General features: G+C 45.1%; 2 protein-coding genes across 3 annotated transcripts; both read left to right on the plus strand.

Annotated features, from left to right (window-relative positions):
• Nucleotides 1–15625: 15625 nt before the first annotated feature.
• Nucleotides 15626–85015, plus strand: BSCL2 (BSCL2 lipid droplet biogenesis associated, seipin). 2 transcript variants are annotated; one of them, XM_033954847.1, is made up of 10 exons: nt 15626–15774; nt 50300–50867; nt 51304–51385; nt 53011–53154; nt 53251–53385; nt 82528–82625; nt 82741–82882; nt 83723–83786; nt 84004–84084; nt 84257–85015. In XM_033954847.1, the coding sequence occupies exons 2-10, from the start codon at nt 50653–50655 to the stop codon at nt 84463–84465; spliced, it is 1170 nt and encodes a 389-aa protein (XP_033810738.1). In that variant the 5' UTR covers nt 15626–15774; nt 50300–50652; the 3' UTR covers nt 84466–85015. The 2 variants fall into 2 exon arrangements, with proteins under 2 accessions (XP_033810738.1, XP_033810737.1); XM_033954846.1 differs by having other exon boundaries at nt 15633–16051.
• A 19409-nt stretch (nt 85016–104424) lies between these two features.
• On the plus strand, nt 104425–108507 carry LRRN4CL (LRRN4 C-terminal like). The gene is made up of 2 exons (XM_033954848.1): nt 104425–105898; nt 106258–108507. The coding sequence occupies exon 2, from the start codon at nt 106263–106265 to the stop codon at nt 107307–107309; it is 1047 nt and encodes a 348-aa protein (XP_033810739.1). The 5' UTR covers nt 104425–105898; nt 106258–106262; the 3' UTR covers nt 107310–108507.
• Nucleotides 108508–133138: the final 24631 nt, after the last annotated feature.

The following is a 133138-nucleotide window of genomic DNA, read 5'->3' on the forward strand; positions in this document are numbered from 1 at the left end:
AATGTTAGGTGCTAGTTCTGCACCAAGGTTTTGTAATGGAAAAGAATTCTAACAGCTGCAAGGCACTGAGATGGGTCAGAATAACCGATAAAAACACACACGTCCACTTATAGAATAGCGCCTGTTTCTATGCTGATCTGTAAAGGGGTTGTGGCCATGGGAGGGGCATGGGTGGGTCAGAGACATTCCCTTAAAATAGAAATGTAGAAACATGAAGGCAGATAAAGACCATATGGCCTCTCTAGTCTGCCCAACCATGCCATCCACTATCCCCTCCTCTCCCTTAGTAACATAGTAGATGATGACAGATAAAGACTCAAATGGTCCATCTAGTCTGCCCAACCTGATTCAATCTAATAATTTGTTGTTGTTGTTTTTTTCCCTCCTTCTTCTTAGCTATTTCTGGGCAAGAATCCAAAGCTCTGCCCGGTATTGTTCTTAGGTTCCAACTACTGAAGTCTCCGTCAAAACTCACTCCAGTCCATCTACACCAGGGGTCTCAAAGTCCCTCCTTGAGGGCCGCAATCCAGTCGGGTTTTCAGGATTTCCCCAATGAATATGCATGAGATCTATGTGCATACACTGCTTTCCATGCATATTCATTGGGGAAATCCTGAAAACCCGACTGGATTGCGGCCCTCAAGGAGGGACTTTGAGATCCCTGATCTACATCCTCCCAGCCTTTGAAGCTCTCCCCAGCCCATCCTCCACCAAACGGCCATATACAGACACAGACCGTGCAAGTCTGTCCAGTACTGGCCTTAGTTCTTCAATATTTACTATTATTTTCTGATTCTAGATCCTCTGTGTTCATCCCATGCTTTTTTGAACTCTGTCATCATTTTTCTCTCCACCATCTCTCTTGGGAGTGCATTCCAGGCATCCACCTCTCTTGGGAGATCCAATGTACTTGTCCCAAGTTGTCTTGAATTCAGATACACTTTGTTCTATAAGGGCTATTGAGGTTGTAGACAGGTGCGTATAGTAGGTTTTGAGGCACCCTTTTTGTGACGTTCACAGCAGTGCCCTATAAGGTGCCCTACTACTCTGTTACCATGTCTGGGTGGCCAATCCATCATTTTTCTGGGGGAAGGGGTAAAACGCGGACCTCACGGACCTAACGGACCTAGCGGATTTAAAACCGCACGTCCTTAAAAATCTGAGGTCCGTGTCCGTGCCACTTGTAGTTTCTGTCTCTGATAGACCTCTATGATATTTTAGCGCTGATGGATCTGACTCAGCATAGGTAGGGAAAAGTATTAGGATCCATCAGCGCTAAAATCTCATAGAGGTCTGTCAGAGCCAAATTCTATGTTGGGCTTAAAGGATAAGCAGAGCGCAAAACGGTTATAATAAGATCCAGCAGACTTAAACCTATACATAAGAAGGCTTCTGCTCTGCTGCTCCAGCACTAGTCTCTGGCTCTGACAAACCTCTATGAGATTTTAGCGCTGACGGATCCTAATACTTTTCCCTCCCTATGCTGAGACGGATCCGTCAGAGCTAAAATGTCATAGAGGTCTGTAAGACACAGAAACTACAAGCGGCACGGACACGGACCTCAGATTTTTAAGGACGTGCGGTTTTAGATCTGCAAGGTCCGTGAGGTCTGCATTTTACCCCTTCCCATGTTCAAAAGGTCTTGTTCTAGGCATTTGGGACTTGGACGATTTTTTGGACGAGAATAAAGTATAAAAATAGAAGTACTAGTGGTCTGGATGATCAAACGGTTTGGATGTAGAAGAAGATGATTTTCGAGAAAAAAAAAATTTTGGATGTAATTTTTGAGAATGGACATTGGACACTGCCAACTTTGGGTGACTAATGTCCTAGGCCCAAAATGGACTTAAACGTTTGTTTTGATTATGCTCCTCAAGTTTCATGTTTAATAAAATTTTAATTAAAACGCATTATCATAAATTAAATGCAATGTACAAAATTTTAAAAAGGGAGTAACAGACAGAATATTCTGGGGAAGACTAAAATATAGACAACGAGAGGAACAACAGGAAAGAGGGAAAAACTACAATGCATAAAGAAAAGGAGAACATAAAGGGGAATAACAGTAAGGAAGAAGTAGGGAATTACAGGCCTGTAAGACTGACTTCTGTGTTAAGCAAATTAATGGAAACACTTTTAAAACAGAGAATGGTCAAGTTTCTGGAATCTGGTGGATTACAAAACCAGAGGCAACATGGATTCACTAGAGGTAGGTTTTGTCAGACAATCTGATCAATTTCTTTGACTGGGTGACCAGAGACTTGGATAGAGGATGTGCACTAAATGTGGTATATTTAGTTTTAGCAAAGCCTTTGACAGTGCTCCACACAGACGTCTACTGAATAAACTGAGTGCCCTCGGGATGGGTCCCAAAGTGGCGGGCTGAGTCAGGAACTGGCTGAGTAGAAGGTGACAGAGAGTAGTGATCAATGGAGATCACTCTGAGGAAAGGGATGTTACCAGTGGTGTGCCTCAAGGTTCTGTTCTTGGGCCTGTTCTTTTTAACATTTTTATAAACAATAATGCTGAAGGGTTGTCGGGTAAGATTTGCCTCTTTGCGGATGATACCAAAATCTGCAATAGAGTAGACACCCTGGATGGTGTGAATAACATGAAGAAAGACCTGGCGAAGCTCGAAGAATGGTCTGAAATTTGACAGCTAAAACTTAATGCTAAGAAATGCAAGGCGGGAGAGGGGCGATATGATAGAGACGTTTAAATACCTACGTAATGTAAATGCGCATGAGTTGAGTCTCTTTCATTTGAAAGGAAAGTCTGCAATGAGAGGGAATAGGATGAAGTTAAGAGGTGATAGGCTCCGGAGTAGTCTAAGAAAATACTTTTTTACAGAAAGGGTGGTAGATGCATGGAACAGTCTCCTGGAAGAGGAGGTAGAGACAAAGACTGTGTCTGAATTCAAGAGGGCCTGGGATAGGCATGTGGATCTCTTAGTGAAAGAAAAAGATAGTGGTTATTGCGAATGGGCAGACTAGATGGGCCATTTGACCTTTATCTGCCATCATGTTTCTATGTAATTTGGTGGTCTTGGAGGCCAGATATTCAGGCAGCAACCATGCTAGTTTGGGTAGCTAGTTAAATGATTATAAAGGGAAATGGGATGGAATTTGATATACTGCCTTTTGGTGTTTTCAATCAAGTGGTTTATATGTTATATATAGGTACTTATTTTGTACCTGGGGCAACGGAGGGTTAAGTGGATTGGTTAATGGGTCTTTTTCTGTCATCTTCTATTTTATTCTTCAGATTAGTTCCTCTCTTGTATCTGTCACAACTCCTTTTGTTTTACCCTGCCTTGTCTGATATCATACTGTATTCATCTCTGCCTGGCCCCTTCACTGTATATTAACATGTATTCATGTGTATCATGCTGGCATCATGCCTCCATTAAATAAATATTTAAACTATATTTTAATTACAGCCCCCAGTTTTCAGCAGCAGACTTTTCAAGATTCTGTGGAAGTTATGTAGTGCATTTTCATAAACTGGCATATTAAAGTGGTTATTTTTAGTTTTACAAAAAAATTATTTTCTGGCATTTCTTGTCTGCCTGGTTTTTATCTATTTGGTCCTTTATTGTGGGAAAGGGGATCTTATGATAGGTGCCCAGGGACAGTTATCCATTAGGAAAAGCAGGCAGTCATCTAGGGAGTCAACTTGTGTGTGTGTCAGGGGCAAAAAGCTGCATAAGAACATAAGCAGCGCCTCCGCTGGGTCAGACCAGAGGTCCATCGTGCCCAGCAGTCCGCACACGCAGTGGCCCAACAGGTCCAGGACCTGAACTGTAATCCTCTATCTATATCCCTCTATTCCCTTTTCCAGCAGGAAATTGTCCAATCCTTTCTTGAAACCCAGTACCGTACTCTGCCCTATTACGTCCTCTGGAAGCGCATTCCAGGTGTCCACCACACGTTGGGTAAAGAAGAACTTCCTAGCATTCGTTTTGAATCTGTCCCCTTTCAACTTTTCCGAATGCCCTCTTGTTCTTTTATTTTTCGAAAGTATGAAGAATCTGTCCCTCTCTACTCTCTCTATGCCCTTCATGATCTTGTAAGTCTCTATCATATCCCCTCCAAGTCTCCTCTTCTCCAGGGAAAAGAGACCCAGTTTCTCCAATCTCTCAGCGTATGAAAGGTTTTCCATCCCTTTTATCAGATGTGTTGCTCTCCTCTGAACCCTCTCGAGTAACGCCATATCCTTCTTAAGGTACGGCGACCAATATTGGACGCAGTACTCCAGATGCGGACGCACCATCGCCCGATACAACGGCAGGATAACTTCTTTCATTCTGGTTGTAATACCCTTCTTGATTATACCTAGCATTCTATTTGACTTCTTAGCGGCCGCTGCGCACTGTGCCATCGGCTTTATTGTCATGTCAAGGCAAAACAATAGGTCTCAGAGCCACACAAAAAATCAGCAACACTTATTTACTTGCAGAGAGAGTGGATAGGTTTTCATGTGTCTAAAGCTGAGTTTGTGGATAAAGCTGAGTTTAGGCATTTTGTGGAAAACATTCAAAAATCCAGTAGCGAACATGACCATTTTCAAAACAGAAAAACATCTATTTTTTGTTTTGAAAATGGCTATTTCCTAGATGTGTTTTGCTCTTAGTGTGTTTATCTTTTTGAACCATTTTGGGAAAACAAAATCCAATGGAAAACCACACAACAACTAGCCATTGGTACTTAGGATGCGTCAGCATTCTCAGCAGACTGGCCACACAGACATCCCAGCAGAGCAGTGGGGGACCCTCGGGAGCACTGCAGTGAACTTCACATAAAGGGTCCCAAGTACACATATCACCTTAATCCCCTTACATTGTATGGGAAGCCCTCCAAAACTCACCCAAAACCTACTGTACCCAACTAAATACCATCCCAATAGCCCTTACACCTGCAGGTGTCACCCATATGTTGGTACAGTAGGTTTTGGGTGGGTTTTGGCAGACTCACACTTTCCACCACAAGTGTACTAGTTAGAATGGGATATGGGCCTGGAACCCTTCTCTGTAGTCCACTGCACTGACCACTAGGCTACTCCAGAGACCTGCTTGCTGCTCTTTTTCTTCTTATTCTTTCTTATCCTTGTATGATGATTATTTGGCATACCTTTCCTTTTTTTAATTGATGTACACCGCACTGATGTTAGAAGAGAGCGGCATATAAATACAAATAAACATAATAAAATAAACATAGGACTGGCTATGACATCTGAAGATGATATGATACAGGGCAATGGTGCGACTCCAGATGCGGTCACACCATTGCCCTGTACAGCGGGAGGATAATTTCCTTGGTTCTGGTAGTGATACCTTTTTTGATAATGCCCAACATTCTGTTCGCCTTTTTTGAGGCTGCTGCACATTGTGCTGCCGGTTTCATTGTTTTATCCATCAAAACCCCCAAGTCCTTTTCTAGGTTGCCTTTTCCCAATGTCATCCCTCCCATCATGTAGTTATACATCAGGTTCCCTTTCCCCTATGTGCATAACTTTACATTTCTCCACATTGAAGCTCATCTGCCATTTATCTGCCCACTCACTCAGTTTGTCCAGGTCTCTTTGGAGTTCTTTACATTCCTCTATAGATCTAACCTTACCGGAGAGTTTTGTGTCATCCGCTAATTTTATAACTTCACACTTTGTCCCTGTTTCCAAGTCATTAATAAATATATTGAATAGCAGTGGTCCCAGCACTGACCCTTGTTGGATGCCACTTGTGACCCCTTTCCAGTCAGAATAGTGTCCCTTTACTCCTACCCTCTGTTGCTGGTACTTTCTCTGTCCCTAGTGGGCTCACAATCTAAGTTTTGTACCTGGGGCAATGGAAGGTTAAGTGGTTTGCCCAGAGTCACAAGGAGGGAAGATTTGGGGAGGGGGTCTGATCTCTGGCAGTCACAACTGGGAATTAGCAGGGAGCCGGAGAAGTCGGGAGGCAGGAGAGAGCTGTAAAGCCACAAAGGAGCAAACAACATCGCCGGAATCAGAGCAGGGCAGGAGGAGAAGGCAGGCGAGAGGGGCAGCGGCGAGAGGTAGTTGCGCCCACCCCTCTGACGTCGGCACTTGGATCCGGAGTTCCCCTTAAAAGGGGAGGGTCCAACAGCCCACAGCCATTCGGCGCGTGTCGAAGGCGAGCATTAAAGGAGCTCGCCTTAGCGAGAGCGCCTTTGCGAAGGGCAACCACAGCAGCCACACCAGCAAGCAGAACAGAGGGAGCTACACCAGCAGCCACATCAGCAACAGATGGAGCCACACCAGCAGCCACACCAGCAAGCAGAACAGAGGGAGCCACACCAGCAGCCACACCAGCAACAGAGGGAGCCACACCAGCAAGCCGAACAGAGGGAGACACCAGCAGCCACACCAGCAAGCCGAACAGAGGGAGACACCAGCAGCTACACCAGCAAGCCGAACAGAGAGAGACACCAGCAGCCACACCAGCAAGCAGAACAGAGGGAGACACCAGCAGCCACATCAGCAACAGAGGGAGCCACACCAGCAGCCACACCAGCAAGCAGAACAGAGGGAGCCACACCAGCAGCCACACCAGCAACAGAGGGAGCCACACCAGCAAGCAGAACAGAGGGAGACACCAGCAGCCACACCAGCAAGCCGAACAGAGGGAGACACCAGCAGCTACACCAGCAAGCCAAACAGAGAGAGACACCAGCAGCCACACCAGCAAGCAGAACAGAGGGAGACACCAGCAGCCACATCAGCAACAGAGGGAGCCACACCAGCAGCCACACCAGCAAGCAGAACAGAGGGAGCCACACCAGCAGCCACACCAGCAACAGAGGGAGCCACACCAGCAAGCAGAACAGAGGGAGACACCAGCAGCCACACCAGCAAGCCGAACAGAGAGAGACACCAGCAGCCACACCAGCAAGCAGAACAGAGGGAGACACCATCAGCCACACCAGCAAGCAGAACAGAGGGAGACACCAGCAGCCACACCAGCAAGCAGAACAGAGGGAGACACCAGCAGCCACACCAGCAAGCAGAACAGAGGGAGACACCAGCAGCCACACCAGCAAGCAGGCAAAAGCCACTTCAGATGGACCAGGGAGAAGCCACTTCAGATGGACCAGGGAGAAGCCACTTCAGACGGACCAGCAACTGGACAGCAATGGAAGCAGCAGACAGAAGAAGGATGTTGAGCTACCCAGTTTTTTGCACCGTTTGCCATATGTATGACTACCTCCCCTCTGGGAGGCAGTCTTATGTATGCACTCGATGCAGGGATCTGGAGTGCCTGAAGAAACAAGTTAGACTCCTGGAAGGCAGAATACTGGAACTAGAGGCACTTCGAGCAATGGACGACAAGGACAGGGAGGCAGACAACTTCAAGATGGAGGATACCACTGAGGAAGAAGTTCAGGAGTTAGAGAAGTTCATCGAGGAGGCATATGGAGAGGCCGTGGAAAATCACTGACAACAGTGGAACTGCCGAGACACACCCTCAGTGAGAGAGGACCACCTGGAGGACACCCACAAGGAAGAAATGGGCGACACAGCAGCCAACACCTGGAAACAGCGAAGGGAAACCACAGGAAGATGAGACCAGAGCAAGCCAGCACCAGGATGAGGGAAGATGGAAGTACACGGAGGACACAAACCTAAGGCTGGAGAGATGGACATACACCAGGGACACGGACCTGAAGCTGGAGAGACAAGAGAAGACAGAGAGGACAGCGATCATCATTGGGGACTCCATCATCAGGCAAGTCGACAGCCACATAGCGGGAGGAAGACAGGATCGGCTGGTGACCTGCTTACCAGGAGCCAAGATAGAAGACATAGTGAGCTGCATCGACAGGATCATCGACAGCGTAAAAGATGAAGAAATGACGGTAATGATCCATGTGGGAACAAACAACTTGAGCAACAGGAAGAAGTACTGAAGGATCAGTTTTGGATGTTAGGAAGGAAGCTGAAGTCCAGAACATCGAGGGTTGCATTCTCGGAGATCCTGCCGGTACCCAGGGCTGATGAGAAGAGGCAGATGGAACTGCAAGCAATCAACACGTGGATGAAGCACTGGTGTGAGGAAGAAGGTTTCCACTTCATGCGCAACTGGATGACGTTCAGGGGGAAGAGCAAGCTATAGAGGAAGGACGGACTCCACCTCAGCGCAGACGGAACGAGGCTACTTGCAAGCAACATCAAGAGAGGAATTGAGAAGTTTTTAAACTAGGAAGAAGGGGAAAGCCGACAGTCGACCAAGTGAGAGCGTCGATGGTTTGGGAACCGGTATGCCCAGGGGATATCGTGCAGGAAGATAGCGGGGAAGACTCACCGGATCTCAGGAAAGACAGATCTATGGGGACACAAGAGGTAAGGAAATGCAAGAAAAGAGCAAGCCACAATCTCAAATGTATATACACGAACGCAAGGAGCCTAAGATGGGTGAATTAGAAGCTATAACACAAAAGGATAACTTCGACATCATTGGCATCCCAGAAACCTGGTGGACCGAAAAAAACATCTGGGACACTGTGCTACCGGGATACAAACTATACCGCAGAAATAGAGTGGGTCAAAAAGGTGGGGGCGTTGCCCTATATGTCAAAGAAGGAATTGAATCTACTGGAGGGAACACACCTGAAATGACGAATAAATTAGAGTCTCTATGGGTCAAAATTCCAGGAGCCAATGGATTAGAAATAAAGATTGGCATCTACTAACGACCCGCAGGGCAGTCCGAAGAAATAGATGGAGAAATTATATATGAGATCAAGCACAACTGCAAGGGAGGCAACACAGTTATCATGGGTGATTTCAACTATCCGGGAATAGATTGGAACCTAGGCACCTCCGGCTGCGGTAGGGAAACCAAGTTCCTGGATGCTGTGGGTGATTGCTTCCTGGAACAACTTGTCAAGGAAAACACGAGAGGAAATGCAATTCTGGACTTAATTCTAAATGGACTACGAGGACAGGCGCAAGATGTAGTAGTAGAGGGGACGCTAGGAACCAGTGATCACAATATGATCCGCTTCGACCTGGATGCAGGGGCAAAACATCGATCCAGAACGACGGCCATGGCACTGAACTTCAGAAAAGGGAACTACGAAAGGATGAAACTCATGGTGGGGAAGAAGATCAAAAAGAAAATAAGCACTGTAAAAACGCTAGAGCAGGCGGACCCTTTTTAAAGACACAGTCACCGAGGCGCAAAATCTATATATACCGCGTATCAACAAGGGATCCAAGGGGAAAAAGAACAAAGAACCGGCGTGGCTCACTGTAACAGTGAAGGAAGCAATCAGAGACAAGAAGACTTCATTCAAGGAATGGAAAAGGTCAAAACGGACGAAAACTGGAAGAAGCACAAACAGCATCAACGCAGGTGCCATAAAACGGTAAAAGAGGCCAAAAGAGACTATGAGGAAAAAATAGCCAAGGAGGCGAAAAACTTCAAGCCGTTCTTTCGATATATTAAGGGGAAACAACCCACAAAGGAAGCAGTGGGACCGTTGGATGATCATGGAATAAAAGGAGTACTAAAGAAGACAAAGCCATTGCCGATAAACTGAACACGTTTTTTGCATCTGTATTTACTAAAGAGGATTTAAACAACATACCAGAACCCGACAGGCTATGTGCTGGAGGCGAAGACGGGAAACTGACAAGATTGACGGTCAGTCTAGAAGAAGTATGCAGGCAGATTGATAGGTTTAAGAGTGACAAATCCCCAGGACTGGATGGCATCCATCAGAGGGTCATAAAAGAACTGAAAGGGACTATAGCTGAACTACTTCTACTAACAGCCAATCTATCAATAAAATCAGGAAAGATTCCAGAAGACTGGAAGGTGGCAAATGTTACGCCGATATTCAAAAAAGGTTTGAAGGGAGATCCAGGAAACTACAGAGTCTGACCTCGGTACTGGGAAAGATGGTAGAGGCGCTGATAAAAGACCGCATCATTGATCACCTTGACGGACACAATCTGATGAGGACCAGTTAGCACGGCTTCAGCAAAGGACGATCTTGCTTGACAAACTTGCTGCACTTCTTCGAGGGAGTAAACAGGCAGATACACAAGGGCAACCCAGTCGACATTGCATATCTGGATTTTCATAAGGCGTTCGACAAGGTTGCGAGCCATGGAATCGAGGGTGAAATACTCAAATGGATTAAAAACTGGCTGGCGGATAGGAAAAAGAGGGTGGGGGTAAATGGACAGTACTCAGACTGGAAGAGCGTCACCAGTGGGGTGCCGCAGGGCTTGGTGCTTGGACCTGTACTCTTCAACATCTTTATAAATGATCTGGACATAGGTACAACGAGCGAGGTGATTAAATTTGCAGACGATACAAAGTTATTCAGAGTAGTGAAGATGCAGGGGGACTGCGAAGATCTGCAACGTGACATAATCAGGCTCGAGGAATGGGCATCGACATGGCAGATGAGGTTCAACGTGGATAAGTGTAAAGTGATGTATGTCGGTAACAAAAATCTCAGGCATGAATACAGGATGTCCGGGGCAGTACTTGGAGAGACCTCCCAGGAAAGGGACCTGGGATTTCTGATCGACAAGTCAATGAAGCCATCTGCACAATGTACGGCGGTGGCAAAAAGGGCAAATAGAATGCTAGGAATGATAAAGAAGGGGATCACGAACAGATCGGAGAAGGTTATCATGCCGCTGTACCGGGCCATGGTGCGCCCTCACCTGGAGTACTGCGTACAGTACTGGTCACCGTAAATGAAGAAGAACATGGTACTGCTCGAGAGGGTCCAGAGAAGAGCAACCAAAGTGGTTAAGGGGTTGGAGGAGCTGCCGTACAATAAAAGATTGGAGAAACTGGGCCTCTTCTCCCTCGAACAGAGGAGATTGAGAGGGGACATGATCAAAACATTCAAGGTACTTAAGGGGATAGACTTAGTAGATAAGGACAGGTTGTTCACCCTCTCCAAGGTAGGGAGAACGAGAGGGAACTCTCTAAAGTTGAAAGGGGATAGATTCCGGACGAACGTAAGGAAGTACTTCTTCACCCGAGAGTGGTGGAAAACTGGAATGCTCTTATAGAATCTGTCATGGGGGAAAACACCCTCCATGGATTCAAGACAGGGTTGGACAGGATCCTGCTTAACAAGAAGTGTGCTGGTAGGGCTAGTCTCAGTTAGGGTACTGGTCTTTGACCTGGGGGCTGCCGCGTGTGCGGACTGCTGGGCATGATGGACCACTGAACTGACCCAGCAGCGGCAATTCTTATGTTCTTATGGGGGGTAGAAAAGAAAATGATAGTGCACTTACTGTATGCCCATCCCAGCCAATATTCAGTTGGGACCTGCATAAGTTCAGGCGACCAGAATATTTAGCACTGGTGCCCAGACATGACCTGGCATTGAATATCTAAGTCTAACCTTAGCCATGTGACCTAATAGCTTCAATTCTTCCAAATTGCTGTGATTAAAAGGGAGGCATTGCAGGACATTAAGGAAGTGGTGCTACTGCCCTTTATAATAAGACCAATCCTTTTCCTCTAGAGATTTTTTTAAACCTTCTATGAATTCTAAGGCTTGAGATGAAGTGAGCATAGGAGCCAGCTCTGTGGGGGGTATAACGAGAAATTAGGTACTTAACGCAATCTTCTTTCTGTTAACACAGCATACAAGTCCTCATATTTGGTGAATATCTCATATTTGCAAGTTGGTTCCAGGAGGGAGATATCAACATTTTTCAGCTCAGCCTTTTTTTCCAGTGCTGTGGAGTCCCCTTCAGTTAGTACCAAAGCAATCGAACAGTACTAAAACACAGAAAACAAGAAACAGGGAGTTTGGATAATCTCCCCGCAACCATAGTTCTGTTCTGCTCTGTAACAAATATCAAACAAGGTTAAATAATATCTGAAATAACTTAGGGTGCAAGAACCAAAAACCACCCACCAAAAATTCAACATGCATTATCCTCATGAAGGTCAGAGTATCTTTCCCCTTGAAGCACTTTCCCTTTACTCTTCCATTTTTATAAAACTGACAGCATGAAATCTTCATTAGTGGACACTGAACTCTGATCTATAGAATATGCAGGCAAATCCCAGACTGATAGGGCGGGTTGTCAGGACACATATGCTATGCTAACAGAAAGAAGATTAATTGAGGTGAGTACCTAATCTTCCGTTCTGCTACACAAAGCATATGAGTCCTGAGTCAGGGCAATGGTCTTTGACCAGAGGGCTGCCATGTGAGCGGACTGCTGGGCACGATGGACCACTGGTCTGACCCAGCAGCGGCAATTCTTATGTTCTTATGTTTAAGGAGCCCTCTGGAGCTTTCCAATGCTCCAAAATTAAAGGAATAAGGTCTAGATTCAATGAAAAATATGAAATCTGCACTTGGGAAGCACTCAAAATTGAGCACTGTGCTGCTGTTACCTGAGGTGGCTCCAGATTCAGTTCCCTCAATGCTTCTAGAATAAGCTCTAGTAACACTGATGCTTTACTGTTGGGTTTTCCTCTTGCTCAAGGGAAACTGCTAGTTCCTGGGATCCAGCCTCAACCTGTGACTCTGAGTACCCCAGGATAGAAGTCTCAGTAAGAGACAGTAATGGCATAAAATCTGACCTTCAGTCTCCCCAGTCAGCATCCGACTGGTTCTCTAGCTCTTGTTCAGCCACTTCTGCTGCAAAAGCGCACTGAGAGAACCCACATCCCCTTGCACAACCCCCACCATCCCCTCAACCAAGGAAGGAGACTCCTGACAGTTTAAATAGGCTTTCCATAACAAGTTTACAAAGTCTGGGGTAAATCCCTGACTAGGGACCCCCACGGAGTTCATTCAGGGATCACTCTGCCTTTCCTGGGCTCCGCAGTGTCCACACACCTGTGCTTCACCCTCACTCCTTTCCAGGGTTCCAGGGGGCTTCTCTTTCCCAAAGAAGGGGTCTTTTGTGATCCCACCACTTACTAGTCCAAGATGGGGCTAAGCCCGCAGCTCCTGTCCCTCCCTCATGTGCCCTGCAAAACATGGCACATGGTTGCTAATTGGCCATCCATCCATCACAAATCTGGCATCAGGGGTATCTCCACTAGAGGAATCCATCCCTATTATATTCTAGCCAAATCGAGGTGTTTTTGAGGTAGATGGAAGCTTTTTTTTTTTTAAATCAAAATCAGAAAAGTCCAAGGTGGTCACAGCAAAACAGCCTGATAAAACCCACCCAAGGGTAAAAAAATTATGGGAAGGGGATTTTGGAGGTAGGGGACCCTAAATACAGCCCTAGAAAACCTTAAAACCACCACATTCAGAGCTTTCCATCCCTCTCCCCCCCCCCCCCCCCGATTTTTCCATAGACTTGTATAGGCAGGGCAGGATTAATTTGTTGAGGGCCCCTAGGCACACAAGTACACTAGGCCCCCTGCCCCGCCCCACTCTACCATGTGCCCAGGCAGAAACAGGAAGGTGCGTCAGAGGGAAGCTTTGGGCAAGCAGCACCGCTTGCACAATTACAGTTCCCATTGCCTTTGTTACCCGCGTTGCTTGCTTGTCTTACTTTCTGTTGATGGGGGGGGGAGGGGGGGCCCGCATTGCCAATCGATGCTGGAGGGGCCCATCGCTGTTTGGAAAAAACAATGTTGATGCCCTCCTTCATCGGGCCCCCTGACCATTTCGGGCCCAAGGCACGTGCCTACTTGGCCTATTGGTTAATCCTGCCCTGTGTATAGGCAGTACTCACTGTCTCTGTATGTGCTGGGAAGCTTGCTGCAGCTGACACAGAAGCTGGGAATTGGCGAGGACACTGCCTCACTCAGCCATCCAGGTCCACGTGCTGAAATCTTCAGACTGCCAGTCGGATCCAGCATCTGACTAACACCTCAACCTCTGTAAACCCTCGTGTGAGCGGGGTAGGGAATTACACAGCCAGCACCCGCTAAACTCTGCTGGACTGAAATCTGGCCCAAACAGCCTGAAATCAGGATACGAGCTAGCTTAAAAGGGAATGGACCCCAAGCTCCAAAAAAAAAGTTCAGTAAGTCCAGTGCATCCCAGGTGGGCTAAGTCTCTGATTGGCCCAGATACCTAAGGCCCTCTTATAGGTATCCAGGTCAATCAGGGCCTTAGGCCCCTGAGATGCACCAGGAAGGGAAAGGCCCACCATTTCGAAGAGGTGGGCCTACTGGCAAGGAGTGGGCATCCCTCTTGCTGACTGCTACAACAAGGTACAAGGGAGGGGTGGGGGTTGCTTGATCTGGGAAGGTTCTGAGCTGAACCCCCTACAGCCCACCAGACCACTAGGGATTATCTTTTGTGGTCTTGGGGTGGTGAGAGGGGAATCTTCGTGTAGGGTGTGGAAGTGGGGATGTCAGGGGAGTGTCGGGGAGTTCAGGTGGCCAGGATGCACAACCAGGTTGCTAAGTCAGGAGGGAGTGGGCATACCTCCTGTTTCTCTGGGTGCGTTGCTGTTGCAGGGGCAGCCATTATCGTCAGGGGGTTCAGGGATCCACGGTTGTCATCAGTGGTGGTGGGGGTGACGGCAATGGCTGTGGTTGGGAGGGGAGGCCGGCAGGACTTTAAAAAAAAAAACGGGAACAGATATTGTGAGTGGGTAATAAGCACATTAAAAATAAAAAAAAGGAGAAAAAAGTTTTATTGCCCTGAACAGTTGAGTGGCAGGAGGCTGCTTCAGGCCTTCCTTTGCTGGCTCTGCACATATGTTAGAGTCGCTCTAAGTGATTCATCGGCGGGATCGGATGGGGATTACGACGAACCTCCGCTCAAATCATTTCATGCAAACTTGTTTGAGCATCAGCCGCTTTTTTGGAATCGGCTAAAAATTGGACCGCAGTGGACCCATGCTGTCTTACCAACCCTATTTGGTGCATTTAGGCTCAAGACAGGAAGCCTTGTCAGTTCAGCAAATCTTTGGTATGGTCTCCACACTTTCTTATTATTGACCAGTGTAGTAGTGTCAATGAATGGCAAGTAGCACTATAGAAATTATTAGTAGTAGTAATTAAGAAGCAAAGCCTCTAAACAATTTTTTTCTCCAATAAGGCAAAAACAAACAAACCCCCAAAAGAAAACAAGAAATTAAGGACATTTAAGCCCCTCAACACAATCTGTAAAACTTTGGCCTAAAGGGGGACAATTGACCAGAAAGAAATCCTTGATTATAGCGCCTATAATTTTTGGTCCATCCAAACCATGTCCCTTCAAATTGCTGAATAGGCTTCAAAAAACCAAAAATATTATCAATATAGTAGAAAGCTAAACTAGAATAATTGGTTAAAAAAAACCCTAAAGCTCCCGACGAGAATGACGCCTGCAGTTTAAATTTAGCAAAATTTAAAGCATACAAATAAAGGGATTTCAGTACGGGCTCGTACCCCCTTATTTGTATGCTTTTAAATTTTGCTAAATTTAAACTGCAGGCGTCATTCTCGTCGGGAGCCTAAGGGTTTTTTGGGGTTGTTTTTTTTTTTAACCAATTCTAGTTCAGCCTTCAAATTGCTACCAGCTTCATCAGGAAACTGTTTGGCGGGTGACATGTTGTTCAGGTGCTTGGAGGCACAAGACGTCCAATTCCTCGCAACCTGTGAACAGCAGGCAGCCTCTGACTAAGCGCGTGTCGTAACCATGGAAACCTATGCGTGACATGAACCGGAAGGGGTGGAGCTTTCACTTGCAACCATCGCCGGAAGACTTTTTTTATGCTCCACGCTTGCGCAGCGTGAAGAAAGCCCGGAAGACAGGCTCGAGGGCGAGGCAGTAAGAGATGTTCTTGTATCGCCAGCTAGCTAGCTTGGTGAGCGCGAGGGGACGGAAGCTGTGAATTAAAGGGACGAACGGCACTAGCACTAAAGCTCAGGAATTGGCCTTGTTTGCATTTTGTACCCCGCAACTCTTATTGGATGCCTTTATTAATATTCTATACATTTTGCTTACCTCTTTTAATTCTCCTTAATGTTATATTGCCCCCTGGTTAGACCTGGTCCCTGGTGAAGGGATATGGGGTTTGTTCAGAAGAACTGATGGCACTAAGTTTCTTTTTTTGGAGGTATATCTCACAGTATTAACTTCAGGTAATATAATTTGCTATGAAAATGTTTTTTAAAAAACGGGACTACATACACATCTGTACTTTTATCTGAACTTGCTTTCTTGGGGAGATTGTTTCCAGTTAGTAATCTTCCAGAGCAGCATCTAAGAAAATATGCCTCAGCCAATACTGATTGTCTTAAAAACTGCTTCTTGGCCTCTGGTTTCTCTTCTGATCAAATAAATCGGCTGAAGTATTGCTGTCTGGCTTTTTTTATTTTTTAACTGGAGTGAGAGAGTGGCCTAGTCGTGGTTAGTTAGAGCAGCTGCCTCATCACCCTGAAGTTGTGAGTTCGATTCCCACTGCAGCTTCTTGTGGCTCTGGGCAAGTTACTTAACACACTTCATTGCTCCAGGTCCAAATAAAATACCTGTCTAAAATATGTAAACCGCTTTGATTGTGTAAAACACACAGAAAAAGCGATATACAAGTTCTATCCCCTTTACCCTTACATATAGGATCGAGTGGGGAGGAATTAATACTCTGTTAGAATTGTAAGCAAAGCAGGAAGTGTAAATGTCCCTATAAAAGAAATAAAACCACTGTAAATCAATAAAATTGACATAATTAATTTTATAAATTAATTATGGACTTCTTTTATACAAGTTACTTAGCTGTTCCTGATGCTGCTCACATTCTCTTTAGCCTGAGCAGTTACTTCGCTCCTTCTGTTGGCTCCTTTCCCTCACAGGACTGCACATTCTTGAGGACTCTTTTTGTATGCTTTCTTAATGCCCCAAAACTAGTTTTTGGGGAGGATGTTGTGCCAGTTTTCAGCTGGTAGATAATTATACTACTTGAGTCTAAATTGCTGCTGGCCTCAGCAGAACAGATGGGAGAGGGGGAAGGGACAATTCTTATAAAAGGGCACTTGTATGGAATTGTCTGTTTAAAAAAATAATTATAATCTATAATCATTCCAAAACATAAGAGTTGCCATACCGGGATGACTAAAGGTCTACCAAGCCCAGTATCCTGTTGCCAACAGTGGCCAACCCAGGCCCCAAGTACCTGGCAAGATCTCAAGGAGTAAAATAGATTTTATGCTGTTTATCCTAGAAATAAGCAGTGGATTTCCCCAAACCATCTTAAAACTGTAATGGCTTATGGACTTTTATTCTATGAAATTATCTAAACCTTTTTTTTTAACTCTGTTAAGTTAACTTCTTTCGCCACATTCTCTGATAAATTCCAGAGTTTAATTATATGTTGAATGAAGAAATGTTTTCTCTGGTTTATTATAAGTCTACTACCGTACTTAGTAGCTTCTTCGTATGCCTCCTAGCCCTAGTATTTTTTTTAGAGAGTAATCCAGCGATTCATCTACTCGTACCTCTCCACTCAGTATTGCATAGACCTCTAACCAGGGCTATGGAGTCAGTAAATAAAACCTTTGACTCCAACTCATTTATATATCTATATAGATGTTCTACTACATGCAAGGTGTGGCTTCTTGGGAGTTTGGTTTAATTTTATGTTTATCATGTTTGATCAGCTATTATGGATTTGGCATTTGTGTTCTGTGTGTGTGACCGAGGTATTCTGTTAGCATGATTTTTCAATGCAACATTTTGTAGTAATTTGGCTTGTTCATTCTCTAGATCAGTGTCTCGCAAACCTTTTTGAGCTGGGGCACACTAAACCTAGTGTTCTCGGCTCAAGACACTCAGAAGTGCGTTGGCATGATATATGGGTAGAAAGACCACGCACATGTGAGACAGCAGCTTGAGAGGCACATCCTGTAAACAGTCATTGGGCGCTGGCACCTCTCCTCTTCCCCAGCGTACCGCGGGAGGCATACTGGCATGCCGCGGCACACAGTTTGCAATACGCCGCTCTAGATAGCGGAGGGGATATTTGTGAAGGGGAGGGGAGACAAGGGTTTTGTTGATCTTTTTATGCATTTGTGATTTATAAAATGACAGTTGTACAGAATATTATTTCTTTTTATACTTTAATAAAATGATTTCAATATAAAATCATAACTTCGAGGCTTGTGCAAATGGGATCAGACAGAGTTTGCGGGACTGGCAGGGACAGGAATATTGTTTGCAGGGATGGGGACAAACTTTGTCCCTGTGTCATTCTCTAGGTGCCACTTTCACTAACATAAAAAATATTACATTTTGTAATCAAAGAACTTTATATTAAAATTTATTCTAAAAGTAAAACATATCCTGAAAAAAGTGGGTTAATCAAATTTTCTGTGAAATAAGAAATTTAAGCGTTATATTTGCATGACATACTATTTAACTCTATTAGGAGTTGGAGTTGGCACATTTTTTTCATCGACTCTAGTAACCCAAAAATTGCTTCTGACTCCACAGACAGCCCTGTCTTATCTTCCCTGAGTCATGTTTTCTCCAGAAAGAAGAACCCTAGCCACTTTAGCCTTTTCTCATAGGGAAGTTGTACCATCCCTTTTACCATTTTCATCACCCTTCTTGCTACCTTTTCTAATTCTGCTATATTTTTTTGAGATGTGACGACCAGAATTGCACAGTATTTGAGGTGTGGCCGCACCATAGAGCGATAGAAAGGCATTATAACATTTTAATATTTGTTTTCCATTCCTTTCTTGATAATTCCTAACATTCTATTTGCTTCCTTAGCCACTGCTGCTGTACAATGAGCTGAGGGTTTCAGCATATCCTCAATTCTAGTTCAAAGGGTTCAACAGACTTGACCTGGGTTTCTTCCCTTCACCTGTGAGGTTTGCAGAAGGCACTATTTACATTTTTCAACTCTGCCTCCTTGTGTTTCTAGGCAGTGCTTCAGCTCCTCAGTTTTTCCTTCTGAAAACGAGAACAGACTGTCTTTTTTTTTTTTTTTTTTTTGCTCTGCATTTGATTTATTCTTTTCTGTGTTTTATTTGATTTTTGAGGTATCCTGGTGCTCCAGAGGTTCACAGAAATCCTGGGAAAGTGCTGCCTGGGAGAAGATATAGTATCTGGATCAGAGAGCTTGGAGGGCAGTCGTTTTTACAAGGAACCTACTTAGCTGGCCTCCACTAACTTTTAAGCAGCTTGGGGAGTGTTCCCCTGGGAGCTGAGCTTGCCCCTGATTTATCAGATGCTTGAATGCAGGCTGAGTGGTTCCCTGTTGGTCCAGAGGACTGTAGCAGGTGCCGCTGCATACCCCTCTGAAGACACATGAGGAGCTAGTGGAGTTAAGGGTTTCAGATCCTTGGGGTCTGACTAAAAGGCAGCCCGAAGAGGCAAGCACCTGGAGAAATCTACAAACTTGTCTGAGGCAGAAATCTTCTCCATAGTTCAGCTACAGTGAGAGCTGAAACAGGCAAAACACCTTCCAGTTATGTCAGTACAATGCATTACTGTCTATGGGAGACATTGGGGGGGGGGGGGGGGGGGCTATAAATTCAAAGTTTTAAAGGTATTGGTGACTTCCTATAGATTCCTGTATCTCTAAAATCCCTTCCCTGAATTTTTGGAACTTTAAACTCTCCCGGGCTGTTTTTTTTGTGCCAAAACACTGCCATGGTGGCCACCTTGGATTTCTTAATTTTAAAAACCTCTATTTGCCTCATAATACCTCAGTTTGCTTAATAATCAATTTCTGTGGATTCTCTAGGTCTTTCTACCCATATATCATGCCAGATTTTTGCTGGATGGTTGACTGAGGAGCATCCATGTGCCATGTGCTGCTGGAGCACTGAACTTAACTCCCTCTGGTCCCTCCAGGGTCCTAGAGTTGTAGAAAGCTGGTTTGTTGGGGCACAAGTCCCCCCTTAGAGCAGTGTTCTTCAACCTTTTGACACCTATGGACCGGTGGAAATAAAATAATTATTTTGTGGACCGGCACCGGTGGGCCAGACCTCACCCATCTCCATGCCAGACCAAGCCCCCATAATAGTACTAATTGTAACACCATTTTTTCCATTCATTTTTCATACATACACACACACACACACACACTATAATTGTATTACCACATAATGGTTAACCACAAAATTTAACTACACAAAGCACACTGTATGCTTCTCAATATTCATTCCTACTAGAACACAGATAACTCCATGCAAATACGGGACCAAAAATTAAAAGTACTAATGTATACAAGCAAACCCTAAGATGCAAGACTCTGCATGCAGTACAACCCCAGAGGAAAAGAAACAAATGCATTTCTTGCTGAACAGTGCAAAATACAGACAGCAGATGTAAATCAATCACTAAATTAAAAAATAAAATCATTCCCCCCTACCGTTGTTGTCTCCCTCCCTCCATGCTATGCCTTGCCTTCTGGCCTGCTCCTGCCTGGCTGTTTTATGCCGTCCCCGGTGTTATTTTCTGGCCGTGGTAGCGGCTCCTCACGTGACCCGCGCCTCATCTTAGAGCCTTCCCTCTGACGTTGCGACGTCAGAGAGAAGGCTTCCGGTTCAGGTGCAGGACGCGCATAGGAGCCTCTGTCCGGGGCTTTGTGCACTGCAGCACTGAGGAAGAGGGAGTCAGGCCAAAGACAACGCCACATCAATCGCACTGTGGACTGGCGGCTGAAGACCACTGTCTCGGGCCTGATGCACGTGCCAGCCCTGCGGACTGGCAGGAAATTTCTGCGGACCAGCACAGGTCCATGGACCAGCAGTTGAAGAACACTGCCCTCGAGTCCTTGAATAGTGACTTGGTGGTGAAGTGCAAGTGGAAGATTCCTCTGAACCCATGAGGGCACAAGAAGTTCCCCTACAGAAATCCTGAGATGATCCAGGGCAGGGATTTAACTCTGATTTTGTCAGTTTAATATTTGAAGCATATGTGAAGTACAAAGTGTCTGCACAGAATGGAGTTTCGCTGGTGGTGGTGCAAGCGTGCTAACCTTCACAGAGTGCAGTTCCCCAGTGGAAAGCTTTGCTATAAGAACCGGAGATCCAGTTAGAAAAGGACTGGAATGACGAGATCAGGGTCAATGCTTTTGCTCCCTCAAAGTGAGTCCTCAGGTTTTAGAGGATTTTAGGTCTCAGGTGGGTGAACACAGCCAAGAGTCTTTGTCAGCCCTGGACCAGAGAGAGGACCCAAGAGTGTGCATACTTTTCAAACTGATGGACTTGGTGGAAGTCATTACAATATCTTTGCGGGAATTAAATTTAGAACTGCAGACTTCCACAGCTCGTATTTCACAGTTGAGCAATGCTAAGGCTCAGCCCACATTTTTTCCTTTGCATCCAGAGATCATAATGATGCTGATGGAGCACTAGGATGTGTCAGAGGGCCCTCATGAGGTTTACCTAGGCTATGACAAAATTATACTCTATTGGGCTCATTTTGAAAAAAGATAGATGTCCAGAAGGCAGCATAAACCAACTTGGACGTCTTACTAGTCAAAACATCCAAGTGGGCATTCTCAAAATAGACTTTCTTGGTGTCTTTCTGCTTGTTTTGCCTCCAGTGTGTCCAAATCTTAAAGGGGCATGTTAGAGGTCTGATTTGAGCGGGCTTAGGACTTGAACGCTTGTCAGGCATAATCAAACCTTTAATAAAGGTCCTGGGCTTTTATTTGTAGACATTTGCAAGCTAGACCTGTTTTTAAAAGCATCTAAATTCTAAAAAGTGACAAACTGAACAGATGACCACTGGAGGGATTAAGGCATAAACCCTTATGCCCCCAGTGGTTACCGACCCCTCTCCCACAACCCCAAGATGTAAAAAATAAAACAACCCACCAAAATCAAACAGTACGTTCTAGCCTTTATTAGGAGGGGGTGCTGAAAAGTTCTCAGCCCAAGCAGCTTCAGATGTTAACACAGACATTTTGAGCTCAGAGAGCAGTGGGGTACTCTTAAGGGTTACTGCAAATTCAGATACAGATGTTAACCCAGGACAAGCAGGCAGCATATTCTCACTGATGGTTGACGTCACCGACGGAGCTCCGGTAGGGCCACTTTAAAAGTGCATTGCCACCTTAAGAACTTAGAAAGCTCACCGCGCATGCGCGAATGCCTTTCTGCCTGACGTAGGCACTTAGTCAAGCAAGTGCCTACACTACAGAAATATTTACCTGAACGTCAAGTACCTGTTTTACAACAGTACATTTCTAGTTTGTTACAATTGAGAAAGATTTTGGTATGCTCTATTTGACACTTTTGAGCTCACATTTCGAGCTGCAGGCATGTTTGTGGCTATGCGGTGCTTAACTTGACTTAGGGTGTCTGAGCTGGATGTTAACCACCAGGATCGTCTGGCCAATGCTCCTTGTTTGGGCGATGAACTTTTTGGAGAGTCTTTAGATACCACCACCCAAAAGTTGTCAGCTCATGAAAAGAGGTGGGATACTTTGGTTAAGAACAAGAAAAAGCCTCCACCTGCTCGTCCTTTCAGACAACAGTCTTCCTATCAGCGTCGTTTTGCTGTTAGGCCTCTGCAGCCAGCTCAGTCTCAACCTTGCAGACAAAGGCAACAGCAACAACCACATCAACAACAGAAACAGGCTGAGCAACCTAAACCGTCTTTTTGACCTGTTTCTTCGGAGCATAGCCAGTCTCATCATTTCTGAACCCTTACCTCAGCCCATCGGAGGTCGTCTTCAGTTGTTCGTCAATCGTTGGGAACTCATAACCTCGGATCTTTAGTTCCTCAACATCATTCGTCAGGGTTACTCTCAATTTCTAGACTCTTCCACCAGACAGTCCTCCAAGAGAGTCTGCTTTGGACCCTGCTCAGTCCTTCCTTCTTCTGCAGGTGGTGCAATGCCTTCTGCTGCTGAATGCCATCGAGGAAATTCCCCTCAATCAGCAGAGTCAAGGGATTCTACTCCCATTACTTCTTAGTATCCAAGAAGACCAGAGGACTGAGACCCATCCTGGATATCAGAGCTCTCAACAAATTTCTAGTCGCTTGCTCTGCTTTATCCTCTCCGCAATCAGAACGACTGGCTATGCTCCCTAGACCTCAAAGAAGCCTACACACACATCCTGATTCATCCGGTTTCCAGGAAGTATCTCCGTTTCAAATCAATCGTTGCCATTACCAATACAAGGTACTTCCCTTCGGCTTGGCATCTTCTCCCAGAGTGTTTACGAAGTGCTTGATTGTAGTGGCTGCATCTCTTCGATCACACGGTCTTCAAGTCTTTCCTTACATGGACGACTGGTTGATAAAGGCTGTTTCATCTCAGGAAGTGGTCCAAGCAACATCTCAGACCATTTCTTTTCTTCAGATTCTGGGATTTGAAGTCAACTTCCCCAAATCACATCTCATTCCGACTCAACGTCTTCAGTTCACTGGGGCAATTCTAGACACCACTCTCATGAGAGCGTTTCTTCCGCCAGATCGACTTCTACCAGTATTTTTTCCTAGGCCCCATTCTCATTCTGGAGAAGCAGCCTTGCATACTTTGGACTGTAAACAAGCTTTGACTTACTACCTTGATCGCACCAAGCCTCACAGAACTTCTCCCCAACTCTTCATCTCATTTGATCCAAACAAGTTGGGGCATCCTGTTTCCAACTGGCTAGCTTGTTCTGCTATTCTCAGATCGGACTGGCACTGGAGAGCTGTGTCACAGCCCATAAAGTTAGAGCTATGGCAGCTTCTGTTGCTTTCCTTCGATCCACTTCTATTAAGGAAATCTGTAAAGCTGCCACCTGGTCCTCAGTTCATACTTTCACTTCTCACTACTGTCTGGAGTCCTTCTCCAGAAGGAATGGGCACTTCGGCCAATCTGTATTACAAAATTTATTTTCCTAAAGGCCAACTCTCCCACCATCCCATTTGGTTAACTTGGAAGTCACCCATCAGTGAGAGTATGCTGCCTGCTTGTCCTGGGATAAAGCACAATTACTTACCGTAACAGATGTTATCCAGGGACAGCAGGCAGATATTCTCACAACCCACCCACCTCCCTGGTTGGCTTCTTAGCTGGCTTATCTTAACTGAGGGACCGCACGCGCCTACGTCGGGCGGGAAGGCACTCGCGCATGCGCAGTGCAGAATATCGAGAACTTTCCAAGTTCTTAAAGTGGCAATGCACTTTTAAAGTGTCCGTACCGGGGCTCCGTTGGTGACGTCACCTATCAGTGAGAATATCTGCCTGCTGTCCCTGGATAACACCTATTACAGTAAGTAACTGTGCTTTACCATATTTTGCTTATATTGTTTAGTGAGCCCTCCAAAACCTACTGAACCTACATTGACACCTGCAGGCTAAAGGGCTATTGTTGTGGGGTACAGGTGGGTACAGTAAGTTTTGAATGAGTTTTGGAGGGCTCAACATACAATGTAAGCAGTTTATAGTGATGTTTGCCTTGGAGTTTGAACGTGAAAGCCACTGCTGCTCAGCTCAGCTGTCTGTAAACAGTATGCTAAGAATGCTGGCTGCTTTGAGGTCTGAAAAACTTTCTTTTGTGCGTTTTTGATGTGGACATATTTATATTCGAGAATGGCCAAAAAAGATAGACATACTAAGGACCAAAATGTCTATATAGGTCATTAAAAAAAAAAAAGATGGAGGTCTTGCTATTTTGAGAATGGAAATTTTCTCTACTGGATTTCAGGATGTCTTTCCCAAAGCACCCAAATTCAGATTTAGACTTCCTATTGACAATGCCCCTCCATGGTTTTGAGTTGAGCAACTTTTTACCACACACAAGGTGGATTCATTAGTAGCACAGGTAACTGAGTGTACTTCTCTCCCTAGTGAGGAAGGCATGTTCTTAAAGGATGCACAGGATTTTGCAAGGTGGATTTAGTCCTCAAAAGACAGTTTGAGTCTTTAGCTCTGGGCCTGAAAGTAGTGGCTGCGGCTTCCTTCATGGTGTATGCTTGCCATAAGATGCTGCACTAGACTCCATCCATGGAGGAGAGTATATCTAGGTGTTACTGTTGAAGGTGGATTACGTAGCATTTTTAGGGCTATGAGCAGTGTCTGTTTATTTGATTTCTGCTCGAAGAATGCTCTGAATCAGACAGTGGGCGAGAGATTCTGCTTCTAAAGCTACTTTGAGCAAGCTCCCTTTTAAAGGGCAAATGCTCTTTGGCAAGGGGTTGGACAATTTTATATCTAGTGTGGCAGATCGTTGTCCTAAGTCATTACCAGTCAGTAGATCACATGCCCCAGGGGGGTTGAATTGTGGTTCCTATCGTGGCTACAGGCAGTCTCGCCATGCAGCGACAAGTTCCTCTGCTCGGAGATCATGACAGAGGTTTGGAGGTTCCAGATGACCTTGGGCGTCCACCCTTTGCTCTGCAGCTAGTACCAAAGAATCCCATGCAGGAGAGTGCAGCAGGGAAGAGATAGGGAGATGTCAGGCTATGAGGATGGGGTGAGAAGGGAGAGCGAGCAGATGCTGGGCTATAAGGGTGGAGGAAAGAAGACGATGAGAATGGTAGAACCCTGAGGGGGAGGAGAAGATAAGGAAACAGATAAGAAGATAGATATAATAGAGGGTAGAAATATGGTAATGGAGGTACAGTACATTGAAGATTCATACAGAGTCTTACAGAGAATCCTCAAAACCATATTAAGATACCACACAGGGAATGGATGTCGCATGGGAGGATGAAGACGCAACTCTCCCTTCAGAAATCTAGTTATGTCAGGATGGGAAGCCAAGGACTTTATCCATTCAAGCTCTAAAGCACAAGAGACTGGCTACCTGCACCTTGAGAGAGCCAACTGCTAGGCCCTTTTCAAACGTTTTAACCAAGATAAGTTCTATCTTCTTTCCCATTAGAAGAAATGGTTAAAAGCTTGAATTATTAAAATTAAAATCAAACAGGTATATTTGGGAGGAGTGTTTTGACCAGGGGTGACGTGAGTTACACCATCGATATTGGTGAACTAACCCTGCTAAGGTCTTTTTCTCCCCTTCTGTTTCTATGTGAACACACATTCTTGTACAATAACCTCTGGAAGCATCACCATAGAGTAATCAACCTCTTTCAGCCTTGACTGCAGGGAAACTCAAAACCAAACTCCATCCCCTCCCTGCGAGGTCATATCCCTGTACACTCCCCTGGACTTCCAGTCTAATTTCCTGCAGCCTTAGCTGCAGGGTGTGTATATCTTCTCGTGATTAATTTTACATTTTCTAGTCACTTTAATAAACCTTACAATACACTTCTTCCTCCGTATCCGCAGTTTCCGTATCTGCAGATTCACTTATTTGCGATTTTTCGGCTGCTGATTCCGCCTCCTAATTTTCATCACTGAACCTGGCATTTCACATTGGAAATCGCTGCTCCTGGTGGTTCATGGAGGAAATCACTGTTCCCAGTGGTTCCTGAAGGAAATCGCTGCTCCTGGCATTGTACGGAGCAAATCGCAGGTCGGGTTATTCATGGTTTATTATCTTTTTCAGGTATATTTTACCGAAAAACTGTGAATAACATGCAAAAAGTTTATTCGCGGTTTTTTGGTATTCACGGCTATGTTCTGCCCGCATCCACGCGAATACGGGGGGAGAAGTGTATACTCATGTTATCAACATTAACTTCATATAAATAGTTAATGCATACCTCATTGTACATAATATGACTTGAGAAATTAGATCTTCTGTTGGTAGCCCACTGGGTGCAATATAAACATGATGTGAATGATTTAAAATTTGTGGTGTTGATTACCGTCCAATTAGTTGAGGAGGTAACATTTCAGATATATTACTAAGAAAAGAGCAGAAATTAATCACTCCTGGGGAACAGTTGTACCACATGGTCTAAACAAGGAAGTTGAATGGCATTTGTTATAATTAGGAACAGCTGTAGATAAAGTTCAAATAATGATCAGGGAACGGGATAGTTTATAGGGGTCTCAAAGTCCCTCCGTGAGGGCCGCAATCCAGTCGGGTTTTCAGGATTTCCCCAATGAATATGCATGAGATCTATGTGCATGCACTGCTTTCAATGCATATTCATTGGGGAAATCCTGAAAACCCGACTGGATTGTGGCCCTCAAGGAGGGAGGGATTTTGAGATCGAAAGTTAAACAATGAACAATGAGGTATACATTAATTATTTATATGAAGTTAATATTGATAACATGAGTATATTGTAAGATTTATTTAGTTTTGGAATGATTGAATACTATTAGAGAGAGTGTAAATAATTGAAGCCGTCAACAATCTAAAGCCCCTGATGACGCTTAAAGGCGAAACACAGAGCTGTGTTGGGCTTAACTGTTCAGTTTGATCGAGGTGGAGAATATATGATGAAGAGTTAACAACGGAAAGACAAGACAAGTGAACACTGGCACAGTGATGAAAATTTCCTTTTGATCTATTGATTGGACAGTGCTTCATATAGTGAATGGACTTTTAAATTGGATAAATAGGATAGATTGGGAGGGCTTAATATGTATTAGTGCAGTGGTCTCAAACTCAAACCCTTTGCAGGGCCACATTTTGGATTTGTAGGTACTTGGAGGGCCTCAGAAAAAATAGTTAATATCTTATTAAAGAAATGACAATTTTGCATGAGGTAAAACTCTTTATAGTTTATAAATCTTTCCTTTTGGCTAAGTCTCCTAATAATAATATTGTAATTTGTATCTAAAGAGACATATGATCAAGAAACTGATTTATTTTACTTTTGTGATTATGATAAACGTACTGAGGGCCTCAAAATAATACCTGGCGGACCACGAGTTTGAGACCACTGTATTAATAATAATAAATAATTTATTTTTATATACTGCCTAACCAGCAGTTCATAGCGGTTTACACAATTAGATACTCAGCATACAATATAATAACAGCATACATAATAAAATCAGAGTAACTAATACAAGCATTAAGAACATAAGAACATAAGAACATAAGAAATGCCATCTCCGGATCAGACCTTCGGTCCATCAAGTCCGGCGATCCGCACACGCGGAGGCCCTGCCAGGTGTACACCTGTCGTAATTTATAGTCCACCATATCCTTACATGCCTCTCTTAAGGAGATATGCATCTAGTTTGCTCTTGAAGCCTAGGACGGTCGATTCCGCAATAATCTCATCTGGGAGGGCATTCCAGGTGTCAACCACTCTCTGAGTGAAGCAGAACTTCCTGACATTAGTCCTGAACCTGTCCCCCCTTAGCTTCATTTCATGTCCTCTAGTCCGTGTCAAATTGGACAATGTAAATAATCTTCTCTGCTCTATTTTGTCGATTCCTTTCAGTATTTTGAAGGTCTCGATCATATCCCCACGCATTCAACTAAAATAAGTGCAGCTAAAATAATTAAAAAGTACATTATAACTACATGATAATTTGAAAATCAATAATGTATATTGTTTAAATGGGTTTTAAGATATTTTCAAAATTGATAGTAAGTAAGAAATGGAGAAACAAGAAGATTCAAACATGAATTCATTAATCCTGCTTAGAATGCTAGGGTCCTATCCAAAAATTTTTTGTAACAACAAGCATTTGCTGAAGGAAAATAAAACCAACCAGATCTATGGATATTTTTCTTAAAAATAAAAAAACTAAAATGAGAAACAAGATAAGCCGGTGCTAAGCCAAATAAAACTTTAAAACAAATGCATCCAAATGTAAATAACACTCTAGCCTCGAACGGAAGCCAGTGGAGCTTTTGATAATATACACTGATATGATCGTGTTTTCTCAGATTAAAAATCAAATGAATAGCTGTATTTTGTATGATTTTTAATCGGCTAGTGGTTATTCTATACGATCCCAAATAAATAACATTACAATAATCCAATATTGAAAGGATTGAAGATTGGACCATGATTTTAAATTATATAAAATCAAAATATTTCCTAATAGTACACAGCTTCCAGAGGACAATATAACATCTCTTAACCAGTGAATCTGTATGGACCTTAAAAGATAAGGACCGATCTAAAATAACTCCTAAAATTTTTAGCTTGGGAGATATTGAATAAGATTGACCGTTTAAAAGTAGAGTTGTTTTAGTAATTTTTTCATTAGGACTAGCTAGAAAGAATTTTGATTTACCCGGATTTAATTTCAATTTAAATGTAGATGTCCAAGTTTCCACTTTTGTATGAATAAAAGTTATGTAATTTAACACTTCTGTGATGTGTATGTATGTAAGAGAGTAGTTGATGTTTAATTGAATTTTAAAACATAAGTGTAATAACATGAATAACTTAATGATTTAATAAATGATTATTATTGATAAAATATATGGTTTAAAGGTATAGCTTTTCTTTGTATGGAATTATTGTATAATTAATTAGAGGTATTGAAGGTATTTTATAGATCCCGTTGGTGTTTGTGTATAAATGAATATGCATGAGATCAATATGCCTACAATGGAAACAATGCAGGCAAATAGATTTCATGCAAATTCACTAGAGAAATCCTGAAAACCCGATTGGATTACAGTCCTCAATGGCCAGAGTTGGGCATCCCTGACATAGAGTAACTATTGAGGAACAAAACAAACATTTGTTTTGGGAGAGTATTATAAATATAGTTTGATTAGTCTTCTCTTAACACTGCAGTCTGCATATATTGTTGTACTTGGATGAGCCCCACTATTAACCCTTCTCCATTTAGAATATTTGCCATTTAACCCTACTTACTGTTTTCTATCTTTCAACCAGTTCTTAATCCAAAATAGGACATTATCCCAGGACAAGCAGGCAGGTAGTCTCACTAATGGGTGACGTGATCCAACGGAGCTCCGATGAGGACATCTCACAAGCAGTCTTACTTGATGAAACTCGAAGTTTCGAGTTGCCCGCACTGCGCATGCGCGAGTGCCTTCCCGCCCAGCACAGTTCTTACTTTTCCGCGGAGCCGAGAAGTCCGTCTTCGACTCTGCGTGAAGTTTTCTTCACTTGTGCCTTCTTTTTTTTTTTTTTTTTTTATTATTTTCAACTTAAATTTCAAGTATTACACTTGTACAGAAAGCAAGAATAGAATAGATATCAAATACAATAGTAATATAATTCCTAAGTTAACAAATATACTATTTATGCTCAAGTCCACAAATTGAGATCCAAGAATTAAAGAAGCTTGGCGAAATTATATAGAAAAACAGTAATAATAACAAGAAACTGAGAGCTATAGCATTGAGATGGGGTCACAATATCCAAATTATAGAGCTCAAGGATTGTTAACATTCAGACGAGATATAGCCACGAAGTTGGTCAGTTGTGATGGTTCAAAAAACACATATTTAAAAGTACGGTAATATACAATACACTTACACGGGTGTCTCAAATAAAAAGTTGCCCCCAGAGATAAAACCCCAGGTTTCAAAAGAAGAAATTCACGGCGGCGCCTTTGCGTCTCCCGTGCCAAATCTGGGAACATTTGTATTTTATATCCAAGAAAGCTTTTTTGTCTATTTTTAAAGTAAAGTTTTAACAACCATGTTTTATCAATTGGCAAAGCTAAAGTAATAATCATAGTGGCTGGTGATGCTAAATCTTTTTCAGATGTTTCTAAAATCTGTGAAATGTTTAAGGGTTCTTGATCTGAAGATTTTACTTTTGGTTGTTGATTTTGTTCTTTATCAGGCAAATAATAAACCCTTGAAAATGGTGGTAATGAATCCTCGGGTATCTCTAAATTCTCCATTAGATATCTCTTAAGCATATCTCTAGGTGTTACTAACTCGAGTCTTGGAAAGTTAATTAACCTTAAATTATTGCTACGTGAGTTGTTCTCAAGCATTTCAATCTTCTTCCTTAGGTTAATATTGTCTTTAACTAAGGTCTCTTGAATTTGTTTCGATGATTCAATTTCTTTTTCTATTTTTTGAATAGATGAGTTAGAAGTATTCGTTTCTTCTCTTAAGTTCTTCAGTTCCTTATCGTGTTCCTTAATTTTCCCTTCAATTTGTTGAAATGTGGGAGTAATATTTTTAACAAAACCAGCCATTAAGTCCCAAATAGATTCTAAAGTCACTTCTGCAGGTTTAATCAGTACAATTGGAGTTTGTGTAAGTGTAAATTGCTCACCGTCCTGAAGTCCTTCGAGGGGTGTCTTCTGTCCTTCCCCCTCATATTGAGATGGTGTTCCCCCAGACATCTCCATGGGGGCCCTGGAAAGGTGGGCCCCAACCTCCGAGCTCTCCAGTGAATCCTTCCTTGCCTCTGGAGAGGAGAAAGCCAGTGAATCCGGGGTTTCCCCGCCCCTGGGAGAGCTGGTCGTCTGGGGCTGCGGGGGCGGTGCCCTAACGTCGGGGCTCAGTGTAGTATCGGGCCCAGGAGCATCCACAACGGGTTCGCCTCCCTGTGTCCTCTGCGGGCCGCCATCCGACGTCGCTGTGACCTCCTGCATGCGCCGCAGGAGTTCGTGTATGTTCCCGAGACCCGGGGCTCCAGGACACCGCGAGGCAGAAGCGGCACTCCGGCCCCGTCTCTTCGGCATCGCGGTAAGTGAAAACCGCTATTAAAGTTCCAGTGAATGCGATCCTGGGACACGCAGCTCAGCGCGTCCTGCTGTCAGATCGCCATCTTGGATACCAGACGATTGTTATGTCACTTGTGCCTTCTAAATCCGTGGTTTTGGGTTAATTTTTTCATAATCGCTGATTTTCATCGTGTTTTGTTGTTTTTCAAAAAAAAAAAAATTTCTTCCATCCGTTTGACCAGGCAGGCCACGTGGCCGCAGCCCCGCGGCTTCGATCTCGCAGCGGAGCTTTTCCGGCCTATGTCCCGGCCTGCTACCGGTTTTAAAAAGTGTTCCAAGTGCCAGCGCGTGATTTCACTGACGGACCCTCATCGATGCTGTCTTCAGTGTCTCGGGCCTCAACACCTCCCGAAATCGTGCCGGCCTTGCTCAACACTTACAGCCCGTGCTTTCAAGCGTCGTTGCATCTTTTGGGAGTCGCTGTACGGCATGGAGTCTTCGAGGGAGCTTTCATCATCGAAGGGCCCTTCACCATCGGCCTCTCCCGAGGCTCCCCAGGCTTCCACATCTTCTGCTCCGAGCCTCATCAAACCAGCCTCGTTTGTACCGACTCAGTCTTCGATGCAGGCTGCAGTGCCTTCCTCTGTCTCTTCAGGTCAGATAGCGCAGCAGCCCATTCCCCCGGTGGTGCTTAAAGTGCCCAAGGCTTCTAAGTCCAAGCACTCTCACACTGCCTCGAGGGAGCACAAAGCCCGTGCAGGTGGTCCTGTTGGAGACGCGGATCCATCCTTGCCGGCTTCGTTCCAGACCTTACTTGAGAAGCAATTCATCCAGCTCTTTACCACGATGGGACCGAAGCTTCTCTCTCAAATCCAGCCTGGGCACGCGAAGGCCTCCCGCAAGGTCGAGCCGCCTCCAGTGCCTCAGCCGTACTCATACTCTCTACAGGGAGCAGAGTGTCTGCGAGTGTCTGGTCTGGCATCGATGCATGCATCGCAAGGAGCAGAGTCTTTGCCCATGCCTCCATTGGAACCGATTCACTCGATGCAAGGAGTAGAGTCTTTGCGAGTGCCTCCATTGGAACCAATTCAGTCGATGCAAGGACTTGAGTCTTTGCGAGTGCCTCGTGGTTCTTCCAGTCAACCACCTGTGCTTCGATCCACCGCTTCTAGCTCCATCCACTCTCTGGGGGCCTCAACGAAGATCCATTTGCCTCGTTCGTCGAGGCCTGCTTAGAGGCACTCTTCGAAGCACTCCAGGCATGCCTCGCCTCGTCAGAAGCAGCCTTTCCTTCAAGTTTCTCCACCGTCTACTTCGCCTCCTCCGATGCCGGAGCTCAAGGACACAGTGGGGTCTTTTTATCCAGTCCGATCCCCGTCCTCATGGGATCAGGAGGCCTCGACGTCATCGAGTCCATCTCGAGGCCCTGCTTTGGCTGACCTGTTGTCCTTTTCTTCTTTTCTCCGTCAGATGGCTGCAGATTTGGACATTCAGCTGGACACTGGGTCCAAATTCTCCAAGGAGTATCTCGAGACGATGCATCTCCCTTAACCTCCTGCTGGAATCCCTCAAGCTTCCTCTTCATAAGCTGCTGGATCAGACCTTTGTCCGCTGTCTGGAGACTCCCTATTCCATCCCTGCTGTTCCGGGTAAATTGGATGCCTGATACTGCACGGTTCATCATAAGGGATTTGACAGTGCCCAGCTGTCCCATCAATCCCTTTTGGTGGAGTCCTCATTGAAGCGGTCTCATCCCTCCCAGGTCTATGCCACTGTTTCACTTGGCAGGGAGGGCAAGACGATGGACAGGTTTGGCAAGCGAATTTACCAGAACTCTATGATGACATCCAGCGTTCTCAACTACAATTTTCATTTTATTACATATTTTGAGTTTTTCCTGTCCATCCTTCCCAAGTTCATAGCCTTGCGTGGCTACGGATCATCGACATGGACCCCAATCTCCAGGACAGGCTGGCTAATGTCCCATGTGCTGGATCTGACCTTTTCGATGAGTCCATCGAGGCGGTGACCAAGAAGCTGTCGGACCACGAGAAGTCTTTCCAATCGATTTTCCGTCCGAAGCCCAAGCCAGCTCCTCCTCGTCCTTCACGCCCGCCCTTGATCTACCAGCGGCATTTCCCACCTAAACAGGCTCCTGCCATCCGTCAGTCTTCACGAGGGAGGACACATCCAGTGTTCCAGAGCCGGAGGACATCGTGGATGGGGATCGGGATGAAGGGCTGGCCCGACTGGAGGTGAGCCGAGGGGATGTCCTCGGGCAGATAGACGGACTAGAGAGTGACGGGTCGCCAGGTCCGGACGGCATTCACCCAGGGATACTCAGGGAGCTGGGGAGCGAAATAGCAGAGCCACTTCGCCAAGTGTGTGGCCTGTCCTTGAAAACTGGAGAGGTCCCAGAGGACTGGAGAGTTGCAGATGTCGCGCCCATCTTCGAGGGGGATTCAGGGGGGGACCCGGGAAACTGCAGGCCGGTGGGCTTGGCCTTGGTCCCGGGAAGGATGATGGAGGCGCTGATTGAGGACAGCATCTGTGAACACGTGGAAAGCAATGGACGGCTAAATCCGAGTCAGCGCGGCTTCTGCAGGGGTGGGTCGTGCCTCACAGGCTTGTTGTACTTCTTCGAGGGGGTAGACAGCCAGGTGGATAGAGGGGAATCCATCGACATCATTTACCTTGACTTTCAAAAAGCCTTTGACAAGGTACCACACGAAAGGCTGCTTAAAAGGCTGTGGAAACATGGAGTGCAAGGGGAGGTCCACCGATGGATCAAGAACTGGCTGGCAGGCAGGAAACAGAGGGTTGGAGTGAGGGGCCATTACTCAGACTGGCAATGGGTCGCGAGCGGAGTTCCGCAGGGGTCGGTGCTGGGACCGCTCCTGTTCAATGTATTTATTGATGACCTGGAGGCGGGAACAAATTGCGAGGTTGTTAAATTTGCAGATGACACCAAACTCTGCCGCAGGGTGGAAGCCATGGAGGACTGCGAGGATCTGCAAGGGGACCTAACGACACTAGAAGAATGGGCCAAAAGGTGGCAAATGAGCTTTAACGTAGGGAGGTGCAGGGTCATGCATGTAGGGAAAGGGAACCCGATGTTCAGCTGCAGAATGGGGGGATCACTGCTAGGGGTAAGTGGCCTTGGGGGAGACCTGGGAGTGATGGTGGACACAGCCTTGAAGGCGTCGGCGCAGTGCGCCACAGCCTCAAGAAAAGCGAACAAAATGTTGGGTATCATTGGGAAGGGTGTCACGACCAGGACAAAGGAGGTCATCCTACCACTGTATCGTGCAATGGTGCGCCTGCATCTGGAGTGCTGTGTCCAGTCCTGGTCGCCGTGCCTCAGGAGGGACATGGCGGTACTTGAGGGAGTCCAGAGAAGAGCAACTAAACTGATGAAGGGTATGGAAAACCTCCCATGTACTGACAGACTGAGAGAGCTGGGACTGTTCTCCCTGGAAAGGCGGAGACTTAGAGGAGACATGATGGAAGCCTTCGGGATCCTGAGGGGTATGGAAAGGGTAGACGGGGACAGATTTTTCAGATTGTGGGGAACCACAAGTACAGGGGGGCACTCGGAGAGATTGGAAGGGGACAGGTTTGGAACAAATGCCAGGGAGTTCTTTTTCACCCAGAGGGTGGTGGATGCATGGAGTGCGCTTCCGGAGGCTGTGATGGGCCGGAGCACATTACAAGGCTTCAGAGAGGGTTTGGATGGGTTCCTGGAGGATAGGGGAATTGAGGGGTACAGATAGGAGTAGAGGTAGCTTAAGGGATGGTCTGAGACCACTGCTCAGGCAAATGGGCCTGATGGGCTGACGCGGGAGCGGACCGCTGGGCGAGATGGACCTCTGGTCTGCCTCAGCGGAGGCAATTTCTTATGTTCTTATTTTATTTTTTTCCTGGCCTTTACTCAGGGATTTTGGAGAGGACAGGAAGGGGCCTTTTCTGGCCTTTTATTGTTCGGAATGAGCTTTGGGTCCCACGGGGGATCCATAAAACCTCAGGGGTGTTGCACTTAGACAGCTGAGTCCCTCCCCCATTCCCTCACCTCCCCAATTTTTATTTATAGATGTCTCAGCTGTACACCTTTCCTAAGGGCAAAGACTACATCTTGCAGAGCTTAACATATAGCATAACTTTATTCTTCTATATCGCCATAACCAACTGATTTATAGGCGGTTTATATCAAAGAAGACAGGACAATCAGTGAAATACAAGATGATAGTGAAATACAAAATATTTCTTATAAGTACAAATATTCTTTAAGAAAATAGCTAGTGGGATCTGCTCCTTTTAAGCATTAGATTAGAAAAAACAGGCAGAGCCATTGGTTTTTTTTTCCTAGAGCCAGTCTGAAGGGAAGTTTCATTCATTAATTTTTCTTGTTCCTAACTCATTCACAATGATCACTTCTTGGTCTAAGAAATTCTCAGTGTGCTCCTACTGAGGTCTCAATATGGCTGGCTTCGAGTCTCATCTGGGTCGGCTTTGGGTGCTGGCAAAAGGAGATTTTCCTGGTAGCTGCGAAGGGAAAGTTGGCCTTGGGCAGTGGGGAGGCCCAGGATTTGCCTACCACCGACGGATGCTGCTGGCAGAGAAGCCCGAGGTTATCTGACTGCTGGATGTACTGGGAATTCCCTTGCCATCACGTTGGGGTTTTCTGCGGTTTCCCTTTTGTGGCTAGTTCTTTCCAGACCTTTGGTTAGCCTTTTTCGGTGGGCTTTTTTTGCTTTGGTAGGAAGCTCCTCCATTTTGACTGAATCTTCAGCTGAGCTTCCATCTATATTAGAAAAACAGGAACAGGTCAGCCAGGCCTCTTCCTCTGCAGTTGTGTGAGGTTCTGTCCCACCGGTGAGATTTTGTGATGGTTGTGTACAAGGCCTACTGCCTGCATACAGCTGGTGGTCCCTTGAATTCCCTCCAAATCCAAGCTTAGTAAGTTTCCCTTTAAGGATTCCTTTCTTTTTGGGGAGGAATTTGGGAGACTTTAAAGTGCCTCAGTTGGCCTCAACATTCTGCTAGAGGAGGTCTGGGTTGAGGTCGACTTCGTGAGTTTCGCCGGTATAGGCCTGGCAGAGTCTCTGTTGTGGGTTCTGCCTCCCAGGGTTGGTTCTTCCAGCATGTGCAGTCCTTTTCAGGGTGCTCGCTGGAGAAGTCAGGGCTTCTCCCTCTCCGCCTCTCTAACTGCCCAGTGACGGTGTTCGAGTCCTTTCCCTGGCTGAGATGGGGAATCCTGTTACAGGAGTTTTACCGGGGGTGGACTGAGATCACCACAGATCAGTGGGTCCTGGAAGTAATTTGAAATGGGTATGCTCTCGAGTTTAACTGACCCTTGGCAGATCTTTTTCTCTCTTCCCGTTGTCAGTCCTATCCTCTTGGAAGAAGCGGGCATTTTATTGGATGCTTCAGTGGTTGGTGGAGCTCAAGGCAATGGTTCCAGTACCCCCTCAAGAGATTGCACTGGGAGGTACTCCATTTACTTTGTGGTGCCCAAGAAAAAGGGGGCTTTTGACCTATCTTGGTTCTAAGGGGTGTGAACTGGGTGCTCTGGGTCCCTTCTTTTTGGATAGAGATCCTAAAGTCTATGATCTTAACATTTCAGCCCAGGGAATTTCTGAGTTCTCTTGACCTGATGGAGGCCTATCTTCATATCCTGATTTGGGACCCTCATCGACGATTCCTTCACTTTGCAATTTTGGGAAAGCATTATCAGTTCTGTGCACTTCCATTTGGTCTGGCCACAGCCCTGCATTCCTTCACCAAGGTTATGATGGTGGTTGTGGTGGCTGTGGTCTTGCGCAAGGAGGGCATCTTGGTTCATCCTTATCTGGACAACTAGTTGATCCGTACAAAGTACTTTCAGGAGAGCTCCTCTGTCGTGGTCCGTATTGTGGATTTGCTGCATTCATCAGGTTGAGTAGTCAGCCTTTCCCAGAGTTGGTTGACTCCTTTTCAATGCTTGGAATATCTCGGAGTACTGTTCGACACTGGTCTGGGAAGGGTGTTCCTTCCTGAAGCACGCGTGCAGAAGCTGCAGTTGCAGATTTGCTCTCTAATGGGCTGTCGTCCCTGGGCGCAGGATTTTCTTCAGGTCTTGGGGTCAATGGCAGCCTCCTTGGAGGTGGTCAGGTGGGCCTGGGCTCACATACCTTCAGTATTCTCTTCAGTGGTGGTCCCCACAGGTTCACAAACTGAACTGTCTGGTCCCTCTTCACAGGATCGCACGTCGCAATCTGCATTGGTGACTTCAGGCCCACAATTTGGTCCAGGGAGTGAGTGTGGATCTGTCCCAGAGGACAGTGTTTCTCACAGATGCCAGTCTCATCAGCTGGGAAGCACAGTGTCTCAGTTGTTCAGCTCAGGGCTGCTGGTTGCTGGAGGAGGCTTACTGGTCAATCAATGTTCTGGAGACCAGAGTCATTCAGTTGGTGCTGGCAGCCTTCCAGTCATTCCTGGAGGGCAAAGCTGTTTGGGTTCTCTCCAACAATGCCACTGTGGTGGCCTATGTCAGTCAACAAGGGGAGGGGGAGCCAAGAGTTGTCTTGCAGGAGACAGCACTTCTCGTGGAATGGGCGGAGATTCACCTGGACATAGTGGGCATGGACAATGTCCAGGTGGATTTTCTCAGTCATGTGCTGGATCTTGGCGAGTGGTGTCTCAGGATGGAGGCCTTTGATCTGATAGTTTAGGCATGGGGTCGGCCGATGATGGATCTCATAGCCACGCATTTCAAGTTCAAGTCAAGGAGGTTCTTCAGTCAACACAGACATTGTCAGGTCGAGGGACTGGATGCTCTGGTGCAGGATTGGGCAATGGATGGCCTGCTGTATGTCTTTCCTCCTTGACCGCTGGGGGGCAGAGTTCTTCGCATTGCATGTCATGCAGGCAGCGTGATCATGGTGGCTCCAGATTGGCCCAGGCGCCCGTCGTATGGGGATTTGGATCTTCTTCTCGTGTCTTACAGATTGGCTCTTAAAAGGAAGTGCCTAAACAAGAAAGGATATGGAGATAAAGTGGTCTCTATTCTTATGGGGTCTTGGAGGTTCTCCATGTCTCGGGCTTATGTGGCATCTCTTCAATGACTGGTGTTCCACTCAGGCAATAGTTCCCCTGCGTGCTTCTTTGTCGCACATTTTGGAGTTTTTGCAGGATGGCCTGTCTTTAAGGGTTCAGGTGGCAGCTTTGTCATCATTTAGAGGTTCTTTGCACAGTTGACTGTTGTCCTATCTTCTGATGTGATTTGTTTCGTGAGGGCAGTGAAGTTGATATGACCTCTGGTTCACCCTTCGGTTCCTGCTTGGGATCTCAGTTTGGTGCTTTTGGCTCTGGTCCGTCCTCCCTTTGAACCCCTTAGCTCCTCCACATTGAAAGACCTTACTTTGAAGACAGATTTTCCTTGTAGCCATTACTTCAGCGAGACGTGTATTGGAGTTGCAAACTTTTTCTTGAGCTCTTTTCTTGGAATTTTCAAAGGAGCTTGTGGTATGCGGCCTGTTCCTTCTTTTCATCCTAAGGTCATTTCTCCTTTTCATGTCTCGGGCTTATGTGCGCATTTGGCGTCTCTTTAAGGACTGGTGTTAACTCTGTAGTAATGGAAGTAACTGGTATCAGAATAGTGATATCATCTGCATAGATGTGAAATATCACATTTAGACTTTGTAGTAAGTCCGCCAAAGGAGCAACATAAATGTTAAATAAAGTAGGTGATAATGGGGAACCTCGAGGTACCCCACAGGAGTTAGAATATCGACCATTGGTAAATACTTGATATGATCTTTTTTTTTTCAAGAAACCTTCAACCAATCCCAAACTTTTCCTGGATTGGCCACCGTGAGAATGGGTTACTGGGCCTGATGGACCATTGGTCTGACCCAGTAAGGCTAGTCTTATGTTCTTATAAGAACATAAGAATTTCCGCCGCTGGGTCAGACCAGTGGTCCATCGTGCCCAGCAGTCCGCTCACACGGTGGCCCTCTAATCAAAGATCAGTGCCCTGAGACTAGTCCTACCTGAGCTCGTTCCGGTACAGTAGGAACTTGTCTAACTTTGTCTTGAATCCCTGGAGGGTGTTTTCCCCTATGACAGAGTCCGGAAGAGCGTTCCAGTTTTCTACCACACTCTGGGTGAAGAAGAACTTCCTTACGTTCGTACAGGATCTATCCCCTTTCAATTTTAGAGAGTGCCCTCTCGTTCTCCCTACTTTGAAGAGGGTGAACAATCATAGAAACATAGAAAGATGACGGCAGAAAGGGGCCATAGCCTATCAAGTCTGCCCACTCTATTATCCCTCCCCAAACTACCCTCCAAGGGGTCACGCACAGGTGGCATCACCTCTACACTACCCTCATAGAGATCCGACATGGGCATCCCATTTTTTCTTAAAATCTTGTATGCTGCTGGCCATGATCACCTGCTCCAGGAGTGCGTTCCAATGGTCTACCACTCTTTCTGTGAAGAAGTACTTCCTGGTATCCCCATGAAATTTCCTGCCCCTGATTTTCAGCGGATGTCCTCTTGTGGCCGAGGGACCTTTGAGAAAGAAAATGTCGCCTTCCACCTCTATGCGACCAGTGATGTACTTAAATGTCTCAATCATGTCTCCCCTCTCCCTGCACTCTTCGAGAGAGTATAGCCGCAATTTATGTAGCCTGTCCTCATATGAGAAATCTTTGAGCCACAAGATCATCCTGGTGGCCATGCGCTGAACTGACTCAACTCTCAGCACATCTTTACGGTAGTGTGGCCTCCAGAATTGCACACAGTACTCCAGATGAGGTCTCACCATGGTTCTGTACAATGGCATTATGACTTCCGGCTTCCAGCTAACAAAGCTTCTACGGATACAACCCAGAATTTGTCTAGCCTTATCAACTGAGTCTATTCCCTTCAGTACCTTGAATGTTTCGATCATGCCTCCTCTCAATCTCCTCTGTTCGAGGGAGAAAAGGCTCAGTTTCTCTAATCTTTCATTGTACGGCAACTCCTCCAGCCCCTTAACCATCTGAGTCGCTCTTCTTTGGACCCTTTTGAGTAGTACCGTGTCCTTCTTCATGTAGAGCGACCAGTGCTGGATGCAGTACTCCAGGTGAGGGCGCACCATGGCCTGGTACAGCGGCATGATAACTTTCTTCGATCTGTTCGTGATCCCCTTCTTTATCATTCCTAGCATTCTGTTCGCCCTTTTTGCCACTGCCGCACATTGCATGGACGGCTTCATTGACTTGTTAATCATAACTCACAAGTCTCTTTCCTTTCCAAGTACAACCCCAGACATCCTGTATTTATGCATGAGATTTTTGTTCTTATGTTCATTCCACTTGGGGTCAAGTGGCTTCCTGGGCTGAAAGTTTTTTTGTGCCCCCGGTGGATATCTGTAAGGTTGCAGTTTGGTCTTCTCTGCAATATTTTGTACGTCGCTACCAGATAGGCGTGTTGGGATGCTGTGTTCGGCGATCATGTTCTTGTGGCGGCCCTTCGGGGATCCCACCCATGATGGGTACTGCTTTGGTATGTCATCCGTCTGTGCTAGTCTGCAAGTTCACGTTCTCTCCGAGATTCTTGAAGATCTCCAAGAATCTCGGAGACAGCGTGAACTCGCAAGCCTTGAGCATGCGCAGATGCTCAAGGCCTAGCAAAGAAGAGAACGCAGATCTTCGGGCACCAGCACATCCTGTGCGTTGGTGCCAGTGGCTAGATGGGGGTAAGCAGCGTGTTTGGGTGGGTGCTGGGAGATTTCAAATCATGGCGGGGGGCAGGGGGGGGGGGAAACACGAGCGGGGGGATGCTGGATCGCGGGGGGAGGGTGCTGGATTGCGGGGGGCGCCGCTCGCAAATCGAGGCAAGCTTGGTTTCCGAGGCACTGATTTTGCGAATGTTTTGCTTGTCTTGCAAAACACTCGCAAACCGGTGCACTCGTAAACTGAGGTGCCACTGTATTTGGGCTGCAAAAACCCAAGGAAATGGTTTAGTTTAGGGAGTGAAGAACTTTTATGCATGAAAAAGGAGCAGGACTTGGGTGTGATAGTATGTGATGATCTTAAGATGGCCAAACAGGTTGAAAAGGTGATGGCAAAAGCTAGAAGGATGCTTGGGTGCATAGGGAGAGGAATGACCAGTAGAATATTGTGAAACAACAAAAGAAATTGACCCTATTCACTTCACAAAAAGCACACACAAGAAAACAAAAAATTGTGGAGAATCGTTGTCCAAGCTGATGGCTTTATTGAAACAAATAAATAATCCACATAGATACATCTGGGGCCAGAACCTCTAGAAAGATATGGACCCTACACGGCAGTGGCATATCAAGGAAGGGGGGAGTGGGCGGTCCGCCCCGGGTGCACGCTCCAAGAGAGTGCACAGCTGGCTAGATCCGGAACCTCCTGCGCTGCTCCAAATGGCACCTCAGCGCGGCTGCCATACTTATAACAGAGCAGAGTCGGCAGCTGCGCTGAAGTGAACAAAGGTCCCACAATGACTGCACCGTCTACCACCTCTGTTCCAGAAGAGGTAAGTGATGGGGGTGGGGGGGAGGGGTTGGGTGGACCAGCAGCCGCAGTCATCACGAGATCTTGCCGCAACTCCCTGCGTCTGCCGGCCCAGCCCCCTCCGACATCACTTACCTCTTCCATCCGGAGCAGAAGCAGTCATTGCGGGACCTTGCTGATTTGGGATGGAGAAAGAAAGGAGCATAGTAAGGTGGTGAAGGGAGAGAAAGGAAGTCAGGGTGTTATGGAAGGGTGTGGAGGGTGAGAAAGGGGGGTCAGGGTGGTATGGAAACATGGTGAAGGGTGAGAAAGGGGGTCATGGTGGTATGGAAGGGTGTGGAGGGTGAGAAAGGGGTGTCAGGGTGGTATGGAATCATGGTAAAGGGGGTCAGGGTGGTATGGAAACATGGTGAAGGGTGAGAAAGGGGGTCAGTGGTATGGAAGAGTGTGGAGGGTGAGAAAGGGGGGTCAGGGTGGTATGGAACATGGTGGGTGAGAAAGGAGGTCAGGGTGGTATGGAAGGGTGTGGAGGGTGAGAAAGGGAGTCAGGGTGGTATGGAATCATGGTGGAGGGTGAGAAAGGGGGTCAGGGTGGTATGGAAGCATGGTGGAGGGAGAGAAAGGGGCAGATGCTGATGGAAGTGGGGGGAAGGGAGAGGAGAGAATGAAATGCCAGACCATATTGGTGTGGGAGAGGGAAGGAGAGGAGAGATGCCAGACCATTGGAGGAGGGAAGGGAAGAAGATGGATGCCAGACTAAAGTGGGTGAAGGGAGTAATGGAAGGGGGATGCATAAAGTTTCTAGAACAGGAATAGAAAGAGAGAAGATGCCATATAGAAGGGGCAGAGAGAGGGTAGACAGTGGATGAAAGGAAGAGAGTGACAAAAAGATGAGGAAAACAGAAACCAGAAAAGACAAGGTAGAAAAAAATTCTATTTATTTATTTTTTGCTTTAGGCGAGATGCCATCACTGTTTCTGTGATGTTGCATTTTATGCAGAGTCCAGCTTCTTTGTCTACGTATTTTTATTCTCTCTCCCCATTTACAAAACTGTAGAGCGTTTTTTAGCGTTGGAATCTGATCTGTTACTACACTACAGTTTTGTAAAAGGGGGGGGGGGGAGTTAGTTTGTGATTACATACTAGGCGAAGGTGTTTTCTGTGTTCAAAAAGACATGGTTTTCTGTTAGGATTGATCTGGCTTGTTTAGTTTTACAATGGGTTTATTGATGTACTGCTCACTGCAGTATGTAAGATGCTGCCTTTTTCTAGATATTCATGTGTGACGTGTGGATTGTTACTAAAAATCATGTTTTTCATATAGATGGGGGGGGGGTGTCAAAAAAATGATGGGCCCCGGGTGTCACATATGCTAGGCACGCCACTGCTACATGGTCCGTGTTTCAACATAATTGTCTTCTTCAGGAGTCCCTACTGGTCCTAAAAGTGAACTTGTGGATTAAAACTAAAGGTCTCTGCATAAAACCGACATGCTCAAAATGACAGTCGTGTTCCAAGCTCCCAGGCTCAAAAGTGAAAAGTAGAATGTTGTGGAGACCACACTTTGAAAAAGATATAAACAGGATGGAGTCGGTCCAGAGGAATGCAACTAAAATGGTTGGTTGTCTACATCATAAGGCATACGGAGACAGACTTAAAGATCTAAAATCTTTCAAGTTTTCAAGTTTATTTTATTTGATATACTGCTTATAAAGTCTAAGCGGTTTACATATGAATCATATACAATTAAAAAAATAAAACAGAAAAAAATAATAAGGGAACATACATTCTATTTTGAAACAAATGTGAAGGACAGACAGACATGACACAGAGGGAAAAGTTTTGGGAGGAAGATGGGCGATATAATAGAGACATTGAAATACCTTTGTGGCATAAATATGTATGAGACAAGTTTCTTTCAATTGAAAGGCTACTCTAGAGTGAGAGGGCATAGAATGTGGTTAAGTGATAATAGGCTCAGGAGTAATCTAAGGAATTTTTTTTTCCAAAAAGGGTGGTAGATGCATGGAACAATCTCTCAGTAGAGGTGGTGGAGACAAAGACTGTGTCTGAATTCAAGAAAGCATGGGACAGGCACGTGGGATCTCTTAGGGAGAGGAGGAGATAGTGAATGCTGCGGATGGACCATTTGGCCTTTATCTGCTAGCATGTTACTATGAGGTACTTTGCCAAATGCCTTTTAAAAATCCAAATACACAATATTAACCAGCCTACACCTATGGATATAGGAATTATCCCAGGACATATTCTCACATGTGGGTGACGTCATTCACGGAGCCTGGTTGCTGACAGCTTCGCAAGCAGACTTGCTTGTAGAACTTCAGAAAGTTTGTGACTGCCACACCGCACATGCGCATTCCCGCCCAGCACAGGGCACGTCTCTTCTCAGTTTTCCGCAGAGCCGAGAAGTCCTATTTCGTCGCTCTGCGCTAGACTCAGTTCTACTTCGTGCCTTCTCACCGCGGCTCGTGTTTTATTTCTTTTCAGGGTCGCTGTATATTTCTTGTGTATTTTCATAAAAAAAAGACTTATTTTATTTTTTTTCTTTCAGTAATGGCGGGGCCTGCCTCGCGGCTTCAGCCAGTGAGTTTCGACTTAGCTGCAGCTATCTTCCCGTATATGTCCCGGCCAGTCACAGGCTTCAAGAAGAATAGCCATTACCAGTGCACGATCTCTCTCACTGACCCACATCTGTGGTATATTCAGTGTTTGGACCTGACTGTCATCCGAAGTCGTGTGTTCACTGCACTACCCTTCAACTTCATGCCCACAAATGTCGTCGAGTTCAGGTGGAAAAACTCTTTGGAGATATGGATCCCCTTGCCCCGGTCTTGACCTCAAATCTGGTCAAGCTTACAGGAGTTCCGCCTTCTGCCTCGACCTCGGCTTCAACTTTTAATCAAGCCATCCTCGTTTGGCGGGTCCTCGAGGATGGCTAAGTCTGCTAAGTCTTCTCCTGACAAGACACTTACCTCGCTGCCTCCCTCAGGTCAGGTACCAGCAGTAATTATCAAGATACCCAAGAAGCATGTCTTCAAGTCGAAGAGTCATTCTTCCTGCTCTTCCTCGGAGACTTTAGCCACACCAAATGTACCAGATCCTCAAGTCTCTGTGTCACATTTGGAGGCTATGATCCCAACCATCTTGGATCGTCAGTTTGATAATATGCTTGCCAAACATGCTCCTACCTCGACTCTGCTGCCTGCAGTCCAGCCTGAGCACTTAGCAGTATCACAAGGAATATCATTTATCCTAAGCCTAAGCCTTCTACTTCTAAAGGCTTTAGACCTTTCATCTTATCAGAGACGTTTTCCACAGAGAGCAGCTCCTTATACAAGAGCACCTCCTAAGAAACAACCACAACAGCAACAGAAGCAGCAGAAACCTCAGACTCCTGCTGCGCCTAAGACCTCTCAGCCTTTTTGATCATCTAATACAGAGCATAACCTCCATCGTTCTGCTTCTGTCCTCTCCCCTTCCCATTGGAGATCATTTCTATCTTTCTTTACCACCGCTGGGAGATCATTACATCAGATCTCTGAGTGCTGTACATCATCGGGGAAGGATACTCTCTTCATTTCATCCAGGTTCCTCCAGATTGCCTCCAAAAGAGTATCCTTCCAATCCATCCCAGACTGCCCTTCTTCAGGAAGCTCAAGCTCTGCTTCGTCTCCATGCCATCGAGGAGGTTCCGCTTGAACAGCAGAGCAGGGGTTTTTACTCCTGTTACTTCCTAGTTACGAAGAAGACGGGTGATCTGTGACCTATTTTGGACCTCAGAGCCCTCAACAAATTTCTGGTCAGAGAGAAATTTTGGATGCTGTCTCTGGTATCTCTATACTCCCTTCTAGATCAGACCGACTGGTTATGTTCTCTAGATCTCAAAAAGGCTTACACTCATATTCCCATTCATCCAGCCTCTCGACAATTCTTCAGATTTTGGGTGGGGAATCTGCATTCTCAGTACAGAGTGCTACCTTTCGGCCTGGCTTCATCTCCAAGAGTGATCACCAAGTGCCTAGTTGTAGTGGCAGCAGCTCTACAGAACCATGGTCTAAAGGTGGTCTTGTACCTGGACGACTGGCTCATCAAGGATTTAACATCTCAAGGGGTTATTGTAGCGACCCAACAGACTATGTGGTTCCTGCAAAGTTTGGGATTTGAAATCAACTTTCCCAAATTCCAGCTACAGCCCTCTCAAACTTTGCAGTTCATTGGAGCTGTTCTAGACACTGTCTGACTTAGAGCATTTCTTCCTCAACAATGTCAGGACGCTCTCATTCATCTCTGCCACAAAGTGTCTCCCTTGACTACAATTTTTAGCAAGACACATGATGGTTCTCCTGGGTCACATGGCTTCTACAGTTCATGAGACTCCTTTTGCCAAACTTCACCTCAGATTTCCTCAGTGGACCCTGGCATCTCAGTGGGCGCAGGCTTGCGACCTACTCAAAACCATTGGTCCAGCACGGATCGTCAGTGTTGCATCAGTCTGTCGGCGCTCAGAGCGATTTTCAATGCTCTCAAAGCTTTTCAGCATCTTCTTCACGACCGGTAGTCCTCATTTGGATGTACAACCAAGTGGCCATGTACTATGTCAACAAGCAGGGAGGAATGGGATCTTTCCCTCTTTGCCAAGAAGCTCTGAAGGTTTGGGATTGGGCAATCCTTTACAACACCTTCCTTAAAGCTGTCTACATTCAAGGAGAGAAAAACTGTCTGGCGGACAAATTGAGTCATCTTCTACAACCTCATGAATGGACACTCAATTCCTCGCCTCTTCATCACATTTTTTCTCAGTGGGGGACTCCTCAGATCTCTTCGCGTCTCCCCACAACAACAAGCTGCCTCAGTTCTGCTCCAGAATATACTCTCCTCACTGACTGGAGGCAGATGCTTTTTTACTGGAATGGACGAATCAGTTTATCTATGAGTTCCCTCCACTCCCTCTCATCGTCAAGACATTTATCAAAATAAACAAGAACATGCAACCATGATTCTGATAGCTCCTCGGTGGCCCAGGCAACCTTGATACTCCCTTCTACTTCAACTCAGCAGCAGGGAGCCACGGCTTCTATCAGTTTTTCCCTCTCTGCTTACACAGAGTTGGGGGTCTCTACTTCATCCCAATCTGCAGTCTCTACACCTGACAGCATGGTACCTCTCAATTTAACAACCACTCTACAGTTTTCTCAATCTGTACAGGATGTTTTAGAAGCTTATAGGAAGCCTACCACCAGACAAAGCTACAATCAGAAAAGGACTGGATTTTCTGTTTGGTGCACCATTCATCACAAGGACCCTCAATCTACCTCCTTGTCTTCAGTTTTGGATTACCTGTTCCATTTGTCTCATTCAGGCCTCAAATCCACATCCATTCAAGTCCATCTCAGTGCAACTGCTGCTTACCATCAGCCTATCGAAGGGAAACCCCTCTCTGCTCATTCTGTGGTTTCCAGATTTATGAAAGGACTTTTCAATGTCAAGCAACCTCTCAAACCGTCTCCAGTGGTTTGGGATCTCAATGTTGTTCTTGCTCAATTGATGAAGCCTCCAGTTGCAGACCACCTTTCACAGTATTCCATCATGACAAGGTGGTCCTCTGTACTCATCCTAAATTCTTACCTAAAGTGGTTTCAGAATTTCATCTCAGTCAATCCATTGTACTTCCAGTGTTTTTTTCCAAAGCCCCATTCTTACCCTGAAGAAACAGCTCTTCATACTCTGGAATGTAAGCGTGCTTTGGCTTTCTACTTGCAACGCACTCAACCACATAGATCTGCACCTCAACTTTTTGTCTCCTTCGATCCAAACAAGTTGGGACATCAGATTTATAAGCGCACCATCTCCAGCTGGTTAGCTGCTTGCATCTTTCTGCTAAGTTCAGGCTGGACTGTATCTACAGAGTCGAGTCACAGCCCACAAAGTCATATCCATTGGCGGCATCAGTGGCTTTCCTCAGATCTATGCTATTGAGGAAATCTGCAAAGCTGCCACTTGGTCCTCGGTAGAGAATGACACGGTGACGGTTTACCCGCGGCCACCGCATTTAAGCCGCGGGTCACCGCCGAAAACGGGGAAGAAAACTAGCAGTCGCTGCGGTGACGGGGACAAGGCCATTCACCGACCGCGGAAACGGTGAACAGGTTTGTCCCCGCGGGCCAATGTACCCCCTTCTAGGAACCGCTATTTCACCGTGCTCCTCATTTGTCATTTCAACCCTTCCTGCCAATCGCAGCAGAAGGGTACCCAACCCCTCCTGCCGGTCCTCCCAATGGCCTCCCCTAAGATCGCCGGCAGGAGGGTACCCAACCCCTCCTGCTGGACCCCCCCCCCCCCCAACGAACCCTCCCACCCCGGAACCCCCTTAGTCTTACTTTTCAAGTTGGACCGGACAGCTCCTCGCTCGTCTGGCCAGCAGGCCTGCCTCCGTCCAAATGAGGCGGGCCCGCCCCTCCCCTCCCCTGCCTAACCCACAGGATCCTAGGGCCTGATTGGCCCAAGCACCTAAGGCCCCTCCTATAGCGGGAGTGGCTTTAGGTGCCTAGACCAATCAGGCCCTAGGATCCTGTGGGTTGGGCAGGGTAGGGGCGGGCCCGCCTCATTTGGACGGAGGCAGGCCTGCTGGCCAGACGAGCGAGGAGCTGTCCGGTCCAACTTGAAAAGTAAGACTAAGGGGGTTCCGGGGTGGGAGGGTTCGTTGGGGGGGGGTCCAGCAGGAGGGGTTGGGTACCCTCCTGCCGGCGATCTTAGGGGAGGCCATTGGGAGGCAGGGGAGGGGAGGGGAGGGGCGGGCCCGCCCGCCTCATTTGGACGGAGGCAGGCCTGCTGGCCAGACGAGCGAGGAGCTGTCCGGTCCAACTTGAAAAGTAAGACTAAGGGGGTTCCGGGGTGGGAGGGTTCGTTGGGGGGGGGGGGTCCAGCAGGAGGGGTTGGGTACCCTCCTGCCGGCGATCTTAGGGGAGGCCATTGGGAGGACCGGCAGGAGGGGTTGGGTACCCTTCTGCTGCGATTGTCGGGAGGGCCGTTGGGGGGGTCTACAGGAGGGGTTGGGTGCCCTCCTGCCGTGATCGCTGGGGGGAGGGGAGACTTGCAGCCGTAGCCGCGGTCACTATGCTAATCACGGCAGCATTTAAAGTACATGTCGTGTTTGTTTTTGCATTGCTAGCCCCAGGGGTGGTGGAAGATTAGTGATTGAAAAACTGTATGAAAAATAACTATTTTAAATTTAGTGATCAAAATGTGTCAGTTTTGAGAATTTTTATTAATTAATTTTTTCTCTGCGTGTTTTGTTTTTGTATAGTTATTAACTAATATTTAACTAAGTTTTAAAGTTTTAAAGTTTTAAAGAATGTTTCCTTTATACGTAAATAAAGAAAAGTGAATGGGATTGCAGTGGCGGTGACGGGGCGGTGAATGGGGTGGCAGTGGCGGTGACGGGGCGGTGAAGAGGATGGTGAGACGGGGACGGGGCGGTGACGGGGTTGGTGAGACGGGGACGGGGCGGTGACGGGGATGGAGAGACGGGGACGGGGCGGTGACGGGGACCAATTTTTTCACCGTGTCATTCTCTAGTCCTCGGTTCATACTTTCAATTCTCATTATTGTCTGGATACTTTTTCCAGATGGGATGGCCATTTCGGCCAGGCAGTTTTACAAAATTTATTCTCCTAAGTTGCCAACACTTCCACCATCCCATTTTGGTTAGCTTGGAGGTCACCTACATGTGAGAATATGCTGCCTGCTTGTCCTGGGATAAAGCACAGTTACTTACCGTAACAGGTGTTATCCAGGGACAGCAGGCAGATATTCTCACAGCCCACCCACCTCCCCTGGTTGGCTTCTCTGCTAGCTATCTGAACTGAGGAGAGACGCGCCCTGCGCTGGGCGGGAAGGCACTTGTGCATGCACAGTGCGGCAGTCATGAACTTTCTGAAGTTCTACAAGCAAGTCTGCTTGCAAAGCTGTCCAGGCTCCGTGGATGATGTCACCCACATGTGAAAATATCTGCCTGCTGTCCCTGGATAAAACCTATTGCGGTAAGTAACTGTGCTTTTTTGCCCACCCCCCCTTGCACCTATGGGCCTTTTTATTAAATAGGCACACAAAACTAGTCCAAATAGTGTGCATATATTTTACAAAGTATGCTTATACAACTAATGACCACACATACACCACCCCTTGGACCACCTATGCATGAAGTATATATGTATTAGACACAGCCATTTACTGTGAATAGAACATGTCATAAATATCTCCCGTAGTATCTACATCATTTCAGTAAGATGAACTGACCAGGTTGAGCATCCTCTGGTCAGGAGTAGCATCTGTGCTTTTCTATTTCTAAGTTACTACTGTGAACTCTTCTCTATCTCCAGCCTTGTGACTTTTTTTTTCTTCTTTTTTTTCATAAGGTTTCCTAATCCTTCTGCATGTGATGTCTGCTACTGATTGATTTCACATTCTTCCAAGCTATAAAAGGAGTGTTGCTGAACCATCTGCTTCGTGTTTGCTGGGGATGGGATACAGTCCCTTGAAACAGAGCAGAAGTATCTGTGAAGAATCAGATGTTTGAAAACTATGGGCTCCTTTCCATAGTATCCCCTGTTCATCAGTGGATGAGGACAAGCAGTGCAGCACTAACAAGAAGCTGGGGGGTTGAGGAAATAAGTATTTTGGCTCTATCTTAGAAATTGTGCCAAATCTGACAATTTTCCTTAAGTCTGCAGTCCACTTATCTAGATCGGTGGTTGGGAGTCGGATAGCCATGACAACAACTGTGCCACCACTGCCACTGCTCCTGTGGCTTCAGGAAGTGGTTTTTCTTATGCTGATTCGTGTACGCAGAACAATATTACAGACGGCCTTTGTTCTGTGTGTCCTCATTCTTCTACTCTGGATCTCCATATTCTTATATGGCAGTTTCTATTACTCATACATCCCCACTGTGCGGTACACCACTCCTGTCCATTACCACTTCAGGTCAGTCAAAAGTTTCCCATTCTATGGTGATAGGGTCCCATATACCCCCAACTGTTCTCTCAATCCTAGTCTTGTATTTCTCATAGAAGGTGTGTGTGGGTGGGGTGTGGGGGGGGGGGCAGCACAGAGCTTTTCTGGAAAGAGGAAGGGATTGTAGAGCTGAGCAGTCGATGTAGGCGGATAATAATTTTCTGCCATTGTATTTGTCTCGGCAGTCCTGTTTAAGACTGTGCAAGAGAATGGATTATAGGCCATGGAACGGATTGGGCCTGACCAAATCTTCGCCCCATGTAGTATTAGCAACTGGGAGGTGAGGAGGACATAGCTTTATTGTTCATTTCCCAACCAGAAAGGTGGTCCGCTGCTCATGGTGTGGTGGCTAGTATTAGAGTGTGCTGTAGTATGGTTATAATTTTTCCCTTTTTGGAATTTTCAGAACAGATTGTACTTCACCAGGGCAAGATCTCTGCTCCTTCCCAATGGCAAACATTTCACTGATAAAGAATGGACGTGACAGGGTAAGCGCTTTGCTTCAATATTCCTCTTGTACATGCCATCATACCAGCTTACATGCAGAGAGAGGTGAATATGTGTCACCTGAAGCTACTTGTTCTGCACAAGTTTCTGTTAAGACTTTGGACTTCCATTCTGGTCAAGCCAAAATACGTTCATAGTAACATAGTAAATGATGGCACATAAACACCTGAACAGCTCATCTAGTCTGCCCAACATTCATGCTCATTATTTATTCATGATTAAATTGTCTTTCTCTGGCATTTCTGAGACATAATCCATAGAAGTCTGCTCAGTACTATCCTTAGGTTCCAGCTACTGGAGTTGCTCTCAAAGTCCACTCCAGCTTATTCAAACCATCTTGTAATTTGTGGAACACAGACCATAAAAGTCTGCCTTGCTCTGTCCTAGTGTTTCAAATTACTGGAGGTTTCCGTTGACATCTTCTCCAGTCCATCCTAAACTGAATTTCCATATATGGAACACAAACTTGTTCAGGTCATAATTTGCCTCCGACTGTTACTGGTTTTAGCTTGCTTTGAAGATCCCAAAGAGTAATTTGTTCTTATTGTTCATCCCAAGGAATGAGTAGCTAATTAACGGACCTATCCTCCAGAAACTTAGTATCCTTTTTTTATTATATCCAGTTTTGTACTAACCTTAACTATATCCGACAACAACAAAGTCCACAGATTCATTGAGTCTTCACAGAAAATACTTTAAAATCTTTGTAGTATTTTAAAGAGTGGAATTGTTAAAAGATCCTAAATTCCTCTTATTAAACCTGATGGCATGGAAGAAGACATGTTATCAACTCCATAGTACCTAGCTGCAAAGATGGAAGAAAGTGGCAAAAAAGAATGTGGAATATCTATAAATTGTGTGAGAATAGCATACTGGTTAGTAAGTGAGTGTGTTGTAGTAACCCTTTATATGGTGGATTCAAGTTGATAGGAGGATGTACTGTACCCCTAGCATACCCAACATATACATATGTATTGATATTCAGAGTGATATTGATAATAGATTTGTAAGGGGGATTTTAAGGGGCTAAACAAGGTAGGTACAACTGAAAAAATGAAAATACGTTCATATATGGTTGAGAAGAACTGATGAAGTTTTATATAAAGTGTTATGTTTCCAATAAACATTAAATAAAATAAGAGTCCTAGAAAGTTTTTTCCTCATTTTCCTTTGTTTGCATTATAGTTAGGAAATTTGTTACATTACTTCAGTGATCCTTTCTTCTATGTCATTGATATCAAGAAGACCTAACAGCTAACTTCTGCCCATGTACTGGATATTGCTGTTTCAATGACAGCCTTTTACTGCCCACGTCTGGTGAAGTTCTAGATTCAAGGCAGGAGACTGCAAGGCAAATTCTGCTTGTTTTTTGGAGAAGAATGAGCAGAGAGGTGCTGGACAGAACATAGTGATGTAGAGCACAGTTGTAAAATCTCTGCTGTTTCCAGTTTAAAGAAATCTGTACAATGCAGATTATAAATGCAGAAATTTAAATACAGTGGTGAAGGGGAGGACCCAGTATCTAGTTTTGACACTTTTGAGCTCTGACCTCTGTAAGTAAAGGTAGCATAGAACAGGTTTCATCTTTTTGACCTTTCCCTTTTAGGTCCTTATGTATGGGCAGCCATACCGGATTTCCCTGGAGCTAGAGATGCCTGAATCTCCTGTGAATCAGGAACTGGGAATGTTCATGGTATCCATCATGTGTTACACAAAAGGGGGACAGATCATATCTTCCTCTACCCGATCAGTGAGTACCAAGCTCGAGTGAGGTGGGAGATGGGATAGTGCTAGTGATACCAGCTCATGTATGACTGCTAATAGTTGGGTTCTTTATATCCCATAGGCCATGCTGCATTATCGGTCACGTGCGTTGCGCCTAATGGATACATTCTTCTATGCTGGTCTTTTATTGACTGGCTTTCTGGAGCAGAAGCAGATGGTCGAGGTAGAGCTGTACTCGGACTACAGGGAAGATTCGGTAGGAAACATGCTTATGGAATGTGCCATAAGCGGAGAATTCAGTAGGGGGAAATGTCTTGCATAGGCATTAGGCACTACAGGGACATTGTTTATCTCTTTCATTGATGAGAAATCATTTGCTAAGTTTGTGCTTTGGTACGTTCCTTTCTCCTTAACTTTGGAATAGCAAAGTTACTTACCTGTAATAGGTGCTCTCTGTAGACAGAAGGGGCATACAGCCACACTTGTTGGTGAAGTCCTCTGACTGAGCCTGTGTGTCAATGCTCTCCCCTAACTATATTAAGCTTTTAGCATACTGCGCATGTGCAGGATGCCCTACACCTAGATCCCCTCCCCTTGTCCTTTCAGTTTTATCTCTAGAAATATAAGAAGTTGAGATGAGGGGACGGTGGGCGGGCAAGTGTAGCTGCATTCCCCTGCTGTCTACAGAGAACATCTGTTACAGGTAAGCAACTTTGCTTTCTCCGGAGACAAGTAGGGGATATGCAGGCAAACTTGTTGCTAAGCCCCAAGCTGATAAAGTAGATGGCAGTGGATATAAATTACCATGCAAATAAATTAGGTAAGACTGATTGTCCAAAACGAACGTCTTGTGCTAAGCTTTGGTCTAAACCAGGGGTAGGCAATTCTGGTCCTTGAGAGCCACAGGCAGGTCAGGTTTTCAGGATATCCACAATGAATGTGTGAGATGGATTTGCATGCACTTCCTCTTCGAGATGCAAATATATCTCATGCATATTTATTGTGGATATCCATATGCACCGAAGACCAGGTTGCTGCTCTGCAGATATCCTGAATTGGGATTGATTTCAAGTTTGTTATTGAAGCAGCTGCAGCTCGTAGTTTATGTGCCCCAATTGAAACTAGGGGGCTGTGTATGAGCTCTTGTGCAACAAAAATGGATGCAGCATGTAATTCATGATGATGTAGCTCTTTTTAGTTGCTGGTTGGCCATGGGTAGCTAGATTGTACGAAATGAATAGTTGGGCTCGATTGGCGGAAATGAGAAGTTATCTTAAGGTAAAAAAGAAGTGCTCTTCTGCAATCTAATGTCTGAAGGTACTCTTCTGCTGCAGAGGAGTGAGGAGGTGGAAAAAACGACAGCAAAGTGATGGTTTGATTAAGATGGAATTCCGAAATCACCTTGGGAAGAAATTTAGGATGAGTCTGTAATTGCACTTTTTCCTTAGCAACAGCAGCAGATGAATCCAGAGACCAATGGGAGAGCACACATCTACCAGCAGGTGGAGATAGAGAAACTGATTAACAGGTGGTCCTATTGGCTGGCACACCTCCTGCATCTTCAGTATGCTCTATCTTCCAGCAGGTGATGGTTGCTATTCAACTAGCTCCTGAATTCTGGCTGTGACTGGAAAATTATTTTCTCTTCTGTTGAGGTTTCTCTTCAGTGAGACTGCCATTCTATTTCTCCTGTTGAGGTTTCTCTTCAGTGAGATGGCAATTTTATTTCTCCTGTTGAGGTTTCTCTTCAGTGAGACAGGGGTGTCCGGCTGAACGGTGCCAGCTTTAGGGGTTACACCTGGGCCCCCCCTAGGTCCCTGCCTCACCCTCCCTCCAATGAAAGAGGGTCTGACTGGGTCTCGGTTGTTCTTCTTTCCCTTCACTGTTAAAAAAAAAAAAAAGAGACCACAGTGACTATTAAACAATTCTGCCCTCATAGTGCTGAGCAACCTGCATCTCCCTGCACTATTAACAAAGTTGTGAGTATATGTTTTATTTGAACTTCTTTTCTGGTTTCTGGTTGTGGTGGTGCTGCGGGTTCGGTGTGAGTCTACAGAAGGAATATGTTTTTTTATCAAACGCTATGTTTTGTAGAGTTGTGGAAATGGTTTAGTGACTGACAAGTAAATTTACATTTGTATGAAGTTTATTCAGTAAAGGGCTTCGGGTGTATGGATAGAGCTCCGTTGACGGAACTAGTGCCTTCCCTCATGTTGTAGACATGCGCTTGTTTTCATACTCTGGCAGCAGCGCCACAACGGTAGTGGGATTTCTCCCCGAGGCGGTCTTTGCTTGGCAGTTCCCGCGGCCAGGTAGAGGTAAATATTTGGATGGCTCCAGGTGTGTTCTTCACGTAGCCGGTTCCTGACTGAGCGCATAAGGCGTGTGCTCATTTTCTTAAGTTGAGAATGAAGCAGCATTCATTTATTTCTCTCCAATGTTTATTTTAAGCATTTTATACCATGACAGTGGGAAAAATATTTTAATGGTTGGCTCCGGGTAGGTTTTTTAATACATTGTTGATAGAGCCAGCTCATTTCAGCATGAAACAGGCACACGCTTGGGTCTCTGGCGTTAGCGGGAGCACCGCAGCATTCACGTTTATTTTGCAGCTGACTTAGGTCACTATCCCGCGGCTTCCCTGTTTTTGGGGTTCTACGCGTCAGGAGTGTTTCAACAGCTTTTGCCACTGTTGCGGTGATATACCTTGTGTGTGTGTTTCCCCACTCTCTCTGCTTGAAAAGACTTAACTACTTTTAAGTGTTACTGGTATTCAGGGCAGCAGTTTTAGTTCATACGGAACTAAGGGAAGTTATTCCATTTACTTTATAGTGCCTAAGACAGGGAAATTGGTCAGACGGGGGCTGGATCTCATTCTGGTAAATTAGTTTCTCAGAGTTAGACATTTCTGGAGAAAAACTGTGAGAATATTTACAATTTCCCTATGGACACCGAATTTGCACTATCTTCGCTTAGCTCTCATCGAGCAGCGCTATCAGTTTTGGCAGATGCCATTTGGCCTAGCCACGGCTCCATGAACATTTTTGAAAATGAGGGCAGTAGTGGTGTTTTGGCGCAAACAGGAGATTCAGGTACTTTCTTTCTTAGACGACTGCTTGATTCGGATGTCTTCCAGCCAGATCAATTTGTCAGACACAAACGGGTGATTTCTTCTATTTGAACTTCTTTTCTTCAATTCTTTGGATGTGAATCTTCAAATTTCCAAAGAGCTCTTTTCTCTTGTACTAATTATTAGAATATCAAGGGATGTTGCTCACGTAGGAGAGGAATATGTTTCTTCCCAGATACTGGGGCGACAGGTTACAGTCTCAGGTTTGCCTTCTTCAGTCACCAAGAACAAGAGTATGGGATTCTGTACAGGTTCTAGGATCTATAGTGGTGACCCCACTGGGAATTTCGGCTTGCTTTCACATGAGAATGCTACAGCAGTCACTTTTGTTCCAGTGGTTACCAGTAGCTCAAGGCTCCAATTGTAGTATCTAGTAGGCTCCTCAAGCATCGCTCAATATAATTTGGTGGCTCAGCGAGATTAATCTTTTCAAAGGCATGCCTCGGTCTTTGCTGGACTGGCTCAAAGTCACTAAACATCCCAGGCTGTCAGGTTGGGGGGCTCAGTGCCTTCAAGCCTCAGTCATTCATTCTTCTGGACTGAAGCATGGTCAGGCTACCGTTTCAGGAGTTTCAGACCATTCTTCCGGAATGACAATAAAGTCTTTTAGGACAGTGTTATGACAGTGGTATTTTTCTACAGCCAGGAAAGTACATGATGTACCCAGTTGGCGAGTAAAGTAATGGTTCTACTTCAATGGGTGGAATCTCATCTTCCTCTTCTGTCAGCGCATCATTTTACAGGACAGGAAAAGGGTTTAGATAGACTTTCTCACTAGAGAATGACACGGTGAAAAAATTGGTCCCCGTCACCGCCCCGTCCCCGTCTCACCATCCTCTGCACCGCCCCGTCACCGCCATTCCCTTCACCGCCCCGTCACCGCCACTGCCGCCCCATTCACCGCCCTGTCACCGCCACTGCAACCCCATTCACCGCCCCGTCACCGTCACCGCTGCATACATAAAAGCCTCAAACGGGTACGATTTTATATACTTTTCTAATATCTCCCCTATGTATCTGCCATTGCCCCCCCCTGTGTCCATATACCATCCCCATGGCATGTCCCCTTTTTGTCTCTGTCCCTATGCCCCATGCACATAATTTCCCCTCTTTCTGTTACCTTCCTGTGTCCAGATTTCCCCTATCTTCCTCTTCCATACCAGTGTGTCTCTTCTTTTCAACCCCATCTAGCTTTTTTCCCTCTTTCTTCCCCCCCCCCCCCCTGCTTCTAGCATCTGGCTCACCTGCCTGTCCTTCCCTTTCTTTCCTGCTGTGGGTTTTTCTTTCCGTTTTCATCACCTTGGCCCAGAATCCTGTTCCCTTTCACTCCCTCCTTACAGTCTGAGCCGGGAACACGGGTGATCGCACGGTCCTCGCAGCCCCCACCCGCCTGCCCAATCGATCCTAGTGTTTAGCCAGCTCTCTCCCTTCTCCTCACCTTAATTTGCAGGCTTTCTTTTTCAGCGACCTGCACGCTTTCCCAAAGAGCCGCACACGCGCGGCTGCTCAGTGTTCAATCTTCTGCTCTGCTGCAACTTCCTGTTTCCGGTTGCGTCAGAGCAGAAGATCAAAACTGAGCAGCAGCGGCTCTTTGATAGCGTGCGGGTCGCCGAAAAAGAAAATCTACAAACTAAGGTGAGGAGAAGGGAGAGAGCTGGCTAAACACTAGAATCGATTGGGCAGGCGGGTGTGAGCTGCGGGGACCGCGCGATCCTTCATGCCTCACTGCGGGGACAAGACCCATTCACCGCCCCGCGGGCGGTGAATGGCCTTGTCCCCGTCGCCGCAGCGACTGCTAGTTTTCTTCCCCGTTTTCGGCGGTGACCCGCGGCTAAAATGCGGTGGCCGCGGGTAAACCGCCACCGTGTCATTCTCTATTTCTCACCACAAAATCTGAGCATGGATCATCTATTGTATGTTAAAATGTACAGCGCTGTGTACGCCTTTCAGCGCTTTAGAAATAATAAATAGTAGTAGTAAAATCTTCTACATCCTGGAAATTGGGAACTATTTGCTCAGGCGTTCCAGCTCTTTGTATAAAGGTGAGATCTCCTAGAACTAGACCTCATGGCCTCGTCTCAAAATTCAAAGCTTCCTAGCTTCTTCAGCAGACGCAGGGAGTGGCAGTCAGAGGGGGTGGCAGTGTTGCTTCTTTCTCGCCTCTGGTTTCTCTTTTAAAGTGTTTTCCCCTGGCTGATGATTGGATGAATTTGCCATCTCAAGCTCACTTTCAGGGCACAGTAATTATAGAATCTCCGGATTGGCTGCGCCATCCTTGCTATGCAGATCTGATGACTCTTTCGATGGCCGAACTGTTGAGATTCCTGGTATCTCCGGATGTACTCACCTAGGGTCTGATCAACATGGATATTCATCCTATTTTGGTATTATGATCTAGCTTTTGAAAAGTCATGGCTGATGTGTAAGGTTTATGCGAAGCAGGTTATTTCTTCTCTTCTCCAAGTGATACAGACGTCTTCACCTGTGGCTTATGCTTCCGTTTGGAGGCTTTTCCTTTCTTGGGTACTTCTCAACGTTGACACCCTTCCAGAGTTCTATGATTTATATTCTTCCCTTTTTGGCACAAGAGTATTTCCAAGGGCTTAGCATTCAATTCCCTTCAGCTTCAAGTGGCAATCTTAGCTTGTTACAAGGGCTAGGTATCTCGCTCTTCGCTTACTTCTCAGCCTCATGTAGTTCAGTTCCTAAAAGGAGTACAGTATATTTGTACATCTCTTAAGAAGCCCTGTCTGGAGTACAGTCTTAAGGTACTTCTTCGCAGTTTACAGATGGCTTCGTTTCAACCTTGTCTTTTGAGACTCTAAAAGGCTGTGATGTTGAACACGGTGTTTCTTGTGGCCATGGCTTCAGCTCAGCGATTTTCTGAGTTGCAGGCCTTGTACGGCGCGGATTCTTATTTCTGATTTACAAATTCTGGGGTGTCAGTTCAGACAGTACCACAATTTCTTTCTAAGGTTGTGTCATGGACTCAGCTAAATTTCTTAAGAAAGGATTTTGCGCTCCCATATTCTCCCCGGCTCTTAATGGGAAAAATGGTGTTCTTATACTTATTAGACAACATCCCTCCATTTCTATTATGTTCAGCTCTCGTGACACTTATGGTAGGTGGAATAGTGTCAAAATATCTATTTCAAACCATACCTTACGCATTATTAATCTGTACGCACCTAATCTGGACTCCCCCGAATTTTTTCATAATCTTGCTAACCACATACTACAAGATCCTGATACTCCCACCATTATTGGTGGTGATTTTAACCTCATATTGGACCTTCCTTAAAGATAGGAAATCCCATGCTCCTTCTAAAAAGTCAAAATCCTGGTACACATTACATGATATCATCACCCAATTGCAACTTTCTGATCCATGGAGACTCCAACATATAGATACAGAACAATTTACATTCTTTTCAGCTCCTCACTCCACCTTCTCCAGGATTAATTACTTTCTCGCCAGCTCTTCCCTATTGGATCATATCACTTCCACTGACATCAACTCCATTGCTATTTCAGACCATGCCGCCATCACATTAACCTGTAAACTTTTCTCCCTGGAACCTCACCTTAAACAATGGCGATTCAATTCCTCCCTCCTTGCCGAAACTCAATTCAGAGACACTATAAATAAAGCAATCGATGAATTATTTACATTTAATGTTCCCACCCACACTAACTGGACTGTCACTTGGGATGCCTTTAAGACCTTCATTCGAGGTACCATAATTCAATTTTCTACCCGTCTCCACTCCTCTCAGAAAATGTTACAAAAAGACCTTGAACGTCGTATTCAAGAAGCTGAATCCCGATACCTTTCTGATGTCTCTAATATTCCTACCCTTCTACTCCTACGCAACCTTCGCCTTCAATATAATTCCCTCCTTAGCTCTTCCGTAGCCAAGTCGGTATTCGTTCAAGCTTCTAATTATTACGCAGATAATAAACCTGGTCACCTGTTGGCGAACTATCTTAAAAAGTCCCAAGATAAAATCACTATATCCTCCATTAAAGACTCTTTTGATAACGTGGTTACGGGCACCAATGCTATTTCTTCATCTTTTCTTTCCTTTTACCAGCAACTATACTCCACTGAATCTCCCTTTTCTGCATTCTTAGTCAACTCCTTTTTGTCTCTATCTCATCCTATTCTCTCACCCATGGAAACCGTATTCCTAGATATGCCATTAATTTCACAAGAACTCACTGATGCTATTAATTCTCTTGCTTCTAATAAATCCCCGGGTCCGGATGGACTCACCACTGAATTCTACAAAGCCTTTCTTCCTGCTTTACTTCCACACATGCTACCCTTCTTTCATTCTCTTTGTGCTCAAGGACATTCTACAGGCTCCTTTACGGAAGCTACCCTAATCTTCTTCCCCAAACCGGGTAAAGATCCCCAGGATGTCAAAAATTATCACCCTATTTCCTTAATTAACGTTGACGCTAAAATCTTTGCTAAGATTTTGGCAACCCGACTGCAATCTGTCCTTCCCAAACTCATATTCCCAGATCAAACTGGTTTTCTCAATCAACTGTACTCCTCCAATAACACTCATCTTTTGTCCCATATCATACATCATTCCTCCTCGCACTCTGACAGACTTTTGATCATGGCTCTTGACGCAGAAAAGGCCTTTGACCGGATAGAATGGCACTTTCTATTCCATACCTTAAAATGGTATGGTTTCTCTGACTCCTTCTTAAAGATGATTAAGGTCCTCTATTCCCATCCAACAACAAGGATCATGATTAATGGCCACCTTTCTTCCCGACCCGCAGACGAGACAGGGCTGCCCCCTTTCTCCTTTACTCTTTAATCTTGCCCTCGAGCCTCTCTTAACTGCTATTAGACTTGATTCCAGAATCCAAGGATTCCACTCTGGCTCCTTTTCAGTTAAATTGTCAGCTTATGCTGATGACGTTTTTCTTTATGTTACTCCTAACTCTCTTACTCACGTTCTTGAACAGATCCGTCTCTACTCTGCCATTTCCAGCTATAAATTAAATATCACCAAATCTGAACTTCTACCACTAAACTGTATCGATGCCCAAACTGACTCTTCTAATCAGGTTTTATCTGGTCTCCTACTAAACTTAAATATCTCGGTTTATACTTCGGACCTTCTCTCGACATCACGTCACACCTCAATTCTGACTTTATTTTTTCGATTATTCATTTGTGTACAAATAGATGGTCTCCTCTTAATCTTTCATGGTGGGGTAGACTTTCCCCACCATGGTGGGGTAGACTTTCCACCATACGCATGATGATTACCCCTAAGATTAACTATATCCTAAGTATGCTACCTTTTCTTTTCCCCCCACTCTGTTTATTCTTGTATCGAGAAACTTCTTGCAAATTTTTTATGGCAAGGTAAACAACCTCGCATCGCGTTACGCAAATTGAAATGCCCTAGAGATCAGGGTGGTCTTAATTTCCCTAGCTTTCATGAATACCATTTAGCCTTTCTTTTGTCACAAGGATCTCATTGGCTGAATTTACAGTCATCCCTCTTGCTTCCTATCTGGCTGCATCTAGAATACTCTCTTGTGGACTCTTTTCTTCTTTGCCTTGCTCCCGCTACACCACTCCCATCCTCAGCTAAACTAAATCCCATTCTACTTAGTACTTGGCAGGCACTCAATATTATTGACTCCATCTCAGATAAAAAATGTTCAACTTCAATCTCGGCTCCGATATGGAATAACCCTAGAATCAAAATTAATAAGGAAATGGTGGTTTGGAAATCTTGGCAGCGCCAAGTAATTTGGAATCTCGCACATCTAATATCTGTAGATAAATGGATCTCTTTCTCAGACCTCATGGCCAAATTTCATATCCCTCCATCACAATATTTCCATTGGATACAATTACACCATTGTCTTGCTGCGACTTTCCCCTCTCCCTCCTCTTTGCATATATCTCCAGATCTACATTCCATGACACTTACCTTCTCTTTAACCAAATCCTCCAAATGGTACAAATTTATTCAATCCAAATATTTCCCACCCCTACCAGACTCTATTAACAAATGGAACTCACTACTACAATCTTCATTCACTTATCACTCATGGCTAGATATTTGGCCTAGACTGTTAATCACTCCGCTCTGCGCCTCGTATGCAAACAGTGCTTCTCCTATATCACAGAACCTTTTGGACTCCAAATAAAATGGCCAAATTAACTAGATCCTCTGACAGCTGTAGTTGGACCTGCAAATCTCATGATGGTTCTCTACGTCACATGCTTCATGATTGTCCCCACGTCATGGCTTTCTGGTCTTCCATATGGCCTGTGATTACCAAAATTTTTCATATATCTGATCCCTTTTCATTCGATGTTCTTATCCTTGGCTCTTTGGCCCTTACATTACCTTTGGATACGTATCGAAACCGCCTACTAACATTACTGTTATTTACTGCTGTCCAAATAATCCTCCAACACTGGAAAGACTTCACGAAACTTGAATTTAATCAATGTTGGAATTCTGTATGTTTACTTGTTAAATATGAACAACATATTGCTGAACGTCATAATTCATTATCCTTCTACATTAAAACATGGTCCTTGTTGTTGGACTTTTGCAGTTCAGACCTTTGTCTAATTCATTCATTAATTCATTAACTTGCTGATTGTTTGATCAATTGCCTTATTTGCATATATGGTTTTCTTTCTTGTCCCTCCTTGGCTATGCATTATTCCAATCTGAATGTGGTATACTTACCTTTCACCATCTATATACCATTTTATTACTACAGGAATTATTTGTATTATCTGACTTTATTATTCACTTCCCCTACAACATATCCCTCGAATTGCTGTATTGCATTTTTCCTTCCTTCTCTTATGAGCATAACTGTTTCTTTATTATGTGATTTGATATACCAGACGAGTGTTGTTGTTTTTTCTCTCGGTATACTTTATGCTTCTCGAAGTGTTTTCACACTGAATTGTTTTGCTCTTTGTATTATCATATTATTATAAAATCAATAAAGTTTTGAACTAAGGTGGTGTTATCCTTTCTTTAATGCCGCTCTCACTTTTCTTTCCTTCCTGGGAGGAGGAATGGGGAGGCGAGCTTTTGATCACTGCATTTTTTTTTTTAAGTGTGTAGCATTCTCCGCAATCTGTAGGTTTCTAACGACACTTAGTCATTTAGATTACCTCTTTTTCAAGGGATGCGACAAACATATGGCAGCGTCCAAAGCCTCCATCGCTTGAAGGGTCCAGGAGGACATTCTTTACACTTACTTGGCAGAAGAACTTCATGACCATTCAGCCAGAGCAATGGCGGCTACTTGGACATAGTCCACAGGTTTTTACTTGGAGGAGTTTCGTCATGCGGCTACTTGGTCTTCCAAGAATACTTTATCTTAGCATTACTGGTTGGATGTGGTGGCGCATGTGGAGGCAGCGTTTAGTGCTTCGGTTGTTGCGGAGGCGTCATTTGCTTCCCATCCAGATTGAGAATTGCTTTGCTACATCCCATTGGTCTCTGGATTCATCTGCTGCTGTTGCTAAGGAAGGAAAAATTATGTTCTTACCTGTTAATTTTCTTTCCTTTAGACGCAGCAGATGAATCCAGAGCCCCACCCTTTCTGGATATTGACTGTCGGTTTTTTCTTTAGCAACTTTCGAAGTCTGTTATTCTTGATAGTTGTATTCTGTATTATTACCTTTTGAAATTTGTTATGGGAAAGAAGTTTTTTACATGCTAAGCATATTGATAGTTACGGATGCTTGGGCAAGGAGCAATACTGAAGATGCAGGAGGTGTGCTATCCAATAGGACCACCTGTTAATTAGTTTCTCTATCTCCACCTGCTGGTAGATGTGTGCTATCCCACTGGTCTCTAGATTCATCTGCTGCGTCTAAAGCAGTGATCTCAAATTCAAACCCTTTGCAGGGCCACATTTTGGATTTGTAGGTACTTGGAGGGCCGCAGAAAAAATAGTTAATGTCTTATTAAAAAAATGACAATTTTGCACGAGGTAAAACTCTTTATAGTTTATAAATCTTTCTTTTTGACTAAGTCTTAATAATAATATTGTAATTTATAGCTAAAGAGACATATGATCAAGAAATATGATCAAGACATATGTTTTATTTTACTTTTGTGATTATGATAAACATACTGAGGGCCTCAAAATAGGACCTGGTGGGCCGCATGTGGTCCCCGGGCTGCGAGTTTGAGACCACTGGTCTAAAGGAAAGAAAATTAACAGGTAAGAACATAATTTTTCCTTATGTTTAAATCTTTTTATTAGGAAACAGATACCAAAAAAACAAAATCCAAAGCACAAGTCAAATATTTTTGCAAAAGTGTCTACCCATCATGGAGGACTGTACTCTTCTTCTCCACAGGGACACCAAGGCTCAAGGACCCCACCACATTACCCCACCTGAATCCCCTTCCCCCCTCCAAATCCCCCCCAATCACACTGTGTACAGACCGGTGCCAAAACTTATACAGGTATGGGATTATACAATTGTAGTCGATTCAAAATATGGCTACGACTCTCTGCAGACAAATGCTCAAATATGGAGTCCAAGTGGTAACAAAGTCTCTGCTCTGGCGTCTGGAGGAGTAAGCCAATCGTGCCTCCCAGCCCATCAGCCCTCCAATACCAAAAGGAGGGTGGCTCGGGAGACAACCAGTAAGTCAATATACATTCTTCCCCAATATATAACATTTAGTAAGGAACAATTTTTCTACAGAAGTATACCCAGAAAGCAGAGATAAATGAGCAAAGAGCATAGAAAGGGCTGAAACAGAAACGGGCTCCTGGAGGAGCTCCTGCAGAAAAGATGCCACAGACTTCCAAAAAGCCCAGATCCCCTCACAGCTCCAGAGAGCATGAAAATAGGAATTTACCCCAACAGTGCAGTGCCCACAGAACTGAGAATCCATACATCCCAAATAATAAGCCTGACTCTGGGATACATATGCTCTCAGGACTGTGTGATAGTGGCATTCCCGCAAGTCAGCATTATGGACCAGGCTCGCAGTGTGTTTCAACATGGAGGAGTGTGTGGTGCGGTGGTTGAAGCTACAACCTTAGCATCCTGGGGTTGTGGGTTCAAACCCCGCGCTGCTCCTTGTGACCCTGGGCAAGTCACTTAATCTTCCAGAGCCCTAGGTACGTTAAATAGATTGTGAGCCCACTGGGACAGATAGGGAAAATGCTTGAGTACCTGATTGTAAAACCGCTTAGATAACCTTGATAGGCGGTATATAAAATCCTAATAAACTTGATAAAAAAAAACAAACTTGATCATGCCTAGTAAAAAATCCCCTCTGAGGTCCCTTCCCAAATCCCGTTGCCAGGCCTCCAAAAAAGAAGGAAAAACCCTAGGACCGAGAGCTAAAAGCTGCTGATGAAAATAAGATATCGAGACCCTTGTCTCTGGATCCACCTCCAAAAAAGCTCGTAAGGGAATCCCAAAATCCCCCTCAAGGAGTCCCCGGGAGAGAACCCACATAATGCCTTAATTGACAATAGACAAAAGGCAGTTCAGTCCCAGAGACTCCCCGCTGGATCAGGTCATCACAATAAAGAAGAGTCTCATCCTCTTGCAGAACATGCCTCAATTGCTCAACTCCCTAAGCCTGCCACCTGCTAAAAACTGAAGGGTCAACCCCCGGAGGAAAATCCAGGTTTCTTACCGAGGGCAGCAGAACACTCACATGGGGGTCCTGATTCCACAACCGAAGAATCTTCTGCCACACCAACCATAAAGGCCTCAAAAGGATACTACTCCGGCATGGGTGCGGCAGCTCTGCCATGAGCGTGGCAGCTCTGCCAAGGTTGCGTGAAGAAGATAGAGAAGGTGAAGAGGATAGAAGTAATCCCATTCCAGAAAAATATCGGTATATAGGGAAGTGCCCAACACCCAATCACTGAAATGACGCAGCAAACAGGCCTGATTATACATTTGTATGTCGGCTACACCTAGACCACCACGAGAGGCAGGACCCACTAACAAAGATCAACGCATTTTAGATCTCCTTGCCCCCACAGCAAAACCGGGATAGCAGAGTATATAAGGCTTTCACATCTTTCTGCAACAAGGACAATGGGAGCGTTTGGAGAACATAAAGCCACTTTGGGAACAAAACCATACGAAAAAGGTGGATCCTACCCAATAGGGAAAGCAGAAGAGCCTGCCACTGAACCAAAAGCTGTTTAGTATCAACCAGCAGTTTGTCTACATTAAGTCGATATAGCCGAGACAAATCCATACTCAGCCAAACCCCCAGGTACCGAAAAGAGACCCAGCCCATCGTAAGGGGAAACCCTCGAAGATGTTCCGAAGAAGCCAAGGCCTCTGACTTCCCCAAATTCAGAGTAAAACCAGAGAAATCTCCATATTCACGTAAACTCTCCAGTAGTGTGGGCAACGATCTCCGGGAGTTAGTCAAAAGCACTAAGAGGTCATCAGCAAATGCTGCAAGTTTAAAATGAGTAGCACCGAGAGGCAACCCACAAATATCAGTATTCAATTGAATTTCGCAGAGCAAAGGATCCAGAGAGAGAACAAACAAGAGCGGCGACAAGGGGCACTCCTGCCTAGTACCACGGCGGATCTGAAAAGAACTCGAGAGTTCCCCATTGACCTGAATATGTGCTGCAGGATCACTATATAATGCTCTAATGGCATTAAAAAAGAATGGGCCAACCCCATATGAGCGAAGCATTGCAAAGAGGTAGCCCCACCGCACACATCAAATGCCTTTTCGACGTCAAAGCTAATGAGCAATGAGGGGCTACACTCTGCGCACCCGCTCTAATGCCAATAAAATTCTCCAGGTGTTCTTAGCAACCGGTCGATCTCGCACAAAGCCCATCTGGTGTTCCGAGACCACCGAAGGCAATACCCAGGGAAATTGGTCGATACGACTCAGGTAAGAGAGAATCCTTTCCAGGTTTCAGAAGTAGAATAATTTGTGCTAAATTCAAATACCGGGGGAGGAAGCCCTTAGCTACACTAAGATTGTAAACATCCACTAACACTGGGGCGATATCCTCCACCAGCAGTTTATAAAACTCACCCTTATATCCGTACGGTCCCAGCGCTTTGCCCAAAGGACTGACCTGAATCACCCACTCCACCTCAGCGGCTGTAATGGGATGGTCAAGGGCCTCAGAGTCCCTAGGGGACAAGCAAGGTAAATTCACACTATCAAGATACACTTGCCCATTCAAGGTCTCTGACTCCGAATCTGCATACAAATTCACAAAAAAGGTCCGCAATAGCTCACAAATCTCCCGAAGTCTATGATGAAGGACACCGTGCGGATCACGAAGGGTAGAAATGTCCATGTGACCCCTATGCATAGTGATCGGGTGCGCCAGTAACCGGCTACTCATTGGCAAAGCGAAACAGTTGAAATTTAAAATGCTCTCATGCCCTTATTGCTAGTTCAATTCCTATTGAACCTCCAGTAACTGTGTCTAGAGCTCAAGAGAAGCCCGACGGCCATATTTCTGATGTAATTCTGCTGCTCGCCGCTCCAGGGCAAGAATAGTACGATAGTGTAGTTTGGTCTCTCTAGCCACATAAGCGATAACCTCTCCATGCAACACAGCCTTTGTAGTTTCCCAATACAAAATGGGATCGTCACAGTGCTCCTGATTGGTGAGCTGAAAATCTTTCCACTGCTACATTAAAAACTCCTGAAACCGGATGTCTTGGTAAAGATAGCACGGATATCGCCACCCCCCCTACTGCTCTGGGGATCGCCCCAGGTCCAATGAAAATCCACCCAAGCGTGATCAGAAATTTCAATGGATCCCATCTCCACCCCCTGCACCCTGGGAAGTAATGCACGCAAAATAAGAATCAAGTCAATACAAGAGAGTGTCCCATGTGCCTGAGGCAAGTGGGAGTAATCCCGCTTTAAAGGATGTAACACTCTCCAGACATCAAGCAATCCCAGAGAGGATTCCAAGGTCTGGGCCCCCGTACAAAGCAAAGTAGTCTCTCTACCTATAGACCTAGAACGGTCCAGCTTGGATCGGGGACTTCATTAAAATCCAAATTGCTTTTTTTCTTTTTAATTGAAAAATAATGCAATTAAAAACATCCGACTTATACAGTTGTGTACAAAACAATACATTGCTTCATTATATAACTTACTAGTGTTTAAGCCCGTTAAATTAACGGGTGCTAGAATAGATGTGCAATCTTAATATTGTATAAAATTTGCAGAAAACTTAGCATGATAGCTTTAAAATGCTCCCTGTCCTTCTGTGAGTGTCTTTCACTGCTACCTTATTGTGTTTCATTATGTGTGACATATTTATATCATTCCTGTATGTCTGTATGTATTTTTTGTCTGTGTACTTGTATGTTTGTATTTTTTTTGGTGTCTGTCTTCTTGGCTGCTGTATGTCTGTTTTTATTTTTCTAGCCCTTTGTCTTTCACTGCTACCTAACTCTGTTTCATTATGTGTGACATATTTCCATCAGTCTGTAAATTTGTATTTTTTTTTTTAAATTGCACTGTCTCTCTCTAACCCGCTGTCCTTATGTGTGTGGAGATCTCAGAGGGATGTTAGGGTAATGTAATATGTGTGGAGAAGTCAGGGGGCTTTGGGGGGAATATGGGGCTTCTCCCACCTACCTTTTTTTTCTTTATCAGGAAAGTTGCAGAGAGTAACTCCAAAGTGGCACAGAGAAAGTACTAAAAAGTAAATTCTCACAGAGTAAATGTTTTAAACTCGTAAATTGGCACAGAGTGAATTGTGTAGGTTAAACCGGCACTGGACATTCGTTATGTGAACGTGCGCATGCGGAAAATTGCTTTGACAACCTTGGAACACGCATGCTATTAGCTCACGGGAAATAGCTTTGACAACCGAACGCGCATGCTATTACCCCGACGGGAGTTGTATCTGCAAACTTTCAGGGGCTTTGTTCAGGTGAAAGGAAGAACTACATACCTGTTTAGGTCGTGGGTTTAAAGTTAGGCGGCCAGCCCAGGTCTTCAGAGCAGCTGCAGCCGTGGGTTTAAAGTTAGCTGGTCAGGTCTTCAGAGCGGCAGGGGGAGGCAACCTTTTCTTCAATGTTTGCCGGGTAAAGCGCTGTGCCGAGGAGAGCAAGCAGTGAGTGAGTTTTTCCCTATGTGGGGAAACCGCCGTGGCAGGAGAGCAGGGAGTGAGTTTTTCCCTATGTGGGGAAACCGCCGTGGCGAGGAGAGCATGGAGTGAGTTTTCTCTATTTGTTGAAAACGGCGAGGCGAAAATGGCATTGCAGGAGAGCATGAGCGGTAGCGGTTGTTGCGGGGGGGGTGGGGTGGTGTCGGCGACGTGCAGGCTGCTGTGAACAGGAGCGGCAGCAGCGGCAGGACCATGAGGCGGGAGTGAGTTGTTCGCCTTTCCCTATCTGGGGAAAGCGCCGTGTCGAGCAGAGGCGGGAGTGAGTTGTTCGGCTTCCCCTATCTGGGGAAACTGCCGTGGCGAAAATGGAGGGAAGTGCCGCGTTGTTAAATTTGTCAGCTTCGCGTAGAGCCGTAGTAAGAGCGGGGCATGCTGCATTCTTGGCGGCCATGGACATACGGATCATGGAAGCACGCCGATAAGAATGCGCATGCGCCGCCTACGGTTTTATTATATAGATACCATGATAATAATATTGAAATTGTGGTACTGCCATTCCTCCCAGTTTTCTAGGTTGATACATCATAGCTCAGGAAACTCTCTTATGGGTCTTATGGTGCCAAATAAAAGTGAATATCTTCCGCTCTAGCTGTAGGAAGAATTTTTTGGGTAGGGAAATTGGTAAGGCTGAAAAGAGGTATAGCAACCTCGGGAGCACCACCATATTTATTGTTTGTACACTGCCCAGCCAAGAGATGTTTAAATGTTTCCATCTTTCAATATCCTGCCTAATCACTTTCAAAAGTGGGGGATAGTTAGCAGTATATAGCAAATCTACATGTTTTGTTAAATTGATCCCAAAATATTGTAGTGATTGTTGTGCCCATTTAAAAGATCACCAAATTTCAAGAGTTGATTGCGGAGTCCCTGAAAAAATTGAGCAGAGGGATTAAGGGTATAGACATTACACAACAATAACTGCCAATTATCAAACGAGACTGAAGTGATAGTATAACGCCCATTAGTATCATGGAGCACTCTATGGGTCTGAAGTTGGGTTCCTTTACGGATGAGAATAAGCACTCCCCCCCCCCTTTTCTCCAAGGGCTGGTGCCTCCAAATGGGCTCCTACCCACCATATACGGTGTTTAGCATGCTCTGCAGAGGATAACCTAGTCTCTTGTAAAAAGGCTATGGAAGTTTTAGAATGATTCAAGCGTTGTAAAATTTTATATACTTTTATGGGGGAAAGTATAACACCGACATTCCAAGAAGTTAACGTATACTCCAGCAATTCCTAATCTGGGGAAAAAATGCAGATCTGACCAATCTCCAGAAAGGGTCCTGAGAGGCGTCCCAGCCACCACCTCTCCAGAGCCAACCAAACCCCAAAGAAGAGCCCATACCACCACCAGCCTGCACAATGGTTCTCCCCCTTCTCCCTCCCCCCTCCCAACCTCCCCCATGCCCAAACCCCCCACCCTCCTGCTACCCTTCCCCCACCCCTTCCCCTCTACACACCCAATGGGGCAACACTTCCAAGAAACTATGTACACCCGCCCACGGGATCCATACAGTACTACCTCAGAGAACGGTGAAAACTCCCCAGCACCCCCCTGAGACCCTAGAGAAAGAAAAAAGGCCAAAGAGGAGAGACAACAAGAGAAAAAATAGAGGCAACGATACCACTAGCGCCACTCCTCAACACTCCCCTAATACTGAAGGCTCAGGGAACACAGTCCCCCAAAGGCCCCATCACTTCCCCAGGACCAGAACCCTAACTGTACCTGAGCTGAGAGGAAGCAAAACACAAAGTAAGCAAACAAGCAACCCCTCAAGTTGTCACAGTAGAACAACAACCTGTAGCAGACTGGATATAACCCCCCCTCCACTCCCCCGAAATTCTAAACAGGTACCCCAACTCCAGAGCACCCATCCAGACCCAGTCCGGAAGAGAATAAGTAGGTCCACAAAAACAACCAAACCAAACTTAGGTTCCCAGACTGGGACAAAGGACCACAGTGCAGTCTGCCATCACAAAAGGAAGCAACCTCGCAGCTCCGCATCCTCTCATGAGGGGCCCTCAGAGATATGATCCTCGATGAAACTCTGGGCAGTCTCCGGCGTGTCAAAATGGTGAGCCCTATCTTGAATGGACCACCTTCAGGCGTGCGGGGTACAGGAGTGAGAAGACAATCTTGTGCTAGATCAAGCAGGTACACAAGGGAGAAAAGCATCTCCGAGCCTAGGCGACCTCCACCGAGTAGTCCTGAAAACACAAGACAGGACTGTTTTCATACTGCATTTTTTTCTCTTGCCGTAACGCTCACAATACCTCAACCTTGTGGCGATAGTTCAGAAGGCGACAAATGACCACACGGGGTCTGTCAGCATTCTCCCGTCGCTGGCCCAAGTGATGTGCCCTCTCAATCCTCAAAGGGCCCAGAGCTCAAGGCAGATGCAAGGACTCCGGCAGCCAGCTCTCCAAGAACTCCCCAAGCTCCACCTCCTTCACAGTTTCTGGCAGGCCCACGAACCGAAGATTGCTTCTGCGGGACCTATTTTCAAGGTCCTCCACCTTCGCCTGCAGTGCTGTTAAAGATGTGGGGTGGGTTATCTGGGTCAGGTGCAACACTGAATCCTCCGCAGTACTGAGGCGCTGCTGGGTCTCCTTAACCTCCGAGGTCAGAGAGGCAAACCGCTGGTCAAGAGTATCTAGTTTATCTAGTATATGCTGCAGTTTATCACTCAGTCTCTTCTATAGCCGCCTGTACTTCCGTGGTAATCTCTGCTATCCAAAGGGAGCTGGGAGTCTTCGGCGATGGGGAAACCTCGTGCACCGCCATTTTGGAATCTGACGGTCGGCTGCAATCACGGTTTCTGCGGGTTAACTTAGATGCTATCCAGCTGCGAGAGAAAAAGAGAATTCTGGCACTATAGGAGGCAAAAGAGACAACAAGAGAGACAAAAGTGGGTTAAAACGCTGATTAAATGCCGAGCTGCGGCCAAGTATAGTGGAGCTGCAGATACTTACTGCATAAAGTGCCATGCTTCTGGCAGAAGTCATCTGTAATTGGAAAAAATTGTAAATAAGAATAATATGTGACTAAAGCTTGAAGCTCACTAACTCTCCTAGCTGATGTAAGCACTGTAAGAAAGGCTATTTTTCAGGGAAGAAAAGTGAGAGATGCAGATCCCAGTGGCTCAAAAGGGTACTTTAGCAATTGTTCCAAAATTATATTGATGTCTCAGGATGGAGGAGGGTCTCTCAGTGGAGGTCTAAGATTGGTAAGAGCTGCCATAAAGTGAGAAATGAGAGATGCTGTGAAACTGGTTTACCATTCACCAATGCATGGTACGCTGAGATGGCTGACAAATGAAATCTTACAGAGTTGTCTTTAGGCCAGAATTTGACAAGTGTAGAAGATGTGTGCATGTATAATCCAGTGGGCAATGAAGAGGATCTTGACATTGAGCATGTGCCCATAGGGAAAACTGCTTCTATTTAGTCTAAGATTTTCAAGTGGAAGGTCATCTTGCTGCAAGCAGAAATGACTGTACTAATATCAAGAGGAAGGTTGGTTAGGAGTGAACTCTCAATTTCCAAGCTGTGAGATTGAGACTGCGGAGATTGAGATGTAGTAGTTGACCATTCTGCTGAGAGAGAAGAGAAGGATTGTCCCCTAAGGGAATTTGAGGAGCATCCAGAAGATCAGGAGCAGTGGATACCATATCTGTCTGGGCCACTGGGGTGCAATGAGTATAAGTTGGGAAGCGTAGAGAAGATTGTGCTCCCATGGAATGGAAAAGTATCTTTTGCTGTTGCTCGTGGAGCTGGACATAGGGAGCAAAACAGACTGCATTGAGCATTGACCTGAGAAATAATAATAATAATAAATTTTATTTATAACCCACTATACCTTGACAGTTCAGAGCGGTTTACATAAAGAAAATCTGCCAAATGCAGATGAAGTACATACAGAAATATATCTATCATATAATTAGAATTTCTTAAACAAATTTGTCATATAAATAAGACTTCACAGATCTTCTAAACATTTGGTAAGAGATTGAATTAAAAAATAAACCACTTATAGTTTTACTCCAAACACCAGCCTGATAAGATAAAGTTTTGTCCAGAAATCTTTATGAAATGCATCCTTTTAGTATTGGAAATGAGAATAAAGAGATTCCCCGTTTAGGATGAGAATATGCAGGGAACACAAAATGATTAGAGAGATAAATAAGAACAGGTCCAACGTTTTATAACATAAACATGCAAATTTAAATATAATTCTGGCCTTGACTGGCAACCAATGCAATTTTCTGTAATATGAAGTAACATGATCAGATTTTTTAAACCTAAATATCAGACATACAACGATATTTTGGATGATTTTTAATCTCCTGATAGTTGGGTTTGTTTTTTGAATACGACTTTAAATGATATTTTGAGCACATTAGATTACTACTACTACTACTATCAATTATTTCTATAGCGTTACCAGACGCATGCAGCGCTACACAGAGTCACAAAGAAGAAGAAAACAGTCCCTGCTCGGAAGAGCTTACATTCTCAACAGCCAAGACAGACAAACAGGATGTCATGGATACAGTTAAGGGAAATGGATAATCAGCAGGCTGGGTTGAAGGGCAGAGGAGTAGGGTTAAGGATTGAAGGCTATATAAAAAAGTAGGGTTTCAGTCTGCTTTTAAACAAGGGAATGGAAGGGGCCTGATAGACAAACTCAGGTAATTTTATTCTATGCATAGGGGGCAGCTAGATGAAAAGAACAAAGTCTGGAATTGGCAGTGGAGGAGAAGGGAAAAGTTAATAGCAGCCTATCTGAGGAACGGAGTTCTCTGGGAGGTGTATAAGGAGAGAAGCGAGGAGAGATATTGAGGAGCAGCAGAATGAACACATTTGTAGGTAAGCAATGAGGGATTGAACTAGTAGTCTGAAAGACCAGAAATCAAAATGATTTTAGTGAATGTAATTTCCAGAGAATGTAATAGCATTTTTTGATTAGAATGTCAGTAAGTGCTTCAAAAGTTAAGGATTTATCTAAAGCAACATCTAAGATTTTTATTGTGGGACTAATGAAACATAGAAACATAGAACATGACGGCAGAAAAGGGCCACAGCCCATCAAGTCTGCCCACTCAACTGACCCCCCCCCCCTCACCGCCCTCTTGGAGATCCCACTCTGATGACCCTTCCCCTTAACTGTATCCTCTTAGAGATCCAACATGTGCATCCCATTTATTCCTAAAATCTGGCACGCTGCTGGCCTCGATCACCTGTACTGGAAGCTCATTCCAATGATCAACCACTGTTTCAGTGAAGAAATACTTCCTGGTGTCGCCATGAAATTTCCTGCCCCTGATTTTCAGTGGATGCCCTCTTGTGGCCGAGGGTCCTTTAAGAAAGAAAAAGTCATCTTCCACCTCGATACGACCTGTGATATATTTAAATGTCTCAATCATGTCTCCCCTCTCCCTACGTTCGTCGAGGGAGTATAGCCGCAATTTATTCAGCCTCTCATCATACGAGAGATCCTTGAGCCCCGAGACCATCCTGGTGGCCATTCGCTGAACTGACTCAACTCTCAGCACATCTTTGCGGTAATGTGTCCTCCAGAGTTGTACACAGTATTCCAGATGAGATGTCACCATGGTTCTGTACAAAGGCATAATGACCTCAGGCTTCTGACTAACGAAACTTCTACGGATACACCCAGCATTTGTCTAGCCATTTCTCATTAAAGAGGTCTCCATAATTTTATTTGATGAACTTGCAAGGAAGCGAAGCAAAGAGATCCACCTGGGGAGTCCTCCATTGTTGGAAAATGTCATGTAGAATTTAGGATCCACTCGTAAGGATCGAGTTTCCTGCTGAGGGAGTCTGCCAGGACATTGTGTTCCCCCTGGAATATAGATTGCATGAAGGCCCACTTGAAGAGAGAGAACATACTTCCATAGATGGTAAGCTTCCCTGCAGAGTCTGAGGAGTCCCGAGCACCCCTGCTTGTTTACATAAAACATAGCCACTTGATTGTCCATCTGAATGAGAATATTTATTTTGGAAATCCACAGACGGAAGGCCTGAAGAGCGTAATAAACTGCTCGGAGTCCTAAGTGATTAATATGCAGGGTCTTTTCATTTGTTGACCACTGACCCTGAGTTTTTTGAGGTTGAGGTGTGCCCTCCCCCAGCCCTGGTTGGAAGCATCAGTTATTATGGTAAGTAGTGGAGGAGGAAGTTGGAACAGCCATCCTTTTTTGTAAGAAGGATGAATGAATCCACCACAGGAGAGAATCTTTGAAGCCAGAGGAATCAAAGCTGATAGCGGATGCAGGCATTGATTCCAGTGTAGTTTCAGGTGCCACTGTAGTTGGACGCATGTGGAATCTGGCATGTGGCACCAGCGAAAGTGATGCTGCCATGTGGCCTAAAAAGCGTAGTATAGTTCAAGCTGGTAGGGAAGAAGATTGCCTTACTTGGACTGCTAGCGTAATTATGGCCTGATGTCTTCCCTGAGGAAGATAGGCTCTTGCAGATATTGTGTTTAAAAAGTTCTCCAATGAACGTGAGAGAATGAACTGGAGTTAGGTTCAACTTTTCGAAGTTGATAATGAAATCCAGTGTTTGCAAGGTGTGCACTGTGGTTTAAATGGTGAGTAGCAGACGTTCTTTGCAATGGGCTACCAATAGCCAATTATCTAGGTAAGGGAACACTATATGGTGCTGTTTTTTCAAATGTGCTGCTACCAGAGCTAGGCACTTTGAACACCCGTGGTGCTGACGATAGGCCAAAGGGCAGGTCTTTATACTGGAAATGCATGTTGAGGAACTTGAAGCGTAGGAAGTGCCAGTTAGAATGGGAATATGAGTATATGCATCCTTGAGGTCTAGGGAAACACCAATCATGTTGTTTCAGTAAGGGAAGAATTGCTGGAAGGCAGATCATTCTGAACTTTTCCCTCTTGATGCAGGCAGTGAGAGGTCCGAGATCGAGAATCAGGCGGAGACCTTGTGTCATCTGGAGAAGAGATAACTCTACTGCAAGTTGAGGAATTCCAAAGTTGCAGCCAAATCTTTCAGCATGGAGCTGGCTGAAACTAAGTCCCCGGGAGCCTTTCCAGATACATCCACTGTTAACAATGGTGTCCCAGTGCCTCTTTCTGTGGGAAGTGCCACTAAAATTGCTGCCAGTGGAGAGGAAGTATCACCTCTCTGGCTAGGCTTTTTTCTGTGTCCTGCCGCAATTGTCAAATTTTTCTTTTCTTCTGGCGTCAGCGGCACTGAGCTTCCTTTGTAAAAGACTGAAAAAATTAGAAAGTGAGTGAATAAACTCAGAACTTTGAGAAGTAAGTTCTGGAGCTAAAACAGGCAGAGCAAGACATTTAGGTGGTACCTGGTCATGGTCCAGAGGAGATGGAGAGGCAACCTGTTTAGTCTTAGCATTGGGTTTTGCTGATTTTGACATAGTTTTCAAAGTTGCAGCCAAATCTTTCAGCATGGAGCTGGGAGATGACCATAAGGCCGAAACTGAGCCCCGGGAGCCTTCCCAGAAACACCCACAGTTAACGGTGGTGTCCCAGTGTCTTTCTGTGAGGGAAATGCTGCTAAAGTTGCCGTTGGTGGAGAGGGAGTATCACCCCTCTGGATATGCTTCATTTTGTGTCCTGCCGCAACAGCTGTTTTATTCTTCTCTGCTGGCATCAGTGGTGCTGAGCTTCCCTTCCCCGGTGGCACCGAGATGGGGTCCTGGGGGGAGAGTAAGCAGCGAAGTTGGCGGCCTCAATGCCTTTGTCACAGTTCCGGCACAAAGGGGGAGAGAGCTGCTGTCTATGTTAGCCGAGAAGGCAAAAATGTTTTTGAGGTCTTAAAGCCTGCCATGTATAGGTGGATTTTAAGACGGTGTCTATTGTATGTTTTATTTTTTCTGAGAGGCTTTATTCACACTCTCTTCTTTAAAAAAAAAATTAAATTAATGGAAAGAACTAATGCCCTAATGGCTAGAAAGCCTTTTGGCTTTCTTTTTTTTTTTTCTGAGGAGATAGAGGGAGAGCTGCGACTGTACAGGAGCGGTTGAAGAAAAAACTTACAGGATGAGGGGAGGAGCTCCAGCTGTAGTAGAGAATGACATGGGGAAAAAATTGGTCCCCGTCACTGCCCCGTCCCTGCGACCACCATCCCTATCACTGCCCCGTCCCTGCGACCACTGTCCCCGTACCCGCAGCATCCATACAAGCCTCAGTACTGCAATATTTAGCTTATTCCTTCCTTATAAATCAAAGTTCTGGCTGCTGAACTAGAGAAAGAGATCTTCTTCCCTCTGCTTCCCCCATTGACTGGCATCTGTCTTCTTCCCTTCAGCGTCTTCTCCCCACTTTCTGTTCCCCATTTCCCTTCCAGCGTCTTCTCCCCACTTTCTGTTCCCCATTTCCCTTCCAGCGTCTGTTCCTTTCCACCACCACCTTTCTCTCTCGCCACCTCCCTTCAGCGTCTGTTCCTTTCCACCGCCCTTCAGTACCCTTCACGTGGTCCGAGCATCTCTCTCTCCCTTACCTTTGTGGCACATTTTAACTTTACTAAGTAACTTGTTCAAGCTGCCGGAGCCTGCCTGAAGTTGTGTGCGTCTGTGGGCGGAAGCTTCTCCTCTGATGCAACTTCCGGTTGCATCAGAGGAGAAGCCCACAGATACATGTGACTTCAGGCAGGCTCTGGTGGCTTGAACAAGTTACTCTGTAAAGTTAAAATGTGCCTGAAGGTAAGGGGGAGGGAGGGAGATAGATAGATAGATGCAACCAGTAGGTAGGCAGGAGGAAGGGGGTCATGTGCAATCAGTGACCGTGCACGTTCCCTCCCTTAACTGTGGAGACAAGGCCATTCACCATTCCATGGGGCAGTGGATGGCGTTGTCCCCGTACCTGTAGTGAGCCCTCCACCCCCCCTCCACCGTTTCGGTGGGTAACAGCTACCATGTCATTCTCTAAGGTGTAGGGCATATGCTCAGTAAGCTAAAAGCTTACTATAGCTAGGGGAGAGCACAGACACACAAGCTCGGTCAGAAGACTTCACCAAGTGTGCCTGCATATCCCCTACTTGTTCCCAGAGAAAGCTAAGCCAAGCTGTATGAAAGTAGGTCCATGGTGGGGTTGAACGATATCTCACTCTTCCAACTTTTCAAATTGATCAGTGCTTTGGCAAGGGGCAGAGGGGTCAAAATTGACACTTATTTTTTTCTCTCCATAAGAAATGCACTTTGGGGGGGAAGGGAGGATTTAAAAAGGCTATCTAGAATGTCACTGGCACTTTATGTACTGTTTAGTCTGTTGCAGTGCGACAATCTGGGAGAACATGTGCACATATTGGGGGATTCTATAAATGGTGCCTACATTGAGCGCCACTAATTACAGCTGCCTAGCAACCGGGCAGGATTAATTCTTCAAGGGCCCCTAGGCACACAAGTACACTGGGCCCCCTAGCATCAACATCTTCCCCCCTTTCTTTTCCTCCAGCTCAATTCCATCCAGTATCCTTCCCCCTTATGTCTCTCCCCCCTTTCCCTGCACACCAATTCCATTAGCATCTGCCCTCTTTCTCTCCCTCCACCACCCTTCCATGCTCCTTTCTCTCTCCCTCCAAACAAATGTAAGGTCCTGTGCTGCCGGCTCTGCTGTCCGAGTTCCTTGGCAAAAGGCAGCCTGAGAGCAGAAATCATTAGAACAGCTGGCGGCATCGATGACAACGCGGTCGACTCTGCTCCAGGAAGGTCCTGCGATGACTGCGTCTGTCGGTCCATCACCTTCCGACATCACTTACTTGCTCCGGAAGAAGTAAGTGACGCCGGAAGGGGATGGACCGGCAGACGCAGTCAACACAGGTCCTTCCTGGAGCAGAGCCAGCCGTATTGCGGTTGATGCCATGAGGGAGGTGGGGGGGGGGGGGGTGCCATTTCTGTTTGAAAAAAAATTGCAAGGTGAGTCATCTTTTTACCCTCCTTCAGTAGGCCCCCCTGACTGTTTCAGGCTCTAGGCACGTGCCTACTGGACCTACCCATTAATCCGGCCTTGATAGCAACACCTAAGTTCAGGATCCAAGCTCAATTTTTATTTTTTAATTGGCTTAATCAGTGTGGTAATTGACTACACAAGTTTTCAGCCAATCAAAAATTTTAATTTAAGAATTCAGTGCTAAACTCTTAGGACGCCTAGCGATGCCCTCCCATGTCTTAGAACTCCTAATGACACCTATGTTTAATAGACATAGTTAGGCACCGTTAGGCATCCAACCTAGGTGCTGCCAAATGTATGTGGCACAGTGGTTAGAGCTACAGCCTCAGCACCCTGAGGTTGTGCGTTCAAATTCCATGCTGCTCCTTGTGACCCTGGACAAGTCACTTAATCCTCCATTGCCCTAGGAACAGATAGGGAAAGATACTTGAGTACCTGAATGTAAACCACTTAGACTATAAGTGGTACATAAAGGCTACAATAAAATAAATAGATAAGGGGAGTGAATAGCTGACCTAATGGAGCGGCACCTATGTCTAGGACGATTAAGTCTGCTTAGGTGGCACTAGGATTGATTCTATAAGCAGTGCCATTTTTTTTTTTTTATTGACAACAGCTTCAAGTAGCACCTATAATGTAGGTGTCACTTGGCGCCATTTATAGAATCTGGCTAATACTCTTTCCAGGATTGGAGTTGGGGCAGAGAGTGTCTCTTCCAGTAGTGTCTATCATTTCTTAGACGCAGCAAATATGTAAGCATTTTTGATCTGCACCATTCAACTTATAGCAACCATGTTTCTTGGATAAATATCTAAAAGTTAGGAGCAGAAATAATGTTTCCATAAAACATGGGTCTAGCCCAAAATTGAACAAATAAAAAACCTTTAAACCCTTTTGTCTGTCGTCCATGGTTTGTAAAAGTGGCATTCTGTATATTGAATCTGGTTCATGAAAGCTCTTGTAGCATGTTTTGTGCTGGACCAAGACTTCTTGGAGCAGGGCAGGGTGGATAAAAACAGTTTTTTGTTTTTGTGGGGGGGGGGGGGGGGATTTTTTAAAATTTAAATTAGATTGTTTTAAATAAAATGCTTTTTTGAGGAAAAATCTATCTAAAAATAGTTTTCTATTTAAAATACATTCTAGTCCAAAAGTTATTCATTATGAAATAAGGATTAGTTTTTAATTATGTAGCATGAGACTGTATATTCATGCAATGTTTAAAGTTTTTGGTATGAATTCCATTAATCCTCTATAATAAAACCCTAAGCGCGCATGTGCACTTAGGGTTTTGTGTTTCCTGCCTCCGTGAGGTGTGCTTCCATGCCGAATTCGATTTTCGAACATGGAGGCAGGGAGAACACGGAGTCAGGGAACACGCCGGCGATGCCTCCCTCCCGCCCTCACTCACCAACCGCTGCTGCTCCACCTCTGATCGCCGGCTGTAGCGAACCTCAGAGGCCGCTCTGCACCTCGGTTGCACATTCCCTCTGACGCACGGGATTGCGTCAGAGGGAACGTGCTACTGAGCTGCAGAGCGGCCTACGAGGTTCGCTACAGCCGGCAGCGATCCTCAGTAGGCTGCTTTAAAGAAGAGGAGCTGCATGCTGGACAGGGGGAGCAGGTAAGGGGTGCAGCTGGACAGGGGGAGCAGGGAAGAGGGACAGGGGATCAAGTAAGGAGTGCTGCTGGGCAGGGGGAGCAGGGAAGAGGGACAGGGGGAGCAAGTAAGGAGTGCTGCTGGATAGGGGGAGCAGGGAAGAGGTACAGGGGAGCAGGTAAGTGCTGCTGGACAGGGGAAGCAGGGAAGAGGGACAGGGAAGAGCAGGTAAGGAGTGCTGCTGGACAGGGGGAGGTAAAAGGAAGGGAGAAGGGCTACTGCTGGACAGGGGGAGCAGGCAAGGGGTGATGGTGGACAGTCGAGGAAAGAGAGAGACAGAAAGAAAGACAGACACGCACATCTATTCTAGCACCCGTTAATGTAAAGGGCTTAAAGACTAGTCCATTCATAATGTCACAGGCAATTTTTCTATCTAGAAGATATCACAGATGCTTGATTTTGCATTTCTCAAAATCGTGAATTTGTGTCTGCAGAGAGAGATTTTTTGCTATGAAGCAGCAGCATGTTTTCTGTTGAAAACCATAATTTAAATCAAGTCTTTCTGACTAGTGATTTAAATCAAATCCACCCTGGGGCAGGGACTAAGGTGATTCTGTTCAATGGGTTTTCCTCCCTTGAGCTGCTATTGTGGAGCAAAGGGTGGTCACTAGCACAGATGTCCATTAGATCTTTTAGGGGAAAGAGTACTCCTGGCGAAATTCTGCACAAAAAAATTCAAAATTCTGTGCACAAAATTAGCAAATTCTGCAAGTTTGTCAAAATTTAAACAATATTTTTGCTAATTACTATCCATATTCCATTTAAAACATTTAAAATGTTTTTCTTCTACCGTTGTTGTCTGGATATTTTATTTTTCCATCCATCATGTTGGTTCCACTTTTTTTTTTTCTGCTTTCCTGTCGTCTGTTTATTCTCCTTCAAGTGGCTGCTATCCATTTATCTTTTCTCCTCTTTCATGTCTATTCCCTTACTATACCTGCCTCAGACATATTGATCATTTCATTTTAGCTCTCTTCTGCGTCTTTCTTAACTTTCTCCTCTTTTTTTTCACTCTTTCATGTCTATTCCCTCACTATACCTGCTGCAGACATATTGATCATTCTGTTTTAGCCCTCTTTGGCCTCTATCTTACCCTTCTCCTCTTTTTTTTATTTTTTTTTTTTCACTTTTCAGCTACCTATCAAATTTCGATCTTCTGTTCCATTCCCCATCTCATTCCTTCCTCAGCCCTCTTTTGCCTCTTTCTTATCCTTCTCTATTTTTTTTTCCACTTTTCAGCTACCTATCAAATTTTGATCTTCTTTTCCATTCCCCATCTCATTCCTTCCTGTCATAGAGTGACACACAGACATTATAACATTTTCATGTTTGTTTTCCATTCCTATCCTGGGGTGTTGATGGAATTGGACATAAGTAATTTATAATGTGTTTACAATCGGCTATGCTTATTCTTCATGAAAATATGAACATCCTATTTTTTTTTTCTTTTCCTTTCATCTCAGTATGTGCCGACACTTGGAGCCCTGATTGAGATTCAGAACAAACGAATCCAGATCTATGCAGCCCAGCTCAAAATTCATGCACATTTTACTGGCTTACGGTAACCACTGAGGGGGAGAAAAGGGACATATTACTAGTTTACAGTAAACATCTTGTGGAAAGCCGATGGCTGTCCTTTGAACCTGTCTGCCTTTTTTTTTTTTTTTCGTTTTTAGGTATCTGCTGTATAACTTCCCTATTACCACAGCCATCATTGGGGTGGCCACCAACTTCAGCTTCCTGAGTGTCATTGTTCTATTCAGTTACCTGCAGTGGGTGTGGGGTAGTGTATGGTCCCGGGAGAACATCCGCATGCGGGTGAGATACTGGAAAGAGTCTATTTGCTACAGGGTTCTGCTGTTGCTCCTGTGTGTAGTTTTAATAGTCCCTATATACCTGTTCATGCTCTCTTTGTTTGATTCTATACCTGTATGTATACCTGTGGGCTCTGTTAGTATGTGATCTGTGCCTTCACTTTTGTAGTACCGTATATATACTCGAATATAAACTGGTATTTTTGGGCCAAAAAATTGGCCCAAAAATGGGGGTCCCGGTTTATATTCCCCCCCCCTTCCAAAATTATTGTAGGCCGCCACCGCCAGGCTCTGCATTCTGCCGCCCTCCCTTTCCTGGCCTCAGGCTCATACCTCTATTGGTGATTGTCGGTGGAGGTGCAGCGGGCAGGAGCAAACTTTCCAAGTTCCTGCCCCGCTGTTAACTGGCTGCCTGTGAGCATCTTCGGCCACTGAGAAGAAGCACGAGCAGGTGTGCGATTTTGTGCTGCTGTTTAGTGCTGAGCAACTTCTGTAATGGCTCCAGCGAATTCTTGCAAGAATTTGTGGGAACCATTAAGGGTACAGAGTCTGACGGGGGAGGAAAGGAAGGAAGGGGGCTGGGTGCAATACTTGACTGGGGAGGGAGGGAAGAGTGCTGGGTGCAGTACCTGGCAGACAGGGAGCTGGGTGCAGAGCCTGACAGGGCAGGGCACTTGAATATTAAGCTTCCCGACTTATGTTCGAGTCAACCATTTTTCCTCCTTTTTTGGGGGGGAAGGGGGGTCTCAACTTATATTTGGATCGACTTATATTCGAGTATATACAGTATATTATGTTTTTCTTTTCTCCTCATTCTGTTGCCTTGTCTTGCACACACACTCAGGTGAATCTTCAGGAAGGAGACAATGTGCAACTCCAAGGAGAGGAATCACAAAATACCACTGCAGGTGAGCTCCAGGGTCTGCTGCATGTGATTTGGCTACAGGTGCTGGCATAGAAAAGGAAAGGCAATGGATGGTGTAGCTCACTGGCAAGTCAATAAAAAAAGTAGTAAAGCTGCAGGCAGCCTAGTAGAAAGCATGAGGTTCTGTCTTTGTCTATCCTGTCTGTTTTCTCCCTACTCATTAGTAGCTTTTCTTCCCCCTCCCCACTTTGATTTCACAGCTAGCTTTCAACAAGTAGGAAAAGAGACTTTGGAGACAATCGGCACCATCACTGGCTCTGGGACCTCAGAGGCTAGCGAAGGTAAGTAGGAGGCTGGCCTAGGGGTCTGGTATCTGTTTTGAATAAAGCCCCTTAAGGCAGAAGTGTGGCCTCTGAACAACCTTTTCTGACCCCTTTACCATGCCAAAGTTTTAGTTCTTGTGGTTTCTGTCAGAACCTGAGCAAAAAATTTAACAAATCCTCATCTTTTTAGAAAATGAGGCCCAGGAGGAATGCTCTCTTCTGTCAGCTGTGAACTTTTGTGCTATCTCATCACTGGAGACGGATGTAAAGACCCTTGTGCCATCGACTGTCAGCACGTCACAACCAATCGTGCTGAAAGAGGAAGAAGTGCTGCCTGTATCAAATATTCCCCAAACAGAGCTGCGCCAAAGAGGGGTTGTACAAACCGTTCATAATTGAATGCGTGAGACTGATGCTTTACTCTTGTTTCTCACTCATGCACCTGGAAGGACCTGTGTTCTCTATCCTACACATGGGATATAGAGGAGTCTTGGAGATACTTACCAGTTCTGCCTTTCACTTTCGTTCCTTCTATTCTTCAACCTAATAAAGATCAATGAACTTTGCAAAAACCTCAGCATATGCTGAGCTGCCGTTGGAGGCTTGTAGTTTGTGTGCAAATAGTTGCTACTTTCCCCTTCCTACTCATGGAGTCTGTACATCAAGATATGGCACCAGCAATCTGTTTGTCTTAATTCTAAGGATCTTTGTTCTTAGAACTCATAGACAAAAAAAACTGCCCTGCAAAGGCTAAGAAGAGGCTGTTGTTTTAATGTTTTCATTTTGCAGTGTGTCTGTGTTACCTTACTCCTAGCCTATATAGAAGGCAAGTGAGACCAAGGGCAAACCTGCTCGGTCTCTTCCTATCCTAGAATTTATGTTGCCTGCCCTTTCTGTAGGTGAAGGCTATGCAGTTGTCCACTGTATGGAAATTGGTTTGGGAGGTTTTCTTCTTTCTGGGCAGGCAGGGCCCAGGTGACTTCCCCCCCCCCCCCCTGCACCTTAAACCTTCAGTGCTTGGTGCCGATACCCAGAGAAGCCTGGGTCCTTTTCTTTATCTGTTCTTGTGTGAAAAAGGATTAAAGTGAAGGGACAGATTAGGTTTGGTTATAGCCTTTAACCAAACCAGCCTGTATGGGGCTCTGCAGACACTGTTTTCATTAGTGGTTCACTGATCAAGAATCTGTCATCTGTTTTCCTATAGTTGGATATGAAATAATTGCTCAGACTGATGTTGACTATTGAATCTTGTAATGGTTCTACTGTGTTTCACTGAAACTAAGCCCTAGTCCCGGGATTCGCCTGCAACTCTTCAACCTGCCTCTCCCCCCCCCCCCTCTGCATAGCCTAACCCCTGCTGCCCCTACATCCTTCCCTCTGACCGTGAGCGAGCCCTACCTTCAACCGAAGCAGTGTCAGTCCGGCAGCACTCTAAACAGGCTGCTTGGCCTTGCCCTCAGTGATTTCACTCTGCTGTGTTACTGATGATGACAAGGCCAAGTAGCCTGTTTAGAGTGCTGCCGGTCTGATGCTGCTTTGGTTGATGGTAGGGCTTGCTCGTGGTCGGTGGGAAGGATGGAGGGTCAGCAGGTGTTCGACTGTGCGGGGTGCTGCTCAAGGGTTCTGCTGCAGAAGGGATAGGAGGGAGGGATAGATAGAAGCTGGACAAGGGCTCTGCTGAATAAGGAATGGGAGGGAGGGAAGGATAGAAGCTGGGCAAGGCTGCTTGAGGGATGGGAGGGAGGGGAGGAAAGATGCTGCACATGTGGGGGGGGGGGGGAAAGAGGAAGAATTGGGGTGAAGGAGAGGGAGTGTGAGATGATCATGTGCATACCATGAAAATAAGACCTAGTGCCTTTTTTGGGTCCCAAATGAATATAAGATGCTGTCTTATTTTTGGGGAAACAGGGTAGCTCTGGTGCAGCTACAAGCTTTTTTATCACATTGGAGAAGAGTTTCTTGGAACTATTTAGCCCATCCTTCCAAAGGAGCTCAGAATGGGTTATAAGTCAGGTACTCGAGCATTTCCCTATTTGTCCCGACGGGCTCACAATTTATCTAATGTACCTGGGATAGTGGAGATCTGTGCAGCTTTGAATGTGATAAAACTCCCAGAAGGTAAGCATCTGCTTCTCTTGCTGGAGAGTTACCCATATTACTGACAGAATAGGAAGGAACTCAGCAGGGCCTTTGCTTAAAGATCTTAGGCTCAGAAAGCAAGGTGTAGCCTGAGCTAGGTTTAATAAAGCAATGTTGTATTTTGCCCAGATGATCTGTAATATTAGGGATAGTGATTTCTAGAAGTCAGTGAGCCAGAAAAATTGTGGACAGTAAGAAATGAATAGTATGTCCCAGAATGTTCAAATTACTGTTTGTATGAATCACACAGGATGGCTCAGTCTGTGCCAGAGGTGTAGTCCTTGGATGAGAAAATTAATAAGCACATAAGCATTGCCTCTGCTGAGTCAGACCGTAGGTCCATCACGCCCAGCAGTCCGCTCCCGCGGTGGTCCCCCAGGTCAATGACCTGTAGTGATCTATTACTCTACTACTCTATTACTTTACAGCCTTCTGTACTGTATAGTAACCCTCTAATTGTACCCATGGATCCCCTTTTCCTTCATGAACTCGTCCAATCCCCTTTTGAACCTCAAAGTCGTACTCTGCTCTACCACCTCCTCTGGAAGCGTATTCCAGGTGTTCACCACCCTCTGCGTGAAGAAGAACTTCCTAGCATTTGTTCTGAACCTATCTCCCTTCAATTTTTTTGAGTGCCCTCTAGTTTTTGCTGCCCCTGCTAGTCTGAAGAATCTGTCCCTCTCTACCTTCACTATACCCTTCATGATCTTATGAGTTTCTATCATATCCCCTCTAAGTCTCCGCTTTTCCAGGGAAAAGAGCCCCAGCTTCTCCAGCCTCTCAGCATATGAGAGGTTTTCCATGCCCTGTATCATTTTTATCGCTCTCCTCTGGACCCTCTCGAGAATCGCCATATCCTTCTTAAGGTACGGCGACCAGTACTGAATGTGCATAAATGTTTGGTAATGAGAGGTGTGACTCAGGCAGATTCCAAGAGTTGATTTGGAAGGAGATAAGTGGAAATTAGAAAGAACATATGTTTCTAGCTGAAAAATGTGGGAGCATGTGATAGGCTGGTGCGATTTAGGAGGTTTGGTGAGGTGAGGCCTACTTTTAGCAATTGCTTGTAAACTAGCTATAGCAGCGTAAGGGGCCTGTTCTTTAAAAAAAAAAAAAAGCTGAGCTCCTAAATTCCTGCTTTATTTTTAGCCAAATCTGGGATCCTAAATTTTCAGCTGAAAATTCATCTTAAAATTAGGAGCATAAAAACTATCCTCAAATTTATGCCTGTTGTTTGTTTACCTAGATTTGAGCCTAGGCCTGAATAAACTCCTTACTAATTTTCCATACCCTAAATCTACCCCTGTTTTCTCCCACTTGTTCTGCTCCTAAATTTAGGAGTTCAGTGAAATTTTGAGTTAAAATGTATACATTGAGCCCCTAGTCTCTTTTCAAAGAGGCTAATGTATGAGTATAATTCTCTAAAAGGTAGGAGCATTCATCGGTGGTCCTGGAAGCAACCCAGCCACTCATATTTTCCATATATCCATAATAAATATTCATGAGAGAGATTTGCATACAATGAAGGCAGTGCATGCAAATCTCTCATGAATAGTCAGTGTGGATCTCCTGAAAATTTGACTGGATTATTTGCCTCTAGGACCATGTTTGGAAACCAATGACATAAATCAGGCCTAGGCTGTGCCATTTTCAATCAGACCAAGGTCCACCATATTCTTTTTAGAATGGTTCCTCCAGCTTGTTATGAATTGTTCAGCGGCTCCCAAAGAGTGGATCTATTCTTTATTGCTCACTTCCTGAACCCTGAAATAAGTAGGAAATTTACAAAAAAAAAAAATGGCTGAATATAATAGGCAACTAGTTGGACAGTCAGCTTCAGACCTGAAGCGTGGGGCTTTCTCTCTTTTTTTATTTTTTAATATACCACCTATCATAGTTTAATAAAATACAGATGTAAGAAAAGGCAAAAATAAGTATGCAAATACTTAAAGGAAAAGAAAGTGAAGGCTAAGAGAGCCTGTTTTCTGTTTGCAAATCCATTAAGAGCCCAAGTTAGAGCAAAAACCCAAAGTACTTTGATATAATTTTCTTTAAAAAGTCAAATAATTTTCAGAATCTAAGTAAGAAAATCGCACTATTTGTATATCCAGAGGAAAGCCATTTTGGTGAATCTTGAAAACATATCCTTTTACTTAAATCAGTTTTATGGCCGTATACAAAGTTTTGCTGACACCTTGTGGTGATGATCTTAGAGCCCTGAGTATAACAAATAGGTGTAAAAGTCTTGAGTATTTTAGTGAAGGAATTTAAATGCTATTGTCCAAATTTTAAATTATACCTTTTGTGATGCTAGGAAGCTGTTGCAGAGGAGTAATATGATTTTGGTATATATTTTTTTTCTTACGGTAACTGGACAGCTGTCGGAGGGAAAGTCAATAAAGTTTTCCTGCTGATAAACTGGCATAGGGAAGTTCACAGATTTTTAAAATATTGCAGTACAGTCAATCACTCCTTTTCTTGAGATAAAATTTCAAAGAGGATTTTTAATATAGAAGAGAGATGACTGCTCATCCACTTACATCCCCATTACAGAAGCTGTAATTCGTTGTCAGGGTGACCTAAGAGTTGTTTCAAGAGAGCACTGGATGTTGTACACTTTGATTTTAACAAAGCCTTTGACATAGTTCCACATTGAAGATTTATAAATAAACTGAGTGCCTTCGGTATAGGCCAGGGGTAAGCAATTCTGGTCCTCTGGAGCCGGGGTTTGGTTTTCAGGATATCCACAATAAATATGCATGAGATAGATTTGCATCTCAAGGAGGCAGTGCATGCAGATCCATCCCATACATATTCATTGTGGATATCCTGAAAACCTGACCTGACTCTGGCTCTCGAAGACCAGAATTGCCTACCCCTGGTATAGGCCCTAAAGTAACAGACAGTGTTAGCAACTGGTGGGGTGGGAGCTGACCTGAGGAAAAGGATGTTACCAGGCCTTTGCAGTAAGGTGTGGTTCTGGGCCCAGTCGTTTAACATTTTTTATGGGATATTGTGGAAGGGCTGCCTAGGAAGGGTGTCTTCTTTGTGGATGATACCAAAATACCAGCTGACTGACCTTTGGTTTCAGATTCAGCACTGAAACCAACCTGAAACCCAAAACTGTAGTACCACTCCACACCACCAGTCTCCCCTCATCTCCCTTACAGCAAACATGTTCCCTAAACACTCCCACCCAACCTTGTAGGCCCTGTTTCAGACTTACCTTGTAAAGGCCCTAGTGGTCAAGTGTCTCCTGTCCATGTTGGCTGTGCTGTAAAAATGGCAGACATGATTTCACATTACAACCTCACAGCTGCCATTTTGGAATTGGGAATGGCCTGAGCAGCAGCGACTTGCTCCTACTTAGGCTATTCCCAATTCTAAAATGGTGGCTGTGACCTCCTCCAGCAGTTTTGGGGGAGTTGTGGCTGCCATTTTGGAATTGGGAATAACCTGAGTAGGAGCAAGTCAATGGCTGGAGCAGTGGAACATGTAGACAAGCATGATTTAATGAGACAGAATCAACATGGGTTCAGCCGAGGTAGATCTTGCCTCAACAATTTGGCTTCTTTGAAGGTGTGGATAAAGGTGAGTTGGTTGATGTAGTGTAGCTAGAGTTTCAGAAAGCTTTTGACAAAGTTCCTCATGAGAGGCTTCTGTGAAAATTAAAGAGTCATGGGATAGGTGGCAAAGTTCAGTTATGAATTAGGAATTGGAATCAGTATACCCAGCCCCTGTCAACTCCAATCACATTGGAAAATTGAATATTAACCAATCTACAATGATTGCTCAATCACGCTCATCTCTCCAAAGGATACCTTTTCATCCACCTCAACATAAGAAGACTGTCACAACTGATCCATCCAAACAAGGTTGGGGTACACACCTAGACCACTGGCCAACTCAAGGGACGTGGCATCCATCCCTTTCAACATGAAACATCAACTTCCTGGAACTATGTTTGATCAGATTAGCCATACAAACATTCTGGTCCCATCTCCACAATCAGACCATCTGGATACACACCACAACCAGGTGGTAATGTTTTATATCAACAAACGAGGAGGGCTGGGCTTTCTTCTCCTTTTCCAAGAAGCATCTGCCATTTGGGATATAGCTCTCTTATATAATCACTAATTCTTATTATATTTTCCTTTCTTTAAAACTCTTGTAAACTCTGCCGAGCTCTATCTCGATCACATTAGAGGGAAGGTGCTACCTATGTGGAGAGTGGCCTGCGAGGTTCGCTACAGTTGGCTGGCGAACCTCAGCAGGCTGCTTTGTTGAAGAGGAGCAGCAGTGGCGGTTTATGCCGGTGGGCCAAAGACACCAGGAACCATGGATGGAGGGAGGGTAAGAACGGGATGGTGGAGGGGGAAACAGAAGGGGGCCACTGAGCAGGAGGCATGGCACACAGGGGACCAGGGGGAGAGGGAAAGGGGGCTGCTTTGGGGGGAGGGATGTGCTAGGGGCAGACAGCAATCGTGGGGGGGAACAGAAGGGAGCCACAGAGCAAGCAGGCATGGCACAACAAGGGGCCAGGGAAAGGGGGCTGCTTTGGGAGGAGGGTTGTGTTGGGGGGCCAGACAGCAATCATGCTTTGCTCTGGGAGGGGGGAGGGAACAGAAGGGCCACGGAGCAGGCAGGCATGGCACAACAGGGGGGAGAGGGAAAGGGGGCTGCTTTGGGGGAGGGGTGTGCTGAGGGCAGACAACAATCATGCTTTGCTCTGGGAGGGGGGACAGAAGGGGGCCACGGAGCAGGCAGGCATGGCACAACGGAGCAGGGGAAGAGGGAAAGGGGGTTGCTTGGGGGAGGAGGGGTGTGCTGGGGGCCAGACAACAATCATGCTTTGCTCTGAGAGGGGGGGAACAGAAGGGCCACGGAGCAGGTAGGCATGGCACAACAGGGGGCAGGGGGAGAGGGAAAGGGTGCTGCTTTGGGGGAGGGGTGTGCTGGGGGGCAGACAGCAATCATGTCCCATGCTGGTAAGAAGGGGAGGGGGAGAGGGAAAGGGGGATGCTTTGGTGGGAAGGGTGTGCTGCGGGGCAGACAGCAATCATGCTTTGCTCGGGGGGGGGGGAACAAAAGGGGGCCATGGAGAGAAAGGCAGGCAGGGGACCAGGGAGAGACACAGACAGAAAGAATGACAGCGTCCAAGGAGAGAGAGACAAAGAAAAAAACCGAGACACATCTACTCTAGCACCCGTTAATGTAACGGGCTTAAACACTACTGTGTGTATATATATATTACATTACATTAGGGATTTCTATTCCGCCATTACCTTGCAGTTCAAGGCAGATTACAAAAGAATTATCCAAGATGTATTACAACAAGAACTTACAAAAAAAAAAAATTGGTCATTTTCAAAAAGAATGAGAAATGGGTAAGGTTATTTGTTTGGGGTAGTTGGCTTTAGTGAGAGGGTGGAGTTTGAGACTTGCGGTATTATTTCTTTTTTCAGAGTTTTCTTGAAGAGTATGGTCTTTATTTCTTTTCTAAAAGTTTTGTAGTCGAGGGATGCCGTCAGTAGATTGGCGATTTGGTTGTCTAGTTTGGCTGCTTGAGTGGCCAGGAGGCCATCATATAGTTTTTTCCATTTGACCTCCTTAATTGGGGGGGTATGAGAATGGGGTGTGAGTTTTCCTATGTCTGGTTGCGGTGTTGTGGATGAGGCGGTTATTCAGGTAGTTTGGACTGTCTCCGTATAAAGTCTTAAATAGTAGGCAGTAGAATTTAAATTGTATTCTTGCTGGGATCGGAAGCCAGTGTGATTGGAGATATGCTTCTGTAACGTGATCATGTTTACTGTATATACTGTATGCACACTATATCCACTCAGTTCTGGAGACAGGAGTTCAGTACAGAGCTGGAGGCAACTGGGAAGGTTGGGCAGGTTTGTGTGGCTGTAAGATCATCTGTCCAAACAGAACTATTGGTACAAGTAAGCAACTTCTAGTTTTACATTACATTACATTGGTGTCTTCTATCCTGACAATACCTTTCAGTTCTAGGCGGTTTAGAACAAGAGTTGGCCTGGGCATTTCCAGGGATATATTAGATTCATTGGGTGGGAAGGTTGACACATGCACTCAAAGCTATTCTAGAGCTTTCCTAGCTTGTAACTAGCTGAGGTTGGCTCTGTCCTGGTGATGTGTCCAAGGAGAACTTCCATTACAGGTAAGCAAATTCTATATCTTGCAGGCACACAAGTGGGTGATATCACATAACAGAAATGACCTAGCCAGTTCCGAACTCAGAAAGCTCCAATAAAGCCTTCTGTGCATGAGTACGGATTCCTATTGAACTGTAACGAATCTACATATTGTTTGCCTCTCCCCTTGTCAGTTAGTTATTATTTTTTCATGATCATGACAATACCCTTCACCCAGTTAGTTCCATCAAGGGATTTTTGTGTATTTCACAATTTGTTTTTCTAATCAATTCTCTGAATTTGACTTTGCTTCACAAATTTTTGACATGCCATAAAAAAACTGGGATTCAAGCAGTGCTCCATATGTGGCCCAAAATGTCAGTCACTGACCTGCATTCTGCATGCAAGCACTATTTGGATCGAGTGCTTAATGTGAAACCCTGCCCTGAATGTGCTTAAGTGCTTCCTATGTAGAGCCCTTAAAATTAGAAATTTAAAACTCCAGATTACTTACTTCTCAACAGTCAAAATATTAAAATAAGACCAGAAGTATGAGCCTCCCCAGTAATCAATATATGCATTCAGGTTCAACAATGCCACCATGAGCAGAGTACCCTTTGCAACACTCCAGGTCTGCAGAAGCATAGGTCATAAGCGCTGATCACTCAATACAGCTGAGTCGTTACACTGAAGAGCCCTGATGAAATGTTTTTCAAATCATGAAACGGCCTTTGTCGGCTATTTTTGTGAGGAAGTCCTATTAGTGCCTACATCATGCTATGAAATTTTCACATGGGAAGGGGTAAAACACGGACCTTACGGACCTCGCAGATCTAAAACCGCACGTCCTTAAAAATCTGAGGTCCGTGCATTGACAAGTCTGCCTTCGCTTTCCCTGCAGCTCAGCTCAGGCCCCTGGCTCCCTAGCGGACCTCACGGATCTGAACTGCACGCCACATCCTTAAAAATCCGAGGCCCGCACCACTTTTAGTCTCTGTCTCTGACAGAGCTCTATGACAATTTAACTCTGACGGATCCTAATGCTTTTCCCTCCCTATGCTAGGATCCGTCAGAGTTAAATTGTCATAGAGCTCTGTCAGAACCAAAGACTAAAAGTGGCGCGGACCTCGGATATTTAAGGACGTGCGGTTTTAGATCCGCGAGGTCCGTAAGGTCCGTGTTTTACCCCTTCCCTTTTCACGCCGATCCTGAAGCAAAGATAAGCGATGCTTGCACTTTTTGAATTACATTAAATGTTGAAATCACTTTGAAGGGGTTATTTTTGCCTATGATAGAATGTTGGAGGGGAGCTAATGAGCTATTTAGGATCCCCTTCATAGCTCCGGAGCATTGTTTGCCCTGTAGCTTCTGAGATGTTTTCCCCAGTATGTGTACATCTATTGAATTGAATGCATAGGACAGATTTTTAGAAACACAAGGGGTCAAGCTTTGAGCATTTTTCCAGCGCATATACTGGAGGTTATTAATTTATTGAGCTGGATATTTTTCTCCAGTTCCTCTTTGTTTTGTTTACAAAATTACATGCATACATGTTTAACAAATGCTAAACATGTTTCAACAAGACAAACACAGGAAGAAATTAACAAACGGTATCATCAAAATCTTCTTTAAATTCATCCTGCAAGATAGAATCACATGATCCCATAAAATCATTTACAGGACAGGAAGGCATTAACAGAGAATAGCACTAGCACAGGAAGGCATTGACAAATAATTGATGAGAGTAAAGCCAAATAATTGATGTGAGACTCATCAAAGGGAAACATATAAAATGGATGGGGGGAGGGGCACAGAATGTGCTCAAGTTGGGCAGTGTCTGAACTTCTCTGTTTAGCCTCCTCTAGAATCTCTGTACATGGCAGGCTCTCCTTTCATCTCCTGGATACTGATCTTCCTGTATGAAGCAGCAAGGCTTAGCCTAGGGGCTCTTTCCAACGTAAGCACTGGACCTTTGGTGGCTGTTCTGTACTCAGAAAAGAGGGTGTGTTGGATGAATCAGAATGCAGAAATGCATGCTTTTTTTTTTAACAGCAAGTATAAACCGTTTTGTGGTTTCTTCAGATTCCTCTTCTAAGAAGTCAGGGAAGGGAGAGGAGCCAAGAAGGGCCTGTTTCCTGGATATATAATTATGGCTCTGGAGTCTTGATGTGGTTTGTCATTCTGCTCTCCTTATGCTGGTTTCTTTTACAGGGGGTTAGCTTCAGTTTTGTGATATCCCTTTGTTCTCATTGTGATGGTTTGTTTTAACATTGCAGGAATCTTCTGTCCCTCTGTGCACCATTGGGCATGTCTGGATGTCTGAGTTTGTCAATGAAGGCCATGGATTCTTTTAAAAAAACTTTCAAAACAGACTTAGCAGTTGTTCCGTTTTACAACCTGGCCATACAGAAAAAAGACACTTGACTGAACGCTATACATGACACCCATGGGCAGATGTAGGATATTGAGCAGGAGGGTACAGGTGGCATAGTTCCTGATCTCCATTTTCCTTTCTGTTCCTTCTAGGTTCATTTTTATGTCATCACTCACAAGTTTTGCTCAACACATCCTTCTGTCTATTTCTGTCTCCTGCTCATTTACCTTAGGGCTCTCTCTTCTTTCATTTCTCTTTAGTTTTTCTGCACAGTCTCCCCTTCTTTCTTAAGCTCCTTTTATTCTCTCGCTTTTATGGAGGCGACATTAGAAGCAGAGTAGTGGCACACCATCAGGGAGAGGACGGGATGCATATGAAGTGACAGTGTAGGCCAATGCTTAGAGCAGTGAGCTGGTAGCCAGAGTTCAAATCCCATTGTGGTATTGGACAAGTCACTTAACCCTCATTTGCCTTAGGTATAAACACGCTCTCTAGGGACAGAAGAACATTTACTATAGTTGAATCTACATCATTTCAGTAGCTTTTGGGCTTGTAGATAGTTCACGCTTGTATAAAAAATAAATGTGTTCCTTGTGTCCTCAGCTGTTGTTCCCCATGGTATGTTGCTTTCTTTGGAATCAATAAACAAGAGGAAGCCGGGAGTGCATGCTTTTTGTGTCCGTATAAAGCTGGTCTTTTATCGCTAACACTGATCAAACTACAAGTGAGGAAGAAGAGATGCAAAGGTTGACCTTTTGCCATCTTACTGCTCAGTGTGGCTTTTGGGAATGTGTCAGTTGCATCCTATGTAGCGCTCTCTGTAATCTACCAGAGGTCAGCTGCCTGTGCAGTTTTGTTCAGAAGGAGACTAGCATTCCCTGAGGTTCAGAGGCACTGACTTTTTACTTAGTCTGATCCTCTATCTCCTAGGCCCTTGATCTTCACTCCTAGCCCTCGAGGGCTTCCAATGGGTAAGTTTTTCAGGAGACTTTCAAAATACTGAAAGGAATCGACCGAATAGAGCAGGATAAAAAATTATTTACAATGTCCAATGTGACACAGACAAGAGGACATGGACTGAAGCTAAGGGGGGACAAGTTCAGGACAAATATCAGGAAGTTCTGCTTCACGCAACGAGTGGTAGACACCTGGAATGCTCTCCCAGAAGAGGTAATTGTGGAATCCACCGTTCTAGGGTTTAAGAGTAAGTTAGATGTACATCTCCTTATGAGTGGCATAAGGTGACATAGGTAAGGGTAAGCAAGATGCACATCTCTTATAGAAACATAGAAACATAGAAAAATGACGGCAGAAAAGGGCCATAGCCCATCAAGTCTGCCCACTCTAATGACCCACCCCCTCGACTTTACCCCTCTAGAGATCCCACATGTGTATCCCATTTACTTTTAAAATCTGGCACGCTGGTTGCCTGAATCACCTGCAGTTCGTTCCAATGATCAACCACCCTTTCGGTGAAGAAATACTTCCTGGTGTCGCCATGAAATTTCCCTCTTCTGATTTTTAGCAGATGCCCTCTTGTGGCCGATGGTCCTTTAAGAAAGAAAATATCATCTTCCACCTCGATACGGCCTGTGATATATTTAAACATCTCAATCATGTCTCCTTTCTCTCTACGTTCCTCGAGTGAGTACAGCTGCAATTTATTCAGCCTTTCCTCATACGGGAGATCCCTAAGCCTCGAGACCATCCTGGTGGCCATTCTTTGAACCGACTCAACTCTCAGCACATCTTTTTGGTAATGTGGCCTCCAGAATTGTACACAATATTCCTGGTGAGATCTCAAAATGGATCTGTACAACAGCATGATGACTTCAGGCTTCTGGCTAACAAAGCTTCTGCGGATGCAACCCATCATTTGTCTAGCCTTGGATGAAGCCTTTTCTATCTGACTGGCAGTTTTCATGTCTTCACTGATTATCACTCCTAAATCCCGTTCTGCTACAGTCTTGGCTAAGGTCTCACCATTTAGTGTGTAAGTTCTGAATGGATTTCTGCTGCCAAGGTGCTTGACCTTACATTTTTTTGCATTGAAGCCGAGCTGTCAAGTTGAGGACCAATGTTCCAGTAGAAGTAGGTCCCGTGTCATACTGTCGGGTAAAGTGCTTTTACCTACTATGTTGCAGAGTTTGGTGTCATCGGCGAACAATGTTATTCTACCTTTAAGCCCCTGAGTCAGATCACTTACAAATATGTTGAATAGGATCGGACCTAATACCGAGCCCTGCAGCACTCTGCTGGTCATCGCCAACGTCTGCCGCTCATTGACCCATGCAGTTAGAGTTTCTCCCAGTCCCATTGATTTCATCTTGCTCAGTAACCTGCGGTGTGGGATGCTATCAAAAGCTTTACTGAAGTCCAAATACACGACGTCTAGGGACTCCTCCGCATCTAGCTTCCTTGTTACCCAGTCAAAGAAGCTAATTAGATTGAATTGGCAGGACCTACCCTTAGTGAATCCATGTTGGTGGGGATCCCGTAGATTCTCCTCGTCCAGGACCGTATCTAGTTTAGTTTAATTAGTGTTTCCATGAGTTTACTCACTATGGATGTGAGACTCACCGGTCTGTAATTTGCAGCCTCTGCCCTGCAGCCCTTTTTGTGAAGTGGGATGACGTTAGCTGTTTTCCAGTCCAAGGGGACTCTTCCCGTACTCAGGGAAAGATTGAAGAGCACGGATAATGGCTCTGCCAGGACATCACATAACTCTCTAAGCACCCTGGGGTGTAGATTGTCTGAACCCATGGCTTTGTTCACTTTGAGTCTTGATAGTTCGCAGTAGATGCTGCTGGGTGTAAACTTGAAGTTCCAAAACGGGTTTTCCGTGCATTGCCTTGCTTGCAACTGTGGACCGGACCCCGGCGCCTCACAGGTAAAGACCGAGCAGAAGTATTCATTTAGTAGTTCGGCTTTATCGGAATCCGATCCTACATAATTCCCGTCTGGTGTCCTGAGGCGTACTATCCCATCAGTGTTTCTTCTTCTATCACTAATATATCTGAAAAAGGATTTATCCCCCTTCTTAATATTCTTTGCTAGATTCTCTTCTATTCGAAGCTTGGCCTCTCTGACTGCCGTTTTGACAGCCTTGGACCTGGCCAGATAGTCTTTTCTAGCCTCCCCATTTCCTGATTGTTTGTAGGAAATAAATGCCTTTTCCTTTTCCTTAACGAGGTCCGAGATCTCCGCAGTGAACCACTGGGGTCTATTGTTTCTCCGTCGTTTGCTTACTGTTTTTATATAGCGGTTTGTCGCTTCGTGCAAGGTAGATTTCAGGGTTGACCACATAGTTTCCACATTGTCGGTCTCAACATGGTCTTGTAGTGCCCGATGGACGAATTCACCCATGCGCTTGAAGTCAGTGCTCCAAAAGTTGAGGACCTTTGTTGTCGTGCTTGAATTAGTGAGAAGCTTAGAGTGACATGGGGACTAAAACTATGCCAGGGTATACCTGGCGGGGCCTCCGCATATGCGGATCGCCAGACTTGATGGACCTAGGGTCTGTTCTGGAGATGGCACTTCTTATGTTCTTATGGATATGTCTGTGAGGGATTTGGCAAGCCTACTGTCTCCACTATATGCAAATCTCTCGGACATATGGATGGTCTCGGGGCTCAAGGATCTTCCATATGAAGTAAGGCTGAATAAATTGCAGCTGTACTCACTTGAAGAATGAAGAGAGAGAGGAGACATGATTGAGACATTTAAATATATCACGGGTCGTATCGAGGTGGAAGAGGATATCTTTCGTCTTATGGGACCTTCGTCCACCAGAAGGCATCCGCTGAAAATCAGGGGAGGGAAATTTCATGGGGACTCCAGAAAGTATTTCTTCACTGAGAGGGTGGTCGATCATTGGAATGAACTCCCACGGCAGGTGATTGAGGCCAACAGCGTGGCAGATTTAAAAAATAAATGGGATATTCATGTGGGATCTCTAATGAGGTAAGGGCAGGAGGTTGGTGAGCAAACTCATGGGGGAAGGGTCACTGGAGTGGGCAGACTTGATGGGCTTTGGCCCTTTTCTGCCATCATTTTTCTATGTTTCTATATTCACTGTGGATATTCTGAATACCTGACCCATTTGGTGGCCCTTGAGAACTAGGAGTGATGACTACTGTCCTAGGCTGTTTTTCCTATGCTAATCCATTTGATCCCAGATGTAGTGCCAGCCCGTAAGGTTTTCTGAATATCTTCAATGACTCTGCAAAAGATACATTTGCATGCAAATTTCTCTCTTGCATATTCATTGTGGGTATCCTGAAAACCTGACTGGTTAGATGTGTCTCAAAGACTGGGTTGAGACCTGCTGACCTAAACTAACAATATCCTTATAGGCCCCTCTGAGGATCACCTCTATCTGTGGTAGAGGGGGCTTCCTCCATCCCCTGCAGAACAAGCTGCTGAGCAGAGCCCAGACTGACTCAAAAGCAGCAAAATAGAGTGGGCCACCAGGACCATGGTCCCACCCAGGGCTGGATTAAGGCCAACTGATGCCCTAAGCACAGCACAAAAATGGTACTCCTCAGCCCTTCCATTGCGTAACTGACATGGCATTAAGACTCAGTAAGTGCTGAGAATTAGAATTATTTTACAAAACAAAATATCATATATATTTATGATTAAGAAAAACACCGAAATTCATGTTGTATAATGGGTGTGGCAGGCAGCAGTAAAAGAGTTAAGGGTACGACAGCTATGGAAAAAAACCCCTCTATTATGCCCCCTTGATACCCTAAGCATGTGCTTATTTTGCTTAATGATTAATCTAAGGTTGACACGAGGAACTCATTTTCCCATCCCAGTAAGTTCTTCTTTTCCTGCCTCTGCCCCACCAACATTTTGCCCTACATAGCAACATCAGCAAGAGAGTTTGGGGAGGGGGAGCGGGGGTAGAGTTTGTTTATTGGCCTCTGCCACCTATATAATAGTTTTCTGTGCCTGAAGTTATGGACCAGGCAATACATTTCCATCTTAAATGCAGTAGGCTGTGAAGCTGTTTCCATACTACCTGAAGATCTCATTAGTAGAGGAGAGACGCCGGCCAGTGTTATAGGAGAAGGGCTCCTGAACAGGGAAAGATCGTCCCATGAGCCAGGAGGAGAGTTGTCCACGCCGGCTGATTTCCTACAGGACGTGCCTCTCACCGGGAGCCGGCATGGATGACTCTCCTCCTCACCAGTGTGTCGTGGCACACCAGAAATCTCAGGAGGCACACAGTTTGCAATACAGTGCTCTAATGTATCAGTTTTAAGGGAAAGGAGATTTGATATCGATATACTGCTTTTCTGTGGTACAACCAAAGTGGATTACATTTATTATATGCAGGTACTTTTTCTGTCCCTAGTGGGCTCAAAACCTAAGGTTTTGTACCTGGGGCAATGGAGGGCTAAGGGACTTACCCAGAGTCATAAGGAGCTTCAGTGGGGTTCATGTCCAATTTCCCAGGTTCTCCGTCCACTGCACTCACCATTGCTTTCAATGGAAGTAAAACCCGCATGCCACAATCTGTCCTCCTTTTTCTGGAGCCATATGGTAACCCTAACTGAAAGTAACAGGAGCATCAGCAGGATTTGAATTAGAGAATGACACAGTGACAAATTTTTCCCCCATCCCCACAGGAACTCATTTTCCCGTCCCGGAGAGTTCTTTTCCTGCCCTTTGCCCTATTCCTGCAAGCTCTGTCCTCATCTGCACAAGCCTCAAACACTTTAAAATGATAAGTGTATGAGGCTTCTGCAGTTAAGTCAGAGTTTACAGGAATGGGGCAGGGACAGCAGCAAAACGCACGGGGATGAGATGGGGAAATTGTGTTCCTGCGAGGAAGGGGAAAATTTTGTCCCTGTGTCATTCTCTAATTTGAATCCTATCTTCCCTGGTTCTTAGCCATTATTTTGCCCATTAAGCCACATGCTATTCCATTAAGGAGGTCTGGTGTCCTGATGTTACCATTTAGTGATGATGGAAAATGTCCTAGTCCTGGTTATCAAACCCATATCTACCCGAATGTAAACAGTACTAACTATAAGCCACAAGGCTGTACTAACTATAAGCCACAGTACTAACTATAAGCCACAGTACTAACTATAAGCAACTAACTATAAGCATTATGTTGGACCTCTCTAAACTAGACAATTGCACAGGGACAGAAATTTCACCCATCTCCACCTATGCCCACTTGAATTTAATGCATACCCATCCATCTATCCTCACCCATCCCAATTAATCTCCTCCATTTCCCCCCATACCAGCAAGAATCAACACTATTACTTTTTCTCTTGCAGCCCTCTATTTCATCCTGACTCCAATAGCCTATCACAATTTTTGAGTGGTATTTTGTTTCAAACTTTATCTGGGGTTCGGTTGCCTCTCTGGGCATTCCAAGCTTCGTTCTGTTGCTCCAGTTGCCCGTCAGTGCATTCCAGGCCTCATTCTGGAATCACCAGAGATTTTGACTACACTTCCTTGGGAAGCCTGTGGCAACCGCTTCCATTCCCATGGGAATTCCATGCCAACTTCTTCCATCCCCGCAGGATTCCCACAACCCCCATACCCACGCAGCTTTCTATTCTAAACAGGATGAATGGGGACTGGGAGAATACCTGTATGCTACTGCTCTGGCACTACTGAAGGAGATAGTTTTTAATTTAGCTGCTGGGAGCAACAACCTCTTCTAACTATATCTAACCATCTTTTTCTTGGGGCTGAAAGCACAGGCTCTGGTGATGAGCAAAATTGCCTGAGACTTTGTAGTGACACCATATATATATATCAACCTAAGGGCGGCTCTGCCAATGGGCTAAATCACAGGAAATTCCAGGCCTGTGGTCAGCGTGCTCACATCTGTATCTACTACACTTGTCTCCCAGAGGCTTTGGAAATAACATGATCTCAGGTCCTAGCAATGCTAATAGCGTTCCCTCCTTCAGCCTCAGTCCTTGGACACAGACACAAGATTTAACACGTTTGGCTATTCCTGATGCCATGACAGACCTGTGTCCATGAGTTTTTAGAGGGTGAAAGTCAACAGAAGGGCACTTCTACTTTGAAATTGCACAACACATCTGAACTGAATACACTTACTACCTCAGTGACTCAGATGTGATAGGCACTGTAATGAAACACTACTAGATTCTTCTTCCTTCCTTCTTCTCCTCTGTGTGCTCTCCCTTCATTTTCTGTGTCTTCTCTATGATTCCTCTTCTTTTTGTCTGTGATACTGCTCACCCTCTCTTTTTTTTCCTGTTTCTGCTAGTTTTCTGATTCTGTTATCAATAGCATCCAAACCCATTTCCTGCACAGTTGCTCTTCCCCCTCCCCCCCCTGAAACTGAATTTCCCCACTCCTCCTGTTTTCCACTTATATAACTTCTCCCAAGAGTGTGGGTAGGAGTAATTTAGACCAGGACAGCTGCTATACTGAAGGAATTTCTCAGCAGCCTCTGAGCAACAAATCCCTTGCTTGTCCTCCCAGCTGTGACTGAGGGTCCCCTAAGTCGGTCTTGTGGGTGGGAAAACACCAGGCATTGTAATTCCTGCCATGCTTGGCTATAGTTTCCCAGCATGTGATTCTAAATATATGCTACCCTAGAGAAGAATAAGATAGGGAAATTATGAGAGAAGAATGCAGAAATGCACAAGAGTTTAACACTGGAAATTAAGTACTTGCACAAGGTGAAGGTTCCAAGTGGGTAGACTTGGAAATAAAATTGTAAAATGGAAAAGGTGATGGATGCAAAAAGTAATATTGAGATCTGAGAAAGTGTGTGAGCAAGCACGGAGGATAGATAATTGTGAATAATTGAAGGGAACGCTGGAAGTTTGCTCGGGTCTAGATTGTGATGTATCAGCAGGCAGGAGTTCTGTTTCTGTTAGGGCAGAACTGGCCTCTGCCACCTCTATTTGAGTTTGTGCTAGAGATGACTGGACCACAGAAGCAGATGCAGTGCAGATTGCCTACCTGATGAAGATGCCCTGTGTGAGGGGGCAGTCTCTAGTTATAGACCCCCAGTGCTTCTCCAAATGCTGTCAGTGCAGGGGAGAGGAGGATTCTGAAGCTTTTGTTTTGTTCTCAAGGTACAGAGACACTCTAGAGCAGTGGTCTCAAACTTGTGGCCCGCCAGGTACTATTTTGAGGCCCTCGGTATGTTTATCATAATCACAAAAGTAAAATAAAACAGTTTCTTGATCATATGTCTCTTTAGCTATAAATTACAATATTATTATTAAGACTTAGCCAAAAAGAAAGACTATAAAGAGTTTTATCTTATGCAAAATTGTCATTTCTTTAATAAGACAATAACAATTTTTTCTGAGGCCCTCCAAGTACCTATAAATCCAAAATGTGGCCTTGCAAAGGGATTGAGTTTGAGACCACTGCTCTAGAGTTTGTTTAGCTGCTGTCAGTGCCCTGTAGGTGTGAGGCAGATCACAGACTGATATCCTGCCTCTCTGTGGTTACAGTCAACATGGTTTACATATAATATACTGGTATTTATTTTGTACTTGGTGCAATGGAGAGTTAAGTGACTTGTTCAGAGTCATAAGGAGCTACAGTGGTAAATTTGGCCACTACATTAATCGGTACACCGTCGAAAGCACGTAGGACATGGTTGCGCCGAAAATCCCTGATATTTGCGCTCAGGACAAATGTGCACTATCGCTTCCGCCGGTTTGAGGCCTTCCCGTTTTCCTTCTGGGGGGGTTGGGGGGACCCCCCCAGTACACTGAAAACTCCCATTCTCCTTCCCGTTTTTGCTCTTCATAAGTTTTCAGTGTAGTGGGGGGGGGGGGTTTTCCCCCCCAGCAGGAGCGTGAGTTGTTAGTGTAGTGGGGGTTCCCCCCCACACCCCCTCAGAGAGCAAAGGGGAAGGCCTGAAAGCGGTAGAAGTGGTGGCGCAAATTTGTCCTGTGCTCAAATGTCGGGGCAGGATTGTCGGCGTGCCAATGTCCAGCATGCTTTTGACGGGTCACACAGTCACAAGCATGCGGTACATTGGCGCACCGACAATCCCGCCCCAACATTTACGCGCCGGGTCACCCACCCAGTAACCAGATCCCAGAACCTGTACAGCTGCTGCCAATGCTGTGTGTGTGTGAGGGGGTTCACAGGCTTTCACTGCTGAGGTAGACCTCAACTTGTGTGCCATGTGTGAGGGGGAATCAAAGGCTTTCATTGTAAAATGGGCTCATTAATATTTAAATTAGCATTTCAGATGATTTTCTATCATTGCCAGGTGATTTTCAAAACGAAGTGCCAGCTGGTCCAGGGGTGCCGGTACTGTGTGAAAAGCGTGTCTCAGGCATGTGTTTCTGGCTCATGATTTAAAAAAACCAAAAAAAAAACCCACTAGTCACATAAATTACAGTACAATAGTGATGGGAAAAAAATCTCAAACGTGTGTGTCTCAAGCACATGCATTAAAGGTGTGTCTTATATGTGCTTGTTGAAAGTTGATGATTGCACACCCCCTCCTTTCCACTCTATCCAATAACGTTGGCATGCCTCTGATTGACACAATGATGTAGCATTTGCTGGTAGTTCTCCGCCCCTCCTATCCACCCATGCCTCTTTATTCGCTTCTTGAAAGATGATTGCACCTCCCTTCCCTTCCCCTCCATCCAATAGTGTTGGCACGCCTATGATTGACACAACGACGTAGCATTTGCTGGTAGTTCTCTGCCTCTTCTATCAACCCTTGCCTCTTTCCGTGGACTATTCTGCGCACGTGCTGATCGTTATCACCAGTGATTGATCTCATGTAAATTTGGCAACCTTCTGTGAGCCTCATTTGCATTCACTATTCTTTGAGAATGGCTCATCTTTTTTGAATCATTAGATTTACAGCCACTACAGCGACCCATCGGATTTTTACCGGCGATATTAGAGAATCTGGCCCAGAGATTCCAGAACTTGTCCAGATGCTGTCCATGCCCTGTGTATGTGATGGGGGGGGGGGGGGGGGGGAGGGGATTGTAGCCTTTCATTCTGTAGGTGCAGAATTTTCAGTTATCCACTGCTGATTCCCTTTCTTGTGCAAGTTTCAGCTGTGGTACATCTGTATAAAATTATGTAAGAAGGGGAAGTCTGGCCTCTCCTCTTTACTCATCCCCATGGAGGGCTGCTAATTCAGCTGGTGTTGCTCCAGAAGGTGGAGCCCCTCTGTTTAGGAACTGCTTACTGGTGTGTTCTCTGAGCTTGCTGTGCGCCAGCAGTGACTGGATCCTGTGCAGTGTAAGAGTGACATATATTATCACCTCAACAAATAATCTGCAACATGCCGAGCTGTGTATGTCCGTGCACCACACTTGAAGGAAGTGTGTGTCTGTTTTTTTCCCCTTTGATGGGGAAATGGGTCCTTTCTGTTCTAGAGGAGATCTTGTGTTTCCTTTAAGCTTATTATAGAAGGGCCCTTTTTATCTCCTTCCTCTTATAGGCATATGGGTCTTTTCCATTTGTTGTAGAAGGGCTCCTATGTTTCTGTATACTCTGATAATAACAAAGGACTCCTTTATGGGTCTTTTCTGATTATTAAAGAGGGGCCCCTGGTTTTCTTCTTGTAATGGTGTTGTGGATCCCTTTGGTTTGGCTTGTTATAGGTCAGAGGCCTTTGTATTTTTTTCTTTTCTGTCCACTATATGTAAAAGAAAACCAACTAATTTTAATTGGCCCAGTCTAGTCCCTTCCTCCAGAAGCTGGTGGATTTCTGGACTCCAACCAACATCCCAGAGGTTCTTCAGCCTGTTTCCACATGTGAACACACCTAGGCAGGAATGCAAGGCTGGGCCCTAATAGGAGCGTCAGTCAGAGTCTCCCCTTCAGAATATAGGGAATTAAGAAAGAGACAGAGAAAGACCTTATAAGGAAAGTCTGTCCGGACACCTGGAGTTTGGCTTGAGCTATTGTCCCCACCCCCAGTCTAAGCATTTGAATTAAGGAGGCTCCATATCCCTCCCTCCCTTGACTGGGCTGTGGATCAGGATGACATCATAGCTAAGGGTATAAAAACTCTGCACTTCCCTCCAAAGAAGCAAAGCATCCCAGGCTAAAGAAGTGGGTACCAACCCCAGAACTGAGGACAGACATCCATTCCTTCCAGCTTAAAGATCCACCTGGCACAGAGACCTTTTTCCTCTTCACACAGGTGAGCACTGCCTAGACCCTATGCTTTCATATGTAGATAAATATATTTAAAATTAAACTAGTTCTAATTCACATCTATTTTTTAATCTTATTATGGTAAAGAAAATTACACTTAAAATGTGTTTTTTAGTGACAGATTTTGAAATTAAAGTATAAAAGTTCCTATAGGACACTGATATATGGCAGAATAAACCCCTAGATGTTAATACTGTACAGAAATTGCTGTGTAGACCTTGTAGAAACAGTTGCCTACTGATGATTAACTACTGTAAATTCGTAGCCTCTGAGACATACGCATCCAGTTGCATGTCTTTCTACACTGTAGTTGCTCACAAAGGCTTTTATTCTCCCTTGTTCCAGAAACTATGGAGATCAGACAGAGAATTTTGGGAAAGATTGTGAGTATTTCAGTCTTCTTTCTCCTAAGTGGTGCTTTGGCAATGCCTACGAAAAAGCCCTCACCAGGAGACAGTGTCATCAGCCCTAGCCTGGGAACTAACAGCACCTCTAACGAATCATCCTTTCTTCGACCTGAGATGCCAGTGATTACAGAAAACCCCTTGTCAGGAGGCAATGTCATCACCACTGATCCAGAAGCCAACAGCACCTCTAATGAACCATCCTCTCTTCGACCAGGGATGTACCTGGAAGACCAGTTGAATGAGACCCTCAGCTCTGAGGCTCCTGTCACCAAGTCAACAGCAAGATCTTTAAGAAGCACACTGGAGCGGATCCTGATTTTCACTGGTATTCCCGAGGACTATGAATACTTTGATGATGAAACTGAGGCCCCTACTCATCCCCCCACCCTTGCCCCTTCTAAGCCCTGTGACTATGATCGTTGCCGCCACTTGCAAGTGCCTTGTGAGGAAATACAGAAAAATCAGCATTGCTTGTGCCCAGGGATCTCAGGCCCTGCTGAACGCCCAGATGCCCCCCGAATCCAAGATATTCATGTTTCCGAGGATGCTGTTAGTGTGCACTGGTGTGCTCCGTTGTCCACAGTCAGTGAGTATCGTGTGCTATATTGGAGGGAAGGGGAACAAGATATCAGGAGAAGCTCTGCTCTTAATGGTACCTTTCGATTGCTCATTCTATCTGACCTTGAGCCTGCTAAGTCTTATATGGTCTGTGTGGAAGCCTCTAACAGTGCTGGGACCAGTCTATTGAATGAAGAAGATGAACTCTATGGGCCTTGTAAGGCAATCAGGACTCAGGATCACCAACTGCTCTATCTGTATTTGGCTCTGGCCATTGCTGCAGCTCTCATTCTTCTGGTGCTGGCCACCTTAGGCTGGTACTTCTGGGCTAGAAAGAAAAAGAACATTTTAAGGGGATCTGTTCACAACATTGCAGATGCAGCTGGTGTAGCCAACCCCTTCTATAGACGTGAGAGTGTAGAACAACTCTAACAAGGACCTTCAGGCCCTGGGTTTTCAGCAACAGCTAGAAAGAGCTTGGAGTTGCTATAGGTGATGGTACAATCCTGATGCCTCTCAGAACTAGACAGAAATGGGTCAGATAACTTACAGGAGGCTGAATAGGCCTCCAGGCTTTCCTGTACTACCTTGAACTGGAAGATGCACTGCAGACAGTGAAATGAACAAGGCTCAGATGGACATATATGTCATTGTGCGACTGTTGATTTGAGCTACATTTGAATTTTAGAACATTTTGAAACTCTGAGGGTCTCTTGTTTAAATGTCTATTTATTTATTTTATTTCTGAAAGTATTTTTATATTAAATGAAGGTGGGTTGTGTCATTCAAGCTACCTTATTGGACTCTGTCATTAGAATGGGTCTCTCCCCAGAACGTCTGAGGGATACATTTTTAAGAGATGGAAACTTTGCAGGTTTGGGGGTTTAAAAATGTGTTTAAGGCCCAAGAGGCAAGGGTAGTTTACATGCTCTAAAGATATCAGCTGTCTGCCACTTTCACCCATACCACTCACAGAAATTATAGTCAGCAGCTGAGGTCATCCATTAAATCAGAGATGCCAAATTATCCAGTTCTAGGCTGTAGATTTTGGGATACTTATATTTTTTACAACCCTATCCTGTTGCATTATGGAACCTGAAACACTGATTTCAGTGGGCAGGATCAGGCAATACAACTTCCACACTGCTTTGGGTTGTAAGTTCAAAACATAGACTGTCTCAAAATCTCCAGCCTGGAACTTGATAAAAGGGCTACAATACTCTTATTCTTGGGGCCTTCTATGTGTCTCAGCTTTACTTGCTGGAATCGACGAGTTTGTCTTCATTGTGTGTGGGTGTTGGTGATCAGATAACCAGTTACCTGGGGGGAGAGAGAGCTGATCGGTCAGTCCTGGGTTTTAACTTTCATCCAGAAGCAATGTGGGATTTGTAGTCCTAGATTCTACCTGTTGAAACCAGTGCTGCAGGTTCCAGTGCATCAGGATGAGATTGTTAGAACTCCAGAACTGACCTAAAATCTCCCTCCTGGAATTGGGTAACTCAGCAGCTTTGTGAATGGGGAAGATCTCACTACTTTAATGTTTTTGTATTTTAACTTTCCTCCATTCCCCATGTTATCACTGTAGCAGAGGGAAACATATACTAGAAATAAAGGGTTCACTGAGACACTATTTGCTGATTGACTGAATAGATTATAAAGTAGAGAAGGGAAGGACTGGCTCAGTTTTAAAATAGCTTCTCTGGTTATCTGCTTTCTCACTGCACCTTGGCTTTTGCAGGGGAATTGCACAAATCTTTCCCTTTTCAGGATGGGTAATGGAGCCCTATACACTACAGAGATTTTAAGTTACCCAGCTCCAGACTGGAAATTTTGGGACAGTCCTAGATTTCTAATCACTCCACCTTGGTAGATTATGGGACTTGTAGCACTGATTTCAATGGGCAGGATCAAGCACTACAAATCCAACACTGCTTTGGGATATAAGTTCAAAAGCAGGACTCACCATAATGTCTCTAGCCTTGAACTAGGTAGCTTGGCATCTCTGCCTATGACTGACAGGCCCAGGGCTACGTGTGGATTTATTGTCTGTCAGGATTACAGGGAAAGATTTGTCCTGTCTGCTGTGCCCTTTCCTATACACTTTAAATCTCATTGGGCAATTTGGGAACCGTTGGACCTCTGTGGCTTCCAAGAAATTACATTTCAACATTTTGTAGTATTCATCTGTAGTCAGCAAATTCTGACTCACTGCAGGAGTACTGAGCCAGACTCGGCAATGAGTCAGGAGGCATTACACGCTGAAGTTTTCGTGAAAGGCCTGGCACGACAAGGATCAGTCTCATTTCCTGGCCTCTGTCTCCCCCTGTTGCTTGGAAGCTTGCATTGGCTGTAGCTCTATAAGATGAGTTGGTTATATTATATAATACTGAGGGCACAGCGCTGTACAATCAATATATTTATACAGCAGTATGCAATAATTTAATTTAACAATGCAGAAAGGCAAGGCAGTGTGCCTCATGCACAGCCAAATGAAAAAAGGAGTGTGCGCTAAGAAGAAAACTAAACTTAAAAATTGAACCATAAATTATTTTATTAAAGTGTATGTTTAAATATGACAAAGAATAACATACTCCTAATATTATTTTTATATTTAATAAAATAATTTATGGTCTCATACAATAACACTGTACACTTCACTGTTTGGAGTTTAGGAAATGTTCTGGATGTACTTTGATATTGTAGTGAGCCTTGCACAAATAATCTGAATCACAATTATCCCTTAGACCAGGGGTGGGCAACCATGGATCTCAAGGGTCACAGTCCATTCAGATTTTCAAGATTTCCATAATGCATTGCGTACAATGGAAACAATACACACAAATCAATCTTGTGCATATTCATTGTGGAAATCTTGAAAACCCAACTATATTATGGCCCTTAGGGACCGTGGTTGCCAATTCCTGCCTTAGATAGTGTTTCTTACAACTAATGTTGGGATTTCCACAATCAATAGCTACTGCATAATATGAGCAATTAGCAGTCCTAGTGGAAAAGTGGGGTCCCTAATAGCTGGGGATTTGTCTCATAAGCTACAGAGGTGATCAAAGAGTTTGGAAGTGCAGGCTACAGCCATGCCAGTTTCGTTAAGATCCTTTTAATTATCAAGTTTTGTGACTAGGTGTAGAAAGCAAAGCAAGTGGGGGCAGGTATGAACAAAATGAGGGATCTTGTCTGCTCAACTGCCCAAGATAGCAACGAAGGAGTTTACAATATGATTTCAGGAAGGAGACAAAGGTTACAAGCAGTGGAATTGAGTAGGTGGCAGTTAGTATAGATCAGTGGCTTTCAACCCAGTCCTCAGGGATAGGGTTACTATATGGCTCCAGAAAAAGGAGGATGGATTGAGACATCTGGGTTTTACTTCCATTGCAAGCAATGGAAGTAAAACCCAGATGTCTCAATCCATCCTCCTTTTCCTGAAGCCATATGTTAACCCTACTCAGGGACCATCTGGCCAGTCAAGTTTACAGGATACCCACAATGAGACATATTTGCTTGCAATGGAGTTATATAGATCTATCAGAGTATGGACAAGCCTACCTAGACAGTGTTGTTTTCAGACCAGGCTGATACAATAAAAATGCACTCAAGCTTTGCACAGGGCTCATTTGGCTTTAACATACGATATTGTGAGAGCACAATGCAAAAAGGGATTCTCTTCACAAAAGCTTTCCTTAGACCTGTGGTTCCCAAATCTGTCCTGGGGGAAACCCAGCTAGTCATGATATCTGCAATGATTTTTCATGAGTTAGATTTGCATGTATGGAGGCAGTACATGCAAACTTAACAGGTTGGGGAACCACTGCCTTCTTAGACACTAATGCACAGCATATTTAAAACTGCGGTAGTGAGGCTACTTAGTTCTTCTGCATTGATGCAGAGCAGTGTGCAGAAGACCCAACGTAGTAACATAATAAATGAGTCTGCCCTGTAATTACATGCATTACCATTTCATGATTAAAATGTCTTTTTTTAAATATTTCTGGGCCATGGACCTTAGAAGTTCACCCCATACTGCCCTTAGGTCCTAACTACTAGAATTGCCGCTGAAGCTCACTCTAGCCTATTCAAACCATCTTGTTTGCGGGAGTCAGACCATGAAAGTCTGCTCATCCATATTCTAATTAGAGATCCTTTGTGTTCATCCCTTGTTTTGAATTCCGTCACCGTTTTCCTTTGCACCATATCCCTCATTAGGGCATTCCATGCGTCTACCACCTTCTCCGTGAAAAAGAATTTCCTAACATTACTCATAAGTCTACCATCTCTCAGCCTCAATTTATGTCCTCTAGTTTTACCAATTTCCTTTCTCTGGAAAAGATTTAGTTCTATATTAATACCTTTCAAATATTTAAATGTCTGTATCATACACCCTTAGCCCTCCTCTCCTCCAGATTATACATGTTGAGGTCTTCTAGTCTCTTCTCATACTTCTTTTAGTACAAACCCTCTACTATTTTCACCACCCTCCTCTGGACCGCTTCAAGTCTTTATATCCTTGGCTAGATACTAGAAAATGACATGGTGGATGTAACCTGTGAGTAGCTGCAGGTAACTCACCAAAACGGTGGAGGGGGGGAAAAGTGCTCACCGCAGGTACAAGGACAAGGCCAGGATTTAAAAAATGAGGATCCCTGCATCGCATTGATTGTGAAATCTGTGAAGGCATAACGGAGGGTGTGGTGGATTGCCTTGGATGCAGGAAGTTTTTCACCCCTGACGCAGTAAGAGCAAAACGGAGATTTCCCTGTCAGGTGGGCTTTTACCCACAAGGCCGGGTAGTGGGGCTTGAGAGTAAGCCTGATTGGAGACAGCTGGGACTTTGTGGACAGCTAAGTTTTTCTTTTTTCCTTGCTCAAGTTGCAATATTTCTGACTGTGCCTCTGGACTGCAATCTTTTTTTCACACAATGTTTGTATATGAGATTTTGGTGTGCTGGATGTGAGGTGTTTATTGAGGGGCTGCTATTGTGTCATTTTTTCACCACTGATTTTGATATAGTGAAGACACATAAGTGGAGGCTTTTTTTTAGCCATTTGAAGCTTAACTGAGGCTTTTTCTCCACTTTTTTTCAGACTGTGGGTGTATGTGTGATGTGTGGGTGGCCTTGCAGTGTCCCATAAGACCCTTGAATGTTCAATTTAAGGTGCATTTTGAGGTAAATGATGATTCCTGCAGACCCCATGCCATGGTCGCTTTCTTTATAAGGCCATGCGCTTTTAGTTCTGTGGGGTCCGCGAGATCCTCTTTTAACTTCTATCTTTGTTGGCTTCTTTTTTCTGTTGGTGGTTGGGATGGCTGGTAGTAAATACTGGAGTGTCACCCTAGTTCCCCCTTTTGTTGTTCCCAGCTTTTCTGTATCCCAGTGTCCCAAATGCCTTCTACCTGGAGGCCCCATGGATCCCATAGAGCTAAAGTGCATGGCCTTAAAAAGAAAGCAGTCATAACATGGGGTCCTCAGAAATCCTCGTTTTAACTCCCAGGGATCTCACAGATCCCACTCACCCCCGAGATGAGCAGATTTTTAAGGATGTGTGATTAAGATTCACAGGATCCGTGGGGTCTACGAGGTCAGCATTTTACCCAGTCCCTCCACTGTGGACTTTCAGTTTCCCTTCTTTGACATTTACAAACTCTCCCCAATTCTGCAGCTAGATTTTTGTGTAAGACAAATGATGGCACCATGTCACTTCTCTTTTCATCCATCTTCATTAGTTACCAGTTCAATTCAGATGTTGGTTCAAAATTCTTTGACTCATAAAGCTTTACACCTTGGCACTTCCCCTTATCTTTCCTTCAACACAATTCCATATATACCATCTCGCTCTCTGCAATCTATTGATTCCAATCATCTAGTCTTACCATCACCTAAACAAACCCATTATGAGTCTACACATTCTACGCTTTATTAACTTTTGGCCCCATCCCTTTGGAACAACTTCGTTCTGAGTTATCCTTTCCCAAATTTAAGGCATCACTATAATCTTATTTTTTTGAATTGTCTTTTGGTATTCCAGTTAATCTAAATTAAGATATTATCTACCATTTTATTTTCTTTGGCTATGTGGTTCAGGTAGCCTCCAGGATGACTCTCCCTCTGTTCTCAACCTCTTCCCTGGATTATAGTATGAACTTTTTCTGTCCTATTAGACATTGGCATTCCTTTCTTAACTCCTTTTGTTTTAAATTGTTATTGTAGGCCGCCTTGATTTGTGCTCAGAAAGGGTTATCAAGTTTTTAAATAAATATAAACATTGTGTGCATGCAGTCTGCTTAGAGCACAAGCTTTGCACAGGGCCTGTTTGCATATAATCTGTTTACTGCATCAGTGAGCAAACATTGGGCACGCTTGTGTTAGGGAGCCGTGCAGTCAGTCACCAGTGCATGTCTCTAGCTCAAACACTTTGCATCAGTTCGTATTCTTTTTGTCTTTCCAATGTCCACTACGATGTGAAATGTATTTACAGAATATCTTTCAGTACTGCAGACAAAACATACCAATGCTGGCAGATCGCAAGTGTCTTCTTTAAGGCCCAAATATTGGATCACTAGAGACACTAATCAATTTTTAAAAAAATGTTATGTTTTTGCCTATAATGGGGAATCTAGGTGCCTTTACCTCAGGGAATGAATGGATATATCTGGTAGTGTGGTAATACATTTAAACCATTGTAAGAGGTCTTAGGTTTAAGTATGGAGGTGTCAGCTTGCATAGTGCTACCCTGCATGGATGTCGTCTTGCAGTGGCAGCCTGTGTGCTTCCCTTCAAAGGACAGTCTGTCATTGTATTTCATTACAAGCAGGACACCTGCAATTATGACAGGGATTTCTACACACCCTTTCCCCAAACACACACACACCACCTTAACATCTGGAAGTCATGCACATCTCACCAGCAGACCTGTACAACATGCTGTAATTAATGGAGCTGCTATGCCTGCTGTGGTGTTATACAGATCAGAGCAAATCCTGGGATGGGGCTTTGTGTTCCCGGGAGGGATCCTCACCTGGGGAGGGTACCTCATCCCCAGTGTCAATGTCATAGTGCGGGGGTGGCTGTGCTAGCTCTGGCTTACTATAGAACTCCAGCACCTGCACCTGCCCTCCAGGCTGTACGATTTCATGAAAGTGTGGGCACCGCACAGCTGAGAAGAGCCGCTCTTTGATCTTGCGAGCTTGCTCCAGGCTGCAACGTCGTGCCTGCCTCCGGCTCACAGCCTTCTCCACCACTGAACGAAAGAGCCTCCGGTACTCGTCTAGCAGCAGCCCATGGACCTTTATCAGCCGGTTGTTCCTCCCTGACTTGATCTCCTTTCCTGCCCGCCACACCTCGAGTCTTCTGGGGTAATTTGCAGTAGCACTGGCACCTCCCTGCAGGAGACAGAATCTCCATTTTAGGTTTCTTTGTTTCTTCCTGCCAATGTCTGCAGCAAACGGGTTTCCCGCGCTGGCATTGATTTGTACTGGTAGCAGTAATTGTTCCCTGGCTCTAAGTATATCAATCATTACACATCAGAAGCATTCTATTTCTGGTGTTTCTAGGCCACTCTCACAGCCACCAGGATGCCTTTAGGCAGACCCTCCCTTAAGCTCTGTGCACAGCCACTAACAGGCCACAAAGACTCTCAGTGGAGAGTCCTGGGTGCCTGCAGAAAATTCTTCAAACACTGGAGGTGTAGGGTACAAAATCATATACATGGTTGCCCAATAAATAAATTAGTAAATAAAATCCAGAGAAGAAGGGTAAGTTATCCCTTCTACATCCCCAGTAAGTGCCCATTGTTGAGACCCAGAGAGAAGGAATCTCTGATTACAGTTGTCCTCTGATGGTAGTTGCACAGGACAATATCTCAGGCTCCCTTCTCAACAGATAAGGAGTCACAAACCTGCTCAGGAGTACAGCTGTAGCAGAGAGATGCTGTGGACATGTTATTCCTGCTTCCCTCAAACAGCGTGGCATGGCTCAGGCCCTGCCGGTGGCTCCGCAGGCGCAATTTGTGGAAGCGCAAGGCTGCCCGCACAGTCTGGGAAGTCTCTCGTTGGGTGCAGTAACTGTGCTCTCTCTTGATGTTATTCCTAAGGCTCAAGGCAGTGGCTGGGGGATCAGGGCAGCGAAGGTCCTGCTGCTGCTGCTGTACCTCATTGGGAGCCAGGTGGGGCACTTGCTGGGGGATAGAGGAACCAATGGGAGCTTCTCCTGATGCCGGGGAACCATTCAGCAGCAGACTAGAGATCACAGATGGTTCTGAGCCAAAAGTAGCAGTTAGAGTCTTAGACCTCACCTGCACCTAAAACAAGGAAAAGACAGAGAGCAGGGTCACACAGCTGGATTCTGCCTGGTGGGAAAACAGCATGAGAGAGCTTGAGTCTTATTCTTTTCTATCTTTCCTGTGCCTTGTGAGGGGGAGCAAAATGTGCGGAAAGCTCCAAGTACAGAATCTGCCATTACAGTCAGAACAGGTGATAAGAGATTATCCCAGGACAAGCAGGCAACATATTCTCACATGTGGGTGATGCCTACAGTAAACTGTCACTTTAAGAAATCAAGAGACTGCTTGTACCGCACATGTGCAGGTGCCTTCCCGCCCACTGCCAGCTCGCGGGACCAGCTGTTCTTTGTTTTCCATGGAGCGGAGAAGCCAGATTTTTGTATTCTCTTCACATGCTTTTTGACATGTATCGTATTCTGCATGTATTATTTACATATGTTTTGTGCCTTCCCATATTATATAATTTTTAAAATTTATTTTATTTGCCAGTTTTATGGAAAGGAGTGTTTTTATACCTTGGCCTACTGGCCTCCCACTCCTCGCTGAAGAATCTCGTGTCAGCGGTTTTTCTCTTGGGGCTGCTGTCCTCCCAATAACCTTTAAATTTTCTGATTGACTTTGAAGCAGTGTCGAGAATGGCAAACTCTGACACTGCGGCTCCTCTTCACAGCCCTACTCCAGGGTCATCGACTTCTACGCCCAGCTTTATCTCAGCCTCTTCAGTGCTGCTGCCATTGGGGGAATTGAGTAAGAAAGCTAAGCCGCCAGTACTTTTTTGAGACTAAGGTAAGTAAACACCGATCTGGGTCAGGGGAGAGTATACACACTTTCAAGTCTGGGGTTGGCTCACATTATAATTCTGGGTCACATTGTAATTCTGGGTCTAAGGGGAGTACACATTGTAATTTAGGGTCTAGAGGGAGTACACATTGTAATTCTGGGTCCAGCGAGAGAACACACATTGCAAATTGTACTAAAGGAGTTCAAGTAGCCCAAGCGGGAATACCCCCACAGGGTACACACATTTCCGAGTCTGGGATAGGAACACACTGTAGTTCTGGGTCTGGGGATTCCGGGATAGGTGCACGTTGTAACTCTGGGTCTAGGGAAAGTACAAAATATGCGAATAATGCTAAAGGTGTCCAAGTAGCTCAAGCGGGAACATCCCCACTGAGACGTAACAAACATACAACATGGAGGGCTATGTACGTAAACGCCCACAGTCTGGGAAACAAGATCCTGGAATTAGAAACAGAAATGAGGAATGCCGACCTGGATGTGGTGGCAATATCTGAGACCTGGCTCACGGATTCCCACGAGTGGGACATGGTCATACCGGGTTATAACTTGCTTCGCCGGGACAGGGAGGGCAAAATGGGAGGAGGTGTAGCATTATATACTAAAGATGACATTAAGGTCACCAGAATCACAGATGTCCACTACACTGGGGAATTTATTTGGGTAAATTTGGCCAGAGGGAAGGACAAATGCATGTATCTTGGCGTAATATACAGACCCCCAAGACAACAGGATGACCTAGATATGGAATTAATCGGAGATATAGAGAATATCACCTTGCGTGGGGACACAATATTGTTAGGTGACTTCAACATGCCTGATGTGGATTGGGACACGCTTTTCTCTGCTTCCGGCAGCAGTAGGAGGCTATTAAACTCTATGAAGGGAGCAAGACTCAGGCAACTGGTGTTGGAACCAACAAGGGATAAGGCAATACTGGACCTGATACTTACCAATGGAGAAAGTGTCACAGAGGTCTCGGTGGGCGACACATTGGCCTCCAGTGACCACAACATGGTATGGTTCAATCTCAGGAAAGGTTTCACTAAATCTACCACACTGACCAAGGTCCTCAAATTCAAAGACACAAACTTCAAAGAAATGGGAGACTTCGTTCACCAGGCGCTACAAAACCAAGCAGAAACCAATAACGTGGAAGAAATGTGGTCGACTTTGAAAGCCACCATACAAGAAGCAACAAACCGCTATGTTAAATCAGTAAGTAAACGGCGAAGGAACAATCAGCCATAGTGGTTCTCTGCGGAGATTTCGGACCTCATCAAGGAGAAGAAAAAAGCATTCATCTCTTACAAACAATCAGGGAAACAGGAGTCTAGGGAAGTCTATCTGGCCAAGCCAAAAGCCGTCAAAACAGCAGTTAGGGAGGCCAAATTCCGCATGGAGGAGTTTCTAGCGAAGAACATCCAGAAAGGAGATAAATCCTTCTTCAGGTATATCAGTGACAGAAATAAGAACTCAGGCGGGATAGTACGTCTTAGGAAACCAGACGGAGACTATGTAGAAGCGGACTCGGAAAAAGCCCAACTGTTAAATGAATACTTCTGCTCAGTCTTCACCCGCGAAGCACCAGGACTCGGCCCTCAGCTACAGACAAGGGTTGACGCAGATGACCCATTTAGTAATTTCGAGTTTACACCCAGCAGTGTCTACTGCGAGCTGTCAAAGCTTAAGGTTAACAAGGCAATGGGGCCTGACAACCTACACCCCAGGGTGCTCAGGGAGTTGTGTGATGTCTTGGCGGAACCACTATCCGCGCTCTTCAATCTCTCCCTTAGTACGGGTAACGTCCCGTTGGACTGGAAGACGGCTAACGTCATTCCACTCCACAAGAAAGGCTCCAAGATGGAGACAGCAAACTACAGACCAGTGAGTCTCACATCAATAGTGTGCAAACTAATGGAAACTCTAATCAAACACCAATTGGATACGATCCTGAACGAGGAGAATCTACGGGATCCCCATCAACATGGATTTACTAAGGGGAGATCCTGCCAATCCAACCCGATCAGCTTCTTTGACTGGGTGACGAGGAAGCTGGATGTTGGGGAGTCCCTGGACATCGTATACCTGGACTTCAGTAAAGCATTCGATAGCGTACCACACCCCAGGTTGCTGAGCAAGATGAGTTCTATATGATTGAGCGACACATTGACGAAATGGGTTGGGAACTGGCTTGGAGGTAGGCTTCAGAGGGTAGTGGTGAAAGGCACCCCCTCCGAAATGATGGAGGTAATCAGTGGAGTGCCGCAGGGCTCGGTCCTGAGCCCGATCCTATTCAACATCTTTATAAGAGACTTGGCAGAAGGGCTGCGAGGTAAAATAACATTATTCGCCGATGACGCCAAACTAAGCAGGGTAGTGGGCAAAAGCACAAGAGACATAAATTCAATGTCCGACAACATGATGCACGACCTACTCCTACTGGAGCACTGGTCTAGGTCCTGGCAACTCAGCTTCAATGCCAAAAAATGCAAAGTCGTGCACCTGGGCAGCCAAAATCCATGCAAGACTTACACCCTTAATGGCGAGATCCTAACAAGAACTGAAGCAGAACGAGACTTAGGCGTGATCGTCAGTGAGAACATGAAGACTGCCAATCAAGTGGAGCAAGCTTCATCCAAGGCAAGGCAAATCATAGGTTGCATATGCAGGAGTTTCATCAGCCGTATGCCTGAAGTCATTATGCCATTGTATAGATCCATGGTGAGGCCCCACCTGGAATACTGTGTGCAATTCTGGAGGCCGCATTACCATAAGGATGTGCTGAGACTGGAGTCGGTCCAGAGAATGGCCACCCGGATGATCTCAGGACTCAAGGATCTCCCGTACGAGGAACGGCTGGATAAGTTGAGGCTGTACTCACTCGAGGAACGCAGAGAGAGGGGTGACATGATCGAGACATTCAAGTATCTCACGGGCTGCATCGAGGTGGAAGAAGATATCTTCTTTTTCAAGGATCCCGCGGCAACAAGGGGGCATCCGTGGAAAATCAGGGGCGGGAAACTGCACGGGGACACCAGGAAATTCTTTTTCACTGAAAGGGTGGTTGATCGCTGGAATAGTCTTCCACTTCAGGTTATTGAGGCCAGCAGCGTGCCTGATTTTCTATTCACAGAGAAAGGTAGGGGAGGGTCATTGGGGTGGGCAGACTAGATGGGCCGTGGCCCTTATCTGCCGTCTATTTATATGTTTCTATGTTTCTAAGTACATAATGGGCCACATCGAGGAGGAGGAGGAAATCTTCATTCTTACGGGTCCCATGGTGACAAGAGGACATCCGCTAATACTTAGGGGAGAAAGATTCCATGGGGACACCAGGAAATATTTCTTTACCGAGAGAGTGATTGATAGATGGAATGGTCTTCCACGTCAGGTAGTCGAGGCTAGTAGCACGCTTGACTTCAAGAAACGATGGGACAAACATGTGGGGTCGCTATTGAGATATGATAGAGGTTAGTTTCTCGAGGGTGGAAGGGATCATGATAGGGCAGACTAGTTGGGCCGTTGGCCCTTTTCTGCTGTCATATTCTATGTTTCTATGTTTAAGCACTGTTCTCCCTCCAATACCACTACATCACAAGCATCTTTTCCGTCGAATAAACAATGAATGAATACCTCTGCACATGCACATTCTTTGTCAATTACTGCACAGGCGCAAGTTCCAGTATCTGTGCAGCAATGAGCACAATATGTGTCACCTACCATACAAGCGCCATCTACAAAGCAGCAAGCACATTTTGTTCCACCTACCGCACAATCGCTAACTTCACAGCAGCCAGCGCATTTTGTACGCCAACCACACAGGTGCTCCCGTGCCAGTAACAGGCACCATATGTACCGACTATTGTACAAGTCCCTTCTCTCCAAGATCATCTGAATATGGTGCTGTTCACATTTTAGCATCATCTCCTCAATCAAGTACGAGCTAGTTCAAACAGGCAACCAAGTAGCCTTGTACTATGTGAAAAAGCAGGGTGGAACAGGATCTCACCGCCATTGCCATAAGGCCATTCATATCTAGTCCTGGGCCATTGCTTGCAATATTTTTCTATAAGCAGTCTATCTAGCAGGCTAACAGATTGAGCAGACTTCTGCAACCACATGAATGGTCGCTCAACACCTTTGTCTTGCAACATGTTTGTGGCTTTGGGGACCCCAAAAGTGGACCTATTTGCTTCCCCCTATAATCACAAACTCTCTCTTTTCTGTTCCAGGTTCCACACTCCCAATCGCCTGAAAATGGATGCCATTCTCCTCGACTGGCGAGGCAGATTCCTCTATGTATTTCCTTCAATCCCTCTAAGCAGGACAACATTGCTTAAGCTTCACCAGGAACTAGCCATCATGATATTCATATCACCTTGGTGGCCATGCCAACCTTGGTTTCCTTTCCTCCTACAAATGAGCAAACAGGAACCAATCACTTTGCAAATCTTCCCAACACTGCTGACACAGAGCGAGGGCTCTACATTCTTTAGCTTTCACAGGGTTGTATCTCTCTCCCAACCAGTAGATACTCTTTCGCTGCCTGCACCAGTGTCACCTATCATTGAAGCATCTAGGAAGCCTTCCATACAGTGCTGATACCACTTCAAGTGGACTCGCTTTTCATTGTGGTGTAGTGTCAACTCTCTGGTTTCAGTGATCTGTCCTCTTCCATCCATACTGGATTATCTCCTACACCTCTCTAATTCTGGACTAAAAACTAATTCAGTGAAAGTTCATCTTAGTGCTATCAGTGTTTTTCACACATCATTAGACAACAAGCCCTTAGCAGTACACATCCTCTGATTTCTAGATTCAATACCAAGCTGCTTCTAAAACCACCTCTAACAGCCTGGGACCTTAATATAGTACCTTTCTGCATTTATGAAGCCTCCATTTGAATCACTGTCTGCTTCATCTTTCAAGCACTTCACTTAGAAAGTGGTCTTCCTCATTGCTCTCACACCAGCAAGCCGAGTCAGTGAACTCCAGGTGCTAGTAGCAAATCCACCTTATACTACATTTTGTCCTGACAAGGTGGTCCTTCAAACTCATCCAAAATTCCTCCCAATGGTCATTTTGGAGTTTCATCTTAACCAGTCTATCAACCTTAAGGTATATTTTTTAGAGCTGCATGCTTACCCTAGTGAGGTAGCACATCACATATTGGACTTCAAATGTGCTTTAGCTTCTACTTGGATAGAACCAAGCCTCACAGAACTTCTACTCAACTGTTCCTATCATTTGACCTAAACAACCTATGAGCTCCTGTAACCAAGAGAACTATCTCCACATGGATTATGGACTGTATCTCGTTCTGCTATGCTCAGACTGATCTGACACTAGAATGTCACATAAGGTGTGAGCACTAGTGACTTCAGTAGCCCGTTGATGCTCCACTCCTATTAAGGACATCTGTAAAGCAGCCACCTGGGCCTCAGTTCATACATTTACAACCCACTACTGTCTGGAAAATCTTATCAGACCAGATAGTCAGTTCAGCCACAAAGTTTAATCTCTAATTAGAAGTCAATTTCCCTTCAACCCTTTTTGTTAGCTGGAGAGTCCCACATGTGAGAATATGCTGCCTGCTTGTCCTGGGATAAAGCACAAGTTACTTACCTGTAATAGGTGTTATCCTGGTACAGCAGGCATATATAACTCACCCCTTACCCTTCTTGGCTTCTTAGCTTTGTTACTGAACTGATGATCCTGAGAGCTGGCAGTGGGCGGGAAGGCACTCATGCATGCACGGTACTGGGGCAGTCTTTTGAATTCTTAAAGAGACAGTTCACTTTAGACAGTCTGTGCCGGTTCAGTTGATGACATCACCCATGTGAAAATATATGCCTGCTGTCCCTGGATAACACCTCTTATAGGTAAGTAACTGTGCTATACTTCTGTTCTGATATTTGAAGGTCACTGTTAGGATAGGGTTACCAGACGTCCAGGAAAACCTGGACATGTTCTCTGGAGGACCTCTGAATATGTGCACATATGCTCGGATGCCCTTGGACACGGCCCAGAGGCCAGGAATGAAAAGACAAAGCTTTCTAGGGGCTGGGCTGGGGTGGAACAGAGCAGGGCTAGAGGCAGAATGGGGCATGGCTAGAGGCAGAACGATGCAGGGCTGGGGTGGAACAAGGCTTGGCTGGGGCGGAACAGGGCGTGGCCATGCGTCCAGGATTTTTCAACGCAAAATATGGTGACCCTATGTTAGAAGGATTTCTTAGCATAAGAATGCTTAACTTCCATTTCTCATCTCCCTCTGAGATCTCAATGTATAAGTGTGTATGTGTATCTAGCTAGCTATCTTATATACTGTACATAAATACATACATGTATAGTATATTAATGTTTCCCATATTGTTATCAGAATAAATTAAGCTCCTGATAACACTTCTAGAGTGTTTTATTTCATTTTGCCAAAGGGAACCTTTTGGAGGCAGCATAGGGGGCCAATACCCTCTTATTAATGAGCAGTTTTAGAAGCTGCTGAGGTTGTGCTAGGGCCTACTTGAGGGCTGGAGCTCTCATTTCTGTACTCTAGATATGACTGAGAAATAGGGGGAGGGGTTGGATCTCTTAGTGTTTGCCTGTCCAGAGAAGAACTTGGCTAAGGCTTTACCTTTACTCTCCTTACCATCATTCCGAATTGCTCCGTTATGCCATAGAGCCCCAAATTGGCAGAGGAATGGAGATTTTCACCTTGCTGTCAAGTTCAGTAGTTCCCTATGTTGCTCAGGAGCCCTTGTGACATCATTAGATGTATATTCTAATCAGGGCTGGTGATGTCATGGTGATTATTCCACCAGTTAAAGCTGAACTGAAAAGCCTAGCTTTCACTCACCATCAGGACACATATAGGGCCTACAATAAGATGTGAATGGAAGAAAAGTTTTAGTTCCATTAATTCAACAGGCTTATCACATCTTCAGCATTTCCAGTATTTGAGAAACCTGAGTTTTCTGCAAACTCCTGAAAATCATCAGTTCAGCCGCACAGGTCAGAGTCCTAGTAATATCTTTGTACCCTGCTAATGGACTGCTAGATTGACAAACATTTAAAGAATATTATATATATACACTAGTGTTTAAGCCCGTTACATTAACGGGTGCTAGAATAGATGTGTAGATGTGTAGACAGCCCACAAAATCTACTGAAAACTTACTTTAATATCCTTTGTACAGTTGATTTCCAGGCTTTAAACAGTTTTCCGAATTTTAAATAAGTTAAATAATAAACTTCTCTGTATTATGACAGGGGTTGCCATACAACTTATTTTGAGGAATTGGAAAAACTGGGATCGGTTAAATTGTACTTTCTGATGGGAATATCTATGCCACATTTTTAAACTAGAGCGTATGATGGCCATACAACAGGGACATTATAAGAAATTTATGGATATTTGGGAGCCATTGACAGAATTCTGTAAGGAGTGATTGTTGATTTTGCCCTTTGATCATACACATCCAGGGTGGGTGGGGAGATACTGTTAATTAAAGTGCAATTGTTGGATATGTATAAAGGGGGTGATGATATATGTATTTGTCATAAATATTATTTGATAGAATTTAAGTGATGTTAAAGTGTTAAATGTTTGAAGAATATGTTGCACTTATTTTTGGCTTTAAAATGAATACAGATATTTACAAAAATATATATATATATTTTTCTTATTTTTTGTTGGACGCTGTGGGCCTCAAAAATTGTTTGCTTTCCCATTTTTCCAGCAGACCCCTGTACCATTCACACAACCCAATCAAGTCACCTCTGCCGAAGGGGCATATAGCTGCAATTAAAAATCCCAAAATGCCTCACAAACCTCCTCATCTTGTGTGATCCTTCTCTCCCGCACCAATCTCAATGGCACTATCTTCTTCCAAACTCCCCAACTAACTATCTGTACAAACATGCAAACATGTAGACTGAAGCCTCGGTTACCCCAAACCCCCCTCACCTGAACATAATACACACACTTTCCAGACAACCCAAGATACCCTGCCTAACCAAAGGGTCAAAAGGAATGCCTGGCGCTCAGACGCTTCCCTGCTTGGTGGTTCTATTATACTGTGCATGTGGAGGCATGGAGGATTTTATTATTATTGATATGAAGATTAGTATAAGAAATTATTGTTTTTGTTTTATTTAATGTCATATATCTATAAACTTTCCTTATAGACAATATTCCTTGTGAATATTCTGTTTGAGTTTAGTAATAGTTTTCCTTGGTTAGGGCCGTCTACAACTGTCATCAGAATGTCAGAAAAACTCCTAACTCTTGAAAAAGTTACATACTGTTTCTGGCAAGTAAATGCCAAATTTTTCTAAGGTTTATTGCCAAATTTTTCCTGAGCTTTATTGTCATGGTGAAGGCTAATGTGACTGGAAATTGTCACCTTTGTAATGTAAAGCACAGTTCTTCAACTGCCGGTCCGCGGACCGGTGTCGGTCCGCAGAAAATTTCTGCCGGTCCGCGCAGGGCCGGCGAGATCAAGTCGGCAGTTAAATTTCCTGCCGACTGCGGTTCCTCCCGACTGCGGTTCCTGCTGACTAATGTTCCTCCCAGCCTCAGGCGATCAAGACAGGCTGCCAACGTCGGAGCCTTCCCTCTGTAAGTCTCGCCTGTTCGTAAACAGGAAGTTGAAACAAAATAGGCAGGACTCAGAGAGTGAAGGTCCCGACGTCGGCAGCCTGTCTTGATCGCCGCCCCTGCCGAGTTGCTGAAGAGGGCCGCGGGGAAGTTGCGATTAGAACAGAGTGAGCTGCAGATTCAGGTGCAGGTGGAGGGAGATGGTCAGCGTGTGCGAGCAAGATCCTGGGGAGCCTTCACAGTGGCTGTCTTCCCTCCCACCAGCTCTCCTATTTGCCAGGGCAGTGATTTACCGGCAACTTCCTGCAGGCAAGTACTGAGAGCTGCTGGAAGGGGAGACAGCCACTGTAGGAGGCAGGGAAGCTGCTGGATAAAGGGAGAGCTGTTACTGTACTTGGAGAGAATTAGAAGGAGAGATGCTGCTGGGAGAGGAGGAGGGAAAGGGATGGGAAGAGAGTTAATATTGGATAGAGGGAGGAGGGAAGGGAGAAGAAGGAGAGATGTTGCTGGAAGGGGAGGAGGGAAAGGGATGGGAAGAGAGTTAATGTTGGATAGAAGGAGGAGGGAAGGGAGAAGAAGGAGAGATGCTGCTGGGAGGGGAGGAGGGAAAGGGATGGGAAGAGAGTTAATGTTGGATAGAGGGAGGAGGGAAGGGAGAAGGAAAAAAGGAAGGAGGGAAGGGATAAAGAAAAAAGGAAGGAAACAGCTGGCAGGGAGATTACAGGAGGGGAAGGGGGTCAGGGTGGAATGGAGAGATCAGATGAGGGAAAGGGGAGAGAGAGGAATGAGAAAGTAGAGAGACATTGATGCTGGAAAGGGGGTCATCAGAGAAATGAGAGAGGGATAAAGATGCTAGATCTGGTGTAGGAGAGATAAAAATGAAGAAGGCAGTGAAGCTGGAATGAACGATGTAAAAAGGAGAGAGGAGGAACAGGATGGATGGACAGGGAAGAGGGGCATAAAAAGAAGTCAGATACATATGGAAGGGGGAGAGGGCAGACATTGGATGGAACGGGCAGATGCTGGAAGGAAAAGAGTGAAAAGAAGATGAAAGCAGAAACCAGAGACAACAAAAGGTAGAAAAAAATAATTTTATTTCTATTTTGTCATTAGAATATGTCAGATTTGAAATATATATCCTGCTAGAGACATAACTGGAGACTGCAGTAGTCTGTTAGCATGATATTTCTATGTAGCATTCTATAATAACTTGGCATGTTCAGTTTTCTTGATAGTAGAGGGGATATATGTGAAGGGGAGGGGAGACAGGGGTTTTGTTGGTCCATGCTCTGTATATTTGTTTTTATAAAATCACAATTGTTCAGAATATTATTTCTTTTTATACTTTAATAAAATACGTTCAATATAAAATCATAATTGCGGCTTGTGCAGATGGGATCAGATGGTTTGCGGGGACCGAGCTCGCGGAGATGGGGTGTAAACAGGATTTTTAAATTTTAGTCCTAGTAGTTTGCCGGTCCACAAAATAATTCTTTTATTTCTGTCCACGGGTGTAAAAAGGTTGAAGAACACTGATGTAAAGGGCAAATCAGTGGAGGTTGGAGCCAAGTCAATATGTGGAATAAAAACTAATTCTTCTGCTGAACCTGTTATTACTTGAGCAATGATGAGGTTGTTTTTTAAGTCATTAATGGTGAGGCGGGTACCACTGCACAACCCTCTTTTAGTGTTTAGATTTCTAAGCAGCATAATTATTGCTCCCTTTTTAAGGTTGAGTTTATGTTTCGGCATACCTGTTGGAGTTAGCTCATTGAGGAACTCTATTGGATAGTTTTGTGTGTCTTCCTGAGTTGAGTCATCAATTGTGGTTGAGTTGAGATATGTTACAGTTTGTCCTTCCAAAATGTTGAGTACCTCATTTATGGTGTTAACATCAGAGATTTTGGGGCAAAGTATAGATTTTTTTGTTAATTTTGGAATATCGGCAATAGGAATTTTTTCTCCAAAAAAAGTCTTTGATGATATTGTCCGTGGTTAAAATTTTGGAATGATGTCATCAGGCAAGCCATCAATGTGTGGGGTATCACCATTACCAACTTTGATGAGCCAAATGCAGAAATCAGTGTCAACTGAGCAAATATTGTTTTTAAGATAGAGGACTTTGAATTTGGGCCACAGCTTATTATTCTTTATACATGCCTCTACAATTTTTGTCCGGTTACCATGAGGCACCACGGGAAGTGTTTGACAGAAATCTCCACCAAATAAGAAAACTTTTTCTCCAAATGGTTTGTTATTATCCATTATTTCTTGCAGTAGTTTGTCAACCACTGTAAGAGCTACAGAGGGATCCATAGTACATTTGTCCCAAATGATTAGTTTAGTGGATCTTAAATTTTCAGCATCAGTAGAATTGAGACGCATATTTGATATTGAGTTCGTAAGTATAGGCACAGGTAATTTGAATTGGGAGTGGTATGTTCTCCCACCCTTAAGAAGATTTGCTGCTATACTTGTGGAGGCTATAGGGAGTGCAATGTTACCTTGTGCACGAAATGTGCTGAGAAGTGTTTTGTAAAGGCTGGTTTTACCACTACCTCCTGGGCCGTACAAGAAGAAACAACAGTGGGAGAGGTTGTCATTTTGGGTTGCTGACAATATTTCTTGTAAAGCTGTTTTTTGATCTATGTTTAAGGTTGTCAACATTTGTTCAGCTGTTTGTTTTTGAAAGGTTTGGTCGTAGGTATTTGTTAGATCAGTATTTGGTAGTGTGGATAGTAATCCAAAATCTTCACACTTTTTTCCACGGAGTATTAAAACGTTGGATATTTGTTTGAGTGCTATGTTACGGCATACAGTGCATTCATTATTGTGAGTGATATGTGTGTGAACTAACTCTTCAATGAGGTATTGTTCATCTTTTAGGAAAAGGTCATTCATATTTTGTAGGGAGACAAATATGCAGATGTATGCAAATAACTCACTTAGTTGTTTAGGCATGCTGTATTGGACAGCATCTTCCAGAGTGTTCTCCCATACTTGATCATCGTTAATGAGGCCTCTTTGTTTGGCGGCCTCTTGGAAAGTGGGGTAGATATTTCCATTTACAGTTCTTAGATCTTCAAAGGATTGTGCCCAGAAACATTGAGCAATAGGAGGCGCAGAGAGTAGCGTTCTGGATCAGATAGTAAGTTGACAGAATACATATGTCCAATAACTTTTTCAGCACCCTGTTGACGTAATTTCCAAGTACAATGTTCAGAGTCAAACACATAGAGGGGCATAATAAAAAAAAAACGTCTAAGTGCCCTTTTGGCCTAAGTCCTTAAACGTTCAAAGCAGAAGCAGGGAAAGTGTCCATAACCAAAACAAACGTCCTTGTTTTGATTATGGCCTACCTCTACTAAATGGCCAGATCACCACTACGTCTAAAAGTACACCCCCACGACATCTACACTTTTTGGCCATAATGAACCAAAAAAACGCCTAAGCCCCAAACATCCAACAGAAGGGCTTTTAGGCGAAGGAGGAGCCAGTCCTTCGCCTAAAAGCTGGATTCTGTAACCGGTGTCTGTCAAAAACAACACCGGTTACAGAACCCCCCCCCCCCCCACAATGATCCAGGCAGGAGGGTGCTCAAGCCTTCCTGCCATGTCGAACCGCGACCCCCCCGACAACATCGGGGCAAGAGGGAGCTCAAGCCCTCTTGCCCCGTTCAACCGCGACCCCCCCCCCGACAACATCGGGGCAAGAGTGAGCCCAAGCCCTCTTGCCCCGCAGCACCCCTGATGATATCGGGGCAAGAGGGAGCCCAAGCCCTCTTGCCCTGGTGATCGTGCCCCCCCCGACTCGATTTGGCCAGGAGGGAGCCCAAGCCCTCCTGGATCCGGCGACCCCCCCTCCGATTTAACGGGCCAGGAGAGAGCACAAGATCTCCTGGCCCCGGCGCCCCCCCCTCCAATTTAATGGGCCAGGAGAGAGCCCAAGCTCTCCTGGCCCCGGCGACCCCCCCTACTGGATTGGGCCAGAAGGGAGCCCAAGCCCCCCTGACCCCGGCAACCCCCTACCCCCTACCCCCCACAATTCGGGCAGGAGGGATCTCAGTCCCAACGACCGCCCCCCCAGAACTCTGATCGGACCACCCCGCAGACCCGCGACCCCCCCAGCACACCCTTCTCCCCAAAGCAAAGCAAGATCGCTCCCTGCCCCATTCCAAGCACACCCCTTCCTCCAAAGCAAAGCAAAATCGCTCCCTGCCCCATGAATACAGGTTTTTGCTTATCTGAGAAGTCTCCCATGTTTTATGAAACAGCTCTGGCAGGGCCCGCTGCAGGCTCTTTGTAGCGATAGGGAAACCGCCGCATGCAAACCACAGCAGGCTCCTTATTCAGCTGGAGGAAATCGCCGCACGCGTTGGACTCGCACAGGCTCCTTCTACGTTGCTGGGGAAACCACTGCACGCGTTGCAAACTGCCGCAGGCTCCTACTGCGCATGCAGTGGCATGGAAGCATGGATCACGAAGCACAGACGCACGAATATTGAAGTGCGCATGTACGCTAAGGGTTTTATTATAGCGGATATATATATTTTTTTGGAGGGGGGAGAGAGGGGAGGATTCTCCTCTTCCTTCTAGCCACTCATAAGATCTTCTCTAGCCTTCTCTCAGTTGCCAGACACCTCCTAAGCCTGGATTGCAGGAGTGATTTCAGCAGATTTGGAGGGGCTTTAGGGATCTGACCAATCGGAGTCTTAGGCCACTCCCTCTTGCCGAACATCAGACAAAGGTAAGGGGGTGGCATTAGGGAGTGGCAGGGGGATTTTGGAGGTGTCGAGGGGGGCATTTGGAGACTTAGGGGGATCTTGGGGGATGTCAGCTTCTTTGACTGGGTGACAAGGAAGCCGGATGTTGGGGAGTCCCTGGACATCATATACCTGGACTTCAGCAAAGCATTCGATAGCGTACCACACCGCAGGTTGCTGAGCAAGATGAGTACTATGGGATTGGGCAATATATTGACGAAATGGGTTGGAAACTGGCTTGGAGGTAGGCTTCAGAGGGTGGTGGTGAACGGCACCCCCTCTGAAATGACGGAGGTGATCAGTGGGGTGCCGCAGGGCTCGGTCCTGGGCCCGATCCTTTTCAACATCTTTATAAGAGACTTAGCAGAAGGGCTGCGAGGTGAAAAGACATTATTTGCCGATGACGCCAAACTGGGCAATGTAGTGGGCAAAAGCACAACGGACATAAATTCAATGCCCAACAACATGATGCACGACCTACTACTACTGGAGCACTGGTCTAGGTCCTGGCAACTCAGCTTCAATGCCAAAAAATGCAAAGTCATGCACCTGGGCAGCCAAAATCCATGCAAGACTTACACCCTTAATGGTGAGATTCTAACAAGAACTGAAGCAGAACGAGACTTAGGGGTGATCGTCAGTGAGAACATGAAGACTGCCAATCAAGTGGAGCAAGCTTCATCAAAGGCAAGGCAAATCATAGGTTGCATATGCAGGAGTTTCATCAGCCGTAAGCCTGAAGTCATTATACCATTGTATAGATCCATGGTGAGACTCTACCTGGAGTACTGTGTGCAATTCTGGAGGCCGCATTACCGTAAGGATGTGCTGAGACTTGAGTCGGTCCAGAGAATGGCCACCAGGATGGTCTCGGGACTCAAGGATCTCCAATACGAGGAACGGCTGGATAAATTAAAGCTATACTCACTCGAGGAATGCAGAGAGAGGGATGACATGATTGAGACATTCAAGTATCTCACAGGCCGCATCAAGCTTTAAGAAGATATCTTCTTTTTCAAGGGTCCAGCAGCAACAAGGGGGCATTCGTGGAAAATCAGTGGTGGGAAACTGCACGGGGACACCAGGAAATTCTTTTTCACTGAAAGGGTGGTTGATCGCTGGAATAGTCTTCCACTTCAGGTTATTGAGGCCAGCAGCGTGCCTGATTTTAAGGCCAAATGGGACAGACACGTGGGATCTATTCACAGAGAAAGGTAGGGGGGGGTATTTGGGGTGGGCAGACTAGATGGGCTGTGGCCCTTATCTGCCGTCTATTTCTATGTTTCTATGTTTAGTTGGGGAGTGTTTGGGGGGCTTCGGGGAATGATGGGGCCAGCGGCAGGAGGGAGTAGACATCCCTCCTGCCGAGGGATGTCTTAGGGGGTAGCGGCAGGAGGAATTGTGCACACCTCTGTAAGGATTGTTAGTGGATGGCCCCCCACAATGTATGGTGATAGGGGTTACGTGAAAGGCGCCCTTACACACGCCAGGTCCCAGGTTCAGTTCCCTCACTGAAGATTCACCAGGAAGTAGACTCAAATAAGAAACACAGCCAGAATGATTGCATAAAGAATATATTATAGAAACAGGCTTACAGGAAAGCAATATTTATAAGCATTATAATTAAGCATTATAATTAAGGAAATAGCAAAGCAGTTTCTCTGCCTTACAGAGTTCAGAGGCAAAGAGACAGAGAGTCTGAAGTTCTAAGGAGAGCCAGAGAGAGAGAGAGAGAGAGAAAAGGGGGATGGGGTGATGGTCTAAGTTTCGGGTTCCATAGATAAAGAGAAGGATAGACAGAGAGATAGACAGAGAAAGAGAGATCTAAAGAGAAACAAGAGAGGACCAGAGTGCCAAGAGCCAAGAGAGGGGGGTGATGCTGCGAGGGGGCTTTTATAGTTTGGAAACTTATTCTAAAAACCAGAATCTATTGAGCTTCAATAGAAGTTAAACTTCCCCCCTCCTTCGTAGACAGGAGAAAAATAGGCTGTAGTCATATGTATTTCCAGTCTGTCTCTGACAATAGTTTCTGATTAACTTTAGTTATCTGTGCACCTGGACTAAGCACCCTCTGAATCAGACATTAACACCTTTTAGCTAATCATGATTTAATCAGGGCTATTAAAACCATCTTTTAGGGTTATATGAAACAGTCTGCCTTCACTCAGGGTCTATCTGCATTCACATGCCAGTCAGATTGATATAATTTCCCGTAGGCCTTCGCTGACATTAGTTATGCCAACTGAAAATGCTGAATGCTAGCAATAGCTATGCTGACAACCTCCTGCTGCAGACATTCAGGGGGGGGGGGTTCAAGGGTTCTGGCAGGAAGGAATGGGCATCCCTCCTGCAGGTCAACTTCATTGAGGGGGGAGGGGTTCCCTGCTGTGGCCACTGATCGCTGCAAGGCTCAACAGTAACGCGATTCTCTAACTGGTGTCTGTAACATGGACGCCAGTTAGAGAATCAGAGTGGTTAGGCAGATGCCCGTGTGCGATTCTCAAAAGCTGCTTAGGCAGTTGCTGAGACCGGGAGTCCTATACAGAATTTTCTCCTCAAGGTATAAGTGCCTCTCTGTAAAGGCCCTGATCTATCTGTGAGCCTTAGACAGAAGTGCTGAGCTTAGGTCTCCAGTGAGGCAATGTACAAATTGGGAATGCAGCTCAAACCATTGGGGTACTATTTTCAGAGTTACTAGGCCAATACTACAGAATGTTCTTTCTCTTTATACAGTACTTAATGCATACTTTAGAAAATTTTGCCTTACTTCAAAACCTATGGTATCTCATTCATGATGCATCTGGGTAAATCTGCCACATTTCCATTTCTTACTTGTTGATCTATTCTGTACTTTCCCTCAACATTTAGGTTGTATAAAATGCTAGGAGAGGATCAGAATCTGAAAGATGCAGACAACCTCTCTGTTACTTTTTACCTTTTGAAGAATTGTGTAGTGTAGCTGGTTAAAAGAAAGATTTGGACAAGTTCCTAGAGGAAAAGTCCATAGTCTGTTATTGAGAAAGACATGAGGGGAAGCCACTGATTGTCCTGGATCGGTAGCATAGAATATTGTTACTCCTTGGGTTTTGGCTAGGTACTAGCGACATGAATTGGCCACTGTGAGAACTGGCTACTGGGCTTGATGAACCTTGGTCTGACCCAGTAAGGCTATTGTTATGTTCTATTTATCATCTTCTTTTTTTACAAGATTTTTATATAGATTGTACTCTTGTACTCTTAAAGCCAATGTGAAAGTTTGATGATGGGCAGGATATACACTTCTTGGATCAGTAAACTTTGTGAAATTACAGTAATTCTAGATAGAGACACCAATCATCCTGTTTTCCCTTTGTTTGATGCCTTTGACATAGTCAATTGTCGCAGCACCTCAGGGACCTTAGTATTTCAGGTACTGCCCTATATTCGTTCCATTCTTACCTCACTGATACTGTAGTTCCTTTGTGGTTCATCATTCAGACACAACTTCCTCTTCTCAACCTCTGAACTCAGGACTCTATTCTTGGTCCCATATTATTTCATATCTTCCTAGCAGACTGCTGGGCACGATGGACCTCTGGTCTGACCCAGCAGAGGCACTTCTTATGTAGCTCTGTTGACTCTGCTCCTTCAGTCACTAGGGCTCACCTTTTTCATTTATGTTGATGATATTCAGTTACTTTTCCCCCTCAATTTGCTTTCTTCTTCTATTAGCCCCATGTCTAATAAATGAGACATGGTTGCTGACTAGCTTTTTGAAAACAAGTTACAACTGAACCTTTCTAAATCCATTGCAATTACTTTTTCCTCATCC

This window comes from Geotrypetes seraphini, chromosome 8 (assembly GCF_902459505.1).
Source record: "Geotrypetes seraphini chromosome 8, aGeoSer1.1, whole genome shotgun sequence".
Classification (NCBI taxonomy): Eukaryota; Metazoa; Chordata; class Amphibia; order Gymnophiona; family Dermophiidae; genus Geotrypetes; species Geotrypetes seraphini.

What these genes read in the sequence shown, in the direction of transcription:
- BSCL2 (XM_033954847.1), top strand. Translation starts at nt 50,653, where the DNA reads ATGACAACAACTGTGCCACCACTGCCACTGCTCCTGTGGCTTCAGGAA. An exon ending in TATCTTCCTCTACCCGATCA is followed by an intron (nt 53,155 to 53,250) that starts GTGAGTACCAAG and finishes TATATCCCATAG; the next exon opens with GCCATGCTGCATTATCGGTC. An exon ending in CGGACTACAGGGAAGATTCG is followed by an intron (nt 53,386 to 82,527) that starts GTAGGAAACATG and finishes CTTTCATCTCAG; the next exon opens with TATGTGCCGACACTTGGAGC.
- LRRN4CL (XM_033954848.1), top strand. Translation starts at nt 106,263, where the DNA reads ATGGAGATCAGACAGAGAATTTTGGGAAAGATTGTGAGTATTTCAGTC.